We start from the raw sequence: 134,784 nt of genomic DNA on the forward strand, positions 1-134,784 counted from the left end.
ATGTCCAGTTGATGTGATACTTTGTAAACAATAGAGAAATAGAGAACTAAGAAAGCAAATTCCCTATGGTTGGTAATTCATACTAAAGTAAGGTATTCCCACACAGAATGGCTGCAAGTGGGAGAGAATTTGTATTCACAGAGAGTACGAACAGATGAAGAAAGAAGCCTGAAGCAGATGATTTTGTTAGAATGTACTCTGCCTTGTGTGTTAGTTCTGCATGGGGCCATCCTAGCTCTAGAGCTGCTTTAGTGGCTGGTGCCTTAGCCTCTTGAAGGCTGGGCTGGGGGTGGGGGGTGTCGTCTCTCTTCCAGCCACACCCCTTCCCAGAATCTCACCACCATCAATCACAGAAGCTAACATCCAAATGAGCATTATCTTGCGCCAGACACTCCGATAAATGCTGTGTACATCAGAAACCTCTCCATCCTCCCAACCACTGATAGGAAGAATGCTTCGTCATCTTTGTTTTACCAATTTGCCCACATTTCACATAGCTCCTTAGTAACAGAGCCAGGATTCACCGGGAGGCATGATCCCAGAGCCCCAGTTCATAATTCCTGCCTTCTCTGGGACCTCTTGTTTGTTAAGGGGTGTGTCTCTCTTGTGGCAGGGAATTCACCACCTTTAAGGATCTTCTGCAACACTTGAGGACCTTACCCCTGCTCTCCTTTAACGAATCTTCCTCCTCAGTTCTGGGACTTGTCAATCTGTCACTTACTGGAGAGTTAACTTGTAAATTACTTGGCCTTTCTGAGCCTCGGTTTTTCTGTCAATAAAATAGGGACAGGAAGGAGGTGGCTGGATCAGATTTCTCAGGGCTCTATGTAATGTTCCAGGATTCCAAATGTGTAGGGAATACCAATGATTTCAAGGCCACATTCAAACATATCAGTTGGCATGTCATAGAAGGTCTTCGCTCTGTAGCATTGCCCTGCCTGCCATTCTGCTCTCCAATCCAGGACGTCTTTAGCCATTTGCTGCTTGAGTGTCCACCTGTAGGAGTAGTGCCTTCCCTTCCCTCCTCTGAACCCCCCTCCCAAAACTCTCCTTGGACCCAGAGGCTGGTTGAACTTCAATTTCATCTTGAAACCTCTCCTGCCTTCTCCAGGCCATGTTGCTCTCTTCCCGTTCTGAAGGCCATTCACATGAATCCTAGCTGTGTACAGATCCCAGATACGCAGCCCTTTATGGGGGGAAAGAGCATCTTTCCATGTTTTTTTATCAACAGAACCACAGCCACTTGCCCACATCAGGACCATTGTGTCCACTATACAGATAAGAAATTAAAAAACCAGAAAGTGGCAGGATTTGCCCAACTTTATTCTGTAGCCCAGGCCAGAACTGGACTGGAAACCCAGCTCCTGATGGCCTCGCTTCAGAGCCCTCACTGGCTGTGCAGGCATTAACCCTTTCATGCTGGGGTGCTGCATGTCTCCAGTGGGTCTAACCCTATTGTCATTGGGTCCATAGTGTGATTGAGTGGTGAAGAGCATGGGTGCCTGTCCCTGTCCTTCATACGCTGGGCATGTTGTAAGCCTCGCCTTCTCATGTATGAAATGAGGATCATTGCAATTCTGCCTTTCCAGGGCTGGATTAAGCGAGATAACCCAGATATAGGCATCCCCTGCTTTACAAATGTTCACACTTTGCCACTTTGCTTTTATGAAAGACCTACAGGAGTACCTGTTTTCTGTAACTAAAAGAAATCCGAAATGGATTTTCACTTTTGTGGAGAAAAGGGGCAACATGAAAATAGTGCTCTGCGTTTCGCAGGCAAACATTACAGATGCAGCAGGGACCCCAAGCAGTGGGATGTCCCCCAACCCCAACAAGCATCTCAGCATCAAGCTGCCACCGCTTTGGATCGTATCTGTGAGCATCTGTGCTTTATCTCAACTTATTTTGGGCATTGTTAGCAGCCTAAGAGGGGTTATTTCTGGGGTCTGGGAACTCTCAAACATTTTTCTAGATAAATTAGTGGTAATTGCTTCTTCACCTTATACCATTTTGGCTCAGCAAAGATTTCATAGGCTCACTCTGTGTTCTGATGGTGGGGGGAACCTGTAGAGAATTTATTTGGCAAGCGTCTGGGAAATAATCAGCACTCCATAAATGTTAGCTACCATGTCCATCCCCCATCCCATCTCTGGGAGCTAACGCAAATTACTGGAAGTGAAAACTGGGAACTGATCACAGTGCCTTAGCCCGCTGTGGCTGCTTGGTGCTTCAAGAGAGGCCTCTGGGGCTTGCAAGGTTTCAGAACTATGCAGGTCTCCACGGACCTCCATGATGCCTCCTTGTACCCCCAAATCTTGCTCTACTGTGCTCGCTGGTAATCATAATAAAAAGTCACCATTTGAGGGTTTAGCCATTGCCAGGCCCTGTGCTAAGCTCTGTTTACATGGGGCAGTCAACACACACCAGGGATAGATTTTGGAGGCTGAGCCTGGTTCCCCTGTCTCACATCATCACGGTGCCGGGAGTGGTCTCACCTGAGACCGCGCTCCTTCATTCACCCAATGTTTATTGGTATTTCCTACCACCAGGTACTGCTTTAACCAGATAATAAAATAAATAGAAATTCTCGACGTCCTGAAACTTACATTCCCTGGCAGGGGGGTGGAGGGGACAGGCAAGCTGTAGAGAGGAAAACCTTGGAAATAGTCAACATTTAAATTTTTAATTAGGATCATCTTTGCTGCATGAGTTTCTATGTATCACCGAACCCCTAGAAACGGGACCACTTCTGTGGGGTTTATGGGTCAGGCGTTCAGGGCCGGCACAGCTGTCAGAACTCGGTCCCGCTGTGTGATCTTGGTTGGACGTTCGCTCCATCTCTCTGAGCCTCAGTTTCTTCATCCGTCATTGAAGGAAATCACAATGACTCCAGCCTCCCTGGGCGGTGGAGAGAATTCCATTGGCCCATGAAAGGAGAATGCGTCGTCTGAGGGGCAGCTGCCACTGGGACAGACGTTAGGGCGGAAGGGAGGCAGAGCCCCGCGTACCCAGAGGAGCGCGAGTGTGGGGCTTTTCTCGAAGGTTACATAAGGCCGTCCCGGTGGGGGCCGCGGCCCGGGAGCGCGCGTCCGTCGGAGGGGAGAGAGGGGCGTGGGGACGGCGGCGGCGGCGGGGACCCCCCGGGGCGTGAGTGCGGCGCCGCTGGCCGAGGTGGGCGCGGCACGGCGCGCGGGCGAGCGCAGGGCTCGGCGGAGTCGGGTTTCAGAGCGCGGGTGACTCAGGGGAGCAGCGAGGCTGCCCTCCGCCGCCGCTGCCCAGCGCCGCCTTTGTTCGCCGCAGGAAGGGCGAGCGGCGGCCAGCGCGCAGCCGGGCGCACGGTGCCTTCGGGGGCTCGGCAGGCCTGCGAGATGGCGCCAAGGTAAGACTCGCTTCCCCGCGCCCCGGTCCCTCGGCCCCTCGGCCCTCCCGCCCGCCTCACCTTCTCGCCCCCCGCCACCTCTTGCAGGAGGAACGCGCGCTGCTGGAGCCTGCTCTTGCTGCTTTCGATCTCCGCGCTTCTCCCCGCTGTCTCCCGGACCCGCTCCGCGACAGGTAAGCGACCCGGCCAGAGGTGGCACCGTCTGCCTCCGCGCCCTCCGGGAAAGTTGGTTTTGGCGGCGGGAGTGCCTGCGGTGCGCTCCTCATTCCTGGACATAAAAGGGAGTCCTCGTCGCGCGGTGCGCACTGGCGGCCCCGCAGCTTCCCCGGGCGGTGCAGAGGATGAGAGGGGCGAGCGGGAGTCCCTCACCCGCAGGGCGGGTGGCGCGCCGTCCGGCCACTGTGGAGCTAATCGCGGCCCCCCGGATCGTGGGCACAGAGGGACATTGGAAGCACAGTGACCGCGCCAGCGGCTCCGCCGGGACAGTTAGCTCCAGCTCACCCAGCGCCCGCGTGCAGGTCGTGCGTGCTGGCTGGTTCATTGTAAGGGCAGGTCTGGTGCCCTCTCTGGACACAGGTGCGGGAGCGTGACCGCCAGCAGGGACACCTGGCGCCTTTGCCGCGCAAGAAATAACGGGACCGAATTACCTCGATGTTTAACTTAGTCTTGAATTACCTAAGGGAGTCTCCCATCCGTCGCGGGCAGTGGTGCCATGGGTGATGAGAAGAGCTGGGGGTGGAGGAGAGCCAGAGATCTGGTCTCTTCGGTTCCCCGAGCCTCAGTTTCCCCACCAGAACCCAGAGGCGGGTGGATGACTGGTAGGGTCTGAGTTAAAACTGATTTGGGTGGGTGCCTGGGTGGCTCAGTGGGTTAAGCTTCTGCCTTTAGCTCAGGTCATGATCCCAGGGTCTTGGGATCGAGCCCCATATCGGGCTCTCTGCTCAGCAGGGAGCCTGCTCCCCCCACCCTCTCCTCCTTGCCCACTTGTGATGTGTGTGTGTGTCAGATAAATAAAATCTTTTTTTAAAAATGTAATACAACAAACTGAGGATTAAAATCAATCAATCAATCAATCAATAAATCAATTGATTTCTCGATTTTGGTTGAAGTGTGTGTTCAGGCTGTGTGGGCTTGAATTGTGGCTGAGTTAGGTGACCCAGCTCAGGACAATGAATTTCACATCTCTGTGCCTCCGTTTACAGTAAAGGGCAATAATTAGACCACCTGTCCTCCTAGGGATGCTGCAAAGATTAAAAGAGGTATTAGAAATAATATGCTTTCCACACTGTGACTCATACTAGGCACAAAGTAAGTGATAGAACTTTTGGGTTGATCCTTGAAACAGATGTGTGAGCAAACAATGCAGTCTGAGAGAGGTTTAGGAGTGGCCTGTCCCAAAGGCGGGATTTGAGCCCAGCTCCCTGGGTTCCCGTCCTTGCTCCCTCAGCTCTTTCTCCTTGCTGTGTTGTTGCGGAACTTTGTTGGCCCAGTGGGAGCCTCTCACCCCTTTTGAATTTAGAAAATCTGTACTTAGCCTCAATAGAAGAAGTGTGTGAGAAGGGGGAATCAACCTCCTTCCCTTTGCAGGAAACGGACTATGGAGGGTGTCCTGGGCTAACTCTTTGTGTGCCAGAGGAAGCCTCAGACAGCCTAGACCATTGTCTCCTTGGGAGCAAGACCTAAATTCAAAGACCACTTTTTCCTGCCCGAGCCTCCAGCCTGGCATTTCTTGCAGATCAAAGGGCAGCTGGAGCACAGCTTTGGCTTCTCAGCACCATGGCCCATGTCGAAACATTGCAATTTTCACGTGCTAGAGGGTACCGCTGGCTCGGCGGCAGAGGGCAGCTTCGTGTTTCGTGGTCTTTGTGAATTTTCCTATAACCCCCACTTCCAAAAAGGAAGAAGATTCTGGGAAAAGAGACTTCGGTGTTTTTATTTCTTCTCCTGTGTTTGGAGGCTGGACTCCTTGATGCCAAGTCCGTTGTTAGAAACATCACAGAGGAAGTCCTGTTCCCATCCATAACGTAAAAAGGAAGTGCCAGGAAACCCTCAGGAGCCAAAAAGGGCAAGGAAAGGGCCATTTGCAACTGATGGGTACTAGGCGTCCCTCGGAGCCTCTCCAGATTTCCCGGACACGGGAAATATCCTCCCGCAAACCAGATTTTGAGTGCATTTTAATCAGGCCAACACTTAAAACAAACCGCTTTATACTTTCAGGCAGAGGTGTGAGCAGGTCTGAGTTACTTTCATCCAGTCCTCAGAATCACTGTAGGAGGCAGGGACCAGGACTGTTATTATCTTTGTGCTTTAATAAGGAAACCAAGACCCAAAGTCTCAAGGGTTCCTAGCTCCTGAGGGTTTCCTGGCCTGCCCTATTTAAAGAGACCCTTGTCAATGGGACCCTGTCCCCCACACCGATCCTGGTGCCCCTAACACATCATAGCCGAGCCAATAAAGTTACAGTGCCATTGGGATACCTCTCTTTTAGCGATAGGGAAGTGGTTTGGGGGACAGGGGCAGTGGTTCCACAGGTAATTTGTTCCTGCTAATAAAACCCTGATAGATGCAACTTACTTAGTTTTCTTTAAACTGTTTTACCATGAGATTTAACACCCATGCAGGAAAGTGCACACAGAAAGTATAGCCCAATGATTTATCATAGATCAAACATCCATATAACCCAGGTCAAGAAATAGGATAGGGGGCGCCTGGGTGGCTCAGTGGGGTAAAGCCTCTGCCTTCAGCTCAGGTCATGATCCCAAGGTCCTGGGATCGAGCCCTGAGCCCCACATTGGTCTCTCTGCTCAGCAGGGAGCCTTCTTTCCCCCCACCCCTGCCTGCCTCTCTGCCTACTTATGATCTCTTTCCGTCAAATAAATAAATAAATTCTTTTTTTTTTTAAAGATTTTATTTATTTATTTGACGGAAAGAGATCATAAGTAGGCAGAGAGGCAGGCAGAGAGAGAGAGAGAGGAGGAAGCAGGCTCCCCACCGAGCAGAGAGCCTGATGCGGGACTCGATCCCAGGACCCTGAGATCATGACATGAGCCGAAGGCAGTGGTTTAACCCACTGAGCCACCCAGGTGCCCCTAAATAAATAAATTCTTAAAAAAAAAAAAAAAAGGAAAGAAACAGGATAGCCCCAGAAGTTCTCTTGCACCCCTTGGATGTGATTATTCCCTCCCTGCCCTCAGAGGTCACCATCACCTTGACTTTTATGGTGATTGCTTCCTTCCTTTTTAGAAATAACTGTAGTACCTAAGCATGTATCCTCAAAGTCTACAGTTCCATTTGACTTGAGTTTGAACTTTACACATGGTATCTTTCACTGAATATTAAGTTTTGAGATTCATTTACCCTGTGTATGTGGCTGTAGTGAATTCATCTTTGTCGCTGTATCATTTCCCACTGGATTAATATGCTGTACATTATCTGTCCATTTCTCCAGGCTTTGGGGCATTTCCATGTTGGCAGATAGAGCGATGTGTTTCTGAACATTCTTGTACATGTGTCTCGGTGCACAGGGGCACATATTCCTGTTGGTTCCGTGTCTAGGGGCCGAGTGCTGGGTAATGGGGTGTGCCGCTGAGGTCGAACAGACAATGCCAGCCCTGAGGTACATGGTCACCAGCCTGGTATAAGAGCTCCTACTTCTTCAAATCCCCAACAGCACTTGGTCTTGTCGCTGGGCTGAATTTTGGCCCTTCTAATGAGTACATTGTAGAATCTTACTGTAGTCTTTTTTTCTTCCTCAAGATTTTATGTATTTATTTGTCACAGAGAGAGAGAGACAGTGAGAGAGGGAACACAAGCAGGGGGAGTGGGAGAGGGAGAAACAGGCTTCCCACTGAGCAGGGAGGCCCATGCAGGGCTCAATCCTAGAACCCTGGGATCATGGCCGGAGCCAAAGGCAGGCACTTAATGACTGAGCCGCCCAGGGGCCCCTAGAATCTTACTGTAGTCTTAATTTATGTTTTCCTGATTATCAAGTTGATTGCCTTTCCATATATTTTTTTGGATCTCTGGTTATCTTCTCTGACCTTTTTTTACTGAGGTGAAATTCACATAACATGAAACTAGGCACTTTCGTGTGTATAGTTTGGTGGCAGTCCATACATTCATATTGTGGTACAGCTGTTTCCTGTCTAGTTGCAAAATGTTTTCATCACTCCAAAGAGTGAAAAGTCTAATTTCTATTAAGTGGTCCCTGGCCATTTTCCCCAGGCTCACCCCACGAGTGCTAAGCAACCACTGATTTGCTTTGTGTCTCTATGGATATGCCTGTTCTATTTCATATAAATGGCATCAAATAACTTGGGTCTTTTGTGTCTGGCTTCTTTCACGTAGCATGATATCATTGAGAGACATCCATGTGTAGTGTGTGTCGGGACTTCATTGCTTTTTATGGCTGCGTAATATTCCACCGAATGGATATACCGCTTTCGTTTATCCATTCTTCCATTGATGGGGACATTTGTGTTGTCTCCTCCTTTTAGCTGTCATGGATAATGCTGTTAGAAACATTTCTGTACAAGAATTTGAATACTTGTTTTAATTATTTTGGGTATATACCTAGTAGAACTGCTGGGTGATGTGGTCATTCCATGCTCAGGTTTTGTAAAGATTCCCAAATCTTTCCACAGTGGCCGCACCATTCCACAGTCCTCCCAGCAGCATACAAGGCTCTGATTTTTCCACATCCTTGTTGACACTTATTTTTTTCCATTTTTTAATTACGGTTATCTTAGTACAGGTGTGAAGTGGTCCCTTCTTGTTTTTTTTTTTTTTTTTAAGATTTTTTAAAATTTATTTGACAGATCACAAGCAAGCAGAGAGGCAGGCAGAGAGAGACAGGAGGAGGAGGCAGGCTCCCTGCTGAGCAGAGAGCCCGATGCGGGACTCGATCCCAGGACCCTGAGATCATGACCTGAGCCGAAGGCAGAGGCTTTAACCACTGAGCCACCCATGCGCCCCCTTCTTGTTGTTTTGATTTGCGTTTCTGTAATGACTAGTAACGTCGAGCATCTTCTCACAGGCTTGTTGGCCATCTGCAGATCTTCTTGGAGGCAAATCTGAATGCTAATCAGAGCCAGTTTGGGATTTTCCTCTAACCATCTCACTCTCACTCATGGCCATCTGATGTGCTTTCTTGAAGAAGAGAAGAGTGGGGAAAGGTCACACCTGAGATGTCCTGTCCCTGGCCTCCTGCCTCCCTGGGGTCATGGCCTGTAGTGAGCTACTGTTGCTTACACACCATTGGAAGTTGCGATGAAGATAAATGATGGTAGTGTTTTCATTACTGGGTAAACTTTTCGGGTTTATAGAAAGTGGGGAATGCTCCTGGGGGCCTTCTGTGCTGCCTGTGTGTTTTTATGACAGAGCTCAGGCTGAGAACTGGCCACGGAGCCACTCATAGCTTCCCATGTCGTCTTAGGGTTTTATAGTCTCTTTGATGAGCACACATGAAGCACAAGATGTGACTTCCTCTCTCCATCTAGAGACTGCCTTGCCCTCTGTTTCTCTCGAAGGCCTAATGCTACCTACCAGTTTACATGGCACCCTGGTAGAGGCATCTTGCGAGATAAGCTTTCTCATTATGGAACTCCCCACGACCTTCATCTGTCTCTCCCGCCACCACCGACTGTTCCCCCTGCCCCCACTAGTGTCAGTATGTTTGTCTCCCTTTTCCATGGGAGCCCTTTGATGGTGTGGGTCATGTCTCGTTTGTGCAGAGTTGGCCACTTGGACTTCAGCTGTTTTGTCATTATTATGAACAGGGTTGCTGGGACCATCTTCTGACGAATGGCCTTTATTTTCCTTCTGGATTTTTTTTTTTTTTTTTTTGGACTAGATTATCCTAAACAGAAGTGCCCATCAACCAACAGAAGTGGTTGGATAGTTCTTCTGTATTTAGATGGATCTGTCTTAGATACAAATTTAGTCATTCTCCTTCTTACTTTAATTGCTCTCACTGGGTTCTTACTGTACTTCAGAGGGGGTCATGCTCCTTGCTGCAGAGGGCCCTTTGTGGCCTCCCAGTCTCTCCAGTCACACAGAGCCCCTACTGAGTTGGGCTCACACCAAACCACTTCTAGCTGGTAGAATAAGATATGCAATGACTCATCTTTGTGTCTCTGCCCAGGCTGGTTGCTCTTTGAGACTACCTTTCTCCTCATGCCCCTGATAGCCCACCATTCATCCTTTACCCATTCTCTTTGGGAAGCCCTCCTCCACCAAGCAGGTTGGGTGTCGTTCCTCTGGGCTGGCACTATTAATCCATTCCTCAGTCACAGGGCTTCTCAGATGGATGGTGACCACTGATGAAATCATTGATGAAGTCTGCCTTCCCTACTACCCAGGAATCTCTAAGAGGCAGGGACTGGGCCTTTCCAACTCTGAATCCTAGAACATAGCCCAGGGCCTGGAATGAGGGTACATTATTGGGACTTTTAGTTTTTTTTCCTTTGGTAACTTTAATAACTAGTTATAAATTTATGCTAATGTCATTTTGCTCTTTATCTTTTTTCATTATATGTAATTGCATAACAATTTGTTGTCTAGCTTATCCCCATTCATCTTATCCTGATGGCCTCTGTTTTGTCAAAAGTTGTACATTTATCTTTTCTTTGCTTGCTAAATATTGAGTTTATTTTCAAGGTTTCTTTGAATGTCTACAGCTTGATCTGCTTAAAATGGACTGTAAATTAGGTTAATTACATAGACTATGTAGTGTGTAATCTGAAGTCAGTTTTTTTTTTTCAAAGTGGTACCGAGGATTCCCCAAAATACTAATTAAAATGTGAGTGATTTACCCATCATTGTGTTGCTTCTGGTTACCATGTAATTTTTTTCTTAAATGATAGAAATTTTTTTCCTCAAATCTCTACTGTTGATCCCTTCTTGTGCGTATGAGTGTGCGTGTTTTTAAAATCTCACTTGGCAGGGCACCTGGGTGGCTCAGTGGGTTAAAGCCTCTGCCTTCAGCTCAGGTCATGGTCTCAGGGTCCTGGGATCGAGCCCCTCATCGGGTTCTCTCTGCTCAGCAGAGAGCCTGCTTCCCCCTCTCTCTCTGCCTGCCTCTCTACTCGTGATCTCTCTCTGTCAGAGAGATAAATAAAATCTTTAAAAAAATAAAAAAAAATAAAAATAATAAAATCTCACTTGGTCTTGATAATTACTGCATTATAGTATGTTTTAAAATCTGGTAAGGGAAGTCACCCCTGTCTCATTCATTAGGCCATATACTTTTTTAGTGCAGACCGGTGTATCACAGAATTTTCTCATGATATGATTTAGTAGTGGAAGTGTTGAAGTGGTGGTGGGTGGGTGAGGGTTGTCAAAAGGGAGGAAATCTTACAATAAGATTCAGCCGAAGACACTAATGTGCAATAAGGAGAATGGATGAGCAAATAAGGTTTCAAAGCCAGAGCAGCAGATCATGGGGCCTGAGATACTACTCTTGGTACAGAGCCCAGGGGAGCAGAGATGCATCAGAGGTGTTGGGAGGAGCGGGTTTGCTGACTGACCACCTTCCTCTGCTCCACCCCAGTTCAAGAGAGAGAAAGTCTAGGGTTAGAGCAGAACCTGGAAGAAGATCCAGACCTATTATTGGGAAAGCTTTAATGAGGGAGATATGAGACTGGGGTTATCTAATGAGTGCATCCCACCTGTTATCCCCATCAGAACTCAACTCAGCCCAACCTAATCTAATACAACCCAACCCAACCCAACCCAACCCAGCCCAACCCAACACAACCCAACCCAACCCAAACCAAACCAATTTTATCCAATCCAATTCACTTTGCACTTGTTGCATGACATGGATGACTTGAAGGATTAGACAGGGAAGAAAACTCTTCTAGGGATGTTGGTATCTCCCTCAAATGAGTAGAACCCCTGACTTCAGATATTAGGAGAGCCTCTTCCTGGGTTTGAGGGAGCTTGGCTAGAGTCTGATTTGCAGAGGGCAGCCTTGCCCTCAACGTCTCCAAGAGTCACCCTTCCATCACTGAGGACTTGCATGAGGCCCAGCTTTAAATCCCCTCTATCGCCAGGAGGGCTTTTTCAATGAGTCTTTCTACAAAGTGAACATCTGTTGAAGTCTTTGAAAAACTGCCATGTTCTGTGTTCTGGCTACTATATAGATATATTTGTATTTATATACATATAATATTTATATGTATAACATTTTTTATATAATTATATTTATAGATATATATACAGAGAGATATATTTATAGATATATAGATTTCTGTCTTCTCCCCATATTTCCTAACTGCCTGATCTCACAGAGGCCCTCTGGGATGTGTGTTTGGTGACTAAGAAGATGCACTGATCCGAGCATTCATATCCTAGAGCGCCTCAGAGCTCAGTAGTAGAGACCAGCGGGCAGCAGCTGACTTAACTGCTAGGGAGCCTACCCTGTGTGTCCTAATGCAGGTGCAGGCAAGCCTCTGCCTTACCAGAGTAGGGATGTCCATTTCCACCAGCAGATGGGGTGGCAGGGGGAGGGAAACGGGTTTTGAAAGAGGAGCTTTATTTTTTCAATTACACTAAAAAATTGATAGTCAAAGTAATAGTCAGTGTAAAGACCTGGAGGATGGAGGAGTTTACAAAGGCCACATATTGTCTCATGACTCAGATAAATGCTGCCAACATTTAGTGGACAATTTTTCAAACTTATGTGCCTTAATGTGCATATATGTTATAAAGAGAATAGCTCATTCTGTACATTGTGTTTCATTGCTTGGCATTTTTTCCCCTTAATAGTCATCTAAACCCTTCCTCTGGAGCATTAAATATTGTCCCTTACATCCTTTGTAATTGAAATAGTATTTCATTGTATATACGTCCCATAATTACACTAGTCCTCTTTTATGCCTTTAGACGGTTTCTGGTTGTTCGCTACTATAAAAACTATCGTGATGACCCCATTCTTGTAGTTCTGTATTTGACCCTTTCCACAGTTATTCCCTAGCACGAATTCCTGAAGCAAATTGTTGGCTCTAGTGCATGCCCATTTTTAAAGCTTCTGTTGCATTCTTTGGAAAGGCAGTAGTGATTTCTCCTCCTCTCCACAGCAGCACACAAGAGGAGCTCAGCCGGCCTTTATCCACTGCTGCTACTTCTCTATTCCAAAGGGAGATGGGGCGCCTGGGTGGCTCAGTCCGTTAAGCCTCTGCCTTCAGCTTAGATCTCAATCTCAGGGTCTTAGGATCGAGCCCTGTGTGTTAGGCTACCTGCTCAGCAGGGAGTCTGCCTCTCCCTCTTCTCTGCCCTCTTCCTGTCTTCCCCTACCCCCATCCTGTGCTCTCTCTCTCACTCTCTCTGTCTCAGATAAGTAAATAAAATCTTAAACAAAACAAAACAAAGGAGAAAAGTGACAGCAGGGGGAGGGATGGTGCTGCATCACGGCCCCATATTTCCCTTAGTTGAATGGAGTCGTGAATCCTTCCTCCTTGCTCTCTTCCTGCTTTGTTCATTCATTTTGCACATGTCCTGTAAGGGCTGGACGAGAAGAGGGTCTTTCCGGAAATTAGAATTCCAGGAGTCAGGTCTTAAGGACCTTGGTGGTTCTCAACCTTGGCTGTACCTTAGAATCACATGGAGATTCAGAACGAACACGATGCCCAGCCTTCCCCACTTCCAGGATGCTGGACCCATCCAGGGTGAGGTCGAGTCACTGGCAGGTTTTAAAAGCTGTTGGTGTGATTCTGGGGTGCAGCCAGGATTGAGAACAACTGGTGCAGCCCGAAGGCCTCCTTTCCGACGTGGCGATCCCGAGTCCCAGAGAGGAAAGTACCAGCCGTGGTTGCAACACAGAGGAGGGGCACGGCTGGCACTGGATCCCAGAGGGAGCTTCAGGGGGCATAGTTCAGGCAGATGAGCTCTGGGAGCCTGGGTCTTAGGTTCAGATCTCAGCTCTGCCGCTTCGCACTGAGTGACCTCTCTCTGCCTTACCTTCCTTAGCTATACATTGGGCCAAGAATTCCTACTCAGAAGAGTAAGGAGGTAAGCATCGGGCCTATAATTGGTAACCCGTTCAGTACCTCCTTCCTTCCCTGTTCCCGCATTACTGCAGGTTCCCCGAGGGCAGGAAACCTATTTTATTTATCCATGTTTCCTCAGCATCTGACATGGCACCAAACAGACACAATGAGCACTTGAGTCCATTAATGAATGAATCATTCAAAGCCTGAGACTGTGGAGATCTGAGTGAAAACCCAGCATTATGAACCCTTGACCTTAGCAAAATCTGTGCATGTCCGCTGCCCTGCTGGGAGACCACCCGCAGCCATCCGCTGTGACAGAGGGTGCGGGGACCAGAATGGGAGGTATGGCAGGGACCCAGATATAACAGGTAGGTCAGGATAGAGTATGTGTCACCAGAAGAAAATGAAGGTAGGCTTTTCGGGTGCTGGGAAGTTATAACGATTCTAGAATAGAAGTCCAGAGAGCCTAAACCCTGGCGGACAAACTGAACTTCAATTCATGCCATTTCTACAGCATCACACCCAAAACTCCATTGGGCCCTCCAAGTGCTTCTCCCCTCTCAGCCCTGCATCTTAGCAATAGGCTTCTTCCATCTTTATTTTCGGCATGTAGGTCTGTCTCCTGCCACCCTTCTGTGTGTCCTCAAACTGTGGCCCACAGTAGTCTTCTAGCTTCTCGCTGCTCAGATGTGGTCCAAGGACCAGCAACAGCAACAGCAGCATCTCCGGTCCCAGCCACAGACCTAGTAAATCAGAATGTGCGTTGTAACAAGCTCCCTGGCGATGTGCGTGCACGTTAGAGCTTGAGCAACACTGTAACACCAACTGGGATCATGTCATCCCGGCTTCAAACCCTTTGTCATCTTCCCATGCTAACCACCCATGGAAGGTAGTCATGGCCCTCCAAAGGTGTCCACATCTTAATCTCCAGAGCCAGTGAATACGTTTGGTCACATGGTGTAGGAGAAGTAAGGTTGTAGATGGGATTCAGGTTGTTGATCAGCTGACCTTAAAAGAAGTTCCTGGAAAAAAGAGGGTCCTGGAAGATGCTCGTGGGCCCAGCATAATCACAAGGGTCCTTAAGAGTAGAAGCAGGGGCAGGAGAGGAGGTCAGTAAGATGCAACATGGGAAGAACTTGACCGGCCTTCTTTGCTGATGCTGATGACACAGGAAGGGATCATGAGCGAAGGAACACAGGTGGCCTCTAGAAGCTGGAAAAGGCAGAAATGGATTTTCCCTTCAAGCTTCTGGAAGAGAGCCCAGTCTGTTGATATCTTACTTTTTTTTTTTTTAAGATTTTATTTATTCATGTGTCAGAGAGAGAGAGTATGTACACAAGCAGGGGGAGTGGGAGATAGAGGGAGAGGGAGAAGCAGGCTCCCTGCTGAACAGAGAGCCCGGTGTGGGACTCGATCCCAGGATCCTGGGATCATGACCTGAGCTGAAGGCAGATGCTTAACCGACTGAGTCACCCAGTTGTCCTGAGATCTTACTTTTTATCCAGGTAAGACCTGGGTTGGACTTCTGACCTAAAGAACTGTAAGATTATAAATTTTTGTTTTTCTTTTTTGATGTAATTCACTAAATTTGTGGTGACTTGTTACAGTAGCTATAGACAACAATGACAACACTACCTAGCATGGTATGTGAGACCCCTGACATCCCACCAAAGTGCTGTTCTGGCCTTGTGTACCAGAATATACCTCCTCACAGCCTGAGCTCAAGCTGCACATTGAAATCTGGGGGAGGGCCACCTCGAGCATCTAAACTGGGGACATTTTCCATACCCCAGCACCTAGCACCATGCCCAGCCCCTGGTAGGTACTCAGGCAATGCTTCTGAAATGAACAACCCGGTAGAAACCTGGTGCATTCAGGTGACCATCAGCCATGGAGGGGCTCCCCTATCTTCAGGAGGCACAGAAGGCAATGATGGGGGGAGGTGCGGTAGACACCTGCCCAGAGGCTCAGCTTTGATGTTCCCCTGTTCTTCCTTTGTCTTGAATGGATCTCTGCTTCTTTGGGGGCCTCAGTTTCCCATCTGAGAAGTGAAGGGGTTGGGCCAGGTGAACCCTAAAAGCACTGTTAGCAGGAACATTCTAGCATGCCCGAGTTCAGTCTGCCCAGACACTGTGGCACTCGGGGGGCAGTGACTGAACTCAGCAGCTCTTAGCCCTGTCCATCCAGTTGCCAGGCAGATGCCTCACTGCACCCCCATCCACAAGGCAGGATACAAAACTGTCCTCGACAACCGTGCATTTGGCACAAAACAGAGACCACAGCTGCTCTCTCCCCCGTCTAGCTAAAATGCCAAATTACTCAGTCTCCCACGGAAAGAAGAAAAAAAGGAGGGGTGGGTAGAAACTCTTTCTCATTGCGGAGTTTTTCCATGTGACACATTTTCTAATTTTACTTCAGGTTTAACTGTCTAGAGTAGATGGCTCCATTTCAGGGTCTTCCCCCCACCCCCCGTTCTTTTAGAATGTAAACTTCCAGTTGAAGAAATGGAATGTTTTTGCTTGTTTCATATTTGCAAGTGCGGGCTGATACCAAATTACAGCTGAATGTCTTCGTTTTCTCCGCCGGGGAAATTCTCTGAAATGCCCAGCATTAGCCTAGCCGTCCGATTCCTCGATGCTGGGCCTGGCTGTGGGAGCTTGACCGAGTCACTGCCACTCTGGGACTCAGATGCTGGTGCTGGAGCGAGGCAAGACAAGGCAGCCCTTTGGAGACAGCTCCCCGTGGAGACTGTGTGGCTGGACTGGAAGGAGCGGTTGGTGGGCCCCGTTTCTAAGAGTCGTTCTGTTTGAGACTCCTTCGGAACGGTGTGCACCTGACTTTATGTCTGCTGCCGGCTCTGGCTCTGTATTGTGGCCCTAGTGCATGGAGGGGCTGAGAAATTGTTAGTACGTGGAAAGAGCACTGCTGCTTTGTTGGACAGAAATGGGTCTTACCCTTGCAATGTCTGTTGCATCCAATGTCCCGCTTCCATCCCTCTGCCCACCCACCACCCAACATCAGGGCTGTGTCGTGTCCTTCTAATGGACTGTAGTAGCAGTTCCCTTGATGGTGGGACCTCCATGTCTCTGTTCCCAAACATGCCCTGTGGCTCGTGGAAACACAGGTCCCATCACATCACGCCCCCTCTTAGAACACTTCTGTGCTTTCCATTACACCTTAAATTCCACTCTCTTTGGGCCCGAGCTCAAGGCTGCTTGTCCCCTCCCGTCCCTCCTTCATGCCCTGGCTCTAGCCATGCCAAACTGCTTGCTGGGCTCTGACACTGTTCCCTTCACCCAGCCTTCGCTCATGCATGCCTCCCTGCAGGATGGGATACTCTCCCTGCCCTACTGAAATCTTCGTTTGCCTTTCCTCCTCTATAGACTTACTATTCAAACTGGTCCCTGTACCAGCCCATGGGCATCAGCTGGGAGCTTGCTAGAAATGCAGAGCCCCAGGTCGGCATTACCTACGCCCCTTGGGGATGTGGGTGTTCGTGCATGGCCTTTGTAGCATGGTGGTTAAGGGTCTGGGCTGTGGGGGCACACAGAACTGGTTCAGTTCCAGGCTCTGCACGTAATGGCTAGTGATTTTGGATGGCTTACTAATCCTTTTCTATCTTAGTTTCCTCATTTGTAGAATGGGAGATAATAATCATGCCCATCTCAGAGTTCTTGTGATGAGGCCAGGGGCTCATGTCCCCATAGCTCTTAGCACAGTGATTGTACCTGCTTCAGTCTATCAGGGCTCAGAATTCCTCTGCAGGTCCATCTTGCCAAGGATGAGGAGGACCGGAACAAGGTCATTCAGCTTTGGAATCATTGACCTTCTAGTGGAGGGAACGTAAAAAGCCATACTCTGTTGTGGGAAAAGTGAAATACAGCTGAAGGAGGACTTCGCAGGGGCAGGTAGGTGGGTGGGATAGAATTAATCCCATAGTTTTTGACCTCAGTAGACTTTGCATCCTGCCTGTCATACCTCGTAGGTCTGTCTTTCTTTAGAGAAAGAAAGAGAGGGGGAGGGGCAGAGAGAGAGAGAGAGAGAATCCCAAGCAGGTTCCAAGCCCAGCACAGAGCCTAACTCGGGGCTCCATCCCACAACCTTGAGATCATGACCTGAGCCCAAAACAAGAGTTGAACACTAACTGATGGAGCCACACAGGTGCCTCAGGCTTTTCGTTCATTCATTTGTTCACTCATGGTTACCGAATAAATACTCATTAACTGCCTGCTTGGTACAAGGCAATGTGGTATGTCTGGGCAGCAAATGATGAACAAGAGAGACATGGTTCCCGCCCTTGAGGGAGTCTACAATCTATGGGGGACATAGACACTAAATAAATAATTGTAAAAAAAAAAAACCCTTAAATTATTGTACGTGGTGAGTAAATGTTAGGAAGAGGTACAGGGAGTTCTGAAAGCACAGCCCTGGCCATTTTGATCAGCACTAGGGGGGTCAGAAAAGTCTCCATGATGAGTGACATTGAAGGTGAGATGTGAGGGGTGAATCGATTTAGCCAGGAAAGGGGATGGGTCTGGGGGGTTGGAAGAGAGATGGAATGTTCCAGATCAAGGGAGTATAATAAAGAGAGGGTGGAAACAACAGCGCGTAGGTGTGGGAGGGGAGGCTGCGGGGAGTCTCAGGTAAAAACAGAACTTCCATCCAGGAGCTGCTTTCCCAAGCCTGGCCCTGGGTGAGCATCCTGGCTTCCTTCTGTCCCATGGGTCCCTTGCAAGTGCTCATAGCCCAGAATCCATGGGCTGTGGGCCTCCAGGTCCTGCCTCCTGCCCTGCTTGTGCCTCTACTTGCAAAGAGTGAATTGCTTCAGGGAGGAAGTACAGGGTCTCCACCTCTATGTTGCTCCAGAGAAGTGCATTGGAGAGGTAGCAGCAAAATTTTGGTACCATTAGGGGAGCAGGGCTCAGTGAGAGCCACCCAGAGCCTGTGACCCCTGCATCACCATGAGGTGATGAGGCCATGAATGTCACAGGGGGAAAGAATTCTAAGACTCGCCCTCTGCAGTGAGACTGTAGTTGGTCTTGGCTTTGAAAAGCTTCTTCCTGTCTATGAAACGAAGGGGTTAGACCAGCTCTCAGACCCATCCAGATCTGATACTCTTATTTTGACTTTTGTCTCTCTCTGGATCTCAGTATTCAGAAGGTGTGTCCATAAACACAATGCAGAAATCTCTTGCCAGGGAACAGAAGCAAGATCCTGGGGCTTATAACTCTGGCAGGAAGCTTTTAGATGTGTTTACACAGGAGAACAACTTCTTTAGAAATGGTGGGGTAGGGATGATGCTTTCCCTCCTCCCGTCCGGGCCGTCCCTTTGGAGACCTCACCTTGGCTGTGCTCCCGGCTCCTGGCTGGGTGACCATGGCACGCAGAGTCATGTTGTTTATTTCCCGCATCCATATTACTCAGAAGCTGGTAACTTGGCTGGGGGTGGGGAGTTTAGTGATGATAGGGGAACAATTAAGAACATTTTATACTAAAAGGAACAGCACACATATATTACGGAGCAAGATGCAGAAGTTGAGTGCTTTTAGAGTTAAAGCAGGAGGCTTTCGTTAAGTCTCTGAGCTCTGGGGGCTCTTTGTCTAGACCCAGATCCTCAGGGTCCCCTGTCCCTGATGGCAGGATGCATAAGTGGAGATGATGTTATATATAGATTTGAGGTCCCCAACTTGTAGGAGAGGTTCAGAATCATGGCAATAGATGCCAGAACCCTCTCTTGTATAAATATTTTCTCTAGCTGCAGATGCCTAATGCGCTTGTGTGTGGAAGGGATTCATTCTTTGTTGTTGTTGACAAGATGGAGATCATTGCTTTCTATAGCTCTTTTACTAGAACTGTCTATGCCCTAAGGGGAGGAACTTGTCTGTCACTGCTGGATCCCCAGCACCTCTAATAGGCAGACAGCAGGTGCTCTGCGAATGCTGGTTGAGTGAGTAGATGGGTGTGTGTGTTCATGGCTACGAGAAGCTTTCCCCTCTCGATCTGCATTTACCTTTCCAGGAATGAGTGGGGCCACATTAGCATGGCAGGGATGAGTGGAATGTGAGAAATGCTGCCCATGTGTGTGCAGGCGGGGGACTGGACAGTCCCACTCAAGTTCAGGGTTTCTAAGAACCGCCCTTTGGAGGCAGCCTCCTCCCCTTGTGGTCCGTGCCATGGTGGCTTCTGTGGGAGAAGGCACAGAACCACTGTTTGTGCACCTTGGAGAGCTGGGTTCCTAGGGCACCCCTCGCAAAGGGCCTGGAGGTTCCCCAAACACTTTGCCTCCATCAAAACCCCCTGGGAACCTTGGGGACCCCGAACATGTGGGGCTTTCAGGATCATCTGTTCTAGTTCTAAATTATAGGCAAAAAGATGGGAGCCACATAGCTGGCCTACAAGAAGCCTGGATCTGGGTCTTCTGATGTCCAGGTGGGGGCATTGCCCCACCCAGAACTCCCCCAGTGCCTCGTGACTGTAAATGCGTGGTTGGTCTGTCCCACCCCTGGAGATGTGGGAGGAGAGCCAAAGGTAGGCATTCACAGACGCTGAGGTCCCTTTTGTATATGGCAGCCTGTGGTTAGAACTGAGCTTTGGAAACATCAGATGGACTTCAAATCCCAGTTCTTTCTTTTCGGAGCGATGTGTCTCAGGCAGATCACTCAGAAGAAGGGATGGTTTCCTCTCCTGGATGTGGGACTGGGGTGGGTAGAGGTCCCACCTCTGGGGCTGTGTGAGGCATTCAGCAAGTGATGCTAGGGGAATGCTTGGAGAGAGCCAGAAGCAACAGGCCTTCAGTGGATGGGAGGTTTCCCTAAACCAGGGACCTCACGCTGCTGCACCAGTGGCATCACTGGCCTCATCCTTGCAGATTCTGACGAGGATGGCCTCCGGGCATCAGTGTTCGAAAGCCTACAGTGGTGGCACCGCCAGGGTTGCTCAGTCCTAGACCACACAGACCATGAAGACCGGCGCCTCTCCAAGACTAGCAGTGCCAGGCACGTGGTGGTTGGTGCTTGATACTATTTGTGAGTGAGTGAATGGGTGGATGGATGAATGAGTGAACGAATGGAGGAAGGGCGTGGTTGGCACCTGACGTTGCCCTCCGCCACCCCCCAGAGAGCTGGCTCTGGCCATGTGTATGCCCACATAAGGAAACAAATGCTCAGAAATGTCAGAGGACTGGCCCAAGGTCGCTGGTTGGTAAGTGGTGGAGCAAAGATTTGCACGCAGGTCTGTCCTGCGCCGAATCCCCCATCCTTTCCCCTGCACCCGCGGGATGACGCTGGCCCTCCTGGGATTCCCTCGACGTCACCCTCAGTTTCAGGGTTCCAGGTAGGGGAACCAGGGGCATCTCCAGGGTAGTCATCGTGGAAGTTCTGTCCCTCCTCACTCCGGTCACCAACCCCACTCTCCCTCCGGCGAACGTGTGGGGACTGTTGAGCTGTACTTTCATCTAGATTAAACAAGAGTCAGCCTGTTGCAAAATATGACTTTAGGGTCACCATCTGTTCCAGCTGTTTACTGAGACTCAAATCCCACTGCAGAGCCAAACAGGCTCCAGTGTCCAGTAGGGAGCCAGTCTCTGTGCCACTGAGCAGGCCAGTCTGTAGGAAGAAGCAGCGTGTTTGGTGACAACTGTCAGCAGGTAGCTTAGAGGTTTTTTCCCCGGCTGCCCATCAGCACCAAGTCATTGTATGTGTGGACTGCGGGCCCCCACCACAGGTACGAGGTGTTCATGCCCACACTGGGCCTCTACTGTGTGCCGAGCCCCGGCTGAGGCGCTTTCCCACACCGCACCTTCTCTAGGGTTTCGGGGGAGTGTGGCCTGGAGACTAGATGGCCATGGGAACATGCCATCTTGGGTGACTCACATCATCAATCTGGGCCCTGGTTTTCTCGTCCTGGGGACATGGGACTGGTGTTTCCCCAAGGTCCTCCCCAGCTCTGAAGGCCTCCACTGGGCTTGCTCTGCGTGGGTGAGATTTGACGGGCCCGCCGAAGCCGTGAGCTCACTCTGCCCGGTGGCTTCTCCGCCCTGGCTCAGTTCACACCAGCTCATCTGCTGGGACGCCCCTGGCTGCTCCCACGGCAGCTTGGTTTGCCCGAGGCAGAGCTACATGCCAAGTGCCCTGAGAGGCTGCAGGAAAGTATGTCTCCGGCTGTTGCCAGCCTACCGCCTTCGCTCCGCATTCCAGTTCCCCAGTTCCACCCTCTCCTTGGCAGGGGAGGGAAGGGGACCCGGCTGCCAGGGGCAGCCACTCGGGGTGAGGTGGGGATGCCTCCTAAAATGGTCAGCAGTGGCTTTCCTCAGAAGCCTGCTGAGGCTCCCCGTGGCCTGTTGGATACACTTCAGTCTCCTTGGCTCTCAAGCCTTTCTGCAATCTGGTTCCTGTCTCCTCTGTGCAAAAGTGGTGCGACTAGAAAGAGCTGAGGAGGGCCTCAGGTGACCCCCTGTGAGTCCCAGCCACCTGCTCACCAGCCTTGGGGCTTTCGTCTGCAAAATGAGATAACGGCAGTCCCCACCTGGCCAAATTGTCCTGGGATTAATGAGCTACTGCATACTCACTTTAATAACACTACTACGTCTGTATTTCCTTGGATTTGTAATTCTCTCCTTGCTGCTCTAATGCAGGAGGTTAACAAAGGGGCCTGGGTGCCGCTCCCCCAGAACCATGCATATACCCCTCATTTTCCTTACAGTGGGGTCGCCTGTGCTCTGCTCACTCTACCATGTTCACCTGTGCAAAGCCTTCCAGTTCAGGCCACCAGTTGGTGTCTTGTCCCCTCTACTAAGATGAGAGCTAGTTGGGGACCAGACACTGCATCCTCTCCATCTCCTGGAGTCTACCCCAGAGCCAAGTTTGGACCAGGTCAGCCATGGGACGTTGGTTGTAGGCAAGGCCAGAACCCTCGATGGGGACCGGGATAGAGTAAAGGAAAGATCCCTCCAGGATCTGTTCTCCCCTTGTGGCTGCATTGGAGCTGGGGTAATAATATAAGTGATGGCTGAATCGAGGCAGGTGATAGCAACTCTTTGAGAGATTTTACTGACCAGGTAGTGTCACCCGTACCAAAAAATTCAAGAAACACCCAAGGATAAGCCTCACTTAGAGAGAGACTTAGACAGCTCCAGAATTGTTAAGGCTTCCAAGCTCCTCCCACCACTTGATGCCCCTCCCACCCTTGTTTCTTGGATGAGGGTGGGGGATGCAGTCAGGAGCAGGAATATCTCCCTTCTCTCCCTAGAACCTGGAGGGGTGGCCTGTCCCATCCCATCCCACTTGTCCAGTGGTCCCAGCTCATGTCTGATACCCAGATAGGCTATGAACAACTTCCCCAAGGCCTCCAGCCGAACTTCAGGACTCTAACAGTATGTCAGGGAGAAGGGCAGTTGCTCACATCTTCCTCGTTTCAGGGAGGGAGGACTCCCCACTCCCTGGGGGTGGCTGGAATCTAGTCTGAAGTCTGAGAGGCCAGTGTGTTTAAGGGAGGCACTCCCAACTCAGTCAGTGGGTGAGAGCCAAGGGCTGGAATTTTGCAGAAGATTGGTCATTCAAAGCCGTCTTGCTTAAGGGTCAGCCAAAAGGATGGAAGACTGCAGCCCTCACAAAAGTTAACATCAAGCCTTTGTAATATTATAATAATAATATTTTATTATATCTCGACAGTGGGGATCCGATGAGAGCTGGGCTATTAGGTGCGTATTGAGCTAATGGTGTTGGTGGGATTACAGTGACAACAGTGGACATTCCTTAGAATTCTTTTGACTGATGACAATAAATAGCAACTATTAGGGCAGGTCTGCAGTCACTCTTGTCCAGAATCTACCGAGCTCGTTCATTCACTCACATGTGCGTTATTTGTCCGTCCATCCATCTGTCCATCCCCCCATGCTCAGTTTTCACTTACCCCAGGCAAGGTCCCACGCTAGAGGGGTGGGTGAAGTTGGAAGATACAGAAATGAAGCCAGAACATGATGTCTGGACCCTGAAAGGCTCATAAGCCAATGGGAGACACAGGCAAGTAGACAGATAATAACAGAGTAGTGAGAAATTGGAGCTTCCTGGGAAACTCACCCAGGGAGGATTTCTTGGCAAGATGGGGTGACTCATTTGTAGTCATCTAGAACAAGTGGGCCCTGAGGCCCAGCTTCCCAGTGTGGCTGAAGTGGACTTCCCTGGATGTCTTCAGGCCCCCTAAGCCGAGTGTAGGGCAAGGGCAAGCTGGGGGAGGCAAGGGAAGTAGCTATGGCCATCCCCTCTGGAAGGCATGGGCTCCTTCTGCTCAGGACAGGCTTTCCTTGGGGAATAGCTCCTTTGGAGGCCATCAGCTTACTCCTGGCTGCAGAACCCTCAGCCGACAAGCTCAGGCCATTGGGCTGGGGCTCCCAAGCCTCCCTATATCTGCTTATCTCCAGCCTGGGGCCCCTTGGCCGCCTCACTACAGGCCCTGAGTCCCTCCTGTTGTCAATAATTGGGATGTAGTCACTCAGGGGACTCAACATTCCCTTGTCCTATCTAGGAAGTCGCTAATTTGTAGCTCATCACTGCCGGCTGGACTCCTGTCCAATCCTATGCCTGGGTCCTAGCCCTGCGACACACTTCTCCATTGCTGGGTGTCTGCTCACATCTCCTTCTGCCTGGTTCTCCACCCCTGGCCTCTGTTCTGGCCTTGGGCCACAACCTCAGCCTCTACCAGCACAGTGTATGACAGGTATCACCAACCTGAGGATGATGGTCCTCGGGAGGACTAGTCTGAACACACATGCTGGCCTTTGCTGCAGAGTTTCTGATTCATTAGGTCTGGAGGAGAGCCTGAGGATTTGTAGCTCTGGGTTCCCAGGTGCTGCTACTGCTGCTGGCCCAGGAACCACACTTTGAGAACCATTAGGGCCATGTGTGAGCAGATGGGCTGTGGGGCTTGAACCCAGGCTCTCTGGGTTCAGATCTTGTCTCTGTCACTTACCATCTGTGCGAACCCATGCCTCTACACTTCAGTCTCCTCATCTATAATCCAGGCTACCGTGAGCACCAAATGACCCAGTCCAGGTCCCACCTGGCCAACAGTAAGCATTCAGCGAATGTGTTCATTTCCCTGGCCCAAATACTACAGTTGGGTTTCTTCAAACAACAGAAATTTATTCTTGTAAAGTTCTGGAGGCAAGAAGTCCAAAATCAAAGTGTTGGTAGGGCCACTTGCCCTCTGGAGGCCTTGGGGAGGGTCCTTCCTGGCCTCCTCCAGCTTCTGCTGGCTGCTGGCATTCCTTGTCTTGCTGCAGCCTCCCTCCAGGCTCTGCCTCCACGGTCACAGTGTCTCCCTCTGGTCTGTCCAACCCTCCCCCGTGTGTCTCTTTTAAGGACACTTGTCATTGGATTTAAGGCACACCTGGATAATCTAGAATGATCTCTTCATTTCAAGATCCTTAAATACATCTGCCAATAAATTTAAATATATCTGCAAAAGACCTTTCTTCTGAATAAGGTCCCATTCACAGGTTCTGGGGACTAGGACGTGGACGAGCGCGTACAGACGTGTCTTTGGAGAGCCATCATTCCACCCACTGCAGTGAACGTGGTCGTTATTATTATTTAGTTGTTGTTTCTTCCAACACCTGCAGTTAGGCCTGACCCCACCTTCTTGCCCTGGGGTGTGTGGGGTGGGTATCGAGTGGGGTGCTAAGCCAGTTTCCAGGTTCCAGCTCCTCTGTGCTGGCCCCATGGTACACAAGCCATTCCCAGCCCGGGGCAGGGATTCTGCTTCTGAATTGACGTTGGCCACGTCCATCAGATGGATTCAGAGCTGAGCACTCTCAGCTCCCAGTACCTGTTTGGAGCCCTCTGTCCTTATAAATTGTTCCCTGCACCAGAGTAGGCTGTGCTTGACAAAACATTTTCCCATTCAGAGCCACTGTGGCCCTCTCTGCAACCTAGGGAAGGAAGCAGAATAGTCCTATCTGCAGGTGAGAAGACTGAGACCCAGAGGAAGGAAAGCTTATGTCATTGATAATAATAGCACTCGCCCCCGCCAACGTGCTCTGCTAAATGTCTGCGTTTGCTAGGCCCTCAGCTCAGCATTCTATATCTGTTATCTACCTCAGGTCATTCTCAAAATTCTTTTCTGCAGTAGGTGACATTATTCCTATATTATGGATTCAGAGCCCAAGACTCAGAGAGGGGAAGTGTTTTGTCCAAAGTTGCACAGCTCTTAAAGGCAGAGCTGAGATTTGAAGCCAGAGCTATCTTTCTCCCCAACACCGCTCTGCTTGGAGCTCCTTCTCGCAGCTCTGAAAATATGTCTGGTCAGCCAAGATAAGAGATGAGCTACCCAGTGGCCAGCCGGACTGGAGTCTCCACCCTCCCGGATCTGCTCAGAAAATGAAGCCCAGGAGAGACTGTCTCTGGCTAGCAGCAAAGCCCTCTTCCTCGTAGCTGGTAGGGAGAGGCTGTGCTGATCCTAAGAACGATGAGGAGGGGCTGTCAGGGCGATGGGGATAAGAGGCAGATGGGCCCAAGATCCCTGAGGGCTAAACAGGGGGTGCTCCCTGGAGAGGGGCAGCCTTGGATTAAAGTGACATTTCTGGAAAGGAGGGGGTAGAGACTCAGCTCCTCACATCTGACAGATGAAGGATTAAAGTAACCAGTTCTGGGACCTGATAGCTGTGTGCCCTTGGGCAAGTGATTTAACTGCTCTGTGCCTCTGTTCCCACATCTGTGTATTGGGAACCATAAGAGTGGGGTTTTTGTGAAGAACTCAGGGGCTGTGTTGGGGTACCGGGGTGACTCGGTGAAGTGTCTGAGTCTTGATTTTGGCTCAGATCATGATTTCAGGATCCTGGGAGTGGGCCCTATGTCGGCCTCCATGCCCAGTGTGGGGTCTACTTGAGATTCTCTCTCTCCCTCCCTCTTTGCTCCCCCTGTGCACACTCACTCTCTCTCTCTCTCTCTCAAATAAAGAAATAAAATCTTAAAAACAACAACGACGATGACAACAACAACAAAAAACAAAAGGAACTCAGGGGCTGTGAGTATCACCTTATGCGACTTCCGCAGCCCAGGCCACGCTTGGGCCATCTGAATCAGAATCTGTGGGAGTGAGGCACGGGCCATAGTATTTTTGGAAATCTCCCCAGTGACTCTGCTCTATAGCCAGAGCTGAGAGCCACCGCCGTGCAGGTAAAGCCCTTGCACCCAGGACACAGTGAGGGCTCAGTACACGTGAGACATCGTTACACACAAATGCACTCATACGTTCCTGAAACTGGCCTTTGCGGGGCACCTACCTGTGCCAGGCTCTCTGCCAAGCATCACCTGGATGGGTCGGCTGTTCATATTCATCGATCAACCCGTTTCTAGCACTGCTTCTAGGAAAATGAGTCAGTTGGGTTCGATGCTTTGTGAAGACACGCCCAAACCTGACATTCTGAGAAGGTTTTGCTGACAAGGGGAAAAAGGCAGAAAATGTACCCACATGAGAGAAACCGAAACCCTCTGTGTAGGATGTAGGCAAAGATCTCCAAACCCTTCAAGAAGTAGCTGGAGAAGAAAGAGTGGGCTGCCGACTCTCCGTGGGCCCCTTGGCCAGCAGCTTCCCTTGCCGTGCTCCCTCGTGAACATCAGTGACGTCAAAGGCTTTTGATGGTGGGCTTTTTTGTTGGTGGGTGGGTTTTTAGCTACTGAACCCTGTCTTCCAATGAGGCTGTGACTGGAACTGAATCCATGAAGCAGGAATGGAGTCAGAGCTGCTTTGGGGCGAGCGTGCGTATGACAGTAGGCAAGTGTGTGTGAATGTGTGAGTGTGTGAGCGGACGAGTGTGCATGTGGCTCTGTGAGTGTGTACAGGGGACGAGTGTGGGCAAAGGTGTCAGAGTGGGTGTGTGTGTGAACGTGTGTGTAGGACTAGAGGCGTCTGTATGTGTGAGGGTGCTTGTGTGTGCACGTGCGCATCCGTGTGGTTGTGTGCGTGTGTGTTAGGGGCCCTACAGGCAAGCCTTCCCCCCCCTTCATCCCCTCCCCTGCACCCCTACCCCACCACTGGCAGCCTCCTCTGTGCACCCCCTCCCTGGAGCTCCACCCCAGCCCTTGGGAATGCCATTTGAAGCCCTCTGGTCCAGATGTCTACACTGACCCCGCCTGGCCTCCGGCTCTTGGTTTCTTGTCTCCATCTGGCGCCGAGCCTGGCAGTGTTCAGGATCTGCGTGTTGCCAGGTGCTTGCTCCTGGCAGGCTGCTGCGTGCTCCCATCTGTGCCCCTCAGGTGCCCCCAACAGGCCTGGTGCCCTCCATGCTTGTTTTCTATGAGTTTCCCTCACGGTGCCCTGAGCTGAGCCCTCCAGAGCTGCCTGCTGGGACCGATGACTCATTGCAGCTGATGTCATCCTTGGGACTCAAGGCCCTCCTCACACTCAATGAGTCTTTGTTCCCCAAATGGAAAAGGAAGGGCCATGCATGGAGAAGAGTTGACTAGAAAACTCTGCCCAGAGGCTCCTGCCGGCCCACACCTGCCAGCTCTCATGCACCACCTTGTGCACGTGGCCACAGCGCTGGCTGGGTACCCAGGTTTCTAGAACAAATCGGGGAATAGCCTCGCTGCAACAAGACAGCAGGACCCTCCGCTGCTCCCTGAGGCCTGCGTATGGCTCTTGCTCAGGAGCTGACTTCTGCCTGAGCCCAGGGATTAGAGTATGTGCGTGTGTGCATGTGTGTGTATGTGTGTGAGTGTCTGCAGGAGGAGGTAGTGAGCAGACCCGGGTCACAGAAGGAGGGAGACCAGGCTAAACTCTTCACTTCCTTACTTGTTGGGCCTACTTATCTAATGATATTAATTCTTCAATGGCTAAGAGTTGGAGGCTGGCTGGCGAGAATGTGGGAGGGCTGGGCCCAGAGTTGGCCCAGTCCAGTTAGCTAGGACCCACAGTTGGTCCTGAGTTTTCAGACGTGCCAGCCCTCCGCTAGGCATGGCCCTCATCGTGTCATCTATTCTCACCATGACCCTGTGAGCCAGCTCTGTTGCTGTCCCTCCATACAGCTCAGAGGAGGGAAGTGGCTTTCCCAAGGCCATACATGGGTTAGTGGCTGACTCAGGACTCAAGCCCAGGTCTGCCTGATAGACAAGCCTGGGGTTGGGGGAGGGGGGTAACTCTTACCTGGGCCCGCCCCATGGGGGAGGGCATCACACTTAGGCTAGACCCTGCAAGACACTGGGGTCCCCAGGGCGAGGCAGGAGGGGCAGACCTCTGTCTTTTTGAAAGCTCCCTGGGTGACCCTGATGTGTGGCTAGGACTGGAAACTTCACACCAGGCTGTACCACCCATTCTGATTTGAATCCTGACTTTGATTGTTTATTGATTGTCCTCATGGCCTTAGAGTGGTGATGAACTTCTCCAAGCCTTAGTTTTCTAACCTGTAAAATGGGGGTAATAACTTTATCTACCTCACAGAGAGTCTGTAGAAGATGAAATGATTCATGGGGAGCTCATTGAACCATGCCTGTCACGCAGCAAGCCCACGGTGAATCTTAGCTGCTGACGTTCTTCTTGCTTGTCTTCATTCATAGGTCATTCTTGCCAGGCTCTGCTGGCACTGGGGACTGAGAGGGGTCCCCACAGTCTATGCCCAGAAGCTTATGTGTCGTCATATCAGAGGGGGAAGGGGACGCACCAGCAGAAGGCAGACAGATGAGGGTGTTTGGGTGGAGGGGTGGGTGGGGACCATGGGGACACAGAGGTGTGCAGCCGGACCTGGAGGAGTCCCACGGGCAGCCTGGGAGGGCATGGCTTGTCATGGGCAGAGGCCCAGCGTCAAGTCTTCAGTGCTGGTTCCTGCACGGGGATCTTCCAGTAGGCTGGGGTTCAATTTCCTCCTCTTTGAAAGGAGAGAATGATCATGCCATGCCTCCCCTCTGCTGGGGGTGCTCAGGTGAGGGGATGCTCTGGAAGCCAGAGAGGGTGCTAGGTGGGGGACAACCTCACCTTCCTGCTGGGTGGGCGGGGCAGACAGGCCACAGTGCCCATACCTGGTCCGTCTCCACCCACGGCCAGGCACCTTCAAAGCCATCCCTCTCTTGGTTTACGCCAAAGGCCTGAGAGAGCGAGAGAGCGAGAGAGAGAAAGAGAGGGAGAAGGGCTCACACAGTAACTTCATTGAGCATGAAAATTCCTATGCTATATATGAAAACCGGAAAAGGGAAGGAGGCGTTCTAAGTTTACATGTAGAAAAATGCTCTTCTGTAATTCAGAAAAATGAGGTCTTTGATTGTTGCCAAGCCCAGGTCTACTTTCTAAGTTGATCCAGGATTTTTTTCCCTCCTGGCAGGAAAATGGTTCTTTTTCTAAGAAATGCATTGGGTGGCAGGTTTTTCTAAGAACCTTTTGCATCTTTTTGCTGGGTGCAGATGGATCCCATGCAGTATGCATTCTGTTGTGTTCCTTTTCCTTGGGAAGGGACTTAGGTAGAGCTGGGAGCCTCTGCGGGCTCCAGACTGGGTGGGGCGATGCTTCCTTATAGGCCGAATTGTGACATTTTCCTGGGCACAGTGCTCCATGCCTCTGGCCAGGCTGTGCTGCCCAAAGATGAGGAAGTCTGTTGGGGAGGGCTGGGTTTGTCCTGCTCCCTGTTGGAGTCATTCCTTCCAGGCCTGAATGCTGTGGGCTGGAGGAACGGACGGTGAAGAGTGGTTAGAGAAACTGGAAAAATAGATGGCAGACGAGAAGGACGCAGGTTTGGAGACTTGCAGACCTGGCAGGGGCCTCTGGAAACCATCATCCTGAGGCTTAGAGAAGAGAAGGGATTGCTCAAGATCATACATTGAGCTAGTGACAGTCTGCCTCCCAGGCTGGCCCTTTCCCCCACCCCCTGCTTCTGAGAGGCCATGATACAAAAAGTCAAGGCTGACTTGTGTGTGGTCCCAGAGTGCGGAGAAGGGCTCAGCCCGGCGGGGTGCAAGCTAAGGGAGACCGCCTCGGTCTATCAGGAGAAAGAGGCCTGAAGACTGAAAACTGTCCAGCAGTGGTCAGGGTTCTCAGGAGAGGGACCTAACTCCCCAACAGTGGACATAGGCACACAGAACCCTTGCACATGGCCTTTTGGTCATTATGTGGTAGAGGAAACTCCTTCTCCAGATGGTGAGCTGTGCTCTTCCCGCTTAGAGTCTGTGTCTTGCTGCCCTCCCTGTTTCCTGTCTCTGGGGGGAAGTGAGAGGAAGGGAAGCCATGGGCCAGGAGGTCTGATTTGATAACCCAGAGTCCTCAGGGGCCATGTCCCTGTAGGGGTATCCAAAGGGAAGGGAAAGAGCAGTCCTGAGAAGATGAAGAATGTCTCCCTCCTAGGCAGGATGGCCTGAGAAGGAGCAAGAGGGGGACACTTGGTTCTCTGAGGCTCCACAGTTTATGCTGCTGGAGCAAAAGAGGTATTGGGGAACTCCTCTCTCCCCAGAGCCTGAGTGCAGAGGCCCTGCTGGGGCTCCCAGGGTAGATACCCCCACTTTACCTGTACTCCCTCAGCCTACTGGCTCTAGCTCTAGGAACATAGGGTCTTCTGGACCCCTTGAACCCTGTCTCCAGTGGAATACACCAACCAGCTTGAAGGAATCCTGGGTCCCATTTAAGCTGATGAAAGGGTCCCATGGGTCTTCACAGCCACAGGTGGGAATGAGAGATGTGGGTGCCACCTTTTGCTTTCCCAGGCAGCCAGAACAAGAAAAGTGAAAAGAATAGGAGGTAGGCATCTAAGTTTTGAGCCTGACTTGGCTGCAGAAACCAGCATGACCTCAAGCCTGCCCTCTGGGGACCCTCCCAGACCTTTGACCCTCCAGACCTTTGGTTGTGTTGTTGGGATCCCTGTCCTCCCAGTTTCTCCAGGCACAGGATATGTCCCTCCCAATTGTAGCCTGGGGAAGCCTTCCTTGGGTTTCACGGAGGCGCAGTTCTGCCTGCGGCCACCAGGGGCCGCTGCCATGCACCATCCTGGGGTGTCCTCAGCCTCCCTCCCTGTCTGGCTTCTCTGCAGCCCTAGTTGACCTAGAGCCAGAGGAACGCTCCTTAGCTCCTTCCGGCCTTAAATGCTAACAAGCGCGAGCACTGGGCGCAGGTCCCAGATGATCATCTGTGAGATGGAGCTTTGCGAAGCCAAATACAGTTCCCTAGGGAGGCAAAGCTCCAAAGCCCAGACTAGCCCTAGGCACTGCCTCCTCACCCCACAGATGGAAGGGCTGAACCAGCCCATTACATAGAAGGAGAAACCAAGGTTTGACTGGGGAACAGAGATGCCAGATGTCCTGGAGTCTGTGGCTGCGGAGAGGAGAGGGAAAGGTTCCTATGTTACACTTCCTCTGGCCAGGTTGCTGTCGCCTCTGTGGAATGAAAACCTGAACCCTGCCCTGTTTGTTTCTTCATCACTAGGAATCTGCCCTGGTTTCCATGGAAACTGGCTTTGGACCCCTGGGAGGAAAGTTGCACCCTGCTCTGACTGTTCAGATTTTCCTCTGCCTGGTCCATCTCTAGAACCATCTGATGCCTCCTCCCTGTGCCCTCGGGAGGGGCCGCCCAGAGCTGTGCTCAGGAGCCTGAGCCAAAGACTTGTCCCCTTTCATCAGGCCACGGCACTAAGTGCCTGCTCTGTGCCCAGACCTGATTTGAGTGTTTAAAGGAGGGATTGAAGCTGTGGCTCTGTGTATAGGGTGGGAGGAGGGCTCCGGTGTCTTGGAGTGCCGCTGAGCAAGGGCAGGAAGTGGGAGGGTGGGGCTCTTCTTAGATGATTCGGCTCTGAGAAGATGGGAATAGAAGGAACAGCTTGAGCAGAGTACAAGAGATGGGGGTGAGGGGGCAGATGAAGAGATGAAGCAGAGGGTGTGTTCACTGGAATTTTGACTTGATCCTACCGGCACTAGGGAGTCATGGAATGCTTTAGAGCTTGTAAGTAGCATGAATGGATAACTGCTAACCAAGACACCTAGATCATGAGTTTCTTGAGTGCCTGCATTCTAGATTCAGCATCATATCCCTAGTGGCACACAGGCAGAATGTGGGGACTTTATAAATGTTATCAATTCTTGGATTGAAAAAGTGGGTTGAGAAATCTCCATTGGAGATGAAACTATTATTATGCATTAAGGAAGCAAGAGATGAAGACTGAAGTCAGAGTCAGCCCCAGGAGGTATTTGGAAGGCAATGAAGATACCTAGACTGTTTATATGGCTATGGCTCCAAGAGTCCATCTTGTCTAACTCCTTGATGTACATATGGAGAAACTGAGGTCAGGGATGGAGAAAGCTTGCCCAAGGGCACAGATGGAGTCAGTGGCAGAGCTGGGTTCAACTGAGGAGTCCTGCATTCCCTCTCTCACCCCCCCCCCCCCGATCCCTGGCCTCTCTCATGGCCCCATGGCTATGTCCATGCCTGGAGGGCTCCCTGGGCCTGTGGACCTAGCATTGTGGGAACGGGAGGGAGCTTGGATCTCCAGGTGATGGACGAGCATGCAGTGAGGTCCTTGTTAGATGTGGAGCCTGAGCCTGATCTCACGTACCTTCCCCGGGGCCTCAGATTCTGAGCCTGGCACTTCCTGTGTGCTAAGCATTTTAGATATATAATTTCACTCAAGTTACACAGCTTCCTCTGGGAATAGATGTTATTATCTGTGGAGAAGTGTGGCCCCTTCCCATGAAGGGCCCCAAGGTTCTTGAGGCCAGGGAGTTCCAGGATCAGCCCCTGTCAGACTGCCCCCTCCGATCTAGCCCACCCCCCACCCCAGGATGGTGGGATGTCTTCCCACCAGCTGTGATCCCCACCCTCCCACTTTCCCCCCAGCGCAGAGCCATCCCAGGACAAGCCTATGGACCAAGTTGCCGGGCCTGTTTGTCTTGGCTCCCTGGCTTCTCTCCCCTCCCTGGTGGCCGCCTGAGCAGGTGGCCCTCCTGCAGAAGCCAAGGGGAAATGAGCCAGCAGGCCCAGGCGCAGCCCTGAGCACGGGTCACTCCAGGCCAGGGGTCACTCTCCACCACGCCGTGCCTCGGGATACCGCGTTTGGAGGGAGGTTGGGGTTGCTGAGAGCAGAGCTGGGCTGACCTGGGCTTCCTGCAGATTGCAGCTTGGCTCCCTCTGTGGCCAACCCAGTGGAAACAAGGCTTGTGGCCAGGCTCCTGCGCACTTGTCTTCCCTTGAACAGCTGGGGCCTGGGCGGCAGGAGGGCAGGGGGCGGCTAGGGAGGGTCCTCTTTGCAGACTTTGCTTTTTGCTAAGTTTATACCTTTCAGTCAAGTAGAACACAAGTCACTACCATTTGCTGAGCACGGACACTTCCCACCCTTCATTTCATTGGCTCCCCACACATGAGATGAACCGAATGTCCCCACATCCCCACTAAGTCATCCACCCAAAGGCTGCCCACTCGGTAAATGGCGAAGTCTGGATCCCAACCCAGCTCTGCCCAATGCCAAGAATTCTCCTCCGCAGGTGGCTTCCTCTGCCCACTCTCCAGATGGCCAACCCATCACCAGTGCCTGGAGGGGCTGGGACAGCGGGGCAGAGTCACACCTCCCCTCTGTCCCTCTTTGCCTGCTGCTCAGCTGCTACTTCCTGGCTGTGGCTTTATATTCACAGAGCTTCATCCCTGGCCATTCATTTTCCTATCTATAAAACCAGGAGGTTGGAGAGATGTGTGATTTTCTTTCTTTTTTTTTTTTTTTTTAAAGCAGGATTCTTAGGGGACTACAGGATTCCCAGAATTGCCACGTGGAAGCCTGGGCTGCACTGGCCATGGCAGCGCTGGGCTGGTTTAAGCAGGATTCCTGGCCTCTCTGCCTCTAGCCCCAGGTCCTCTGAACCCCCACTTGTCCCTGAAACCGTGGGGACACCACTTGGAAACAAGCCACTGGCTGAATGAGAGCCTGGCCCATTTACTCCCATGGAAGGGCACGTTTTTTCCAAAGCTGGGGCGGCCCACCGGAAAGGGGCTTCCCTCTTCTTCTCAGGAGGGGGGGGAGATTGGAACAGGAGGCTGAGCTTTACACTGTATCCAGGAAGGAGAAAGCAGGGCTGTCAGCAGGGTGCTGTTGGTTCTGTTTTGCTTTATCTTTAAACCTGGAGGGGAGAAAAGAAATCCCAGTGGGATGTCTGTTTCTTTTCTTTTCACTCTTTCTCTCCCCTTTCTTTCCATACAGAGACAGGCCATATCTGAGTGAGGACAAGCAAGGAGAGAGGGTTTTATAATTTCTGAAAGGGGATGGAAGGAGTTAATGTCTTTAAAATATGTAAATGTCTCTTTCACACCATGTATATGGTATAAAATTTCTAAAAGTACAAAAGAGGGGCGCCTGGGTGGCTCAGTGGGTTAGGCCGCTGCCTTCGGCTCGGGTCATGATCCCAGGTCCTGGGTTCGAGCCCCGCATCGGGCTTTCTGCTCAGCAGGGAGCCTGCTTCCTCCTCTCTCTCTGCCTGCCTCTCTGCCTACTTGTGATTTCTCTCTGTCAAATAAATAAATAAAATCTTTAAAAAAAAAAAGTACAAAAGAGTGTCTAGAGAAAAGAAAGTCTCTTGTCCCCCCCACCCCCGCCACCACCACCGGCTCCCTTCCCTGGAGACAATCTCTAGTCCCGGTTTCTTACGTATCCTTCTAGAGATATCCTAATATATATTTTAAAATATGTCCTATACATTTACATCATTTATATATGAAATATGCATTAATATGTGTATTTCAAACTCATAGTGATTCTGTTCTGCACTCTTTTTTTTGGTCTGTTTTTACTTAATACAACTTGTTGATTGTTACATATCAGTACCTAAGGAATCAACTCTTTTTAAAATTATTATTTATTTAAAGCCTTCATGGTATATCAAACCTGATTATTTATTTAACCATTCCCAAAGATGGACAGTTAGAAACATTTTCAACAATGCTGCAGTGAATATTCTCGTACATGCTTTAGATTTCACATATGTGACTTTATCTGTTAGAGAATCCGTAGAAGTGTAATTCCTGGATCAAAGAGCCCGTGTACACATGTAATTTTGATTTATATTGTCAAAGAGCCTCCCACGGACAGTATACCAGTGCGTGTGGTCCCACCAGCAACCCATGACACGGCGTACTATTTGATGTTCTGATGTGTGCCAATCTGATAGGGAAATGGGTGTCTTTTCATTGCCTTAACTTGCGTGTCTCTCCTGAGGGAGGTGGAGTATCTTTTCATATATTTAAGAGACATTTTAATTTTTTTTTTTTCTTTTTACAGTGGAAAGAATTTCCCTGTTCTTCTTCCATTTTTCCATGGGGCTGTTGCTTTTCTGTTTTGTACATAAGGTGACTAGTTTGCTGTCTGTACTACATGTAGCAAATATTTTTGTCCAGTTTGGGATTTTATTTGACACCAGTTTGGGAATTTTCATTGCTATGCAGAACTTGAAGAATTTCGGTGCAGTTAAATTTAACCAGATTTATCCATCTTTTCATGTATGCCTTCTGGGGTTTCTCATACTTAAAACTAATTCCTGTTTTAGTGCAAGTTGCAAACTGGAGAGGAAAAGCATTGGTGGAGAATCAGCTCTGAGTTCCTAGCCAGCAGTCTCCTCCCTCTCTTAATCTCACTTTCACCCCTTTGTAAAATGAGGGGGTTGACTTGAGTCCTGCGTTCATTTATTTGTTCATTCGTTCATTCATTCGTCAGGACTAGGCTGGATCCTGGCAACCCAGAGATGAGTGGTGTAGTCCCTGTCCTCTTAGTTTAATGGAGAGAGAGACAAGCGGCCCAGCAGTGACATGCAATGAGCCGAGGGCAATGACGGCCGATCCCAGTGTGGGCTGAGAGGGCGTCTAATGCAGCCTCCAGAGGGGAGGAGGGTATGGGTATAGGAGACGAAACAAGTGATTTCAGGGGAAGCGAGGCCAGGGTTGGGTCGTAAAGATCTTCTGGCAAAGTAACTGGTTGGAACGAGATGGGGTGGGCGACAGAGGGAAGCACACTTGCTGTTCAGCGGGGAGGACCTGCCACAGCGTGGGGTTCTCCCAGGCCTGCGTCAGGGCTTGCTGGGGAGCAGGGAGCACAGCTGGGTCTGGACCACCAAGTCTTCTCAAGCCAGGAGGTGGCAGGCATCCCCCAACCCCCATGCTGACTGCAGACCCAGAACCCTGGGCTAGGCTGCCGGAGCCTACTCAGCAGAGCACCGACATGATCAGATTTGCTCTTTTGTTGAAGACGGGTAATTGTTTTTGCTAAAATGTTGTGAAATATTTTCCATGCGTGGTTTATAAACAATACTACAATGAATATTTTTACATATTGCTTAGTCTCAGAAATAAACATTATTGCTAGAGTTGAAAAGCCCCACAGACTGCTCCCTTGGGTCATCTCCCTACCTCCCGTTGAGTGCTGGTAAGAGTGTGCTGCTGGTGGGCACAGCGGCATCTGAAATGTTCTTACCACCAAAAAAGAAGTGATAGTTACCGTGATGTTGATGGAGGTGTTAGCTAAAGCTGGGGGTAATCATATTGCAATACAGCAGTATATCAGATCAACATGTTGTTTATCTTAAACTTCTACAATGGTATATATCACTTATGTCCCAATGCAAAAAAAAAAAAAAAAAACAACAAAAACCCAGCACAGGTGCTTCAGAGGCCATTGTAGCAGCATTCAGTGAATTTGCAGATGTCTAGCCCCACAGCATCCAATCATCCTCCCCACCCCCCAACCAGGTAAGCACCAGGAGATGTGGGTAAGAAGTCCGCAGTGGTCGTGTTTTGAATAGCCGTGAAAACCTCCCTTCCCATCAACAGGAAAGTGAGCCAGTCTGTACGGCTTATGGATGCTGTAGGGGACTGTTGGGAAAGTGTAAGATCCAGAGCCAAATGCATCAACAGAGATCAACCTTCAAAATACAATGTTGGGTGGGAGCTATAAAAGGGTCAGAGGAGTCCACGCGGCTTGGGTTAGAGACACTAGACACTGGGTTAGAGACATGCGCAGTGGTGGCACAGTCTGTCCCCCGCATGTCTGTGCTCAGGTAGCAAACAGACAATGGACATGCATGGGAATAGGCATGCCATGGGCTTCAGAGAGGCTGCCTTCGGGGGCATGGCCAGGGGAAGAGGACTGGAGAGTGTCTGAGGGCTTCTCCCGGGTCAGTACTGTCTCCAGCAGAGGGGTGGACCCAGACCTGTTCTTCTTCAGATTCTTTAGAAATTATTTAAATAATATAGTCTATTTAACCCAGTATTTCCCCAAATTATCATTTCCTTTTATAATCCATATACACTTGATTGATGAGATATCTTACATTCCTTTGTCCAAATGAAGTCTTCGAAATCCGGTTCACATGTTACTCTTGTAACCCAGGTCAGTTGGGACGACCCACTGGAGTCACCATCTCTCTCTCCCCCATCCTCCAAGGAAGTTTGAGTTCCTGGGTCACCCAGAATTCAGTTGCATCCTCGTGCTGCTCAAGGGTCATTGGCATGGCAGGCTGACGAGGTGCAGCTCCCCACCGAGCCCCTGGGAGGGAACCCCTGTCTGAAGAGACTGAGGCAGGGAACCAACCTGAGGTCAGACCAGTCATGGCTTGAAAACTTGTGCCATTTACTAGGGAGTGACTTCGTCTTCCCAAGCTCTGGTTCTTCATCTGTAGGATGGGAAAATGGCAGATGACCCCGGGCCTGCAGTGAGGACGAAGGAAAATCACATATGAAAAACCTGGTCAACTTTACTCTGTGTAGGGAGCTCAGGGAACACTGAGGCAGGGTGTCCAGGCCCCCATCTTGGCCTCCCTCTCCTTGTCAGCACAGTGTAGTTGATGATGCCTGTCCAGCAACTTCTTGGGCTTGTTGAGTAGATGTCATTGAAGGAAAGAGTAGTGAATGGTTATTGTGTCACCGCCGTATTTACCAGGGCTACACGGATGGCCTCCTTTAATCAATTTCGTGGGGCCCATATCACAGAAGGACACACAGCCGTGGAGTAGTGAAATGAGTCACCAGCTAATCAGTTGTCCACACAGACGGGCAAGTTGGTAGACTGAAATGCAGGCTCAGTTTGTCAGATGGGGCTTTACTCACAGTGTCCTTGAATGTCGTGGGTCTTCTCTGGACACAAACCCTGCGGTCACTCGGGCTCTTAGGGTCCTCTGGCCTTTGGCCATAGCCCAGGCAGTCACCAGATGTCTGCTTTGCTCCTTGGTCTCTGGGGAAGTACCCTGCTTGATTCCTAACCTCACTCACTCCAGGCCTCCTCCTTGGGCTGTGTCCTCAGGATCTGGCTTCACTTCTGAGGGCAAGGTGTCCTGTGTGTTCATTGTCCCGTCTGGGGGGAGTCCTGTTTTCAGGGGTCCTAGCCACCTGTCCCTGAGACCTGCCTTCCTCTCTCACTGCTGGGACCCTGGCATCTCCTTCAGAATGGGTGCCCATCACTGCAAGCCAGTTCAAAGCCTGCTCCCAGGGCATCAGTGTTGGACAGATTAAGGCTTCCGAGCCTGAGGGCCTTTCCAGACCACCACAATGGAGCCCTAGGATTTCAGCCCAATAAGAGCTCAGACTCTGGGATCAGACACTCTGGCTTTGAACCAGGGCAAATTTCTTAACTTTTCCCTGAAGTAGAATGCGGCTAAGGGTACAGAGTTGTTGTGAGGATTAGATGAGCTAAAGTATGTGAAGAGTTTGGAGCTGGGATCTGCACAGAAGAACTCAGGGAATGTCCATCATGACGATGATGTGAATTTCAACTGCCTTAGATCTAGAAACACTTCACCTTGTCCCAGTTTTTCCCCATACCCTGGGGCACTTCAATAGTAGACCTCATTCAAAACAAACAAAACAAACCTACCCAGTTTTACAGAAAGAAATGAGGAACAATCTGTAAATTGATGGGAGAACATTACACAGTCTGCGAATATTCCAGGACATACTTAAAAATGTTTCCCAAATTGCAGGTCAGGACTTCTTAGTGGGTGATGAAATCAATTTAGTGGATTGTTGCCAGCATGCTTTTAAAGATTCTATTCCTTTATTTGAGGGGAGTGGACAGAGGGAGAGGGAGAAAATCTCAAGCAGACTCCCCGCTGAGCATGGAGTCCAGCTTGGGACTCTATCTCATGATGTTGAGATCATGATCTGAGCCCAAACCAAGAGTCTGACACTTGACCGACTGAGCCAACCAAGGACCCCTCCAGCATGCTTTTAATAAAATAAAAGAGGCAAAGAATTCCCAAAAGGAAAATATCAGAGTGCCTGATGAGTATTGAAAGTAATAACATTTTAGGAAACATTGTTTCGGTGTTATAGGTGCATGTTTATCGTAACTTGCATGTTGGGTTGCAATGTAAATGCATTTCTTATGGTGGGTCATTGTTGAAAAAGCTTGAAAACCAGCAATTAAGGAACTACAGTGAGGTTTCTGAGGGATCCCAGTTCACTTGGGACTTTCTCTTTCTTCCCCATTTCCAAGTTTAGTAGAATATATGTGTGAGCCATGGCCTCTGTTTCCCCCCCTGCAGACTTGGCTTCCCAGGGCCACCTGGACCTCACGGAGCTCATCGGTGTCCCGCTGCCCTCATCTGTGTCCTTCGTCACTGGCTATGGTGGCTTCCCAGCTTACAGCTTTGGGCCTGGTGCCAACGTTGGCCGCCCGGCCCGGACCCTCATCCCACCCACCTTCTTCAGGGACTTTGCCATCAGTGTCACAGTCAAGCCCAGCAGCGAAAATGGTGGCGTGCTCTTTGCCATCACTGATGCCTTCCAGAAGATCATCTACCTGGGCCTGCGGCTCTCAGGCATGGAGGATGGCCGCCAGCGGGTCATCCTCTACTACACGGAGCCAGGCTCCCACGTGTCCCACGAGGCTGCTGCCTTCCCGGTGCCCGTGATGACCCACAGGTGGAGCCGCTTTTCCGTGATTGTCCAGGGCGAGGAAGTGGCCCTCCTCATGGACTGCGAGGAACACGGCCACATCCCCTTCCAGCGGTCTTCCCGGCCGTTGGCTTTTGAGCCCAGTGCGGGAATCTTCGTGGGCAACGCAGGAGCCACGGGGCTGGAGAGATTCACCGTGAGTCCAAGCCCTGCAGATCGGGGAGGCCCCGGACACTGGCAGGGAACCCAAGCAACCATTCTTACTGTTTTGTTCTTAAAGCCTCAGAGAGGCACGTGTGTGCCGTGGCAAGAGTGCTAGTCCTGGGACCCCAAACCTAGATTCCGGTCCTGTTTTCAGTTTAGCCTGGTGATGTTAGAGCGTGGATCCTCCAATTCTCTCTGGGTCTTCTTATCTGGGCACGATGATAAGCAAACCTACGCCATGGAGTGGTAGACTCAAGTGGGATGGTCTGAGTAAAAGCTTTTAGTGCATTTTAAGACACGATAAAAAGAGGAAGGTTTATTATTTATTCAGCAATTTTTTTTGTTGTTGTTACCTTTGGAGAGGAGTGTCATGTACATTTAAGTAATTTCTGTGAAGGTGGAGAAAGCTAGAATGCCAGCAGGAGAGGTAGCCTTTCTCTCTCCATTTGGACAGTGTGTTCTGAAAAAAATAAGCAGAAAATTAACTTTCCTGTCAAAACAGGCTTTTATGAATAAGGCATTCTAAGAAAATCTCTAAGTAGTTACGCATCTAGTCAGTACACCTGCTTACTGATTCCTTGGCTGAGTGATACAGGGTGGTACCAGGGGTCAGAGTTTGGGTTTACTTGTAGGACAGCAGGACAGCGGAACAGTAGGAGAGCGCGAGACCGTCAGGGAGTCTGAAGAAGTGAAAATCCAGTTACAGTTTTTCCACACTCACTTTGGGAGCATCATGGAGAACGGACTGTCACGGGTGGAGAGAGGAGGTGGGGGTGGAGGCCGGGAGGCTGGCTGGCCGCTCTTCTTCCCACGAGGCCTGCCCGCCAAGGAGCTTCGACACTTTCTGGAAGAGGGGAGACGGGCATCCCAGGGCCTGCCACAGACAGGCTGGGGACCTGGGACCAGGTAGGAGGCTGCTGGGAGTCTGTATCTTGAACACAGTAGCCTTCAGGAGCTTCTCCAGCTAGCGGAGCTCATCTTACACTGGCCCAACCAGGACCCCCGCCGCCAAAGGAGAGTGGGCCAAGAGGTGGCTTGTTCCGTGGTCATGGCCCCAGGCAGTGCATTCTCGCGCCTGTCTTCTCACTTGGTGGCCTGGGCTCCGTTGCAAGAACAGTCAAGCTTGCCACTCGTGGTTGTGCGGTGGACGAGCAGGTGGTGGCTTCTGACCCTGTGCTCTCCCCGCAGGGCTCCATACAGCAGCTCACCGTCCACCCTGACCCCAGGATCCCTGAGGAGCTGTGTGAGTCTGAAGAGTCCTCGGTGAGCCCCCATCCCCCACAACCCCCCACCCCCAGCCTCCGGTCGGCCAGGGAGGGCTGGACGCCCAGGCAATTCCTCTCCCCCAACGTCACCGAGTCTCTAAAATCCTTCAACTTGTCAAGCGCTGCCTCAAGTCCTATTTTGGGCTTTTTGGCTTTATTTTTTTTAAGAGCTTCAGCCATCTCTTTTGTTGGGGGGGGGCAGTGTTGGGGGAGGGTTGCCTTTCTTCTAAGGTGTTAGGTTCTCCGGTGGCTGTGGCAGTCTGTGGCCTGGTTTCCAGACTTCCTGCCAAGAAAGGGTGTCAGGATTCTAAAATCGAAGTTAAAACTCTAAGACATGAGTGTAAATTCCTATAAAAATGAGCCTAAATTTAGCTTTTATGCTTGGCAAATGAATCCGTTCCTAAGTTGGGGATGGAGTGGTAGGCAGGGAAAAAGATGGGTCCTCTCGTGCTCCCCTTCCCTTCTGCCTCCCTCCCTTCCCCCAGGATCTACTGAGTCCCTGCTAGGTGACAGTCCTGGGGGATGCTGGAAATACCGAGGTACGCTGGCAGCTGTCTCCGTCCTCAAGCTGCTCGTGCCACTTCTGCACCCAGAGGCAGTGACAGAACCATGGGTCCTCAAACCCAAGCTCTCTGGGTTGGGTGGGGGGCACGAAGGTGAAAGAAGAGGGACCAGAGTAGGCAAGGGAGGGGCTGATACCTGACCAATGACAAGCAAGTATCCGCCGGATGAGAAAGAAAAGGCGTTTCAGGCAGAAGCCTCAGCTTGAGGCAAAAATTCAGAAGCGAGCACAGCGTGCCATATTCCTGGAACCTCTGTTTCTCTTTGGGGGTTGTCAACCCCAAAGCAAAGCGAAAGTTGATTTCATTCATTTAGAAAAAAATGCTGCCCGTTTAGTGGGGAAACCCTTCAGAGGTGGAATTTGGCTCTGTAAGAATGTTGGCTCTCCCCAAGGCCGTGATCGTGACCTGACATTCCCGTGAAGCTGGGAGAAGGGAGCCCTTACGTATATGCATTCCCTTCTCTCTGCATTGCTGTTGGTACTGGAAAAGTAGAAGCTGCCCAAGAGTCCAAGAATAGGGTATTCGTTACAAAATGATGGCCCTCAGGCTCCTTGGCTGACATCAGGCAGCTCATTATGAAGACAAGGTAGCAATAGGAAGACATTCTCCAAATGTCATGGTTCTCCAGCGTAACATTCATGTGACAGCCTTGCAAATGAGAGTCCCTTTGGCAGAGGTTGAAGGGACCTGGACAAAATGATATTAGATAATATCATCTAATATCACAAAATGATATTAGAGAAACTGTATATTGACTAGGTTTTTGTCTGAAGACAAGGTAGCAATAGGAAGACATTCTCTAAATGTCATGGTTCTCCAGCGTAACATTCGTGTGACAGCCATGCAAATGAGAGTCCCTTTGGCAGAGGTTGAAGGGACCTGGATAAAATGATATTAGATAATATCATCTAATATCACAAAATGATATTAGAGAAACTGTATATTGACTAGGTTTTTGTCTGTGTGAACAATAAAATATGGAAGGAACAGTGAAAAGAATAGCGACTATATATGTGCTCGCTCTCAATTCCTCTCTCTGTCCATCTCTTTCTTTCTCTCTCTCTCTCTCTCTCTCACACACACACACACGTACACGTGCACAGTTTCTCCAAAGGAGTGACCGTCTGTGACTTGCCCTCTGCTGCTATCATTTGTCTCCACACAGGCATCAGGAGAGGCCAGCGGGCTTCAGGACACAGAGGGAGTCGCTGAGATCTTGGAAGCGGTCACCTACACTCAAGCCCCGGTGAGTACTCAAGCCGCACCGTACCTTCTCCACCAGCTCTTAGGGACCCAGAGTCAATGGAGCATGCCCGGGCCTGACATCTCTGTTCTCAGATCTGTGGCTTCAATTGTGGGCTTACCTGGGGAGGTCAGGAAAGTCCTGGCCCAGGGTATTTGGCCACAGCCCCAGTGCCCTGGAATGTCTGTATCTCCTGGCCACCATGTGCCGTGGCCACAAGAGTACTGTCCAAAGGCAAACATTGTGCTCTTGTGCTTCCCGGCTCTGTGAGCTTAGGTAGCATACTCAGCTTCTCTGGGCTTCTGCTGCTCTTCCATAAAATGCTGTTCAGAGTCCCGTCTCGAGGACGTGTTAGGAGGGTCAGAGGAAGCAGTGCAGGGTCAGGGCCTGGCGTCAGGCACGAGGGAAGTGGCCCTAAATGGTGGCTGGCATCACATTTGTTCCGGGCTCTGGGCTCTGAGAAAGAAGGCAGGGCCCCCTCTCCTGGGACATGCAGCCTTCCCAGGAGCTCCCTTCTGCTCCCATGGGAAAGGCACCGTCCTCGCAGTGACTGGGGCCTCCTCCCTCCTGGGAATGTACTCTGTGGCCCAGACGAGGAAGTGGTTTTGAAAGTACTGAGTCAGACGGTGGGGGCAGCAGGAGCCTATTTTAATGAAAACAGCCAGCAGGGTCTGAGTCATTGAACACAGAAGCCCAGAAATCGCCTCGACCGGGCTGACACATTCTACAGACTCATCTCTGATAAAAGAAAGCAAGGGAATAAGGCAGAGGCTATAGATTATAGACTTTTGGTGACAGAGGTTTGGGTGGGGCAGAATGGAACTGTAGTCCCGTAGTGCAGGGGGTGGCACGTAAAGTTCTCCTCTTTCTGTCCAGAGGTATATGGGAGACTGCCCTTTGTATAGGTGGGCAGACTGAGGCCCAGACAGGGGATGAGACTGCCCCTTGGGTGCCTGGGCAGAGCTGAGGGTAGAGCATGGGCCCCTGATGCCCCATCCAGTTCTCAGGCTGCAGCCCTGTGCTTCTGGCCCGGGTGGTGTTGTCAAGTTTCATCCCTAGGACTACAGCCAGCTCTAGGGCAGCAAGGGCAGAGGAAGCAAGGGTCCGAGGTGGCCTGCGTGGTGATGGTGATGGTGGCTGCTCTGGGCAAAGTTGTAACCCTGTGTGCCACAGCTCTGCCCCCCACCCCACCACTGGTGTGTCCAGGGCACCTGCAGCAGGGCACAGAGCGGTGGTCCCTTGGGTCTTCTAGCCTGATATTGTCCCCCAGTGCACCAGGTCACAGCAAGGCTTGAGTTCAGCTCAGGCAGGGATGCCAGTAACACATGGTGGCCTTGCGAGAGGGGCAGGAAAGGGGAGTGAGGTTTGAGAGCATAAGATGATCATGGCGGCAGGAATGGGTCAAGGAGGACTTTCTGGTGGAGGAGGCATTAACACTGGGCACTCTGGACAGGGGTGGGAGAAGGGAGGGGATGGAAGAGGACCAGCATTTCTCTGCCTGCTGTGGGCCTGGTGCTTGTGTATATGTGACTTGATTTAATTCTTCCAACCACCTTGCACGGGGGGTTGGTGGGGGGGAGGTGGTGACAGAAGCTCAGGGAGCAGAGTCAGGCAGCGGTGATGTCAGGACCTCAGGCCTCCAGGGCAGGGCAGGTGCACAAGCATGCTGCAGCTGAGAGGAGGTAAGAAACAGCCCTCCAGGATCTGAAGAGAAGTCAGCTGAGGGACTCAGTGGCCCCTGCCTGCCTCCCCCCATGCAACACTTTCCTTCCTAGACTTCCTAGCCTCAGTGTCCTCAGTGGTGCTGAGATAACTGGGGCGTATGAGAGTCCCTCTGGGTGTGGTTCAGCTCCGCCCCTTTCTGGTCCTTGACCATGAGTCTATCACTTCCCCCACCTCCACTGAGATGTAGCAGACCTCCCCTGCAGCTGCTGCCCCAGGAAACGGGCAGCGTCCGGCACATGGCAGCACACGGCAGCCCTCGGCGTGTGGTGGTGGGTGTCGCCCTTGACTGATAAGTATATTGTGCTAGAGTGCCCTGTCCTCTTGGGGCCCCCTCCTGCCCCCTGCTTCCAGGTTGGCTGGTGACTGGGGGTGCTGGGCATACCAAGCTGCTGTGGTTGCCCTTAGTCCTCAACAGAATTCTTTCTGGGCAGTGGGTCCCGGAGCTAACTGGTGTGTTCCTGGGATTGGAGTCCCGTTCCTCCTGGCAAGGGTCCTGCAGATTGTCTGTTCGCTCCCTTTGCTGTTTGCTGGGGGGTGCTTTTCCATTCATTCCTCAGAGAAGGCCCTGAGGCACAGAGGAGGGGAAACCTTTGTCCCCAGGGCTGCCCAGCCCAGAGGTGGAGAGCTAGGTCTCTAGCTCGGGACTAGTGCTCTGTCAGTGGCATCACCATCTCCTGGAAGGGCTCTGTGGCTCCACTCTGTGGCCACCCCTCCAGGACAGGGAGTTTCCCTCTTCTCACAGACCTTCCCCTCCCATCTCTGTCTGGCTTCTCTCTTGGAATGAATCTCACTTCCCTGTCCTCACCCCTTCCAGCCTGCCACCCTGCAAGACACAAGCCATGAGCAGCAAACTGAATCATGGGCTGTCTGAGCAGTGAGGACTTAAAAAGCCAGTCTTCCTCACCTCTTTCCCCATTTAGGGCAGGAGTCCCTGCTACCCCATGCTTCCCCCTAAGTCAGTTTCTCTTGACACCCCTTTCCATTTCTGGAAAGTTCTATCATGCTGAGTTAGAATTAATGCCCTTATGGTTCTGAGCCCTGGCTGTGCATCAGAATTGCATGTGTGTCTGGGCGGGTGGTGGGGCGGCAGTGGTAGGGGGACACTTGCTTCCTGGCTGCATACCTGGACATTCAGATTCAGGGGTTCTGGAGTGAGGTTCAAGGGACTGTACTTATGAAAGCTCTGCTGGTGATTCTGATCCACAGCCAGGACCTCTGCTCTAGCCACACCTAAATGCCCAGTTTTCCCAGGCTCTGTAATCTTTGTAACCCCTTTGTCCAGGCCTTGGTCCCGGCCATCCGTCTGCTTGGAGGGCCCTGCCCACACCCCTGACCCTACCTGGCCAATTCCTAACTTCCCCTTCAGGATCCAGTCCCCAGCCCCTTGTCGGAGCCTTCCTCCCGTCCTCAACTCTCCCCTCTGCCCTCACACGCCACATTCAGCCACACCATGTCTGAGTCTGGGTCTCCCCACAGTCCAACAATGAGAGGGTAGACACTCTGTCTTTTTTCTCCATTTCCGTATCCCTGGGGGTCGGTGGAGGACCTGGCGCACAATTGGGCCTCCGGAAATACACGTGGAATGAACAACTGTGTTTGCAAATGTGAGAGAGGCTCAGCCAACCTCTATGCTTTTAACACAAAGTCTTGAGACTCGACAGTCCCATTTTGTCATCAGCCACACAGGTTCCGCGTCCACACGAACCCCTGAAAACCAGCAGACACCTGTTGGACACAGGACCCCTGGCCCGAACCAGGGGCCAGATTCACGCTCTGCCTTGAGCATTTGCTACCTCACAAGTTTGACAAAAGAAGGTTTCAGCGGACAGGCTGGATAAGGCAGTCACCTTTAATACCGACACCCAAAGAAAAGCATTAGTGAGGGGTTGTTCTTTTTCAAAAATTTGAAATTCCAGTGACATGAATAATAGCTACCATATGTGGGTTCCTACTATGGGCCCGGCTCTGTCCTGAACACCTCCACAAGCTTTCTATCCTGTGAGCAGGCACCATTGTCCCATTTTACAAAGAGGAAGGTTACGCGACTTGCCCAACAAAACATAGCCAGTAAGCAGAGTGCAGAGATTGGACCTAAATTTGATCGTAAGAACTGAACCATTGGATCCCAGGTTATGGTGCCCGTAAGAATCCCCTTTGTTCTAATGGACCAGAGACTTACTCTTTGTATACTAGATTCTGGAAGGAAATAATCTTGTTATTAGTCAGGATAGTCAAGTCATGCTGCTGTAACAAATCAGCTCTAAAAATCTCAGTGGCTGGGTGGTTTCCTGTTCAGACCACAGGGCCAACGGTGGTCCCTTCCATTCACCACCCGTAGCTCCTTGAGCTCAGGAAGGGATGAGACTGTGAACATCCCCAAGCCCTGGGCTTAGGAGCTGCTCCCTGATCCTGGGTCGAGGGATGGTGTTATGACCTTTGTGCCCCACCCCCCATCAGGATTTTTGCTGAGATCTTGAAGCCGTGCTGTGTTTCCAACTGTTGGAGGGGTTTTGTCTATTCATTTTTCTCTACTTAGTAAAGTTCATTAAGACATTGACTGCTTTTGGAAAAGCTGCCCAGATCCTGAAGTTTCCTTGGAAGGAACTCACCCCCTCTTCTATTTCACAGGTGCGCAGTACACATCTGGCCTTGGATTTATATGGTTTTTACTGAGGACACCCGGGTTCCTCTGTTTACTCATTCATTCCCTCATCTAAGAGATCTCTATTGATCACGTCCTCTGCGCTGGCCTGGGATGTGGGGTCCCTGTGCTTGAATATCAGCCGAGATGAGCTGAGTCTTACTGTGAACAGAACAGAATTTCATGACCCCTAGTATGCACCTTGCTAAGGTCCTGGGAGGTTTAGCGATAGCCTATGTATGTAACAGGCAGGTCCAGGCATTTTTTCTGGGTTTGTTCAGTGGGTTGTGGATGTTTTATTTCCTCCAGTGAAAATCCCTACCATTTATCCTGCTTTCCTCCCAAGTGAATCCTTTTGGGTCTCGTTTTTCCTCTCTTCAGTCTAAAGAAGCAGAAGTGGAACCCATAAACACACCTCCAACTCCATCGCCTCCTTCTGATGATGCCGAACTTTCTGGTGAGCCTGTATCTGAGGTGACTCCGGAAACCACCAACTTGAGCATCACCGAGCACAGTGGCCTAGAGCAAGGCAAGTCCCCACTGCGCCTTCACCCACAGCAGTCTTTCATGAGGTGACGCCTGTGTGCTCAGCCTGCGCGACGTATGCCCCCTAGAGCCTCTCATGGAACCTTCCCCTCAGTCCTTCGAGGAAGGAACTAGAACCATCCTCATTTTATAGACAAGATGAGGAAATCAACTCAGAAAAGTTAGGTGACCTAGCTGGGGCTCTTTGGCTTGTAAAGGGCAGACCTACATTTGAACTTGGATACTTGAACTTTTTTTTCTTTTAAGAGTTTATTTATTTATTTGAGAGAGAGACTGTGTATGTGTCTGTGTGCTAGAGTAGGGGAGGGACAGAGGCAGAGGGGAGAAGCAGGGAGCCCTGTGTGGGGCTGGATCCCAGGACCCTGAGATCATGACCTGAGCCAAAGGCAGAGGCTGAACCCATTGAGCCACCCAGGAGCCCCTGATACTTGAGTTTTTAACCCCCAGACTCTGGAAGGTCTTGAGTTCCAACAGAAAAGCTTTCAGTAATGTGCTGTTAATTAAATACCTGCTTTGCATCAAGTGCTCACATACTTCATCTCCAATCCTGGCGGTCCATGTCCTGGTTGGGATTATTGGCCAGTATTTTATGGGTGGAAAAACGGATGCTTGAAAATGTAAGTGAGAAGCCCACAGTCACACAGCTACTGAGTGGTGGACGGACCTCAGGCCCAGGCCCGACTTCAGAATGCCCACCCTTCCCAGCTTTGGCCACAAACTCCTGACTCTCAGAGGATAGGATCAGGTCCTCTGAACTCCTGTGGGGCCCACAGTGGAAACTGGTGGCTGGAGAGGGGCAGGCAGGCACCCACAAGTCAGTAGCAGGCCCTGGGGGTGCTCTGGCCTCCTGTGTCCCCATCCAGGGCTCTCACCCCTGACCCTTGTCCCCCAACATGTGCGGAGGACACTGGTCAAAACCCAAGATCAGCTGTGACCCCCAGGCAGCAGCGTGACATGTGTCCAAGGCTGAGAGGGATCTGCACTTCCTGCCCTTTATCAGAGGCATTGGCTTTGGACTGAGATTACTGTCCGCGCCAAAGCACCAACATGCAGGGCAGAAGGAACAGATAGAAACCCGCTCTGCCCATGGGAAAGATTGGCTGGGCAAGCTGCCTTTCATGCATGTGTACGGCCTTGATATTGATGATGCAGGAGATGTAAGGACCCGGGGATGGACTCGTGTGAAACGCCACAAGGAAAGCACATTTCAGAACTCTGTGTGCTGCAACCCTAACTTTGAGTATATTATTTATATCTATTTATATATAGCCGTGTGCGTGTGTGTGTGTGTGTGTGTGAGAGAGAGGGAGAGAGAGAGAGAGAGAGTAATAGACAAGAAAATGATCTAAGTAGTTATCTGGGTGGTAGGATTTTGGCTGGCTTTTCTGTCTTTACCTCTGGTTTAACAAGCCTTCTGTAATCCTGTGTATCATTCTTCTTCTCACTTCTGCCATCAGTAAATGCACATTATTTTAACAACTAAATTGGGAAGTCTCTGGGAGAGAGAAGGTATACAGGACTGAAGAGGAAAAAATTTGTATCATCGTTTAATACCGTCATGGAGTCGGGGTGTTGCCGGGGAAGACTGGGAACAGCAGACAGCTTGGACAGAAGCCCTGCTTAGCTACCTATTTGCTCTCGGGCCTGGGGCACATTGCTTAATATTTCCAAAATTCAGATCTTTTTTTTTTTTTTTTAAGATTTTATTTATTTATTTGGAGAGAGAGTGCGGGGGCAGGGGAGAGGGAGAGGTAGGCTCCCCACTGAGCAGGGAGCCCAATGTGGGGCTGATCCCAGGACCCTGGGATCATGACCTGAGCTGAAGGCAGACGCTTAATGGACTGAGCCACCCAGGCGCCCCAAGCTTCAGAGTCTTTACCTGCCCTCTGGGAGTGTTCACGATCCCTGCCTCCCAGGTAGTTTAGAGGGTTGAGCGGCCAGGGATGTGCAAGTGGTTTATGGATTGTGAATGCCGTTGTCCTGGGTGGAATTAGGATCTCTGAGGAGGGGCATGGAGCCGGCAGAGGCTACAGGGCCAGGCTGGAGGCTCTCCTGGACTCGGGGGTGAGTGCCGAGGAGGTGGGAGCCAATGCAGACAGAGACACAGATCCAGACACTGGCTCTTCTGTTCCCTGGCATCAGCCGGACTCCATTACTGTCCGAGAAACAGCAGAGCTTGCTGAAGCGTTCCTGTTCTTCCTGTCGGATTGACAGCCCAGATGGTGAGGAGGAAGGGGCCTGAACCCTGAGCCCTGTCTCCGTCTGGGGAAAGCTACCTAGTAGTTTCATTCCAAGCTTTCCTGACACCATCTTGGCCCAGGGCACCCCTCCCCCCACGCTCCAATTAACACCCTCCAAGGAGTGGAGACTCAAGAGGTTTGGGGTCTGGCCTGCTGTTTGCACAGCACCCCCTGGTGGCCATATCCGGGAGGACAAGAGAGAGCGGTGATGCCTGCCAGGATTGGCGGGGTGGGGGATCCTTCAGCACCTTCCTCAGACCACACTGTTCTCACCCTGGGACATGTGTGCGTACAGCATGCATGGACCTGGCCTGACAGGAGGACAGGCTGACCTGGCTTCAGGGCCCCTTCTAGTCACTTACTTTCTGTGGGATCCTGTTCCTCCTCAGCAAAATGGGGTTAATCATAATAAGGTGCTAATGTGTACATCAGGGCAGCACACACATGCCCTGGAGTGATAGGGAGGAGCCTGGAAACATGCAATCCCTGTCCTGGCTCTGCTCCTCCAGATGTCAGGTGGTGGGAAGGTCCTTGTGGGTAGGACAGGTGGGCAAGTGGGAGGATTAAATGGGGTACTGCATGGGATATGCTTTAGCATGGGACCCAGCCCCTGACAGGTGTACATTCATATTAGTATAATTTCTTTTTCTTTGCTTTAGGACTCCACTTATTTTAAATTTTTTAAAATTTTTAAATAAAAATTTTAAAAGATTTTATTTATGCGACAGAGACACACAGAGAGAAGGAACACAATCAGGAGGAGTGGGAGAGGGAGAAGCAGGCCCCCTGCTGAGCAGGGAGCCCAATGCAGGGCTCGATCCCAGGACCCTGGGATCATAACCTGAGCCGAAGGCAGACACTTAACCAACTGAGCCACCCAGGAGCCCCTCCACTTGTTTTTTAAATTGCAAAGAAGTATGTGCTACTGGTAACAGTTCAAGCAATGCAGAGTTGTATGAACCCTCCAAAATAGTAGTTGCGTTACCTGTCCTCTGGAGGAAACCAGTGTTTAGCCTTTTGGGTTAGCCAACATTGTGTGGATTATGTGCACACACATATGTTTCTATACATTACGTGTGTTATTTAATAATCGTACTAATTATATAATAATTATATATATATATGTATGATGATGATAAAACTTGGATACTCAAAGGACGCCTGGGTGGCTCAGTCAGTTAAGCATCTGCCTTCAGCTCAGGTCATGATTCCGGGGTCCTGGGATGGAGCCCCCCATCGGGCTCCCTATGCAGCGGGGAGCCTGCTTTTCCCTCTCTCAGCCCCCTGCTCATGCTCTCCCTCGCTATCTCTCTCTCTCATAAATAATAAAAAATAAAATCTTAAAAAAAAAAACCACGTACACTCACGTAGTTTTTTTTCCCTTTACACACGGAACCACACTGACAGTGAACATTTATGAATGGCTAATGAAATTGCTAACTCTATTGAGGGACAGTCCTCAGTGCTTTTTTTTGTGTTCATTTATTGAATCCTTGTAGCACATAACCTTCCAAACACCCTTGTAAAATAGGAATTATCCTTCCCAATTTATGGATGAGGAAGCTGAGGCCCCCGCTGAATGACTCGCCACAGGTCACATTCCTAGTAAGCGGCAAAGCCGGGTTCCCATCTGCAAGTGGTGCTGGAGCTGATGGAAGCATGATGTGATACTGCCCTTCAACATCGGTTTTTCTGCAACTTGGGTTTTTTCCCCTCTTAATCCTATATTATGGACATCTTTTCAAGTTCATAGGTAAAGCGATGCTTCATTCTTTTCCAAGGTTACAAAATACAGTCATCAATTACAGAATGCCTGTTTCCGTAGGGTCTGGTGAGGTCCTGAATGACACGCTGGAGGGAGTTCATACTATGGACGGTGCCCCCGTTACGGACAGTGCCCCCATTACGGACGGTGCCCCCGTTACAGACGGTGCCCCCGGTACAGACGTTGGTTCGGGGGGTGGAGTCTTCATTCACGTCTCTGAAGAGGTGAGTGAGTGGTAAATTTCATTTGCCAAGTCAGTAGTCAATTTGTTTGCTCATTGCAGACTTGATGGGAACTTGTACGGGGCATGGTAAAGAATCAAGGGGGGTTTTGCTGAACATCCTTGTACGGAGGAGAGTAGACCACACACCAGGTCAGGGGGAGGAGATGCAGCACAAGCTGGTTCTCACACCTTCCCCGGGGGATGCGTGCCGGGTCTTTCCTACGGTAACCACCTCCCTCCTGCTCATCTGTGAAGGAACACAGCCTTTTCCTTTGGAGCCCCTTTTAGACAGAACCAGATTGATTGCACACGTGCGTGTCCACTCTGTTGTTGGGTAATTGGCTTTTATACTCGCAAAGCCAATTTTTTAAAATGTTAGACACAGTAAAGTACAAAATTAAAGCAAATGTCTTCTTTTCACAACAACTTCTGCTAAAATCCCACAGATTCAGCTCATTCTTTCTGTTACCGTGGGATGGAACTCAGACACTTCTCATGCTCTCCCAGTTGCCACCTGATAATAACCTATTTTCACAGCTTTTTCCAAAGTCTAGTCTGGCATAATATCAAAATTCAGCCCCTTTGTCTCTCAGTTTCCAAGGAACACATATCCAGCTCACAAATGGTTTGTAGTGGGGAGAAGGGAAGAGAAGGTCCCCGCACACCGCTGATTGTCTCCAAAGGAATTCTTTACCTTTTCCTCTATAGCCTGAAGGCAGGTGGCAGCTAACCTTGATAGAACTGATTTCCTTTCTTGTGTCTTAGTACATCCCACACAATGGTCTGGTCCCTCCTTCTGGCATGTGAAGTGTACTTAATTGTACAATGAATTAACTGTTCTTAATTATACTTTAGTGTAAGGCCTTTGGGACTTCAGCTCAATTTGAAGCAGAGTCTCATTTTAAAATCTGTGACACCACCTTCTCTTTTTTTGTGAGGCGGTGGGGATTAATGCAAGGATTAATGTTGTAGGGAAAAGGTTCTGTGGTCAAATACATTTGGGAAATACTGCACTTTATATCCTCCTTATGATCGTGCCCTTATAAATACTGCAGCAAGGAAATCTACCTTTGATCAGCTTCATGGCTTTAGTATCCAAAAGAGCTACTTTTTGTGAAACAAAACAAAATAAAATGACCCCCGCACCCTCCAAATTTAAAAGAAAAAAAAAACCTTTGGAAACTGAGATATAACATAGTCTGATGCCACTCGCAGCCAAACTGCTGTATCCCTTTCATGCATCAGCTGTGTAGCATTTCCCAAGGAAACTGAGTCACAGGGAGAGATGAATCATGGGGGGTCAGTCTGGAGAAGCCTGAGGAGGTCAGTGTTGTTGCCTGCATCTCTCTGAATCTCTGTCAGGGGCTAAGGGTTTCAACTTGTTTTTATGGCTCCTGGATGGGTACCTGGGGGAGGTCACAGGGACACAGATGTGTCTAGACAGAAGTGTTTGGAGCTGGAGCAGGGTGACCCAGGAGACAGGGATATCCCAGTCACGGAGCATGTGCAAACAGATGCTTGGAATCAAACAGGAGATCCGTTTGCCTTGCAGTCTCTCCTGTCCCCGGCATTCTGGGATTCTGGGACTGTCGTGGTGTGGGGGTGACATCACAGATAAGAAAGCGCTGTGAGAGAAGGAAGCTACAGAAATACAAGCTGACGGAGAGGGGTGTGAGCAGTCTGATCCGTCCAGCCACAGGCACGCTGGTCAGAGCCACGGGCTCAGTGACGTGGTCCCTCACGATGCCTTTGTTTCAGAGTGTGCATGCTGAGGAAGGTTTGGCAGCCACAGCAGCGGTCGGGAAGGCCAAACTGCCCCCCAACCCCACTGGGGAAGCAGAGGCCAGCAGTGTGCCCACCGGGGAGCCAGCCCTGTCCTTGTCCACTGAAGACACAGGGGAAGGAGTCACTCTGGTGAGTAGCTCAGAGCTTATGCCATTTCTCGGGGAGGGTGGCCATCTCGGGTGGGAGCGGTCACTGGTCTTCCTTCTCAATCTGCAGAATGCAGAGTGGGGGCCTTGTGGGATCCAGTCTGAGTGGACACCGATTTGGAGGCTGAGGGCTCTGCTGCATCAGTCAGCAGCTGTTTGTGGACAGATGTGTTATTCTGGGCACAGGCAAATAGGATAGACCAGTTCCTGTGGACAGAGATCTAAGAGGTACAATAGGAGAAGCACCGAAAGGGGCCCAGAACCCAGACTTGAGGGTCCTGGAAGCCTTCTTGGAGAAAGGATGCCAAAGGCAAGACCACGGAGATGCCTGGAAGGAGCCCAGCAGGTGGCAGGCCAGCAGGAGCAGAGGCCTGGAGGCATCAACAGGAACATGCAAGGGGCATGTGTGAGCAAGAGGGGCAGGCAATGTGGCCAGAGAGGCCCCTGAGACCTGGGGAGCCACAAGTTGGAGCTGGAGCATGTTCAGAAGTGGCGAGTCGGGCGCCTGGGTGGTCAGTGGGTTAAGCCTCTGCCTTCGGCTCAGGTCATGATCTCAGGGTCCTGGGATCGAGCCCCGCATCAGGCTCTCTGCTCTGCGGGGAGCCTGCTTCCCCCTCTCTCTCTGCCTCTCTGCCTACTTGTGATCTCGGTCTGTCAAATAAATAAATAAAATCTTAAAAAAAAAAAAAAAGAAGTGGTGGGTCACTGACGGGCTAGTGGCCTCGTCAGAGTAGGGCTTAGAAAGTGGAGAAAGGGTGGGAGAAGCAAGCCTGGAGGCCGGGCCTGGGACCAGAGGGCTGTCATGGTCCGGGCAACAGGTGGTATTGGGTTGCTCTGGGTTTGGTCAGTGATGTCCTCTCCCGCCACGAGTCTCAGTGAATAAGGGCTTGTAAGGCACCCGGTGGATCTGCCCCCGTGACGGCTGGTGCCTGTGGGGAGGGCAGGGTTAGGCACGCGGGAGGTGTCGAAGGAGAGTGAGACGAGCAAGCTGTCAGTGAGGGCAGCCAAGTCCTCTAACAAGAAAGAAGCCTGGGCGTTGTGAGTCCCTGGGTTTTGTCCCAGCACCACGACTGGGGCATTGGTGACAGCCCTCCTTCTGGGAGGAGCAGAAGGGAGAAGGCAAGGATGGCGGTGCGCGGCACCAAGGGTGATGGCGAGGGACAGAGTGAACCACGTAGGTGGACTGCTGACCCAGGGCTCATGCCTCGAGTGGTGTGCAAGGCGTGGGTTTCTGTGTGGGTGCCATGTTCAGGGCGTTAGCATGAGGTGAGGTCTGGGAGCTGCAGGTGCCTTGAGGGCCAGGAAGTGCCAGCAGGCAGGCACTCACGGGGCCGGGCGGTTTGCTGCCTCCAGCTCCCTCATGATGTCTTCCTGCTCAGGGAGCAGACGCTGAAGAAGGCTCAGCAGCCACTGCAGCTGTGGAGGCCGGCAGCACCGCCGGGGAAGTGGAGGCCAGCAGGGTACCTGCAGGCGGAGTGACCCCATCCATGCCCATCCAGGACGCCGGGGAAGGGATTACATGGGTAAGAGGTGCAGAGTGCCCCAGCGCTGAGTTCGCAGCTGGGCGGGTCCTGACCTTCTCTGAGGACCCATCTTCATTCTGCTCAGCACACCTGAAGGAGCCTGAATGGGGCACTTCTCTGAAGGGGAGCTGGCCAAGGCCGGGGTATGCGTGTGCTAGAGCCCAGCTGGCTTGGGGACTGCATGTGCTGACAGCCCCAGCAGGCCGGTGGGGAGCCCAGTTGGGGGGATGTGGAGAGCCGGCGAGTGGGGGCAGTCTCAGGGACCCACCACTTCCACCAGTGGTGGGGTAGGAGCCAGGGTGGGGGAGCCTGGATGTGGGCGGGACAGGTAATGGCACAGCCATGGCCGATTTCTGGACACAAGCACAGGCTGGCAGAGGGCAGAGGGGATCAGGGTCAAGGGCAGGGCCAAGCCTCCTCAACCTTTTTCTTAGGCAGCATGGAGATAGTGTTCCTAGCTCGTGAAGGTGGGATGCAAATATCTCAGGACATGTGGCACGTCTGTTCCTAAAATGTCATTACAGTGGTAGTCCTGCACGTTCTTCAGATTCAGACTCAAACCTGGACTCCCTATGTTCACTGTTGTGTCCCCACCTCAAATGATTGGGACCATTGCCTCCTAGTTGGCCAATCCAGAATTTTACTCCCCACATCCTGTCAAGCATCAGGTCTTGTTGGTTTTCTATCTAAATCCACTGTGTACCTGCCTCCTTCTCCCCTTCCCTGGTGCCAGCCTGTGGACTAAGACAGCATGTCCCCAGTCCAGACAATAGCTGAGGCCCCGGGCTCATGTCCTCCGTCCTCTCCCCAACTCCTCCTGTGGGAGCAGCCCTCTGCTTGGAGCTTCGCATCACTGTCATTGCAGACCCTGCTCCCCCGCCCCTGACCACAAGGCTTTTCAGGATCTAGCCTGGCCAGCCTTGGTGACCACATCTTGGTTCACTGTCTCCCCAGCTGTCAGTGTTCCCACCTGATTGACCTTCCTTCAGTTTCCTGAACATGCCCAGACCTTCTCCTCTCTGCCTTGAACCTCTTCTTCCCTCTGCCCTGCCCTTAATCCTGGCTTAGCCTTCAAAGTTCAGCTCAAATACCACTTTGTCAAGAAAATACCATCCCAGGAGCACCCCCTGGGTGGCTCGTCGGACCTTTAACCAGCCAAAGCATTGGGCAGTGGGGTGCCATGGGGGTGTCTGGGGGACGAGTGCCCTGACCTGAGAGGTGCACTCCAGCCTGGGGTTCCGGGTCTCTGTGGGTCAAGGTGGGTCTTGCTTGAGCAAAGCTATGGCCACGTGAGTTATCTATCTGGTGGCCCGGTGGCTTCCTGTCCTGCAGCCATACACCTGCTGAAGCAGGGCGGGTAAAAGAAGGGGCTGATTCATGCCGGTTTTGTTTCAGGGTGCAACCAGGGAGGCAATGTTCACAACACCGGCAGCTGCAGCGGAAGTGACCCCCAGCACTTCTGAGGAAGAGGAGACTCGCGGGGTCCCCACCGGTGGCCTGGCCCCTCCCACACCCACAGCGGCCCCTGAGCAAGCAGTTGCTTCTGTAAGTGTCTCCTGGCATTTTCTGTCTGGCTCGAGGCAGGGAGAGGGGTCAGCATCCTGGGACAGGAGCAGTCACTGGCCTTCCCAGCTTTGGGAGAGCCCAGATCAGGATGGGCACCCCTGGAGGGAGGCAGGGTGCCTGGAAGGAGCGTGAGAGAGCAGGTCAGGGAATCAGGTTCCCCACCCTGCTACTTCCTAGCTTTGTCCAAGAATTTTCTCAGAGTGCTGCCAAGTCAGAAGGGGTCGCTAGGGATGGGGGTGGGGTGGGCAGAGGATGCGTGGGAAGAGGAGATGCACGTGTGGGAGGGGAATTTTGAGTCTAGGCTTCTGTGAATGTTGTGTGTACTGACGGTTGAAGGTAAGCAAGTGTTGTGAGGTTGGACAGGCACTGTAGGAATGACAGTCATCCAGACTCACGGGCAGCCTGCCGCGCGCTGCATCACAGGCCAGGTGAGGTGATGCCTCTTGTTGGTTTTGCTTTTCAGGGTTCTGGTGAAGAGGAGGACCTAGCAGCAGCCGCAACAGGGGAGCCCCTGCCCGGGACTGTGGCAGAAGAGCTGGATGGCAGCCCCCCAGAGGGGCCCCCACTGTCCATACCCACGGTGGCTTCAGAGAGAGGGGTCACTCTGGTGAGTGGCGTAGAGGTGCAAAGATTTGGCGTGAACCGTCTTATTGAGGGGAAAAAGAAAGGCCGGCATCCTGGGAGGGACCTGCCCCTGGCTTGCTTAGAGGAGGGTTTCATTTTGGTTCATGAAGTTCCACATTTGGACATTTGAGGGGCCTGCGACATGGGAACACACAAGGAAGCCACAGAGTGTGGAGGAAAAGGCAAGAGGTAGAAAGGCAGGGCACCTGGGTTCATGTCCCCAGTTGTCCCCAAGTTCAGATGAGAACTTTGTAACAGGCAGAGCTGGCTGAAGACACCAAGACCCTGATGTCAGGTGAGTCCCATCCCAGACTCAGGGAAGCTTCTCAGACTCAGCAGGGACTCAGAGGTGTGTGGGGGTGACCTCCACGTCCCTTCTCCCACGAGTTTCTGTAATTCTGGGCCGTACCTGCATGACCTCAAGCAAACCCGTTCTTTTCCTAGGCCTCATTCCCTCCTTTTCGCGGGAGGACGGCTGTGAGGCCGAGTCAGAGGATGCAGGTCTGGGAATGTTTGGAAAGCTCTGTACGCATGCCCAGCGTTGCCCTCACTTAAGGGCTGTAACTTCGTGCTTTGGAACTATAGCCCCAGAGCTGGTTCCCAGCACGGGCAGCTGTGAATCTAAAGGAAGCTGCTCTTCAGGTGTGAATATTTTCAAGGGACAGTCTAGTGACCAGAGTCACACCTGGTCACCTGCACTTCCAAAGCCTTGACCCGGTGTGTGACCTGTGGGACCTGTCACAGCCCTCCAGGACTAACCCCCTGCATTGTCTAGTTAAACCAGCCCCGTTGCTGGCAATGCCGCTGGGCTCACTACTCATGAGAACCTCTTGGCGAAATTGACCCAGAGGCTCCTGTTCTGGGAATCAGTCCTAAAGGAGATAGTCTGCTGTGTAAAAAGGCTTGGTTGTAGACACGTTTGCTAATCTCCATATTACCCATAATAGAAAAAAATCAGACACAGTTTAACGAGAAAACCATAGGGGGGTTGATCGAATAAAGTATATTCAAATAACGAAACATTATGCAGCTATTAAAATTACACTTATTAGGAGTATTTAATGGTGGGAGAAATACAACATAACATTGAACGATGAAAACGGATTATAAGCTCGAGTACATTCTGTGGTCTTCACTATTTAAAAATAAACTCACGCACGAACTCTGGAAGGAAATACCCTCCCTGAGTGTTAGCAGTTGAGTCCTCAAAGTGGCAGGACTGAGGAGACCTGGCAGGTTCCTAATACATTCTGGTGTTTTCACCAGAGATGTTTATGACTTTTACAGTGGGAATTTGTGAAAGGTCTAAGGAGAGTCCAGGCAGGGGGACAATGGGGAAAGGGGGAGCCACACCGATTGTAGTTTGCTCTGGCATGTGACTGATGAAGACAGGTCACCCCTAAGACAGGTCACTGTGCCAGGAATCGGCAGGGAAGGGAAATGGAAGCCTCTGTTCATGAGCAAATGTTTTAAAGGCACAGTAGGGGCAGCGAAGAGCGCACCCACGCCGTCTTTAGGATCCTTGTGAGTCTCAAAGTCACCCAAGGCAGTGGGGGATAGGGACATCCAAGGTTGGCTCTGCCACAGCTCTGTGATGCATTTCTCACCTCTCTCTGTTTATGTAACACGGGGTCTTAACACCTATTTCTTGGGGGTGGTGGTGAGAATCACATGAATCAGTACATGGAAGAGCTTACCTAATGCATGGCTACACCCAACCAATTACGTATGCAGGCCCAGAGAGGGCTGGCAGTTTGCCTAGGGTCACATAGCTCCCAGGAGATGAGTAGGGGTGAAAGCCTTACTGTCTGGACTTTGTCTCTTTGTATTTTGCACTGTCCCCAGACACCCATCTTCAGACATGAGCCGGAAGCCTGTCATCAGGGTCCAGGTGGTCCAAATGAGGTCACTCCATGTCTACAGTCTTCCCACTAGTCAGGGAAGACTTCCCACTAGTCAGGGGAATACTTACCAAGACCCTAGTGTCTTCTGGGTTTGAGGGGCACAGAAGAGGCTAGGTGGCCAAACCTCTGTGCAGGGGCTTAATGCAAGCTCCCAGGCCACACTTAGCTCACGAAAGGGCTCCCACATCGGAGCTGAGCTGCTCCATCATGTCTTTGGGACATGGACCAGGTTTCAATGATATCTTCTTTTCTTGGCTCAGAGAGGACATGTGGGAGGGAAAGGGCAGGTTGGGCCCCAAGCAGAAAAGGCTGGTGCTGTGACCATTCTGGAGAATACATTGGCTCTGGTTAGGTGACTGGAGTGTGTTATTTGGGGTAAATAGAGTCAGTTCTGATCAAGGAAATAGCAGAAGCAGTAGGAGGACTCAGTCCCAAAGAGTCCCAAAGAGACTGAATTGGGAGTCCGGGAGAACTAAAAATAAAAGGTGTTGGGCTCAGGTCTGGCCACCTGTCCTCATTGATCGGTGGCCTTAACCTCTGTAGGCCTCAGTTTCCCCATCTGTAATCAGAGGATCCTTCCAATTCTGGTGTTCTCTGGCTTGGCTCCCGTCTCTGCCCCTGATTGTCTTCCTGGGAAAGCCCAGGAGCATGGGGGCTTCAGACACTTGGGTTTGCTTCTTGGGAGTTGTGGGATTTCCAGAGAGGTCTTTGCCACTTCTGTGCTTCAGTTTCTCCATCTGTAAAATGGGGGTGGCGGAGACTACCCCTCGAGGATGTTGTCAGAATGAAATCAGGTGGTGTTGGTGGGAGTGCCTTGTCTGGTGTCTGTCCCCACAGACAGATAACAGACTGTTCCTGAAGCAGCAGTGAGGTTGAACTGTCACTGAGGGGCTGTGCCCATGGTAACCAGGGCCAGGGCCCTCGGGAGCCCCCCAGCCTGCTGAGGTCCCACCCTCGGAGCCTGCTCTAGCCAGAGGCAGCAACCTGGCTGCCTCTGGGGATCTTTTTGGTCTGCCTGCTGGTCCTGGTCCTCTTGCCTCCCTCCCACCCTCTCCCGGATGGAGGGCGTTCCGGCCCTGGTAGGGTCAGAGGGGCTGCCGGTGGGGATGGAGGGGCGGGAGGGCTTGGGGTCTGGGGAGGGTGGTGTCCTCCTTTTAGGCTGGCCTTCTCGGTGGACTTCGGATGCTAGCAGAGTTCCCAGGAGCAGGTCACACCACACAGGCTCTGTGCGAATGTACTGTTCGTGTTTCCATTTCTTCTGGTGGCTCAGACCATTGTGTCACCTTTTTTGTCAGAGCAGCCATTTCTCTGCACCCTTTGTGACAGCTGAATGCCCCCTGGGATCCTGCATTTTCTCATTTTCTGCTTCCTTTTCCTTTCCAAGTGGGTATTCCTGTCACTCTGAAAGCATTTCCTGAGTACCCACCAAGGGCCATGTGTCAGGCACTAGGGCCTGGAGGAGATTCGGGTGCCACACCTGCCCTCCAGAAGCCCCTGGTCCCTGGGAGAAGGCCTACAACACTGTGGACAAGGTGCAGGGCTGGTGGGGGGAGCAGGGTGGCCAGGACCCACTTCAGAGGGAGGCACATGGGCCTGGCTACCTTGTTCTGGCAGCACCTGGACCGGGGCTTGGGGCGGGGGGACCCTAGGTTATGGGATGGGGAGGGTCCCTACTGCCTCCTTCCTTCCATCATTCCCATGCACACTATGCGTGTGATGCAGAGATGAAGGGTTCCTGAGCCCAGGGTGGTTGAGTGTCCCTTGGGCTGGCTTATGAAGAACAAAGCCTTCTCCCTCCCTGCGTAAGCCTCCTCTTAAAGATGAGCGGTTTCTACAGGGAGCAGAGGGGACAGTGTGTGCGTCGGGGGGCGGCCAGCACTCCATTGACCATCTTGTTCTCTTTAGGCTGAAGCTGGGGAGGGGCTTCCTGGCCATCCCGAACCTGCCAGGCCGACCAGACCCACGGTGAGACCCTCACCCAGGCTCAGCGCACACACAGCATGCAGGGGCTGGGAAGCCAAGAAAGGCCCAGCCCAAGGTTCAGGGTGTCTTCCGGTGACACGTGGGGCCTTCACCTCTGTCAGAACCCTCAGTGAGCTCAGGAGCGGAGTCTCTTTACATCCCGTTTATATCCGGTGCTCTGAGCAGCTGTACGTCTCTCAACCACATCCTGAACGACTTTTAGCAGTGCTCCAGATCTGTTCCTCCCTCAGGATGCCCCGTTTCTGGGAGTGGTGCCCCACCTTCCTAGGATACCAAGACAGAAATCAGGAAGCCTCCTCCAGGGGCCCTCTGCCTCCCACCCCCCATCCAGTCAGTCTCCAAGCCCTGAGTCTAGCTGGTCCCTCAGACGGTGTCAGCAAGCCCCCGCAGTCCCCACCTTCCTTCTCCCATACCACGGCTCCCTTCTCAACCCAGCCCGGACCTCCAGCCCTGCTTCTCCTCGGGGCCTTGGAGTGTGTGCTCCGTGCACGTTCTGTGATTGAGTTCAGCCTCACCTGGTTCTTGGGCTCAGGAATTAAGTCCCAGAAAGGGGTTTTTAGAAATTCCCTTTTGTTCTTTGGAGGAATTTGATGGCATTCAACAAGTAAGCACTGAGTACCTTCCTGGTAGCAGACCTTGTGCCAAGATACTGGACATCCAGCGGTATCTCGGGATGGGCCAACCCTGAAGGGGTCCTAGTCTGGAGGGGCTGACAGACAAACACACAACTGAGCTTCAAGTCGGGTGGTCCTACCACCAAATCGAGACCTCAGCAGAGGTTGGTGAGGAACACAGAGTAGGGAGAAATGAATTCCGCCTCCACTTGGAAATGGGGTGGGAGGGCTTCCTGGAAGTGGTGACAGTAGAACTAGGCCTCGAAGGATGAGTAGGGGTTTGGAAGGCAGGAAGTGAGGCTGAGAAGATGCCAACGAGCACAGTATGTTCAAGGACGGGCTGCCCGTTGGCTGTGCAACAGGACTTGGTGGGGGAGGAGGGGAGGGGTAGAAGGGAACGGGAGAAAAGGCCAGAAGGAAGATTGGCAGCTGCAGTTACAGGGCTACAGAGTAAGGAAAGACTGTCCTTAGGGAGTGGCAGGTGAAACCCAGTGGTGGGAATTTCTTCTCTCTCCAGGTAGGAGCTGAGGCCGAGGGCTCTGGCCTGGGCTGGGGCTTGGACGTCAGCTCCGGCTCTGGAGATCTGGTGCGCAGTGAGGAGCTGCTGAGGGTAAGTGTGAAGACGGAACCACCTGGTGTCTGGGGTTGCCTTCCCAGTCATCGGGAGGATTATATTTCCCCCCAACATGTGTCTATGTTTGGCATTTTCCACTTTGATCAGTTTTGTTTCAAGTGAATATGAGCCTTAGTTTCTCTTCAGGACCCCTACTTCGCCCCTGCCCCCTTTCCCTGGCATCCAGGGCTGTCCCGCAGCATATGCCTATGACCTTCACCTCTTGCTTGGTTTTACCCCCATTCCCTGAACCCACTATAGAGAACCACTGGCCTCTTCTCTAGGTAGTATTTCACACTTCGGCTTCCAGACTCTTGTTGAAATCCTCCCTACCCTGAGGCAGCCCCTCCTACCTCTTCAGCCACTCCTTCCTCTTTGGTCTTACCCCCTCAGCCTCCTGCCCAAGGCAGGGCCCCCACTGGTTCCTGGTTCCTGGTTCCTGGTTCCTGGTTCCTGGTTCCTGGTTCCCGGGCAGCACCTCCCTGCTCCAGCTGCAGCTGGTGGCTTTGTCCTGAGGCCCCCAACCTCACTCAGACCCCCCTGTGCTGATTCCCTACCACTCAGTTGCCCCCCCTCCCCACCCACACCTCAGGATAGAGCAGGAAAGTTCTGGACTCACTGTGTAAATGGAGTGGGAGCCACATGGCTCTTCCAAGCTGGTGGGATCAGCCAACCCAGCAAGAGGCTAAAGAGTTTTGTTTTGTTTTGTTTTAAGATTTTATTTATTTGACAGAGATCACAAGTAGGCAGAGAGGCAGGCAGAAAGAGGGGGAAGCAGGCTCCCTGCTGAGCAGAGAGCCCAATGCCGGGCTCGATCCCGGGGCTCGATCCCGGGGCTCGATCCCAGGACCCTGAGATCAGGACCTGAGCCGAAGGCAGAGGCTTAACCCCTGAGCCACCCAGGCACCCCGAGGCTAAAGAGTTTTTAATAAGGGTTAGCAACAGGAAGTTTTTGACTGCTCTGTCAGGTAATCAGAAAACTAAATTAGAACACCTCTGAAAAGTCTAACTGATTGGACTTTTATTGTACACATATAACTGGGGAGAAGACATGATATGAGGGGCTCAGAAAGACCCTGGTTCAAATCCCAGCTCTTCTAATAATTAGCTGTGAGTGTGTGAGCCCAGACCAAGTCACATTATCTCACTGAGCCTCAGTTTCCCCCATCAGCTTAGTGCAAACACCGCTCTCTACTTGTAGTGTTAGTGTGAGGAATGGAAAGAATGGATGGAACATAAATGCTTAGTATATGTTTATCTCCTCCCCTGCTGTTTCTTAACAGACTTTCTGTTTTTTTAGGGTCCCCCAGGCCCCCCAGGCCCACCTGGCTCACCTGGGATTCCAGGAAAACCAGGAACTGATGTTTTCATGGGACCCCCTGGATCACCTGGAAAGGATGGAGCTGCTGGTGAACCTGGACCCCCGGTGAGCCGCTGGGGTCTTCTCCCCCTCTCAGTGGCCATGAGGCTTCCTCTAGCCAGGGAGGCATGTAGAGCCCCCAGACCCCAACATGAAGGCTCATAATAGAGAGTGAGCAGCTTGTTAATGTTTGTAAGCAAAAAAGGCCTCAGCTGAGTCATTGCTAAGACTCATAAGAGGCAGAAGCCAAGAAATACACCATCCTACCCCCTCCTTTGCTGCTTTAGCTTAGTCATTATAGGAGAGGCAAACGCAGGTGGAATCTTGGAATCCTAGGACATCAGAGTGCTGGGCCTGGAGCACAAGGCCACTAGAGGCCATCTGGTCTGACCCTGCCCCCAGCTCCCCTCCAGAGAGGAAGATGCCATCCAGAGAGTGAAGGACACTTGTCCTCGGGGCATGGTCAGCAGTGACCATGCTGGGGCCAGAGGCCTGCATTCTGCCCTAGACTGACACAAGGCTCCTGGACCCACTGACCTCACCAGCTCAGTCCTCCCAGCTATGGCCTCCTTCTCTAGGAAGGGTTCATTCTTGATTCTTATCAGAGATGTTGTGGACTGATTGTCATTGTTGTTCCCAGGGCCCTGAGGGACAGCCTGGAGCTGATGGAGCCTCCGGCCTTCCTGGAATGAAGGGAGAGAAGGTAAGGACAGGGTGGGAGGGGCCCAACGCACGGGGTCCACCAGACCACACTGCCTCTCACTTACCTCTAGGCCTGTCCTTGCCTCTTAGGTGAATAACCCTTTCTAATCCCCTCCGAATCCTCTCTCTGCTGGATGTCTCCATCCCAGGGCTCTTGATGCCCAAACCTGAGCTTAGCATCTCCAGCTTCAGTAAATGATGCTGCCTTCTACCCAGTCCCAAGGACACAAACACAGAATCTTCTCTAAGCCCTCCTTCATCTCCCTTTCCTGCCCTACCCCACCCATTTCGGGGACTGGCCCATCTGTCATCCACCTGCCTTGCCTCTCTCCACCCTGATCTGAGGTTCATCTCTCCTCGTCTGCACGGCAGCTTCAGCTTCTCACCAGTGTCCCATTCTTCCCACCCGTAATCCAGCTTCCACCCACCTGCCCCACCTGTCCATCCTCCTGCAGCAGGCTCCCTCTGGTGTCTGCTGAGAAGGTATCAAGCCTTGCTGCCTGAAGGACCAAACGCTGACAGTGTCCAGACCTGCCTTCCCTGCTCCGTCCCCTGCCGCTCCCGCACATGGATTCTGGGTCAGCCAGCAGCCCTACTGTGGTGCTCTGGGCCTGCCCTTCCTGGATGGCCCCCTGCCCTTTGCACATGCTTTCTCTCCATCTCAGGTGATTTTCCCTTTCCTCGTTCTCCAAGGGCCGGTTCAGATACATCCTCTGAGAAGCCCTTTCAAACTCCCGAAGAGCAGAAAGCAGGTGTCCCTCCTGCACTTCCCATTAGCACAGCATTGATTCTGCCGGGACCCCTCCGAGCCGGTGTTAGCTTATCTGTAACAAACAGCTCTAGCGCTGTCTATGTGTCCTTAGAATCTGGCTCAGGCCTCTGTGAGCGTCTGACCAGCGAACTGGCCATTCCCTTCAGTCTCTTCATTCTCTGTGAGCCTGTATTGTCCTCAGTCTGCAAACCCCACATGATGCCGCGGGGGGTGGAGGTCCTGCCCTTCCATCGGTCCCCAGCCTCTTTGAGAATATAAGCCATATCCTGCAAAGGAGAGCAATCAAAATGAGGTATATATGCAAATAATGAATGATGGAACACTAAAAATAAGAAAAAAAAAAAGTAAACCTCCTTGCAGTGATGCAGTCGTGAGCTTCCCTGGGGATCAGAGGAGGGAGGATCCCTCCCAACTGGGATAGGGAGCAAGGCCTTCTGTGGACCCCACTGTATGAAGCTGTGGAAAATGCTAACTCCCCAGACACTGCCATCTTTGCTGAAATGAGTTTCCAGTTTCCATCAGCTCTCAGGTGTGTTTATTTTTACTTGAAACAGTAACTTGATTTCCATGGAAAGCTCATTTCTCAGAAAAAGAAGAAAGACACTAGTTGTCAAGCTTTATAGGACTCATTTTTACATGTACCAACTATTTCATAAGAAATTAGATTTTGCAGGAAACATCACAGACCTACACTGTTCCTCCCTGTCCTTCTTTCCAGCTTTCCCCTACCCACCCGCACACACCCCTCCCATGCTCATCTCGTATTTAAAAATACCCATAGCCACACCCACACGCAGACACGGGGGCGGGCATCGTCTGCAACTGCCTGAGGTGGCAGGCTCACCCAGGATCACTGTTGGACATAAATTACCGTTTTCTCCCCCAAATTTGCATGAGTCCGAATTTGTCGCACCACGTGCAGAAGACACTTTCTGGTCAAGTGAAAGCAGACTCTAGAAGGACTTGGAAATTTAGATCTAGAAAGCTCGGAAGAAACTTCGCAGATGACATTTACCTAAAAAAAAATCTCCTAAAGGACAAAAGTAACCCGAGGAGCGTGGTAGGGATGTGAAATAACAGAAGGTGCCAGAGAACATGAGCGGCCTCCAGGTCGTCACACAATGTAGGATCCAGTGACACATCACTTGATCCTTGACTCCCCTCCACGGTATCTGTTCCTCAGCTTGCATACCTCCCGTGACAAGGGCCTCATTTCCTGCCAGGCGGTACATGGCTGCGTGTAAGGGGATCATTCCTCACGCCGCCCAGAAAACAGCCTCTCTTCTCTCTCACCGTGTGTGGAGACCAGTCTGGGCAGATGTCCAAAGGGCAGTTTTCCCCCAAAGAATAAAGAATTTTCCCCCAAGGAATTATTTGGCTGGCAAGAGAATATTATCCTATATATTCATTATTTTCAAATTGGGATTGTCATCAAAATGCGGATGGTCATTAAGAATTTAGATAGATTACTTTATGTCGAGTTCGATGACAGGCGTTTTCAGTTTATTTTCCCCGAATTAAGAGGAGCAGCTCCTCTGAGATCTGCCCTAGAAGATCTGCCCTAGCCCATGAAGGAACAGGACAAGAGTTGCCTGCTTTCCCAGCTACAGAATGCTTCTGGAAAGGACGCTTCTGCAACATGCTAGAGATGGATCTCTGGAACATTCCTTCCTGCTTTGTGCCCAGCACACTGTGCCATCCAGATCTTCAGCACACATATAGCATTTGCAATCCCCACTCTTGTCCTCCTTTTACAATCTGAGTCATTCACTGTGTTCTTCGATGTCAAAAGGTGCTGGGACAGCCAGGCCAGAAGGAGTTTGTGTTTTGAAGTTTTCTTCAGTGCCCAGAGCTGCGAAGGGGCGTTGAGCTCCCACTAATGGGCTTCGAGTGATCCCACTGCCCATATGTCATCACTGGGCCTCGTATAGGAGATTCTGTTTTGCCCATGAGATGAGGGGAAATGCAAGTAAATCATTATCAGCTGCCCTTTCTCTACTGAACCCCACCTGGGATTTGAGCAGTTCTCTAAATCTTACACACGGCAGAGCAGGGTGCTCTTGAGAACCTACACGGTGCACCACGCTTAATAAAGGTCCAGTAATGGGTTTGGCGCTGGTAACAGCTTAGGTCACTTGAACATTTCAGTATTGGCCCGATTTCCTGTTTCATATCTTCTTTAACCATCAGACGTGTTTGGTACAAAATCAGGATCATAGGCCCCCATCAAACCGAATCAACCGTGGTCAGTTCTAATTGTAACAAGTTGAAGTTATCAGTGTAACAAACACCAAGAGCTCAGCTGAGAGACATGTATGAGGCAGTAAGTTGTAACATCTCAGATACCACAACAGGAAAAAAAAAATCAATGTATTTATTAGGTTCTTTGATGTTCTTGTACACTGAAGTCAAATAAAGTCCTTAGCAAATTCAGTTACCATAATGAGTGGAAATTTCTAGTGAATTCTGCAGTGTGGTTTTGTAGCACTCCTGCACCTCAGTCTTTGGCAGTATTTCCGTTGTGGAGCTGGCCTCTCCATACCTCACTGCCACAGCCAACCCCGCAGCTGGACTGGTTGGAATTCCAGGATCCTCCAGTCCCCACTGAGCAGTGAAGTACAGCTCTACCCTGTCATTTGGAGAGCAGAGAGTCTTTGCTGACTCTTGTCATTGGGGTTCCCAGTTTCCACTGTATGTGTTCACGTAAATTCCAAGATGAGCTCTTCCATGCCCCAAGCCAATCCGCTCAGATTCCAAAATGGTGGCCACCGAATCTCTGAGCCAGCGGAATGAGTCCAAATACTACCTTTTTGCATGTACAAGCTGGATAAAATCATCTGTTTCTGAGACCAGTTAATCAAGGTCCAAAATACCTTCCAGAACTTCCTTTGAAACTGCTACAAGATGTACTCTCAATTTGAAGGGCTGGGAAGGTAATGTGAAAAAGACCGTTTTTCACTTTCCAAACATAATTTTCTTTAACATGCTCAGCTGGGAACACAATAAGGTTTTCGGAGGATAGAGTCCAGTTGTCGAGAGAGGAGGCTCGTTTAACTTCTCACAATATCCCTGATTGACTGCGATGTGACTTGTGACTGGAAAGGTGCAGAAGGTCGGCACTTCCTTCAAGGACAGATGGCGACAGGCCGCAGAGGATGGCATGGCTGGTCACACCCGAGAAAAGCTGGCACAGAAACCACAGCCTCTAGATTAGGAGGAGGAACTGGAATACAATTCTTTTCTGTTTCTGCCCAGGGTGAAAAGTCCCATGTAGTTTCTCAGCGGTCAGGTTGGTAGGCAGAGAAGCCTCTGAGCCTGGCCACCACCGCTTCCTTCTCCCGGAACCCCTTCCCATCCTGCCACCCACTAATGTCCCCACTGGAAGGCAGGGGGACTCTACAGCCAGATCCTGTAATTCTCTGCTCCGGTGCCTCTCTTGTGATTCAGTCCCTATAGAGCACTTCCTTTCAATGGTTACGTATTTTTATTTCTAAGATCCTCGAAGTGATCTGTGCTTATGCCATGATAGTTTGCCCACGTCTCATGGCTGGAAAGCCCTCCCTTTTCTCCCTGAGAATACAGATTGTATACACTTAGAGTCCCGATTGGCTTCTGTTCCTCCTGCTCCTTCCCCGGGCGTGCATTCTGTCGGCACTGCTGCCTCCCTTACACAGTGTTGTGTTGCCTTCCCCCCCGGATGTGTGGTGTTTCTTGCTTGTCTGTTTGCTTTCAAAATTGGAACCTCTCTTCGGTCTGTTTTCTGCCTCTGTTGGAGAGCTGGGCAGCATCTACTTCAGAGACTTGCAGGTTTGGGGGAGAGGATGGGGACAGTGGGGTGTACCATCAGGCAGGGCCCCTCTGCAGCTGGTCTTATGAATTTTGGGGTACCCCTGGACCTCCCTGGGTTCCCTTAGCCACTCGAGGCTCGGCCCTATGTCCTGACTCTAGTAAACAACGTTCATTGTTCATGTAGGCGTGAGACCAGGAGGTGAGGGGGAATGGGCACCACTTGCCAGCCTTCCTGCTCCAGAATTTGAACCTATCTGCCCATCAGAGGCACACCCAGCTCCTGGCTTCCGCTGCCACTGCTCTGCAGGATCCTTTTTCCCCTGTGCTTTCTCTCCACCATTGAAGTCTCTGGCTGCAGCTTCCTGTGTTTTTGCCTTAGCGTTCCTCACTATTTTCAGTTTCGGTGTCATTTGCCATCTGACTTTTGAGCATATTATTTTGGAACTCTCTGTTCTGTCCTTTCTATGGATTTGATATGAAGGGCCATCCAGCCCAGGGAGAGAAGGATTGGGGAGAATGGCGGAGCCACAGAAGGCAGGTACATCACAATCAAGTGTCAAGACTTTTTCCTGGCTCCTTCCTTTGTGAATCCTGAGAGGTTCTCCCACTGGGGGGCCCTGTCCACAGTCCCCTGATGTAGGGCCATGTCTCTTGTGGTTGACCACTCCTGGCCACCAGCCCCCCCTTGGTCCTCCCCTCTACTCAGAGCTCATCGCGGGTTCTCATCTATGGAATCCACATCTAACCCCCCTCTCTCAACCTGTACTGTGGTTCCCATTGGGAATGGACATGCAACCCACTTTAGAGTGATACCCTCCCCACCAGTCCCATTCCGGGGCCACCCCAGCCAGTTTTGGGTCTTTAGATATATCCAGAAGAAAGTCCATCATCATTCCACAAATCTCCAAAAGTCTAGGACATACATATCAAGTTCTTAAACCCCTTTCTTGGATTTAGGTAGGAGACATATCCCTCTACTTGCATTGTGGGAAGGTGGGAAAAGGGACCAGCCAGTATACAGATAATTCTCCAAGGGAATTCTTCCTCTCCAGTCTCTCCTTGTTTCATCTTTAACCTCTCCTTTTCACTCTTGAGGTAGGTAATGAGCTAACAGTTGAAAAACGGACTTCTCCAGCTTTCAGTGTAACTTGCCTAGCAAACTGACAACTGTAATATGCTCTCGGCTCGGAGACATCAGCCCCTTTTAATATCCTGTTACTTAAGAGTCATTAATTCTTGGGCGCCTGGGTAAAGCTCAGTGGGTTAAAGCCTCTGCCTTCGGCTCAGGTCATGGTCTCAGGGTTCTGGGATTGAGCCCCACATCAGGCTCTCTGCTTGGCAGGGAGCCTGCTTCCTCCTCTCTCTCTGCCTGCCTCTCTGCCTACTTGTGATCTCTGTCTGTCAAATAAATAAATAAAATCTTTTTTAAAAAGTCATTAATTCTGCATTTTTTCCTCTGATTATACCAAATGAGATGTATATTAATTGGCCCTTTTTCTTGTTTTTTGTTTTGTGTGTGTGTGTCTTGTTTGTTTTGTTTTGTTCTTTCCCCAGGGCGCAAGGGGGCCTAACGGCTCAGTCGGTGAAAAGGTAAAAGAAAAAGAAAATACTTTCTTCTCATTCATGGCCTTTCTTTGGGTTTGCTCAATTGGGCTGGAGTGCTGAGGGTCTGCGTGTCTGGGAGCAGAGAGAGACGGATCTCAGGAAGTGCTTGGGGAAAGCAGAATGGATACCATGTCTGCTTTCCTCCCACGCCCTCCACCCAAAGGGCAGATGCACAGAGTGCATCAGCGTGTCTCCACATGAAATGCCAGTTAGCAAGACGGAGGTTTTTGTACCTCGAAGCAGTGCCTGTCAGAGAACCCATCAGCCTCATTAAGTACAAAGAATGATTTTCGGACTCAGGCGTGTCTGTTGCTCCTTTCACTGGTGAACCCAGGGCTGCACAATAAACCTGTCGTCTTCCTTACAGGGTGACCCTGGCAACAGAGGCTTACCGGGACCTCCAGGGAAAAATGGACAAGTTGGTTCTCCCGGGGTCATGGGACCCCCAGGGCCTCCTGGACCACCAGGGCCCCCAGGTCCTGGATGTACAGCGGGACTTGGACATGAGGTACTTTGCCCCCTTTTTGTGGCTAAAGTACAACGTGCAGTAGGGACTGTGGAGCAAACCAGCTAACAGATGTTAGTCCAATGACAGAGACAGTGGTGACCCTCCACTGAGCCCAGCCCCAGGGCCCAGCTCCCTACCTGGCACCAGTAGGTGCTCAGGAACTGGGTAAGAAATTCTCATTCTCTTTCTTTCCCAGGATCCTGAAGGGTCTGGAAGCATCAGGCTGTTACACGAATCTGGACTCTCCGGACCAGTGGCTCCCAGTGTAGGTTGAGTTCGGAAGCCTTCATCTGGGGGGCTGCCATCCGGGCTCTGCTGTTTTCAGTAATTCACCCTCTCTGTGCCTTTGGCTGCCAGCCGTGCAATGGGGTCACCAAGTGCTCTTTATAGCTCATTTCTTTGAGGAGCGGCACAGACGTTTTATATAAAACATCATAGGGGAAAACTTGAAAGTCTTCTCTTTGTCCCTTACCATCAAGCATCTCGGCTTCCTTGCCTCCTACCTGCTGCCCCCTTCAGTACTCACACTTTCCTCATCTCAGAACCCTGCGCTCCTGACAGGGGCTCCTTCCGGCTACACCTAGCCCCAGGGAGGTATTATCCATCCTCTGCAATGATTCCTGCTCTCAAGAGGACCACCCCTCCCCATCTTTGTCCCATCTGACAAAGATAATGAGATCTTTATCTCATTATCTTTGTTGGATGGGACCCAGAGCTGAGGATACCAGTCCAGGAGAGAAGCCTCACAGGGGCAGGCATCATAGCCCCCTCCACGATTAAATAAGACCCTTCCCTCTCCTCCAGATGCAGAAGGCTCTGAGATTCAGGGTCAAGAGGACACTCGCTCCGTGCTGGCAGAGAACTTCTATGGGTGTTTCTTCTTTCTGACTCCGGAAGGGGAATTTGCCCATCATCATTATCTGGGGAAAAAATTGATGTGGGTGCTTAGGGAGAGACAGCAAGACAGGAGGATAGATGGGGAGGAAGCAAAGTGAAGAGAAGAAAACCAGAGAATGTCTTTGTTTCACCAGGGTCCCAAAGGAGAAAAAGGAGACCAAGGACCCAAGGTGAGGTCACAGATCTGAGATGGGGGTGGGGGTTCCCAGCCAGGTTCTGGGAGTGTTATCCGTGTACAATGACTTTTTTTCCACTATCACTGCTGTATCCAGGGTGACAGAGGCATGGATGGAGCCAGCATTGTGGGACCCCCTGGACCCAGGGGGCCACCAGGTCGCATCGAAGTCTTGTCCAGTGTGAGTGTCATCCAGGTTGGAGAATGACTATGTATTTTGTGCCTTTGCTGAAGGGGAGATAAGGTTGTCCACAGCTTTTGGGGCCTTCAGCGCTGGTGGTTATACAGAGGGTACATAGCTGGCTTCTGGCATTGGAGTTCCCGGCCGCCAGCATACCCCGTGTGTCTGTTCTTACCCCAGTACCACTGTTCTCTCACATGGGGCTTCCAGAACACTCCTCTGGTTGGCAGCATTTGCAGTCAAGAGAACGGCTGTAACAGAGCTGTAACAGAGAGGCAGAGGAACATAAGTGAGGGAACAAGTGCGGAAGATATTTTGGGTTATGAGAAATTCAGGAAGACTTTCTGGAGGAAGTGTCTTTGAGCAGAGACTTGAGAGCTGGGAAGGATCTTACTAGGTAAGTGTGAAGGACAGGACCTCCAGAATTCAGGTGGCAGGCCCACCGTTCAGAGTAGAAAATGTGAGTGTGTCCAAGGCCCAGGGAGCTGATGGCTGTGGATGGGGTGGGGTGGAGAGAGATGGAAATTTGTAGAGAAGGCTGGGATGTGGTTGGGACCAGAGCAAGGTCCCCTTCATGTTAGGGCCTCACACTGGTGAGGAACTGTGGCCCTTTGGAGACACATGACATCATACCAGTAGATGACAGAAAAACAAAAATCCCAAATAACTGGAAAAAAGGATGACTAGAGTTTAAAAAGGGGGAGAGAGGGGTATTAAAAATATCCAGCATGGGTAAGGGTGTGGTGAAATAGTTAATCTCATATGCTCTAGCAACCGTGTGAATTGTATGGCCCTTTAAGACAGCTTTTAGTAATACCTTAAAACTAAAAATGCCCCATACGGCCAGTTCCACATGGAAAGATGGCCATGCTGCATAGTTAGAGAAAACAAGTTGAAAAACCATACAGATAGCCTGATGCCATTTATGTAAAACAGGCCCGTGGACACACACACACACACACACACACACACACACGCAAACACCGCCAACACTGCAAGCTTACTGTGGAGATATATATATCTATATATCTATATCTTAAAATATATATATAGATATATAGATATATATATCTTAAAATATAGACACATGTTTAAAATTTTAAAAGAGAGCAGGCATGTACGTATTGTGCAAGTTTAAGGTTAACTGAAAGAAGAAAGTGCTAGGGCAGCTCAGTGCTGTTGTATAAGACATGGGGGAGGGGATGGGTGTGTTGGCAGTCAGTTTCGGATGTTACGGTGTCTACCTGTGTTCTGTCATCCTGGGGTGACCTCCGTTAAAGCCTGCCACCAGTGGGGTGTGTGCTACCCTCTGTCTCATTGTCTGCTTTCTTTCTTTTCAGTCCTTGACCAACCTCACCCACGGATTCATGAATCTCTCAGACATCCCTGAGCTGGCTGGGCCTCCGGTGCGTATCCACAGCTGCCGCCAGAGTGAGGGTCCTACCCAGAGGCCCCTGAGGAAATGAAGTTGGATTGGTTTGGAACCCTTTTAGCTCCTGAAGCGTGGAGCTAGAGTGTATCAGGATAGAAGGGAAAAGGAACTTTGCATTTCTGAGAAGTTGCCATCACATTAATTTGATTGTCCTGGGAGTTTTGTCCAATGCAGTGGAAGCTTCCAGTCTCATGTACCAGAAGTATGTGTCATGGAAATCAGAGAATCGGAAGTATGTGTCATGGAAATCAGAGAATCAGAAGTATGTGTCATGGAAATCAGAGAATCAGAAGTAACAAACCCAGTGACGTCCATGTGATGGCTTTGGCCTGCTTTTCTTAACATGATTTCATTTTGCAGAATGGGAAGAGCCTAGAGAGAACTAACCCTGTGCTCATGGGAAAAGCAGTACACAAGGAGAGAATGTGACTTACTTCGGTTCTTCTAGCCCCTGTTAGAGACCAGGAACACTCAGGGAAGCTAGTCCACAGAGTTGGTCTAAGGCACAGCAGGACCTAAGAGGAAGGAAACTCCTTCCTGCAGGCTGTGCCATACATTCCCATCACCCCTCCCAGCATCTGCTGGTGACAGCTGGGGAGAGAGGTCAGCTGAGCCCCTTAGCCTGTTCTCTGATAGGCTCACTAGCCTCTGGGGCAGCTCATGAGAGGCTGGGGCATGGACCTGCTTTGCCCTCTGTGGAAGCCCACATGGAGACTGAGGCTCATACCTCCATAGTTGGCTTTGGGGGTCACCCCCCAGTCGTCCCCACTGAGGTTGGCCTGGAACCCCCACCATCCATGTCCAGGGGCCCTCGGTGCTCTCCCCAAGGCTTCTGCAAATATCTGGGAGGTTCTTCTAGAGCCAGTCTCCTACCAGGTCACCTCTGTTGGTGGGGCCTTCTGCTGTCTCTTCTGCACTACATCCCCTGGGGCTCCCTTCCCTTGATTTCTGGACAATCATTCAAAACACCCTGGTGATCAACCCCTAAAGCAAACCTGCTATCAAGCCAAAGTCGTCTCACAGAGGCTCTTGGTATTTCCCAAACTATTAGAGGTTTAGGGTATTAGGTGGGTTATTACTAAAGCAATGTACAGGCTCAAATGAAATATTTGGTCTCTCTGTTCTGAAAGTCCCTGGGCCTTGTCTGCCCCTGCCCCTTCTCCCTCTGCCCACCTCTAGAATCTACCTTCCCTGCCAATCCCTGTTCCCCCCTGCCCCCGCCTTAGCAAATCCAGGTCCTCAGGGGTCCTTTCCAGTCCTAATGAAGGGCCAAGATTGTCCTCTTCAGAGGACCTTCCCTCCCTGACGGGACTCAAGTCCCAGCCAGCACCCTCAAGCTTCCCCACCCCCCTGTATGCACAGGGCATTGAGAAATGTGTTGCTTTCCAGTTGTCTCTCTCTTTATGTATTCTGCCAAACTCACAGACTTTAATAGGTATGTGGATGCCCGGGCCAGGAGATAGAGCCCTGACCAATGTGTAGTGAACTAGACTCTGTTTATTCTTCTCTGAGGGAGAGGAACGCCACCCAAACGCCCCCACTTCCACCCGCAAATACCTCAGTGCACTCTCCAGGCCCACTCCTCAGAAGTGAGGGGCTTATTCTCAAGAACACGTGTTGAGGTTGATGCTGAGTGATTTCCCAGAGCACGAGTCAGCCGCTTCAAATGCAGGGTCCTCCCTGGCGGTGGAGAGGGAGTGGGGCCTCTGGGCTCCTGGACAGTTTCTGGCTCTGTTACTAACTAGCCACGTGACTCTGCACGGTTCCTTCCCGCCCCGGGCCTCGGCATCCTCGTCTAGGAACGGATCATGGGGTCCTCCACACAGGAACATGCTTGGGCCTTTGGGAGGTGCTGGGAGGGGTGGGCCCTGAGGCCCCACATTCCTGCTGGCCTCCTGCTGGAAATGCTACTCCTCACCCATCCGTTTGGTTTTTGTTATGTCACAGGGTCCGGAGGGTATACCTGGGCTGCCAGGATTTCCAGTAAGTACCACAGTGGCCCTCCTCCCTCTGTGCTCTGGGGCTGTGTTCATTCTGTTCCTTCCCCCTGGAATGCCACTCTCATTCTGCATGACCAAGCTCTTGTGCTATCTTGTTCATGTAACCTGTCCTCGTTGGCCCCCACATGGAGGGATCCTTTCCTCCTCTGAGTCCCATAGGCTTTATTTTCAGCTCTGCCATGATTCTTTTCTGCCCTGAATAACCGTTATTTGCGTCCTTGTCTTTTTTTCTCAATTTTACTGTGAACAGGTTGTGGAGGTTGGGTCTTATCTCTCTCTTCCACAGTACCAGCGGAAACCAGACCCCGTGGTTGGCTTTCTATGAATGCAAGTGGATGAGTCAAACATTTCAGTTGGTAGATAGATAGATACGGTCGATACAGTTCCAGCAGATCAGTTTCCTAAAGTGAGAAGGTAGTAGTGATGGGGGATGGGGGGAAGTGGAATCATAGACCGGAAGTCCAACAGTTCATAGGAAACCCCATTGGGGTTTCCATCGTGGAAGGTGAATATGCATTTCTGTGTAGAAACTGATCAGTTCTTTTTTTTTTTTTTTAAGATTTTTTTTTTTTTTTTTGGTCAGAGAGAGAGGGAGAGAGAGCGAGCACAGGCAGACAGAATGGCAGGCAGAGGCAGAGGGAGAAGCAGGCTCCTGCTGAGCAAGGAGCCCGATGCGGGACTCGATCCCAGGACGCTGGGATCATGACCTGAGCCGAAGGCAGCTGCTTAACCAACTGAGCCACCCAGGCGTCCCTGATCAGTTTTGTCTAGAACTTGGAACCTGTGCTGAACCTTAAGGCTCCAGAGTGAAATCTACATGATTTCTCCAAGACACTACAGCTCTAGAACTTCCCAATGCCAGCAGGCCTATACACTGTCTCTGGGAAAATGAAGGGAATTTATCAAAACTGTGACATAAATTGATTCTTGATGGTGGGATGATAAACAATTTCTTTTTCTGTTTCTTTTTTTACTTTTCTGAACTTTTTACGTTTTGTAAAAGGAGCATATCCGACAATGACACTGAAAATACGTATGAAGTAACCCTTAGACACAGGAGAGAGTGGCAGCCGAGGAGGACACCTCTTTGTTAGGAAAAGAGGCCACACCTCTGAGCCCCGGCGTGGTGGCTTCAAACTGGTGGCATGTTCCAGAATACTTTTTCCTCTAGATGAGTAGTTCTGTGTTCCTGAGGGAGTCTACAGGGCTACTTTAGGGAGTAAAGAGGAGGCCACAAAGGCAGTTTCTGGGGGACCTCCAATAAAGAACCTCCATTTGACATATTTTATATATTGGGTTTTCATTTAAGTCTTGTTTGAAGAAGGACGGCAGAAAGCTTCATTGTTAAAAAATAATAATCACAAATATTTGAAAGCCACTGCTCTCGCGCATAATTCACCCTTTAACCCAGTGGAGAGGACAGGGACTAGTGGAAAGCTTCATGGCAGTAAAGCGTGTGAGCCTTTTTGGGGCAGACATCTAGTTTTGAGTCATCGTCACAGGTATTGAGCGTCTGTTGGGGTTGAGAAGAGGTCAGCTCTGGCTGGGTGTGCAGAATTTGGCTCCTCAAGGGGGCAGACGGGCTCTTCTGCAGAGGGACAGGCATGGGCGGAGACGCAGAGGAAAAGGGGAAAGGCTCACCCTGGTGGGGTGACAGGGAGAAGGGGGTGAGGTCTAAGGCTGGCTGGGCTGGGTTTGGGTGTCAGGCTGGGCTGCCTGGATCTCGCCCCATAAGTGGTAGGGAGCCAGAGAAGAAGTAGCAGTCACGGAAGGTGAATGGTGGGTGGAGGCCAGCTACGGGATGGCCTGGAAGGACCCACAGGGCCACCAGAGGCAGCAGGACGAGGCTGTTCCAGTGGCGGCTGTCAGAGGAAGCCTTCGGTCAGTATTGTCTTCTTTCTGCCAGGCCCTGCCAGATCATGGCTTCATGGCTCATGGTGATTTCTTCCCACCCGCAGAATGACCCTTCATATTCTACTTTTTGAAAAAAAATAATTCCACTTGGTTAAAGCATTTTAATCTTAACAAACCATAAAATAGCCTCTGATGATTCCTTCCAGGGCCCTCGAGGACCAAAAGGGGACACCGGTGTGCCTGGATTTCCAGGACTGAAAGGAGAACAGGTAAGAGGGAGCTGGGTGTTTAGTGGTATCATGCTCCAGAATTGGCCAAGTATTTCCAACTGGCTGAAAGTCACTGTTAACTTTTGTAAACTTTCTGAGATATCATTCACGTACCACAGAAGCTACCCCTTAAAGGATTGTCATCACTATCCAATTCTTGGATGTTTTCTTTCTTTCTTTTTAAGATATTATTTATTTATTTGACTGAGAGATAGAGAGCACAAGTAGATAGAGCAGCACACAGAGGGAGAGGGAGAAGCAGGCTCTCCGCTGAACAGGGAGCCTGGTTTGGGGCTCAAACCCAGGACCCTGGGATCATGACCTAAGCAGATGCTTAACAGACTGAGCCACCCAGGTGCACCCAGTTCTTGGACATTTTCATGCCAGGAAGAAACTCTGTATTTATTAGCCATCATTCCCCAGCTCTTAACTTTTCTAATCTCCATGCTCCTCCAAGGTATAGGTGGGCTATTGGGAGGAGAAATGGATTCTCATCTCAGTTTGGGAAGAGAACTCAACATGCCCTTGAGTGTTGTTGTCATAGGTGCTGTGCTTTGTCTAACTCCCTGTTGGGCACCCCCCCATTAGAGTGTGTACTCCCCAAGGGCAGGCCACATGCCAGTTTTTTCTCTATAGTTCCTGTGCTTAGCATGGGTCCTGGTACAAATGGCAGTCAAGACATTTATTGAATAAAAAATATATAATTAATGAGTACAATGAATGCTGACATTTAGAAATTATAAGCTGGGCATTCTGCATTTGGATGGCAGTCTTGGTCCAAAAGCTTTAGAATAAAAAGCATGCAAAGCATGTCCTTGGAGCTCCCAGGACAATGAGTGGAACTTTATACTCTTCCACCTTTGCCTCTTAGAATTAACGCCCCAGTTGGTTTTTATAGATAAGGTGGAGAATGACATCCCTACACAGATTGCAATGACTGGGGACTGGGTCATTAATTCATCTATCCATTTGTGTACTCATCCGCCGCATATCTGTTCCCTGGGGTGTGCCAGCCAGTTTCCCATAGTAGGCACTAGGGACACAGAAGTAAGATAGGAGGAACGGACATGCAATTAGCCGACAGAAAGTATGGCCACTGCTGCATGGAAGGTCTGTGCAAAGCCAGTAGGAGCAGCCCTGAAGCCTGCCTTGAGAGTCACGGAGGGTGGTTATGTCTCCAAAAGGAGGGAGCATTAAGCTTCTCTCTTTCTTTCTCCCCCCAACACCCTGCCCTGGCCCCCTAACAGAGGCTCTGGTGTCTGTTGAATCACAGTCTTGGGGGGAGGGGGAGCAGTGTGCTGGACGGAGGGGGTCTAAGTTTGGCACCACATGGGGCGATGTCTTGGGATGCTTTTCACTGCCTTGGGCCTTTGGCAAGCAGCTGCTCTGGCTTGGGAGGAAGCCTGGTCAAGCAAGAGTGGCTCTTGCCTTACACCGTTTCTAGAGGGATCTACACGCTATGGCCACCCCTAATCTCCTGCCATCTTGAAAACTGGGAGGGCGCCCAGCCAGCTGCCAGGCTTCACAGCAAACAGGCTTTCTCTCGCTCAGCCTCTAACGTTCTTGTGCTTGTCCTTCTCGCTGCTGCCGTGCTCAGGACTGCCTTCCCTCACCGGCGGAGGGGTAAGAGCCGAACATGAGGTGGGCGCTTAGGGGGACAGAGGGAAGGGGCTGCTCTGCTTGCTTTGGCACCACTGTCCTGGCTGCTTGTGGCCCCGTGGGAGGGAGACTTTAGTGGGGTCAAGCCCAGCCCCTCCAGGGGCCAGCGCTGAAGCTTGGAGCCAAAGCCTCAGGGTGGTATGGAGGGTTCTTCCACCGGCCTTCTCTGTGCACCAGTATCTTCTATCCACCAGCCTCCTGGGATAAGTAGACAGCTCTGCTGAGGACAGGATTTGGGGGTGGGATTTGCCACTGGTCTCCCCATCCCCTGAGCTCCTGGCAGCTGAGATAACTTTGCCCGACCAGGTTTGCCCGGGAGCCTGGCGTTGGGGACAAAGTTCCACATGGAGACACAAGGCCTCTGTGTTGAGAGAGGCTCCTGGTGTTCTCACCTGTCTCTTTTCCAATTACAGATGTTTTAACAAGAATAGGGATTGTTAGGAAAGAAAGCCGCAAAATAATTAGGAGTCAGAGGTTCTCAGAGGGGTGCCGTGTAGCAAGAGGTGGGGAGGACCTCGTCAGGCTGGTCCCAGGAGGGTAGGGGATGACAATGCAGATCTGTCAACACTGGGGAGCCCTGTGGGGGGGCTTGCAGGACCCCCCCCTTGTCCTATGGTGTTTGGAGGCAGTAACCCTGAGGAGGCTGCTGTGGTTCTTCAGACACAGGTTATGTCAGAGCGGTAGGGCTGGAGGGGCGGGGCCGGGCAACAGGAAAGGCGGGGCCCAGGCAGTGAAGAAGAGCCCCATGTCATCAAAGGTTCTCTGAATTGCAGGGCGAGAAGGGAGAGCCAGGTGCCATCCTGACAGGGGACATTCCTCTGGAACGGCTGCAGGGGAAAAAGGTAATTGTGTCACCCAATCCTGAAGGCAGCCGTCTGTGTCAGCATCCCAGGTTTGCTCCCGCCATGGACTGTGGCCCTCTGAATGACAAGTTCATGTCTCCCTGTTTTAGGGTGAACCTGGAGAGCACGGAGCCCCGGGACCAATGGTAAGCTGGTACGCCCCTCGGCTGGGTCTGGTCTGGGGGCTGAAGGGTTTATCATACATGGGCCCTGTTAGACTGAGTTGTCCCCGTTGTGAACATAGAAGGGATGTGGCCCGATGAGTGTGGATTAAGGTAGGCTAATTGTAAGGGAGTAGAAGTCTCCCCGGTTTAACACAGCAGAGGTGTGTTTCTCACTCCCGCCAAGTCCATGGTGGTGGTTCCTCGGCGGGCCTCTCCCCTTCCCTCCAAGCCGTGACTAGGGGACCCAGGATGCTTCCATCCTGTGACTCCACCATCTGATGGCTTCGAGACCACACTGGCATCTTCCAGCTGGCAGGCTGGGACTAAGGAGAGGAAAGAGGCGATGGAAAGTGATGAACATCACCTCTAGCACATTCTACTGGCCAGAAAGAGCTCAGATGCTTAGGGTGGGATGGGGGGAGGGCGCACTCAGAAGTGTGGTCGAGCTGCGTGTCCAGGAAGGTGGGGAGGCCGGGATGGTCCTGCACAGGTACCCCATGCTCACCAGCATTGCCCCGGGAGCCCCTCCAAGAAATCCCAGAGAGCCTCTCTGCTTTTTGGATTCTAGTTGTGGATCCATGGCTCCTTTGTCATGAGGTCTGGAGCAAGTCCACTTCTTTCTGGGCTTCTGTTTTCCCATCGGTAAGGGAAAGGTAGTGAATTAGTACTAGGTGATATGATAGGGCCTTACTTGCTCTGGGAATCAGTAACCCAGTTGGGCTGCTGAATGGTTTTGGAAACTGCCAGTTCTCTCCAGAATAAACTATAAGCCTCTCTTGTCATAGTCTCCACCCCCTCCACTAAAGAACAAGAAAATTGAGGTGTAGGACCCCCCACTGTGGCTCAGACACACTGACACTTCACGCCATCTCATTTCATCCTCAGCACTTGGAAAGGTGACTATCAGAATCCCCATTTTATTTTATTTATTTTTTTTAAAGATTTTATTTATTTATTTGACAGAGAGAGATCACAAGTAGACAGAGAGGCAAGCAGAGAGAGAGAGAGGAAAGCAGGCTTCCTGCTGAGCAGAGAGCCCGATGCGGGACTTGATCCCAGGACCCTGAGATCATGACCTGAGCCGAAGGCAGCGGCTTAACCCACTGAGCCACCCAGGTGCCCAGAGAATCCCCATTTTAGAGACCAGGACACTGAGGTCAAAGAGAGTAAGGAGCCTGCCATCTGTCACACAGTTTGTAAATGGTACACTGGGGATCTCAACCAAGCCTGTCAGACTCTGTGTTCAGGGTTTTCCCACTGCCTCCAGGAAGCATTTGTGAAGAAGCATTTTGGCCTGGAGATTTGCCCCCAGGGTTTCTTCAGTTGAAGCTGGACCTCAGGCCTGGGGAGAAAGGACTCAAAGACACATGTCTTTGGTGAATGAATGGGCCATAACCTCCAAGGTGCATCCTTCAAAGGCCCTTCTGAGCCCTTTGGTCCTTTAAGTCAGGCAGAATGGATTGCCCTGCAGAGGAGAAACTGTGGGTTAAGGCAGACTGTGGGAGTATTGTGTTCACCACTGGTTAATCACTTACTATCATCTGGTCCCATGGGAAATAGTGGTAGTTAGCAATGGTGGCCAGCAGGCTGCTGGGGATGGCTGCTTTGATGGTTCCTACTGAAGTCTGGTGTGAGCACAGCTTGCCAAGTACAGACTGGAAGGAAGCACCTCCTAATTTGCATAAAGGTGCCCTATAGGGCAGCCGTGGCCCTCATGACCTGTACAGCTTACACTTCCTGTACAATTTCCCTAGAGCCATGTTGCTTGTGGCTCATGGATCAGCCTATCAGCATCCCCTGGGAGCTTGTTAGAGATGCGAAGCCTTGGGGCTCACCCCAGACCTCCTGGGTCTGCATTTTGACAAGATCCGAGGTGATACCAGGCACACTGACATTTGAGAAGCTCTGCACTAGAACATACCACCAAGTGGCCTGCGCCCTGTGATTCCTTCTGTTCTTGCTTTTCTTTCGTGAGGAGTAATGTGGGCTGGGTCCGTTATGTTCAGAGTGTGTTTCTGCTCAGCTTTATTTGCCAGTTTCCAGGGCGTGAATGTATATGTTAATGGCAGCAGAAAGAAGGGGCTTAGCTTAAAGTAGGCATTCCCTTGGGAGACAGGGCAGATCCACCTACAGAAGTAAGAAGGGGCAGACTGGAGGTAGAGCCTGTTCTGGGAAGAGGTCGTGTGCATCGTGTGTCTCCCGGATGCCAGAAGGCATGAGGGTTCCTGCATGAAATTGGAAAAGGGCTGTGTCTTTAGAAGCATGAAGACATAGAAAGCCAGTGCTGGAATGAATAAGGGTCCACAGGTCAAGGACTCCTCTGGAGAATCGAGGCGCTAGCCCAAGACTCTGGTCCTGAGAGGTAGGAGCAAGGCAGAAGCCCAATCCTGGGGCAGGTTCTCAGGCTGGGCTGACATGAGGAATGAGGCAGGATTGCATTACTCCAGTTGGAGACATGTCCTGGGACCTAAGACCTAGAGCAAAGATCCAGCTTCTAAGCTACCCTTGCACCCCGATACCTGGGGGCCAAGGCCCTGAGCTCCTGATCTCTTGTTCCTTCCTAAGCTCTAACTGAGAGGGTGGGGTTGGGAGTCTGGGGCAGGGCAAAGCCTACAGGAGCTCCAGGGGAGGTAAGGGGTGGAACAGGTGGTCCCAGAATAGAGCAGAGGGGCTAGGAGAAAGGGGACAGGCAGGTGGCTACTTCATGATTGGCCCTTGTCATCCTTCCTCGCCTCCGTGATTCATCCTCACCCCTGCTCATGAAGGCAGGCCAGTGGCCCCATCGCCTTGGCTCTTGACTTTCTGTTCTTTCTAATCTGGTAATTGTTTTGCCTCTAGGGGCCCAAAGGACCGCCTGGACACAAAGGAGAGTTTGGCCTTCCCGGACGACCTGTAGGTGTCGGTGTTCCTCCGACTGGACATGAGGGGCAGACTCATGGGCTGGGCTAGCTGCTGGGGAGTGGGTTAACTAAGGCATGACCTGTGGGGTTTCAGGGTCGCCCGGGACTGAATGGCCTCAAGGGCGCCAAAGGAGACCGAGGGATCATGATGCCGGTGAGTGACATGACCACTGTCCCAACCCTTCCCCTCCCCGCCGTGGGATAGAGCCCTGAGTCTAGTACCCAAAGGACCAAGAGTGTGCCAGGTCCAGCAAGTGGGGCTTGCAGACAGAATCTTTAGGAGTGTTTTCTCCTTCCTCCATTGCCTTTCAAAGATCCTTCAACCCCTCCCCGTCCTCCAGCTCACTCTCGGGAGGATCCCTGTCCCTGAGAACACCTTAGTGGAACAGAAGCTTCCTTGTTCAAACCCAAGACAGAGATGGGAGAAAGCAATCCAGATGTGGTCAGGAAATCTGGTCTCCAACCCCAGTCTTCTGACCCTGGAGTAAAGCAATCCAGATGTGGTCAGGAAATCTGGTCTCCAATCCCAGTCTTCTGACCCTGGGGTAGTAATCTTTCTTCCCTCCATACCCAGTCCTGGGATTTCACACATCTCTAGGGGCTCAGGACGTGTTCGTGAGCTGGTATCAAAGCTAGGTCAGCTTCTTAGGCGGAAGCTCCCAAGAGGGCAGACACTGGGGACAGCAGCAGGCTCCAGGGTCTACAATAAGGAAGTCAATGTTTATTGAGCACCTACTGTGTCCCACACTCTCTGCTAAGTCTCCTTTTGTTGGCGCCACACTGTCTCTCCTTTGAATGTGTGGAAATCAGGAATGCAGTTTTACTAAAGCTTGTGGGGACCGGCTCATGCTCGTCAAGCCGCTGCAGCTGCTGGGGAAAGCAGGCACTCACTCATGCCTTCACTTAGGATAATGAGTGCGGCTTCCGAGCAGGCCAGACTCCTCATGCCTGTGGTCAGAACCTCACCCCTACTGCTGAGCAGTCCTGTTTCCGATCCACGCTCAAGAAATCTTTGTGTGGTGTTAAGACCAGGCTGACCTGACTTTGAAAATAGCTCTGCTATTGAGGAAGAGTTTTACATACATTCTCCCCGCTACCGAGTCTGGTGAAGGACCCTCCCCACCCCTCCCGCCCCCCCCTCCATACCAGGGATGTGCTGGTGGAGAGGTGGTGGGTTCTGTGTTGGCTGAGCCCCGCTCTGGGAGTTAGAATCTGAGTTCCGACTGTGTGGCCTTGAGCAGGTCAATTCCCCTCTCTGGGCCTCCATCTCCATTTGTAAACCAGGGAGACTGTCTGTTCTGCTGCCTCCCCCATGGGCTGCTATAAAGATGCCCTGAGGGTCCCGGAGGCAGTCGTGATCTTTAGAAGTGTCAGGCCTACCCATGGGAGAAGTTAACTTTAAGTGGACTCTTCTTTTTGAGTAGTGTCCCCAAATCCTGGAGGAAATATCCCACATCACCTCTGCACACAATAACCAGAACTCAGAAAAGGCCTTTCTTCTCCCTTCAGGGCCCACCTGGCTTACCTGGTCCTCCAGGCCCCCCAGGACCCCCTGGAGCTGTGGTTAACATCAAAGGAGTAAGTTGAGTGGGGCTGGGGAGGGAGACCTTCAGCGGGAACGGACCCTGGACTGGCCTAAGCTGAAGTCGGGGGTCCTGATGGCCTCACTTCTGTTGTTCTCATTTTGCACAGGCCGTCTTCCCCATACCAGTCCGGCCACACTGCAAAACGCCGGTAAGTAGTGTGGAGTCATTGCCTTACAGGACAGCCTGGGGCATAGAAAGCAACCTAGAGAAGGTGACCGGTCTTTGTCTTGAGCCCTTGCAGTCCAACAACGTCCTCTTCAATATCTCCCATCACCCCGAAGTAACTAGCTAGAAGCTTCTAGAAAACAGACCGTGGCCATGAAACATACTGGGTCTTCTAAAGGTGCACGTGCTGTCAGAGTGTTTCTTGTATTGCGATCAGGAAAGCAGTGTCTTGTTATTGTAACCACATCAGCTTCCTGCATGGAACCGCCCAGTAAGAAGGAAGACAAACCCTTTAAAAGTATCGATGGGAAAATATAGCAATTCCAATCAGTGTTCTTTGCATTAGGAGCTGTGGGCTAAGACCTACAACTGAGTGTGTGCCGTCCCTTCCCAACTGGGTTGCTGCATAGCACACAACCCCAGAGAGGCGAGCGCTCCCGCCCACTTTGTAACGAGTGAGCAAACTGTGACTCAGACAAGCTCCCTGACTTGTCCAGGTCCATGGTCCTAATAAGCTGGGGTCGTCCCTCAGGTCCCCTGGCCATCAGGCACCAGGTATAGACACTGCGACTCACAAGATTCAGGCATGTGCCTGGTCACCCAGCTAGGCAGTGGCACTGTCGCTGAGGACTTCCCTGTTTCGGGAGGGTCCTGTTTCCATAGGGAGGGCCAGGGAGAGAGGGCCTGTCCCCACGCACAGTGTGATCACTTTCTCATTCATTCAACAAGTATTTCTTGAGGACTTGCCCAGAGCTGAGTACTCTACTGGGCCCTGGAGACACAGGGGTGAAATAGACAGGTGTGGCCTTCCTTCTCGGGAGCTTGCAAATGTCAGTTTACAAAGATTTCTTGCAGTGGGTTCATAATTGATGCTTATTGGGTGTGGTGGTGAGGCTTGGGTCAGAAGCTTTAAAATGACGCAGTCTGACTGGCTGCATGTTTGTCTGGACATCTGTCTGTGTCAAAACTTTGAGGCACACAAGTCTGCAGCCCAGGGCCTGGGAACTCTGGCCTAGAAGGCCGATGACAGAACCCACTAAGATGACCAAGGGGCCTGCCGGCTCCCAGATCTCCATGAGGACCACAGCAAGCCAGGTCATGTTATGGTGATGGCTTGAAGGGACACCTCCAAGAGACGGCTGCATCCCGCCTCCTTATCATACAGAAGGAGAGCCTGTTTGCTCTAGGGACCCCGTGGTTTGTGCCTGAAACCCCCTTCCGCTAACACGGTTGCAGGTGTCAATGGAACAACCATGGGGCAGCACTCGGCAAACCTGGAGATCATTGTAATTATGCTACTGCCGTCACCATGGCCTTTGTAGTAGCCATGGCCCCTGGGGTCATGAGGTCTCTGAAAAGAAACCAGTGATGAGCTCAGAGCATTTTTGATGAGTTTTTGATTTCACATTGTCTGGCCGGACACCATGGACCTTTCTGGACCAGTTCTTAAAACGGACACTTGGAAGAGAACTGCTCTCTGTCCACATCCATCATACCATAAGCCCCTTCTGCTTTCAGCCCCTTTCTGACACCACAGTGTCAGCCCACGTTGGGAGTGGAGGACCCTATCGGTGTAGCCACACGGTATCAGCTTCGCACTGCAGCCTTCTTCCCTAGCTCCAAAGTGTTGATTGTAGGGGTTCCCATCTACGCCCCCTGTTCTTCTCTTGGTAACTGCTGAGCAGCTTGTGACCCTCCATCCAAAAGCAGGAGGATCCCGGTACCAGAGTGGTCACTTTGATTCTATGTATCAACTGGCAAAGGGTGAAGCTGGGTATTAAAAGCAGGGCCGCAGGTAGCTCTGTTTTATAGATGAGAAAATGCAGGAGTCTGGGAATGAACTGCGAAGGAGTGATTATCTAGGATAACTTGGGTGCCGGCCCCTGACTCGAAATGGGGAGTCTAGAATAGCCCTTGAACCAAATGCTAACCCCCCTTATTAATTACCGCTCCCATCATCAGCTCCTGTTCGTTACATCCTTCCTTGATCCTATGCTGCAGCAGAGCTCATGGCTGGCCCAGCCTTGTGACCGTGAACATCACTCACTCGGATGCTTAACCTCTTGCATGAATCGGTCCTAAATCATAAGAAAGGAGGCTAAGGACACTCATAGTTGGCCACGATTTGTTATCTTGAAGCTTTGTGCCTTCCCTTTGCAGAGTTGTCCGGCCAGTGAGTGTCCCCCAGGCCTATGATGCCCACTGCCCCCCCGCCCCAGTTGAAGGCCTGGTTTGGCCTATGCAGTGAGAGCTGCTGGGGAGCTCAGAGTTTTGGGGGGGCTCCAGAGTGCAAGAAGGGTCTGACTCCATGGCAGGGTGCCTTATGACCTTGACTCTCTTCCTCTCCAGGTTGACACCACACATCCTGGGAATTCAGAACTCATCACCTTTCATGGTACCGTGTCCCTTCTTCACCTTATGGTCTGTGGGACTTTTCCAGACTCTTGTAGCTCTGCAGAAGGTGGTCTCCACTCCCAGCGCTGGACCTATGACTCATGGCTGGGAAGATCTAGCTGCGTGTGGTGGGAGCAGGGGTCGCGGGGACAGTGCTGTGGGGCTGGGCACCTCTTTTGGTTTTGTCACACATCTGCATGCTCTGTACATCTTGGTAGGACTTCTAGCTAGCGGGAAGTACTCTGTGCATTTGTTTGTTAGTTTGTTCGTAAAGCATCCACAGAGACCATAGCTCATGACAGCACCCCATGCTGTGGGATGGGGTGCAGCAGGTGAATCCTACACCGTTCCTGCCACCCAGGCCCTTAGACTCCATGAGATGGAACTATTTTAAGAACCATGATAATGCAGTGTGCGAGGAACAAATACAGGGAAGGGCCATGGGAGCGCAGAAGCCCTTTGCTTCTGCGTGTTCTCAGACCAGCAGCAGCAGCACTTCCGGAAAGCACATTAGAAATGCAGCATCTCTAGCTCCACCGCGGACCTGCTCGTCCGAGGCTCCCTTTAAGCTCCTCCTGGAGGTCTATGCGCAGGAGAGCATGAGATGCGCTGGCTCTGGGTGTCTCATTAGTAGATACCCACAGAGGGCATAGGTCAGGAGACAGGAGCCTGCAGGGGAGCAGTCGCTCTGCTTCCCTGTCCCCACACCACATCACTGTTTGTCCCCCTTTTGATTGGGATCTCTGAACACTTGCTGTTTAAACGGGTAAAGGTCATTTTTTCCCCCAAGACTGACCTCTCTTGTCTGTGGCCTGCCAGGCAGTGGTCCCACTGATGATATCTGGCCCCGTGGTTTTTCTGTTGCTTTTGCAAAGCCAGACGGCTTTGACCCTCCATGCTCAGGTCCAGTTCAAGGCTCTGCCCCTGCCCCTGGTGCAAGGTGGACACTGGGGAGGCAGGGTGGGCCTGGATTTGCCGTCTTGGATCCTTGGGGGTTCCCTGTCCTCACAGGGCCACTGTGGGAGGCAGGGGAGGAGGGAACAGACATTTCTGGACAGGACCGCCCCTGGTGAGCCTGTGTCCTGCTACTTACCGTGGCTGTCACTTCTGCTCCCTGCGGTGAGCACCCTCATCCGTGGTGGGGAGCTCAGTAGCCCCTTCCTGGGGCTTCACCACTGTGTATGATCTCACCATGGGTGGGTTGAGGCGTTCCCACCCTCACCCTGAGACTGCATCTCCCTGCTGACCCCCGGCTTGGGGGGGAAGCATCATGCCTCTGATACTCATACTCCTTCCCCCATTCTGAGAAGCCTGAGCCCCCAGCCCCATCTCTAGGCTCAAGGATACTGCTTGGTTGATTTGTCATACCTCTTGGGAACTAGGAATGCAGAGATCTGGTGTCTCCCCCACCCGTCAAAGTGGGCACAGGGGATTGCTTCCCTTCCCCAATGCTGAAGTTCCAGAAGGCTCCCTCCCTGCCTCTCCTCCATAGAAAGAGTTGGAGAGACAGGTTGCTTCTCATAAGTCCTAAGAGATGGTGGTGGGGGGTGCAGCTGGGATCCTTCCAGCTTTGTACATGGAGTACTTAGCTCCCTTGGTGTCCTCTGAGGGCACCCCTGAGAGATTCCTCTCCTCCCCTGCACCACCGTATTGCACAGGCAGAGAGGAGATGGCCCTGGAAGCTTGACTGGGTGTTGAGCCTGTGAGGCTGTGTGCATGCAGCTGTCCAGGAGAGGGTTACCGGCAGCCTCCGCTGGGCCCCCCACCATGCACTACAGCCCCTAAGTTTAGCACTCACTCCATCCTGCCTTGCGTTATCCTTCATATGTCCGTCTCCCCAGGCAGACAGAGTTTTGCAAGGTGAGGGATTGTGTCTCATGTATCTACTTCTGCCCTCCCCATCATTTAGCAAAGGATTTCATACCTTCAATAGGCCTTTGTTTATTTCGTGGACTTTGCTAAAGGGGCTCAGCGTGAAAACTTGTCTCAGAAACATTTTATATAGAATGAAGGTGGTTTTCCATTGTTTTTTTAAAAAACAAAACAGAACATATATGTGTTTGATGACAGGTGTTAAAGGAGAAAAAGGATCCTGGGGTCTTCCCGGCTCAAAAGGAGAAAAAGGCGACCAGGGGGCCCAGGGACCACCAGGTATTCCAACTATTGTTCTGGATCTTGCCTTGGATCTTTGTTCATGAGAAATCCAACTGACTGAGCCAGAAAGTAAGACACATTTTACTACCACACTGACCGCAAGCTCCATGGAGTTCTAGAGAGACCCAGTCATGGGCCACACACATACACTCGATGGAACATTGGCAGGAGAGACCAGTTCCAATCATTCATGCTTCCTGCGCAAAACACGGCCCACAGAGGGCCAGGGACATGCCCAGGATCCCACAGTGTCCGGGTTGTGGGGCCCAGCCTAGGGGCCCAAGTCCAGTGCCTACTCTGTGAGCTAAACCAATGTGAGGTAACCTCCACTAGGGAATAATGATGGTTGCCAACTTGGAGACTTTTATTTATTTATTTTAAAGATTATTTATTTTGGGGGGGCATGCTAGCAGGGGAAGGAATAAAGAGAGAGAAGGAAAGCACGGAGCCCAATGCGAAGCTCGATCTCACAGCCCTGAGATCATAACCTGAGCTGAAATCAAGAACCAGACGCCCAACTGACTGAGCCATCCAGGTGCCCCTAGGAGACTTTTAGTTTTGAATCTCTGAGGTTATAGTTGTGAATTTTACACAGTATTTCCTTTTCAGGCCCTCCAGTAGATCCGGCTTACCTGAGACACTTTCTAAACAGCTTGAAGGTGAGTTTTTCTCTACCAGACATTTGGCCCGTGTTTCCAAGTGCTTGGGCTTAGGTCATAGACCGCTTCTTCTTACTCTTACTGAATGTTCTCGGCTTACAGGGGGAGAATGGAGACCAGGGGATCAAAGGAGAAAAAGGAGACTCTCACAGTGACTTCTCTGTGTCGGGGCCTCCAGGCCTGCCAGGAAGTCCTGGCTTGGTTGTGAGTAGTGACTTCTCCTCGCCATCTGCCTCAGTGAGCCCAGCCTTCCCTGAAGCCCCCCAGCAGGACCAGGCAGTTGGAGAGTCAAGGGTCTGTCACAGCACCAGAAGCTGGAGACAGGACTTGGGGATTGGCCTCCCTCCCTTGTATTTCTTTACTGATGGGGAGGTTGCTGAGGCCCGTGGAGGAATGGGAGCAGGCTGTGGCCGTATGCATTCCGGCAACTTCCAGGTCATTCACCACACTGACTTTTTCACATCAACGGTGGGAAATTCACTCAACCCAAGGAGTTACTAATCGTGGACATATCAGATAATGAAGGCGGAAGGGAAGGGGAGGGAGATATTTTAGGAGGGGCTCTTTGATTCTTCTGAAATGTCATCAAAGAAGGAAACCCTAGATAGGTTCGGTCTTCTTAGGATGCCAAGTTTCTCCAGCTCACAGGAGAGAAATTCAGGTTATGCCTCCAGTGAGATAATGACCAGATCATGACCCTCAGGAGCCCTAAGCTACTCTGGTCCCAGAGCTCACCACAAGGGTGGACCCCGCAGAGCCAGGAGACCGTGGGTCCACTTCCTCCTTTGCTGAGAATTGGCTTTGACACTGAACACGCCCCATCCTCTCTCTGTTCCTGAGTTTCCCAATCTGTGAAATGCAAAGTTGGGGCCCTTCTGACTCCAGGGCTCTGTGGAGTTGGACACAGTGCATGGACATGGACATGGACATGGAGCATGATGACTGGGCTGCTGTTCTCTAGGTCTTCTTCTGCCAGAGCTGTGCCTGGCATAGAGGTTAATTACTGACTTTTTACCAACATACAGAGACAGCTGGGGCCTCTAGAGAGCGATGCTGCGTTTTCTTTTCTGTTACTGTGCTCTTGCCTTGACAGGGCCAGAAAGGGGAGACTGTCATCGGGCCCCAGGGACCCCCGGGGGCTCCTGGCCTACCTGGGCCTCCTGGCTTTGGAAGACCTGGATCCCCTGGGCCACCAGGACCCCCAGGGCCACCAGGACCCCCAGCAATCCTTGGAGCAGGTTAGTACCGTGCGTAGTGGTCTTTCATGCTTCCCTGCTGTTGTGCTCAGGGTCAGCTGCCCCAGCTGAGTGGCATGTCTGGGCCACACTGAGTGACAGAGAGCTATTTCCTGGACAGGCTTTTCTTTCTTTTTTTAAACTGGTGTATAATTTACACGCCATAACATTTACCCATTCAAAGTGTACAGTTCACTGGTCTTTAATATATTCACAAGGTCGTGTTGCCATCTCCTCTCATTCCAGAACATTTTTATCATCCCCAAAAGACACCCTGCACCAATGAGCAGTCATTCGTGCCCTCCTCCCCCCACGGACCTGGGCTCACGAAAGTGTACTTGCTATTGCTCTGGCTTGGCCTGCTCTGGGACTGTCCTATCCGAGGACTCACACCCCACATGGCCTTCTGTGTCTGGCTGCCTCCCCTCCATGCGATGCCCTCCGTGCTCAACCGTGCTGTAGCGTGCCCTAGCTCCTCCTTCCTCGCTCGGGCTGAGTGCCAGTCCGCTGTGTGCACCCGCTACCTCCTGCTGCTGCGCTCATCGGCTGCGGGACACCCGCATTGTTTCTGCTTCTCGGCTATTGGGAATAATGCTGCTGGGAACATTTGCATACACGTTCTTGGGTGGACATATGTTTTCAAGTCTCCCCGGGGGTGTGCTGCTCAGCCTGGCCTTGCCGGGTACCAGAGACACGTGTTGACTCTGTTTCGCCTTTTGAGGACCTGCTGACCTGCTTTCCAAAGTGGCCACCCTGTTTCCGCAGCCCCTCAAGCAGCGCAGGCCGGCCCCGGTGTCTGCTCACTGCCACCCACCCATGTTAGTCTTCTACCCGTTTTATTCCAGACAGCGCCCAGCGCCATGAACAGAAAACTTGTGGTGGTTTTTGTTCACCTTTCCCTACAGCCTAGAGACGTGGAACACCTTTTCATGTGTGGTGGGAACTTCTTGGCTGCTTTGTCAATGCTCGGCCCGCAGGGGACTCGAGGACAAGTGTCGATTCGAACCCTCTATAAAACTCTCCCTACCCAGAGGTCCCTCACTCCCTCAAACAACAAACAGGTGAAGAAGAAGAAAATCTCCCTTTACTGAACGTTCACCAAGCGCCAGCACTCCATTCGTCACTCTCCTACATCACTTCATGGAGTTCTCACAGAGCCCTTCAAGGAAAGTACTAGCATCTCCATTTCACAGATGAGGAAAGTGAGACCCACAAGTGTTTCCAAGGTCGCACGGCTAATTAGGGGCACCGACGGGATGCACACGTAGATCAGCGTAGCTCCAAAAGCCTGTGTTCTGCCTCCCGGGCCCGTGGTGGAAAAGCATCTGTCAGAGCATGAGTGTGTCACTTCTGTTGTTTGTACCAGCACGAGCCATGTGTGATGGAAGGACCCCCTGGAAGAGAAGTGTCAGGGACATCAGGGAGAACACAGGAGGTGGCTTTGGGATTGGGCTTTTGGGGGTTTTTGGCAGCAAGTGATAGAAATGTAACTCAAACTAGTTTAAGCAGAAGGGAAGTTTATTGGATGCGAAGAAGGAGGTGAATCTTTCTTTGTGGGAGGGACCGGCCTACAGCTTGACCTCAGGCACAGCCTAGAACCGGGGACTCGACCCCTGAAGGGTTCTCTGGCCATCTCCTGTCTCGGCTTCTGTCTGTGTGCTAGCTTCACGTTTTCTTCACCACAGACCACATCCCCTGGATGGTGGGAAATATGGTTACTGACAGCTCAGACTTTCCAGCGCTCAGCTAGAAATCTTGGCCTTCTTTCTCGGTTTTAGTCTGAAAGGTCCTGGGGTGGAGAAGGCCTAGGGAAGAATTCTGACCAACCTGGCCTGGCCCCGATGCGCAGCTTTGGGCCAGTCACCTGTGGCCAGAAGGCGGGATCACATGAGAACAGGACGGTGCCTTCTGAATCCAAATGGTGGGGGGTCGGGGAAGGAAGAGGAAGTGAGGATCCTCGTCCAACAAAGAAAGAAGTTGCTGGGCAGATGAAACCAGAGGAGCCAACATAACCTTGGGGGATGAGCAGCAGTGGCAGGAGGAGGAAGGACGCTACGGGACACAGGGAATCTATTGTTCATAGCAGCTCGACGGGAGACGCTGCCCAGGGCTCCTCGCTCCAGTGACGAAGGACTGTGTCTCACCTAGGGCACACCATCCCCGGGTACAAAATGTCCTATCAATTAGCCCACTTAATCTTCGCAGTGACCCTGGGAGGGAAAGGAAATGGATCTTATTATAAAACTCATTTCATGGATGAAGACACTGAGGCTCAGAGAGGCTAGGAGACTGGTTCAAGGTCACAAATCATAGTAAGGGCTTGGCTGGGATCCAAACCCGGGGTCCTCCAACCCTCTCTTCGCCAGACATTCAGCATCTATGTAATGATTTTCAAGTCCTATGTCAGAACTGCGGACTTCCTTGCCCCTGAACAATCTCATAGGATAATTTTACCGGGAACTTGCCAAAACATCCTGAACTGCCAAGAGCCAAGAGCTTTGCAGATTTGGGGTGGGGGTGGGGAGCGGGATTTGGAGAGGTAGAAGGAGAGCATAAGCATTTTTCTAGGGAAGAGGGCTCTGACTCTTCAAACACTGCAAACATCTGGCGGGATGCTGTGTCGTTTGTGTAAAGCACATCCCTAGTTTCGATCTTTTCTCCGTTCTCACCACAGCCCAGGAAGAGGAAAGATTGGTTTACATTTCACAGGTGAGGAAGCAGGGGTTCAGGGAGCTTGTTGTCTCCAGAGACATTTTTGGAAACTCCACTCAGACTGTCCTATAAGAACAACAGAAACAACGGGGATGCAGTCACTTGTGAAACTGAGAAAGTCCTAGTGTGGCTTCATGCGGGGCTACGGTCAAGAATCCCGGCTCTCTCCCAAACCTGTCAGCATGGCAGAGTCCCAGGCTGGGCCCACAGCCCCCCAGCTGCACTTGCAAGGCTCAGGGCTCCACAGTGCTCTGAATGAGGCTGTGAGGGCTCCCCTCGGTGACCCCCTCCCCCGACACCTGAGGTGTTTTGCGGAGAGGGTGCCTTTTTGTAACTTCTCTTTTCTGCTTTGTCTTAGCTGTGGCCCTTCCAGGCCCACCCGGCCCTCCAGGACAGCCAGGGCTTCCCGGATCCAGAAACCTGGTCAGTATTATTACCACTGTGCATTTCTCCTTCTGCTCTGGCTGGGTTTCCTTAGAATTTCAGCTATGGGGTGTAGGGGCTGGCACACCTTTTAGGTAAGAATTAGGTCTCCATGGCCATAGAATTGGTACAATTCCACGTAAAGAGGTTCTTTATGGTGTCTTTAGGTGACTTACCAAGTAAAAAGAGAAGAGAATACAAAATCATTTATGACTCTGGTTCCACCCTTCTAATCCTTAATTGACTAAACGGTCACAAGAACCAATCCGATTACATCCAACACCAGAAGCATCAGAGTATCAGCAGGCTCACGGCAGGGCCCCTGCTGGTCAGACCTCCCCTGGGTCCTTCGCCTTCTCGCTCCTTCCCCCGGACATCTCTCGTACATTCGTTCCCCTGCACACCGTGGGCCCAGAGTGTAGCGAGCGCTCAGAGATGATTACCATGCCCAGAAAGAGGAACAAACATCTCACAAGGATGTCCGGAGTCCTGGGAATGCTCTGAGATCTTGGCTGGATTTTAGCTGGAAAATGTAGCTGTCAAAGGAAAAAAACCATCCAGCAGCTGACAGAATGTTGACATTGGGTGACTTTGGGGCATGTCTAAGCCATTTTGATGCCAAAAGTCATGATTTTCAAGACTAGGTGAAAACTAACTTTTTACGCTCTTTCTCAGTCAAGATGAAAAATACAGGCTCTCTTGGCCGATATTTCTCAGAGGTATGATGCCTCTCAGCAGGTTTTGGTAACTTTTGTGGCTGCTCCTGGAGTGGCCAAGATGGACAGCTGATCTTTTTCTGGACAATTTCTAGATGGAGAAATTACAGACCCCCATTGCCTCTCATGTATTTAATATTACAACTTTTTTGTTTAATTTTTTATTTTTATAAAAATAAAATTTTACTTTATTTAATTTTTACAATTTTACAATTTATTGTAATTGAAATCTAATTGTACAATCTTTTTTGCCCAACTGGGCAAAAAAGCTTCCAAACCTAAGTGGAATGGCCCACCGGCTTGCATTTCTTATTCCAAATGAAAGCAAACTTGAAACTCTTTAAGGACTAGCAGGAGTTGGGGCACCTGGGTGGCTCAGTGGGTTAAAGCCTCTGCCTTCAGCTCAGGTCATGATCCCAGGGTCCTGGGATTGAGCCCCGCATGGGGCTCTCTGCTCGGCAGGGAGCCTGCTTCCCCCTCTCTTTCTACCTGCCTCTCTGCCTACTTGTGATCTCTGTCAAATAAATAAATAAAATCTTAAAAAAAGAAAAAAAAGACTAGCAGGAGTTAAACACATTTAACAATGTCATGGCCACCAAGCCATCACACAGATCCAAGTGGCAAAATGTACCCATGGTTTTTGCCGATGCCAAGACCCAAGAAAGACAACCTCTATATAGTTTTTAACTGTCCTTGTGCCCCTAGAATATCATCTTCCTATTTTCCTTTATTCATTACAGTTCCAGTTTGTGCTCTGAGCTAATTGGTGTTTTTGTTTCCTCATAAAGAATGTCCTTTGGCTATTAATGAAGTTACATATGTCTCAAAGGCACAAAGAGCCTTTCACTGGCTGTGAGGGGAATCCTGCCACCACTCTAGCGATAACGGCACTGTTGGGAATGGAAAACTTTCTGACAGGTGACAGCATTTAGCACCATGGATGACATGCTGCAGAAAGCACATCTGGTCATTGAAGGGACCTTCATCTACCTGAGGGACAGCACGGAGTTCTTCATTCGGGTCCGAGATGGTTGGAAGAAATTACAGGTTAATTCTTAAGCTTCCTTTTAACAAGCTGCCTGCAGATACCCTCTAAAAATAATAACCTACCCCCTGGAAATGCCATTTTTCTGTTTTGAAACTAGGCTGACATTCTCCAGTTGATGTTTCATTTTCAGTGTATTGTTTTCTTTCAGCTGGGAGAATTGATCCCCATTCCTGCCGACAGCCCGCCGCCCCCTGCGCTCTCCAGCAATGTGAGTAGTTGCCCTGCCTTACTTCTCACTCCTTCGCTCATCAGCATCTATGAAGTCCCCCTCAGTGTCCAGAACCAAGCTTTCCAACCTCTGCCCAGCCAGCTGGTGGAAGCCCAGAAATTCCCAAATGCCAACAGAATGCTCTCACAGGAGAGCAGAGCAGGAACCGGACCCAGAGGGTGGAGACCTGCTATTTCCATGTTGTAGCTGAATCCTCTTGTAGCTTCCAACCCCTCTTGGTCTCAGTTTATTCCCCTGTGAAATCATGGTTGGCATAAGTGGTCTAGAAGAGCCCTTTGCTTTTTGCACTCTGTGACTTCTTTGCCTGATAAGACCATCGGCAACTTCCATTGTCCATTTTTTTGGCCCTGCAGCAACCCCTTGAGGCACGTCTTGCCATCCCCACCCTGCTTTGCGGGGAAACAGAGGCTCTAGTTGAAGTGAATAAGTTGGTTCTAAGACACGGTCTTCTGCTTCCTCAGTTCTGTGTTCTCTGTAAAAGATTGGAGAATATCCCCTCCCTTCCTGAGGATCCTGTCTTCCTGGTTGGGGAGGGGGGGCCTGGGGAGGGGGAGGCATGAAACTCCTTAGAGTGTCCTGGAGACAATGACAGACAATGCAAAGCATCACAGTCGCCCCTTGGTGTGCTCTGAGGATCAGACTGGATGCTTATTCAGGACCATTTGTTTCCTCTTTTATGTGACAGCCACATCCGCCTCCGCTGATGCCGCTCTCAAGTGTCAGTTATGAGAGACCTGTTGTAAGTACGGTTCATGCTTTTTCCCCCCTGCAAGTGCTGGGTGTGTGTCCAACAACATGTACTCCCCTGCCCCGTGCCTGGAGCCCTCTCCCTCCCCCTCAAGATGCATAGAGACTAGCAGGGGGGGCAACCCAAAAACCAGGGAGTTACGATAGTTGGTAAGTCATTGAGGTGAGGCACACACTGGGTGCTGGGGGAACGAGGAACCGCAAAAAATTCTGCCTTCTTTACTAGAGGGAGCCCCTAAACTAAGACCTAAAGGAGAGTTGAGAGCAGGAGAGAGGCAGGCAGGAGAGAGTGGGCATATTCGAGGCAGAGGGGATTTGGAACAGAGGGAGGAAAGGGGAGGTACTGGGCATTCGTAGAACAGCAGGTACCTCATCTGGCTGAAGAGGCAGGTTTTAAGGCAAAGAAGGGAGAAATTTAGTTTGTAGAGGACAAGGGCCTGTAAGCAAAGCTAAGGGCTTTGACCTATTCCAGCGGGCAATGAAGAGCTACTGAAGGGTTGCAAACAAGAAAACAGTCTCTAAGATTGGCATTTCAGAGATTACCTTGGTTACGGTATACACATGGTTCGGAAGGGACAGGCCCAGGAGCCCAAAGACAGTCAGGTGGCTATTGTATTCCTTGAACCAGGATCACAGCGGTGAACATGTAGAAAAATAAGATTGGAGAGAAAAATAAAAAGGCAGGAGTGACAGATTTGGTCCCCGGTACAGATATGGGACAGCGGGGATGAGGGCGATCGGGAACAATGCCCAGGTTTCTGCTTGGATCGTCAAGGGTGCTGCTTTTCTTCCGGAGGGTCATTGTGTTGCCAGAATGACAGCACTGACCCTTTTCCTTCATGAGCTTAAGTGAAGGTGTTTAGATCACTGCAGGAACCTCCTGAAACTCAACGGCAGGAAGTACAACTTCCTGGGACTCCTGTGGGACTCCTGTCCCTGCTGTTCGTCCGTGCTGGTACAGGGCAGCTTCTGTAAGGCTCTCTCTTCCTGCCGCCCTTCCACCCCCATCCCAACACGCAGACATAGGTCACATCCACAAGCTCGCATGCCACTTTGAGTTGTCATGGCACTGACCTTGTTCCCAGCTCCAGGGGGTCTTGCAGCTGGAGAGCCCAGTACCACCTGACTCGGTCCAGGGTCTGTGTGGAGAGGTCATCTGCAGGGGTCATCTTGGGCTCATTGCCCACTCCCAGCTGAATCGAGAGTAGCCAAGAGAATGAGATTGAATGGCCTAAGGCCATGCCTTTTTAGCGAGGGTCCTGGGGCATTTTCAAAGAACAGGGCCTGGATTCGCAGCAGAAACGTGTTTCTTGGGGGTGTTGCCACTCACCAGTCAGGACCCCCTCGGGGGCACAGTGAGTCTGAGGTACCCATGGATATGTGAGTGGAGGTCGCCCAGAGGGAGTCGGATTGGGGGCCTGGTCTGGAGGTACTCCGGACCTGGGAGTCTTCTACTGAGCTGTGACCTAGGTGAGGAGAGTGGTAGGATTCCCAAAAGAGAGTGTGTGCACTGAGCAGGGTTGGAGAGCGTAGAGCAAAAGCAGAAAGGACCCGATGGAAGAATCATGAGAACTATAGAAGCCATAGCCCGAGAGGAGGAAAGAATGACAAGCAAGGTAGAAGCCAGCAGTGTCAGAAGCTGCAAGAGGTCCATCCGAAGAACAAAACCGTGTCCTCCAAATTTAGAAGCCAGAGATGAGCATATCTGGGTCGTGGAGGGATGCCAACGAGATTCCGAGTGCTTGAGAGGACAGGGGAGGTGAGATGAGGAAAGAGAGACGTGTGCGGAGGTCACCCTTCCAAAAGTTCGGCCACGAAGGGGAGAAGTTAGGGCAGCAGCTGAAGGATGTTTTAAAGTAGTATTTTATCAATTGTAAAGTCATGTGTATTTTGTAGAAAACTGGGCAATAAATGAAAAAAATGGAGAAGGAAACAGTAAATCCCCAATAACTTTACCAAAACTACAACCACTTCCCAGATCACCCTTTTAACATTTGACTATTGGACTTGTATTGTCTTCATAAAAACGATAGCATGTTCATTATTAAAAATGTCCTGGCTCTTAGAGAAATACAAACATGAGGGCACAAAAGCCCCCAGTCTTGCCATTTGGAAATAGCCATCATTCCAGACAGTTCTTTATGTATCTTTGTTAAAAAAAAAAAAAAAAGGGGGGGGGGTGGAGATGGGTGGGATTAGAAGGATGCATGCACCTGTGCCCCTTCTCCAGGTGTCCCATGGTGTGGGGACGCCATCCTCTGGTGACTGCACTTGGGTGTAGCCACGAGAAGCATGCTGGTTGGAAGGTTGTGGAACCCTAGGGCCTCGTCCCTCGGGTGCTGGTCCTCAGGTCGATGGGAGGGAGGAAGACAGAGCCTGTGTGTGAGGCTGGAAGTCCGGTGGCCTGAAAGTGGTCTTGGTGAGTGAGCAGCAGGCTGCAGCTGCCTCCTCATCCTCAGGCTGGTGCTGGGAGGGCTGCGGGGGAAGCCTTGTCTCAGGTAGGGGGCAAAGGGTGTGCTTGACCTGGACCTCTATCCAGCTTGACGATGCAGGCAGAACCAGGGATGAAAAAACAGGAAGAAACTGGGAGGTGTGGCATGCGTGGTCTCTTCTCTTCAAAATGGGGAAGGAAAGGGGTGGCGAAACAGAGAAGAATGTCCCAAGAAGCGCAGGGGGGACTGCGTGGGACGGTCCAAATGTTGTGGTTCATGGCGGCCAGACCCTTGCTGAGTGGGAGAATGCCAACATGGCGACCCTTGGTGTCGGGCCATGTAGAAGCTTGGTGCTGGGGACGTTCAGCCTGGAGAGGCAGCTCAGGAATGGGGAGAGAAGCGCTGGCCACCTCCTGCCTCACCCCACAGGGCTCATTTCGTGTCTTTTGGTTTAAGACCTTTTGAAATATTTTTCTTTTCTGGGGACTTGGGCCAGCCCTCTCCAAGGTGACATCGAAGAGGGAGAGGGCCACTCTTGGACATATGCCACAGAATGTATTCCAAAGGGCACAGCACAAAGGCCGGGAGAGAGGCATGGGTTTGGGGAGAAGAAGTGTGGGAGAAAACAGACTATGGAACGACTTTTATTTTGGCCGCTGCCCAAGGTGGCAGGAATGTGAGGCTCGAGTTACTGTGTGACCCCTAGTTTCTAAAAGGGTCTATCCAGCAGTCTTAGCAAGATATGTCATGACTTTCTCCTTTCAGTGCCTTTCCCTCTGGACCCTCATGATCAGCCCCAACCTACTCGGGGAGTAGAGGAAAGGGCAAGGCCAGCCAGCGTGGTGGAGTTCTGGGATCCAGTACCAAAGCTGGCTTAAATCACTCTTGGAAGCTGAACTAGGGCAGACCCAGGAGTCTCCAGCAGATGGCCTGCACCCTGGGTTCAGATCTCTGAAGTGCTTGCTTTTGTTTTGTTTTCTGCTATACGGAGGACGTGGTCACCATCTAGAGTGGGTCAGAGAGCTGAAGCCCGCTGCTTGGGCTCCGAGCTCCCTGCCCCAGAGACGGTCAGGCTGGGGCTGGAAAGCCTCCCTCAGGCAGAGGCTGAGGAACACCACCTGTAGCGCCTTCCATCCTGGGGAGTCCAGGGTCTTACCAGCAACCTGAGATGGGTATGCAGGTTAGAGTTGGCTTCTAACTTTTAACTCTCACTTACTTTTCACAGCTGCACTTGGTTGCTCTGAACACGCCATTTTCTGGAGACTTCCGAGCTGATTTTCAGTGCTTCCAGCAGGCCAGGGCTGCGGGGCTGTTGTCCACCTACCGGGCCTTCCTGTCCTCCCATCTGCAAGACCTCTCCACGGTTGTGAGGAAAGCAGAGAGATACAGCCTTCCAATAGTGAACCTCAAGGTAAGCATAAGTATTCTTCCCAGTGGCTGCTGGAGGCACTGGTCTCACAGAGACTGACATCGTCAGAGGCATGCTGGTTCCAGACCCTGCCTGTCCCTGACTGGCTGTGTGCTTGGGTGGATCAGTTGAACCTCTCTGTGCCTCAGCTTCCTGACGTTTGCCATGGTCCTTCCTGCTTAGATGGTATGACTCTTGGAGCAGACAAGTACAGAGTGCTTTATACCCATCATCTTAATAAATACTTCCAATAAAAAGGAGTTATTCTTTCCTCAAATAGTCATATGTGGAAACTGAGGCACAAAGGGAGAGAGGAATTTGCTGAAAATCACTAGAAACCAGAAGTCAGGTCCTTGACGCCCAGTTTGGGATTCCCAGTTCCAGAGAGGAACTGGTGAGCACTGGTCCCAGAGCAGAGCCCAGTTGTCCTGCCCCCTACTTTGGTCCTCTTGGCACATCCAAACTGCCCGAACCTGGCAGGTATTTCTCTGCCCCCTTTTGCTGGCAAGGCACGTCCTTGTAGGACCCCTGTTCCACGATGAAAATGGCTGGTTCCTTTAATTCCATGGAGGGACAGCTCTGTTCCCGCTTACATGCAGCCTGGACCGTGACCTCTCACTGTATTTCAGTTACTCTGAGACCTCCAAGGCGCTGTGACCCGTCGTGCTCCAATTTGGTACCTCCAGACCCCACACCTGGTCCTTTCTTTCTCTTTCCCTGAGGTTCTGTTCTGCCACATTCACCCACTCAGATGATAAGTATTCTTGGAATACAGATAACTGAAGGGCACTAGGCTCCTTCAGGAAAAGGAGTGAGAGGGTCATCTCCATACAGTGCAGATTGGCACAAGCCCTGGCACAACTCTGAAGTTCAGTATATATGTAGAAAATGTTTTAAAAATAAAAATTAGTGAGGCACCTGGGTGGCTCAGTGGGTTGGGCCTCTGCCTTTGGCTCGGATCGTGGTCTCAGGGTCCTGGGATCGAGCCCTGCATCGGGCTCTCTGCTTGGCGGGGAGCCTGCTTCCCCCCTCTCTCTCTGCCTGCCTCTCTGCCTACTTGTGATCTCTCTCTCTCTCTGTGTCAAATAAAATAAAATAAAATCTTCGAAAAAAAAATTAGTTAAGACCTAAAATACACTTTTGATGGGGAGGGACCTTTATATGCCTATAATAAGAGAAATTACCTCAAGAAATAAACAATAAAAGCAAAAGGGTTCAAGGATGGATTGTAAAATCAAACCACAAACATTTCCTGAGTTCCCAGTCAGTCCAGGCTCTGGGCCTGGGGCTGGTGGCTTTGGCATGGGGTGGCCTCTCGGCTGTAAAGAATGAATAAATAGGGCATCTGGGTGGCACACTTGTTAAGCATCTGTCTTTGGCTCAGGTCATGATCCTAGGGTCCTGGGATCAAGCCCTGCATCGGGCTCCCCGCTCCGTGGGAAGTGTGCTTCTCCCTCTCCCACTCTCCCTGCTGTGTTCCCTCACTTGCTCTCTCTCTCTCTCTCTCTCTGTCAAATGAATAAATAAAATCTTTTTAAAAAATCAATGAATAAATAGCTAGTCCGGGGCACCTGGGTGGCTCAGTGGGTTAAAGCCTCTGCCTTCGGCTCAGGTCATGATCCCAGCGTCCTGGGATCTAGCCCCGCATCGGGCTCTCTGCTCTGCGGAGAGCCTGCTTCCTCCTCTCTCTGCCTGCCTCCCTGCCTGCTTGTGATCTCTCTCTCTCTCTGTCAAATATATAAATAAAATCTTAAAAAAAAAAATAGCTAGTCCACTAGCAGGCCCATAGCACAGTAACTCCAATGAAGTATTTCTATCTCTACAGGGCCAAGTACTTTTCAACAATTGGGACACGATTTTTTCTGGCCACGGAGGTCAGTTCAATACACATATTCCGATATACTCCTTTGATGGCCGAGATGTGATGACGGATCCTTCCTGGTAAGTCGGGGGTAAGCCCTCAAAGTATACGGAGTGACAGTTTTAGGAGACATTCTAACAATGAGATGCTTTTACCGGCCGCCCCTCTGGGCTGTTACTAATACAGAGCCTCAGCCATGTGGCTGAAGGCCATAGAGAGAGCCCTGGTCTTGCAGCTGGGAAACCTGAGACCAGTCCCTTAATAAGGGATCTTTCAAGTTTCCTCCACATTATGAGCCTCAGTGGCCTCACTGTGAAATGGACAAGATGATCATATCTATACCACAGGATTGCTGTGAGCATAAAATGATAAGTGTGAGAACATCCAGCATGCTGTAGACACTCAGCAAATGGTAAGGAGTGCTGTTCTTCATGATCCTTTAACCCTGTGCTGTGAGCTGTGCTCTAATTCTTTGGAAATGGTGTGTGCTATTAAGATTAAGACAACTTGGTTAGGGTGCCAGGGTGGCTCAGTCGATTGAGTATCTGACTCTTGATTTTGGGTCAGGTCTTGATCTCAGGGTCATGAGTTCAAGCCCCTCATTGGGCTCCACACAAGGCATGGAGCCTACTTTAAAAAAAAAGAGAGAGAGAGATTAGAACAAGCTTGGCAAAGCTTTCCTCAGTGTCTACCCTATGCCAGGCCCGATACCCACCCAGAAGTCATAGTAATAAACCTTTACAAGGCTCACAGTCTACAGGGGAGGACAATCACCACCTAGCTACAGTTCTAGATGGAACACTGTAATTATAAAATGGAGTAACAGGTATTATGATGATGGGAGCACAGAGGAAAGATTTATCCTTATATGGGGCTGACAGTCAAGGAGGCTGCCTGTAAGAGGAGGCATTTAGTGGACTTTGAAAGACCAGAAGGAATCCCTGGTCTGAAAATGAAAGAGAAGCTACTCCAGACTATGAGACCTTGTGAGCAAAGGTTCAGAGTCACAAAAGCAGAGAGTATGGTCTAGGACAGGTCCGAGCTGGGTGGGGATAGAATACAGAGTGTTCAGCTAGTTGGAAGGAATGACGTTCCCAGTGGTGGGGAGAGACTATGATGTGGGGTCAGACTATGAAGAACTCAAGAGTTGGACTTGATTTGTGACTTAGGCCAATTTGTTCTTCGATGAGGTATGCCACAAAGAAGCAACATCTCGAAAGTAATGTGGCACAATTCCTTTGCAGGCCCCAGAAGGTCATCTGGCACGGCTCCAGCCCCCACGGAGTGCGTCTTGTGGATAACTACTGTGAAGCGTGGCGAACCGCTGACATGGCCGTCACGGGACTGGCCTCCCCACTGAGCACGGGGAAGATTCTGGACCAGAAAACATACAGCTGTGCTAATAGGCTCATCGTTCTGTGTATCGAAAACAGTTTCATGACAGATGCCAGGAAGTAATGACCTTCCAATGATTCATAAGGGTTTTCCAGTTTTTCTTATGTGAAGAGTTGACACTGAAATCTAAAAGGTTTAAATGTTGTAAATATTAGTTTATTTTTTATTACACTTTCATCACAACAGCAACCAAAGAAAACATACCTCAATACACTCAAAACTGAAGACATAAAGGACTCAGATCAAACATAAAATCTGATCCATCTATTGGTGCTAGATTTTGCAGGAGGTCCCGTGTGGTGTGGACACGTCCCACCACGGTTAAGAGCGAGTTGAAAACAAAGGCCCCCTGCATTCTTCAGAAAGGAATTTCTTCCTTTAACCATTGTTGCTGAGTGTAAGATGTCCTTCATGTTTTCTCACAAAGTCAGTGTTTAGACATGTTACCGTTTCTAAGTTATGTGCCGACCGAAGGCCTTATTCTTCACGCATCTGTAATACGTACCCATCCTTTGCTGTTCGTACAGAGACAGAACTGCTCAAAGGATCCCATTTGTATTTTCTGATATTACCAGACTTTAATGTTTATTTCCTAAACTATTATTGCCATCATGCTTTAGGAGTTTTATATTTTTACACAATCATATTTTAGTATGGCATCTGTTTATATAACTCTGACTTGCTGGAAAAGTTTAAGCTCCAAATGATCTGAAACTAGAAAAGAAATTGCGCCTAATGACTATCTTTCCCTTGGAGGCCCTCCTCCCCACCCCCCAACCCCCTGATTGTATGACTTCTTTGGGGCAACACTCAAGAATTCCAACTACCATTGAACCGACAGGTTCATGAAGATGAATTTTGTGAGATGCATATATCTTTGTGCTGTATACTTCGATTTTTTTTTTTCCATGTAAGTGAACATAAAAACATCTTTTCCAGGCACTTTCTTCTGTTTGACTCTTTGCCCCCAGTTCCTTTATTCTCCACCGCTGATGTGGAAGTGGCCCTGGGGCGAGTTTGGTCACCCTGCCGCTGCCACACAGCCCTCAGGAGATGATCAGAGAGCAGGAGGATTTCCCGTCATGCTCCTCTGGGCCTGCCTGTTGTCTCCCCCTTGGTGGGAGCAGCGTGGGGTGGGCAGAAGAACCCCAGCCCGGGAAACACGGTGAACTGTGACTGCAGCAACGCGTGGCCTTGGGCTAGCCTGCTAGGTTCTTTCAAGGAGGTTGGCATAAAAGAGCCCTAATATCAGCTGCCAGTTATTAAACATCAACCTTATTATAAGGCCCATTTGCCTTTCTTAATAACCCTGCAAGGTGGGTATTTTTAGCTCCACTTTACAAATGGGGAGAAAAAAAAAGTTGAGGCTCAGGAAGTCCCTTGTTCCTTGTTCCAGGTGGCCTAGCTGGTGAATGGTGGGGCTGCTTTCAGACTTGGTCTGTGTCAGCTCTTTGCAAGGAACCTCTGCAGGAGGCTGCCTGCCTGCGTTCTCCAGCTCTGAGTCTGTGATGCTCTGGCTCTTGGCTTGACCCTGCTAGAGAAACAGAATCACCAAATCCACCCAAATAGTCCTTGAGGTGGGAAGGAAATTGAGGACAAAAAAAAGCACACAGCCCAGAACCTCCACTTAGGGGCTTCCTAAATGGAAGAGTGATGAGAATGTCTAATGAGTCACAGAATAAAAGGCAGTTATAGGTTGGAAAGTCCCAGAAGTGGGTTGTTGAGGACTGTCCCACCTACCGAGTGACGGGGGCCTGGGAACTGCCTGGCATGGACGGGAACAGAGAGAGGAGCGGGGCAGGAGGCACCTGAGGTCACGACGTGAAGATGCCATCCCATTTTAGTCAGAGCCCACCACGGCCGTGGGTCACAAAGTGGGCAGGGCAAGATGGGAGTTCAGGGAGAGCCAAAGGAGGAGAGCCTCCTTCCGCTAACCCCAGGAAGGGAGGTGAGTTTCCTGCCCTGGCTTCTCAGTCCTCCTTGGGTGCTGGACTCAGTATAACCAGCGGGTCCTCCTGGAAGAGGCCCTGAAGCAACCCAAGCCCTTTCAGTCTCTGAGAATGAAGGTCAAAATCCTGGGCATCCAAGACCCTTCCCTGAATAGCAGCTTTCACGTCACTTGCCAAAGGCCACCAGCCTGGTGTCCTCGTGGGTCACTTCAGTGAGTCACACAGGCTCCTCTGCCAGGCTGTTGCTCGTGTCCCACTCCATGTCAGGACAGCTGTCACTACCATTTGCTGATAGCCAGTGTAGACTGCTTCTTCCGCAACATCCCCCAGTCCCCTAAACCTGTCTACCTCTTGTCATTCCTCCTCCTCTGAGCACCCGGGTTCTTGTCACGCAGTTGAAACACAGAGGCTGAAAGGTCTCTAAGCCTTCACTCTACTCCTGGATGACCTCAGGCCAAGAAGTGGACTGATGCTCTAAGGTACACTAAGGGAAGGAAGTATGCCATGGACAGCTTGTCTTTACAGTACTGGAGGCCTTTGGGTACTGGAGCTGAGTCTGTGTTGTAGACTCTCAAGGTTTGAAGCCCACAGCGTCCAAGGTCCCCCGTCTAGAAGCAGAACCAGAATGACAGAAGCAGCTGTCAACCTATGTGAGGGGCTGGGCCCCATGAAGAGGCAGACTTTGGAGGGCCCAGAGGAGCCGAGAGACTAACAAGGTATGGGGGTGGTGGAGACAAAGCATGAAGGAGAAGGTCCAGGGTGATACTTTCTGCCAACATGAGCACCACGTTCTGGTGTGGAAGAGAAACTGAGGAAATAGGAGGCTGGATCACAAGAGCCACTCTCACATGTCCTGCACCTCTGGACTTTGTATGGCGGATACTACATTGTCTGAACCTGTGGAGAGTGCCAGAAGGAGACCGCATGGACTTTAGGGAACTGTCAGCAATCCAGCACAGATGAACGCTAGTCAGTAAGGGAGACACAAGCCAAATTCATAAGCCAAAAACACAAAAACAGCAAACACACATAAAGGAATGTATTGGTTCTGGAAACCAGGAGGAAGGACGGGGAGTACAATAGACTCAAGTGATGTGATCACTTATTCTGTTCTGTGTGTGCGTCTGTATGTATGTGTGTGTATGGGTGTGAGAGAGAGACAGAGAGAGAGAGAGGCTGTCTGTCTGGTGTCTTGCTTCTGCTTTTCTCTGTATTTGGTCTTCCTTCCCTCCAGGGAGGAACAAGAGTTCTTCGTGTGGTAGGAGTAGTTCACAGACATCCCCAGCCTTACATTGCCCCCCATCCCACCCCAGAGGCTGGCCTCAGAGGATAGAGACTTCTCCCTCCTGGGATTCTGTTAATTTCCAGAAAGGACTTGATCCGTCCCACGTGTGTTGTGTGTCTGAAATGGATCAGCAGCTCCACCCAGGATGAACCGTGCAGAAGGAGCAGTTCCTCCACCCAAAATGTGAGGGTTACGATGACCAGAAAAAGGGGACTCGGGAAGTTGAGAAAACAACAAACTAGCAAATCAAAATTCCAGCACACACAGGGAAGGGCCGAGCGTGGGGGATGTGGTGGGGGTTGAGGTGGGTGAGAGCACACTGGCCTTGAATTCGAGGATGAGGCATTTGAACTTGATCCTGCAATTGGGAGGCATGATGGGAAGATTTTAAAAAGATGATATGGGATCAGGCAGGTCTTTGTTCAAGAAAAATCTAGTAGGTCTTTTGTTTATTCATTCAAACATTCAGAAATACTTTGAATGATGAGTTTGCACCCAGGACTAGGTTTGGATTTGGAAGTGCAAAGACAGATGATGCTCCCCACTTTTTAAACCCACCAAACGCCTTCTCATGCCACCGACTATTGCATACCTCCTGTATATCTCCTTCTCCCTCAAGTCCACAGAGACCTCCCCAGTGGAGGCATGGACATGGGTATAACCTCTGCCTAACCTAGCAGCTGGAGAAGTACTTTTCTGTTTATGCCTTGAGCTCCTGGGTCACTGAGACCCCACTGAGCTCTTCACAGCTCTTCAGTCCCCACTGGATGACTTTCCCCTTTGCCTCCCCCTTTATACTTCACCTTGCAGGGCAGTTGAGTATAGGCAGGCCTTGGTTTGGGTTTGAATTTGAGCTCTACCCCCGAAGAGCCTTGGAATCATAGGCAAGTTATGAAGAATCGTCCCCTCCACTCAACCTTTCCCTGAAGCTGCTTCTTCACCCATAAAACAGAGATAGCAATGGAAAACCACTCTCTGTTAAGTTGCTGGAAGCTCTAGAAAGGGTTTTCTCACACTGAGTAAGCATCCGTAAGTGCTCGCTGTCTTTGGCCTGATGTTTCTTGGGAAGGAGGAGCTGGGGGTCTGGCCTCGCTGGGTGATGTCTTCTGATCTGCCTGGTTTCTCGGCCTGACATCAGGCCCAGAGCTCGGGCTCCACCTGTAAACCCTAGTACAACTATACCTGGGGTGAAGATCCACTGCCCAAGCCCCTAAGTGGGTGAGAGGGCCAAGCTTCTGGCTACCCTCACCCTCTGCTCCTCCTCGTAATCCAACAACTAGTGTTATCATCTGGCTATGCAGGGGCTCCCAGATTCCGCTCCGCCCTGGGGCTGGATTCCACCTGATTGACAGGAGCACGTGCTACAGTGACTATGAAAAAGCCTGATGACTCCCCGGCCTGCGCCTGCCCGGCACCCTGAGTTCCAGAAAGTACCCAGAGTGCCCTGTTATCTGATATGTCTGTAGAGGAGATTGTCTGCCTCCCTCCTCCCCCCAGACTTGCTCTTTTTCCCCTGGGCCTTCTCTCAGTGAATGGCACTGCGACCCAGCCAGCAGCCAAGGAGTCATTTATCTCTCATTCATTCAACAAATATGGATGGAATGCTTCCTTAGAAGTAGCAGTAATAACAGCAGCAACAGCAACAATTTAAGAAAAAAAAACATAAAGGTAAATGCTAGGAAGGTCGACAAAGTCTAGATATTTCCACGATGGCTACTTCTAGTCTTCTGAATGTCACAATATTTAACCAGTATCTCAGGGCAGCTCTGCTCTGCTGTAGGTGTTGGTCTTTGAGACACAGTGAGGTCTTGACTCCTCTCTTACCTTCTGTGGGACTGCTGCTCACACCTCCAGGCTGATCTCCTGGCCTCCGGCTTCCCCCTCCAGTTCCTCCTCCATACCAGGAGACAGAGCTTTCTTTCTTTTTTTTTTTTTTTTTTAAGATTTTATTTATTTATTTGACAGAGAGAGATCACAAGTAGACAGAGAGGCAGGCAGAGACAGAGAGAGAGAGGGAAGCAGGCTCCCTGCTGAGCAGAGAGCCTGATGTGGGGCTCGATCCCAGGACCCTGAGATCATGACCTGAGCCGAAGGCAGCGGCTTAACCCACTGAGCCACCCAGGCGCCCCGAGACAGAGCTTTCTAAAGAGCCTGCCACACTCTGTCATTTGCGTTTCCTCTTGGATGAGCGTTCATTTGCAAGCAGTTTATGTGGGAGGTGGTCCCGGGACACACCCGACAGGGAAGTAGGGAAGTGAGACAGAGAAGGCAAGGAAGGCTCTAAAGGGGGTATCCGGTCACCATTGTGGATAACCAGGTCATGTCTCCTCTCAGGAACTCTGGGACTCTGTATGCAATGAATAGACACCACAGTATTTCCCACCTAAGGGACAAGGGAGCTGTGGTTGTGATACACCAGCCATCACTGGAAGGCAGGGGTGCATTAAATTCCAGTACTTCTGAGCGGCTGTGCCCAGGCAGAGTGGGCTCAGGCTGCCAGAGCAAGCCCTTAGGGCAGACTCTACAAGGACAGGTTGGAGGTCTCTGGGCTGGGCACCGCAAAACCTGCAAAATCAGGCTCCATCTAATGGGAAGCCACACGGGTTTTATTTTAAGAATAGCGCCAACCAGGCAGAAACCTCGAGAACTTTTTGGGAGACAGAAACCTGGCATGAGCGGGTATGTGACAAACAGGACAAAGGCAGCATCTGCCTGGGACTCTGTCTGGCCCCTGATTTCCGTAGGACCATGCCAGCAGGGGCTGGAGGCAAATGTGCTCTGGGGGCAGCTAGGAAAGCTCCCAGGTGACCTGTGCGACTGCTTGCAGCACTCGGAAGACCCATCCCTCCTTTTCAATACAGACTTTCTTATTTACAAATACCAGAGAATGACAAGCATCTGTTAGTCATCCAAGGAGATTAAGTGACCTCAACATGGAACCAGAAGATCGATCAGAGCCAAAGAAGAAGAATTATTACAGAAAGCAGGAGGTAATTTTTAAAACAATTCAAGTGTTTATTTCAGTGAAAAGACAGAGCGCAGAAGAAGCACGGAGTAGAATACTGGGACACCGAGAAACAATCCTTGGAAATAAAATAATTGTATGCGCCCCCAAATCAAATAGAACTACAGCATATACACTACTGAAAACTGACTTAGTGAGTTGTCAGATAAATTCATAAGAATTAATGCGATCCCCTCAGAACCCAGACAAAAAGATAAACTCATCAGATGAAACATAGAGAGGAAGATAGATATAATATTCCGTATTTATGTAATAGCAGTGTTAGAATCAGAAAGAATGGATAGACTTTTTTTTTTTTTTTTTTTTTTTTAGGATTTTTACTTGTTTATTTGACAGAGGGAGATACAGGAAGAGAGGAGAACAAGTAGGAGGATTGGGAAAGGGAGAAGCAGGCTTTCCACTGAGCAGGCAGCCTGTTGATCGCAGGACCCTGAGATCAGGACTTGAGCCAAAGGCGCTTAATGACTGAGCCACCCAGGCACCCATTTTTTTTTTTTTAAACTCTCTACACCCAACTGTGAGCTCCTCTGGGGGACCCAAGCCCAACCACCTTTCTTAGTGTCTACTTCACCCCACCACAAATTCTTCCTTTCTTGCCAGACAGCAGTAGGAGTATAAGTACCTCCCTTCTGCCCCATTCCCAGCTGGAAACAACGCCAGCCGTCCTACCTTTCACAAAAGTCTAAGGGCAGATTAGAAAATGATAATCAGCTTGGGAACAGCAGGTCTCTCAGGGACCCCCTCTCTATGGCTGACTTCTTGACGCCTCCCCAGTATTTGGCTTAGGGGGAGGGTTGTCGCTCATTACAAACATTGCTCTCCCCACAAAGCAGAGGATTCTGCCTCTAGCCCACTTTTCTTTTCTCAGTCCTAGTCATCTCAGGAAGATTAGAAAGGAGGCCTGGAGGACAGCTGATAGGCACATTCTGACACCTTTCAGTAAACCCCACCAGGGGAAACTGGTGCTCTGGGGGTGGAGGGGAAGGGGCAGCTCTCTTGAGATGGTGGATGCTTAGAACCTTTTTGTCTTCACTTCTGGGCTTTAGCTGGAATTCCTGGACAATAAAACCCCCCACTGAGTATCCTGTTACCTTTGAACATTGGAAAGGGGACAGGCTTGCAAAGATCTGGGGGAAGGGTATCATCCCAAGAAGGAAGAACAGTAAAGGTAAAGGCCTTGAGATTCAAACTCTGTTGGTATGTATTAGAGGCAGAAAGAAGCTGGTAGAGCCGAAGCAGGAGGCAGTGAGGGGGAAGACAGCACCAGCCGAGGGAGGATGGGTGGAAGCCACAGATCACCTAGGCTCCTGCCCACTAAGGTAAGGCGTTGGGATTTTATGTGTGGTTGCTCTGAGAAGAGACTGCAGGGTTTTAAGCAGGAAACACAAACTAGCTTTATTTAATTTTTGGCAGAAGCAAATTATACAACTGAATGCATCATTATGATATTTTCCACTGTCAAAGAACACAAAACCAGCATTGACTCTTCACATACACCAAGTGAGTCTCACAAACACATACTCACCTCCTGCTGGTAGCATTCATTTTATTACTGACATAGATACAACTATCTAGATGTTTGCTCTCAGCAGATCTGTTAGGTTTGACAGTGTATGAACTGATTTTTTGTTTTGCAAAGACCACTGTGACTTCTGTGTGCTGAATGGACTTGGTGGTGGTGGGGGCAATGTTGGAGGCAAGTGGCATACTCAGAAAACTGTCGCAGTGATTTAGCCAAGATGCCATGTTGTCCTGGGCCCCAGCTAAGACGAGGACACAGTGAGAAGTGGGCAGATTTGGGCTGGGTTTAGGAGGAGCCTCCTGAAAGGGCTCCATAGTCGGAGAAGGATTCCTGGGATTTGGCCCTGGCCAGTTGGCTGGATGGTGTCCCCACTTCCTGGTATGGGAATGACTCCCCCAAGTCATAAATCATGGTTGGTTGGTTGTTTTCTTCGTTGTTGTATCCCCAGGATCTAAGAGATCCAGCAGTTAGTAGGTGCTCAATAAATGTGTGTTGAGTAACTGAAAAAGCAACAACTGGGCCAGGTTATAATTGAGAAGCCGAAGAGACCTACTCATTCTCTTGCCATCTATGACTAAATGATGCACGAACCCTCTCCCTGTATGTTTGGAAAATTCTATTTTTAAAAAATGGAATGGGGAAGCAGTTCCGGTTGTCATCAGCCAACTACCTACACCCTATCCTTCCGGACAGAGGCGGGAAAAACTCACTTCTCTGACACAGGAGCAAATTCCCCTACCCTCCTCTTGGTCCTGCCTCTTGCGGGACTTGGAAGAATTCCACTGAGCAAACCAGACCTCCTAGCGGAGGGCTGTCTTCTCTTGGCCACAGGCCTGGAGGAGTGTCCATTTCCTGGGGGCTCAGCTTCCTGGCCTGAGCTGGCTTGAAAAGCCAAGAGACGAGGAAGGTCCTTTCAGGCCCTGGGCTGTGCCACATTCAATACTGCTCCAAGACAAGATGCTTTGTCTTTATTCCCGTACTCTCCTTCCCAGCATCAGACTGCTGCTTTTGCAATTCTTCAAGGAAAAAGATCACCCGACTCTCTGTACCCTTGGCATCTCACTGTGAGGAGAAAGGCCTTCTCTTGCATCTGTCTGCCGATCCCTTCCACTTTTAAACAGCCCAACTTTGACGAAAGCTTCCTTTTCGGTAGTGCATAGACGGCCCATTCTAGCATCCTGACATCTTTTGATGGAGAATTCTTGGAAAGGCTGCTGACAGCACAAGGCCTGTAAGGCCTACTTCTCCCCCACTGGCAAAGAGGAATCCCCGAGGCTCTGCACCACCTCAACCGAGCCAGTCCCCCCTTTTAGGGTCTCTTATTATCTACAAATCTCCTCGTGCACGGATCAGTTGCTCTATTATTCACCCTTCTTTGGTTGTGGGACAGAAATCCAGCTAACCCTCGCTTACCTAGAGAAGGAGAGTTCCTGGTGCTTGTACCGAGGGCGGGGGCGGGGGCGGGGAGCCCTGGGACTGGGATCACTGCGTCCAAGCAAACAAATTATACTGTCAAGTTTTTCCACCCTGGACTCTCCACGCTTTTCTCTGCACCTCTCATCTTGACTTTTCTGTGTGCTCGGGCCCCATTTTCTCTTACGTGGGATGGCTTCATCCTGGCGAGGATAGGGCACAGGAAGCATGGCCACCCGAAGCTCCTGACCCGTTCTTTAGCTCAGCGAGGCCGAGGCCGTGAGAACGCTGCTCTCTCCTCTGGGCACTTAACCCGATTTGAGTCCCACCGGCCGCTCCTGCCAGCGTCCCCCAGTCTCCGCTCCCAGTCTCCAGGCTGCGGGACGAGGTTCTGTGATTGGTCAGGCTTCGGTTGCGTCATCACCCGGGAGCGGGGTGGGGGGGGGGGGAAGGGGGGAGGTGTCCGGAACCTGCGTCCGGCAGCCCCACCAGAATCCAGCAGATTTTTGAGGGAGGGGAGGTGAGACTGCACTTTCTGCAAAGAAAGTCGGGAAAAGGAGCCAGGCAGGCAGACACAGCAGGAGATCGGACTGAATGCAGTCCGGGGACCGAAGAGGGAGTACGCGCTCAGGCTGGTGTGGTTTTCTTTGCTAACTTACACCAGAAATATGCAGGTTGCGGGCAGGAATGGTAGTGAGGAAGTGAGCTCTGCGGCTTCCTCCGTGGAGACCCGTACGAGCGAGGGGTTAGCGGTGAGAGGAGGTCCTGCCCTCGCACAGCAGCCCGCGGGAGGCCGGGGGAAGGGGGGTGGGATCCGCTTCAGGGGATGACTCAGTGCGGTGTATACCGTGCCTTCCTCGGTTCTGCTCTGTCCAATTCTCCAAAGCCAAATAAATAGGAAGTGTGGCAGACTGGATTCTTTTTAGCAGCAGTACACTTGGGTTTGTTTTCGTGGGCATGAGTCCACTGGAAAGCAATTATTTTCTCTTGCCTTCTTGCTGCATCAGAGAAATGGAGCAATTTTAAAGAGATTTCAAAGAAACAATTTTGTAGCTTACAAAATGGAATCACAGAGGGACTGCCAAGTTGGCTGTGCTGTTATGTCAGGCCTGGTTCTTTTAAAAAAAAAATAAAATAAAACTGTGTATATTTAAAGTGTACAACATTTTGACATACATATACATAGTGAAAGGATTACTACAGTTAAGCTAATTAACATATCCATCGCTCCATTTGTTACCATTTGTGTGTATTTATGTGAGAGTGTGTGGTGAGAGCACCTGAGATCTACTCAGCAAATTACCAGTATGCAATACAATATTATTATTTTTTAAGATTTTATTTGTTTATTTGACAGAGAGAGATCACAAGTAGACAGAGAGGCAGGCAGAGAGAGAGAGAGAGAGAGGGAAGCAGGCTCCCCGCTGAGCAGAGAGCTCGACGCGGGACTCGATCCCAGGACCCTGAGATCATGACCTGAGCGGAAGGCAGCGGCTTAACCCACTGAGCCACCCAGGCGCCCCTACAATATTATTTTTTTTTTTTTAAGATTTTATTCATGGGGCACCTGGGTGGCTCACTGGGTTAAGCCTCTGCCTTCCGCTCAGGTCATGATCTCAGGGTCCTGGGACCGAGCCCCACATCTGGCTCTCTGCTCAGCAGGAAGCCTGCTTCCCGCCCCCCCATCTCTGCCTGCCTCTCTGCCTACTTGTGATCTCTGTCAAATAAAAATAAAATCTTTAAAAAAAAAGATTTTATTCATTTATTTATTTGTCAGAGAGAGGGAGAGCACAAGCAGGGGGAGTGGCAGGCAGAGGGAGAAGCAGGCTTCCCACTGAGCAATGAGCCGGATGTGAGACTCGATCCCAGGAGCCTGGGATCACGACCCATGCAGAAGGCAGATGCTTAACCGACTGAGCCACCCAGGTGTCCCTACAATACAATATCATTAACTATAGTTACCACCCTGTACATTAGATCTCTAGAACTTATTCATACCACATAAGTGCAACTTTGTACCCCCTGCCCAACATCTCCCCATTTCCTTGCCCTCCCCACCTTCGGTAATCACCTTTCTACGCTCTGCTTCTAGACTTTTTTTAGATTCTACACACGAGTGAGATCGTGTAGGATTTTTCTTTCTGTGTCTGGCTTATTCCACATAACATAACATCCTCTGGGTTCATTCATGTTGTCAGAAATGGCATCATCTCCTTTTTTAAGGCTGAATAATATTCCAGAGTGTGTGTGTGTGTGTGTGTGTGTGTGTGTGTGTGTGTGTAGGTTGTTTCCATATTCTGGCTATTATGAATAATGGAGCCATGAACATGGGAACATGGGAGCACAAATAGATCTTCAAGGTATTGATTTCATTCCCTTTGGATACGTACCCAGCAGAGGGGTTGCTGGATCATATGGTAGTTCTAGTCTTAATTTTCCAAGGAAACTCCATACTATTTTACATAATGACTATACTAATTTACATTCCAACCAATAGCATATAGGAGTTCCCTCTTCCCCACATCCTCTCCAATATTAGTAATCTCTTGTCATTTTGGTAACAGGCATCCTAACAGGTGTGAGGTAATATCTCACTGTGGTTTTGATATACATTTCCCCCATGATGAGTGATATCAAGCATCTTTTTCATGTACCTTTGGCCATGGTGGTTGTCTTCTTTGGGAAAAATGTCCATTCCAGTCCTTAGCCCATTTTTAAAATCAGTGTTCTCTTTTGTGTGTTTGTTGTTGTTGAGCTGTATGAATTCATTATATATTTGGGATAGCAGCCCCTTATCAGATGTATGGTTTGCAAATATCTTCTCTTCTGTAGGGCGCCCCTTCCTTGTGTTGATGGTTTCCTTTGCTGCAGAAGCTTTTTGGTTTAATGTAGGTCCACTTGTTTGCTTTTGCTTTTGTTGCCTGAGCTTCTGGCTTCCTATCCCGAAAAATCATTGCTAAGACCAGTTCTTGTCTTTGGACAAGAACAAGTGTCAAGACTTGTTCTTGATCATATAGTTTATGAAAGTCACATGCTAGAGTCAGGAAATATCTTACAGATCACAGCCAACCCTGTCACACAGCAGAAGAGGAAACTGGGGGCCAGAGAGGGGAAGAGAGTGATTTAAAGGTCCCTTGTGAGTTTGAGGCAAAGTGAAGTCTCACACCAGGTCTTCTGCACTGTTGCACCTGAATCTTGCTGCTGAGTCACTCAAGACCGCTTCATAAAGTAAATAATGGAGTGTCTCCTACAGCATTGCTTCTAAATGTCCTTGAAGACAGTTGATGGGAAATTTCAACCTGCTGCTGCAAGGGAAATTGCTAAATGAATTCGATTCTTTTTTTTTTTTAAAGATTTTGTTTATTTATTTGACAGACAGAGATCACAAGTAGGCAGAGAGGCAGGCAGAGAGAGAGGAGGAAGCAGGCTCCCCGCTGAGCAGAGAGCCCGATGCGGGACTCGATCCCCAAACCCTGGGATCATGACCTGAGCCGAAGGCAGCGGCTTAACCCACTGAGCCACCCGGGCGCCCCAATGAATTCGATTCTTGCATGCCAAAAATATCTCTGCAAAGATGTGCCTCTGTACTTGTTTAAACACGGGACACTTGAATTCAGCCATCAAGGACATGCCCTGGCCTCCCAGGGGCCTTCTGGATCTCTGAATTCCTGTGGTCTAAAGGCGGTCTCCCTGAATCGGCTCCTTGACAGTGTTTTTGTCATCCCTGGTACCTTCCGGGTTCCCTCATCCTGACTGTTGTGCCATGCTGCTCAGACTGGCCCCCTTGACCTGACCCCCACTTTCACAATGAGGCTGTGTGGGTCCCTTGCTCCTCCAGACCCACCTGGCTCTGTGCCCTGCACCCTGATCCATCTGGAACGTAGCACTGGGTTTTCTTGTGCTTTGGCTCCCAGGTAGGTTAGGCCAACTGGCTAGAGAGGGAAGGGAGGGAGGAGTGTGAATTCAGGGGATTTCTCTGCCAAGTTTCCTGTCTTTGGGCTCTCCAAGGTCTGGCTGCACCCCTCCATAGAAAAGAACACCATTGTCAAGTGGCATCCTGGGCAGGCCTCTCTCTCCACGTGCCCAGAGCTCCTCCTCCCTGCACCCATTATTCAAGCTGGGCTAGTGACAGCAGGTGCTGTTACCGGTGCCTCAAGGAGCACCGTGGGCTTCTGAGTTCACCATCGCACTTTCCCCATAGCCTACCATCCCTTTGAAAACAGTCCTTTTATTAAATGCTCCTTAAATTACCCCGTTTACACGTGTCACCTGTTTGTCTGGGGCTTGGACTGAAAAACTACCTAAAGCCAACCTGGGACTTCGGTCTCCCCTCATCTCTGGGACATACTCTATCCCAAGAGAGACAGTGTTTGAAGTCTAAGTTCAGGAGTCTTTTTGCCTGGAGTAGACTTGAACCTAGACTCCTAAGTCTTGATCATGAATTCTCACTTTATTCCTGAGAACAAACCTCCAAACCTAGGAGGTTTGTTCTCCTCACATGGAGATGGCAAAGACCCAGAAATCAGGACCTTGAGCAAGGAGCCCATTGAGCTGTACTGTTGTCTGGCCAGTGCTCTGTGTCTCCTATGGCAGAGGGGCAAGGACAGGCCCAGGAATCCAGAAAGAGAGCTTACCCTGCAAGCACCAGAGTGCTCCTGCACTTTCTCAGGCTTCGAGGAGCTAGGAGAAGGGATTTGTGTCCATGCTTCAGCCTGAGCATGAAGGACGAGCAGCACCTGCCAGGCCTTGGTGTGACAATGACAGTGGGGGGTCTTCTAGCTGGACTGAAAGAGCCCCTGGGGAAGGGGAGGCACAGTACTCTCCTCTCTGCACTAACCCCCTGTAGCCCACAAGTTCAAAGTCCTGGTCCCCCTAGACTAGTCCCCCCTGGCGTCCCTGAAGCTCCAAGTCCCCGTTCTGGCAATCACGAGCTATTCAGTAGTAGCCCGTGCCGCCTTTATTTCTGTCCCTCATTGTGCTAGACACAAAATATGTGCGATCAAGAATAATTTACAGTCACTTACAACCTGCTTCCTTCAGACTGCCACTTGAGCACAAAACTGTGTGGGATAGCAGATTCACAGAAGAAATAAGCAGTTGCAAAGATGCCCAGAGTGATAATATTATCTCACATGTTTTACAGTTTGTCAGACATTTTCTCATGCAGTACATACCAATTGAGTCTCACAATAAACCTATTGTATATGTGTGTATCCATCTATCTATCTAGCTAGCTTTCTATGTATCTACCCATCTATGTATGTATCAAACGCATCAGAAGAACCCCAGGCTTCAAGAAATAAAATGACTTACCCAAGGTCTTATAAACAGCCCGAATGAATTCCTTCTTTATACTTCTTGTGATGTTGTTGTGTAATATATTAGTTGTGATTATGTCTGTCTTCTGCTTGAGTCTGTGAGCTCACCAAGCATAGGGCCTGTGGCTTATTATATTTTTTGTAATATAGGCCAATAGGTGTGTGTTTGTGTATGTCCATGTGTGTACACTGTACTTTAACATTTAATGAATAATAAAACAACCAGCCATGTATCTACCACTTAGATTAGGAAATAAATGTCTTACCATCCCTGCTGAAGGCCCTTCTTTGTCCTTTCCCTATCTCTCTCTCTCTCTCTCTGTCTCTCAATCTACTAAACTACTATTTTGAATTATTTTATCATATTAATGAATCCTTAAGAATATCTTCTTTACTTGTGTATGTCATTTAATGTTATGTAAATGGGTACGTGGCCCATTTATCCTCGCTGTACCCACACAGCCTCCGCATTGTACACAGACACCTCTCATGTACCATAGGGGCTTGGCCTAGCCTGGCCCTTAGCGTGATCAGAAAGCACCTGTCTACTTGCTATAATCCAGTCACCAAGGGGTCGAAGAAGGCTGGTCAGAGGTTGGAGTTGGGTTCCGGGTGACAAAAATCGTGGAACAAAACATCTTGGTGCCCCCAGCTGTATTGCATACCCATCCTGCCTCCAGAGAAGCCCGCTGTGGCCACAGATCTGGTCTGTTCCAGGGGACCATCCTGCAGACTGCTTACTGCTTGAAGCAGGAGTCCCACTTTGGAGCTCAAAACTCTCTGCTCTCAAGGCCAGTTTTCTGAGTCACAAGTGGCAAGCACCAGCCCTCTACGCTTCATGACCTTGTACTCTCCATTAATTCAGCTTCCACTTCCTTACACACTTCCCTGTTACATTTCTGGAAAATTTATGACCCATTTTAACAACCATTTAAACAGTGCAAGCGGTCCGTGCAAATCGTAAGGGCAGCATTTTCCAAACTGTGGGCTGTGACCCCCTAAGGAGTTGTGAAACCCATCTAGTGCATGTGGACCAGGGTTTTTAAAAACTAAGGAGATAGAATTGAGTGGTACTTGGTCAAGAAGCCAGAACTACACAGTATCAGCAGGCATTTCCAGCAGCAAGCAAAGGGTAGATACTGGTTTGTGCAAGTTCTGATACAGCGCTGTGGGGTCTGGTGGGGGTGGGTACTGGGTCACAGCGTTAAGTGTATTTCTTACTATGGATCATGTACAAAAAGCGTTTGCTAGCTGTTGCTCAGGAGGAAGTTTGCAGAAGACACTGGTTGCTTCCTCATGTGTCACTGAGCCTCTCTTTCTCTTTCTCGGTGGGATAGCCTTGTGGTCTGGGTGAGCTCTAAGAGTATGCATTGACTGATATAAACCAAGTACTGTAATTGCAATCAGTTCCACCATGATTGGTTCATGGGTGGGCTGTAGTCCTAGGCCTAGACCAAGATATGTCTTAGTCTATGGCCACAGTGAGGGGACATATGATCCAATTAATCCAGGGATTCTGTCTCTTAGGAAATCCAACCAAATCCTGTGATGGGCCTATAAAAACGACATATAAATACTTTGGAGATGCCCAATCTGGTCTGAAACACAAAAAGGCTATTCATTGTCCACCCCTCCCACATGCGGGCCAGAACTTGCCAGGGAGGGAGGAGAGACCAAAAAAAGCAAACAAGACACGGGATGAGTTCCAAGCTACACCACTGATAACCTACTTATAAAAGTCCTAAAGTCCTGGTTTTGCTATCCTAAAGAGAGCATGGTAGTTGACCATGGGTCCCTCTTAAGCTCCAGGCTCCCCCTGGGAGGTGTTTACCTGTTGGAAGAACCTGGGCACTCAGCAGCTGAATTCCTGGGGAAACAGGGATTTGGGAAGTCATCTGCATGTCCGTGCCAGAAGAAGGCTGGGGAGCAAGTGAGGTTGTCCAGGAAGAGGTATGAATTGAGTCAAGATGAGTAGACCCGGGACAGACCCTAGGGAGCAGTAATGCTGGACAGACAGAAGAAAGTGTTAAGAGGGAAGACTGCCACCACCGCTGCACCTGTCCCGCTGTACCGCGGGAGACACAAACAGCAGCAGTTGTCCCGCCTGCCTGCTCTGGCAGCCTGCCAAGACCTGGTGTCCATTTGCCCACCAGATGCCCAGGACTTTTGTGATAGAGATCTGGGTAGTGGAAGAAGTGGAGAGAGAAGTTCTAACTGGGTAGATGTCAGCATGGGCAGAGGGCCTGTCCAGAGGGAGGAAGAGGATGGGGTGGCATCGGCGACATTTGGTCGCTTAACTGTAATCTTTCTGGCACCATGACAAATTTCATTTTCAATAAAAATGCAAATGACTTTTTGTGTGTGTGCTTTGGAAAGTCAGACTGTTGTTTCTTCGCTCAAACACAATGCAGGATCTGGGAGGTGGTCTGGAGATATTGAAGTTCGTTAATTGTATTCAGTTAATTAATATAATTAACAATAAGGTAATTGTATGCAGCCATCTCCCTCACTTAAATGTGAGCTCCTAGAAGGAAAACAAGGGCTGACCTGGAAGGAGGTGACCTATCTGTGTTTGAGAGAGGAAAGAGGAACAGTTGCATGAAAAGACCTCTTGCTTTAGTCCTGCCCTTCCAGGGCCCCTACCCTTCCCCGTACAACCCGGCTCCTGAGGGCTGGGAGACAGAAAGCCGTCCATCCAAAAAGCCTGACCCCTTTCTCCTCATGCTGGCTTTTTGTTGGGATTGGAAAGAAGGAGCCCATCTCAAATAACATGAAGTCATCTGTAAATGGAACTCTCGAGTAGGGTGAGGAGCAGAACCTTCCAGAAACTGAAATACAGAGATTCTGTAAGCTTGGTGGTGTACAGCATTTTCTTCTTTCATTTCCTTAAGCCTCATGGTCGAATTCTTTGGAAAGTACCTATTGTCTCCACTGTCTTACCAGAAATGAGGTAAGAGTTTGAGTTACATTCTGGGGCCTGAAGGAGGAGTCGAAACCTGTACTCTGGGAGCCAGAGTTGGTAATGCTGGCATGGTCTGGGCCTACCTGAGTGGAGCTCATCCAACGCTCAGGCTCTTTGAAGTCTCTCCTAAAAATGTGTCCTGCCCATTGCTCTTGACTCGGGGGAGATGCTTCTCAGAGCCTGGCTTCCACACCTGTGTGCTGGGTCTGCCCCGCTCAGCCTAGACATGGGAACGAGGCAGAAGCCTAGGTGTCTTCCCAGTGGAGGCCGGGTCCCAAAGAGAGAGGCTGGGACTGCTTACCATCCAGGCCTCTGAGCGCAAGACTGGTACAGAGCCATGGTGTGTGGTCTTGGGACTGCTTCCCCGGGGTCAGAGAGAAGATGGCTCACACCTGATAGCCCTCAGCCTGAAATCACAAGGGCCAGGAAGCTGGCATTACTTTACGGTTTTATGACAAGGTAAGGAGGGCGGTAAAGGCCAGAGAATGTGTCTCTGGGGAGACCCGGAAAGCAGTGGGGAGAGCTTAATGCACGGCTGTGTCTTTGCAGATCAAGCAGTCAAAATTAAGCAAAGATTAACTACCAGGATTAAACCTACACACACAAAAATTCACATATGCCCAAGAGTCTGCTTCTGTTTTCCAGTATCCATGGGGGCGTTTACAAAATTAATCAAAAATTAACAAATAAATAAAGCCCCCAAAGCGAAGAAAGTATCCAGAGGACAAATTCTTTCTCCATAGTGTGTTTAAAAGGAGACATCCATAACAAAAGTCTAAATGAAAACAAAACAATACAAAACACAAAACAAAACATTTTCTTAAAGCAACCCAAGCATTTGGGGAGACCAGCTTGACAGAGGCGAGTGGGATAGACAGCCTGTGAGCATATTTTTAATGTTTGAAAAGCAGCAGAGACAATGGCAGAAGCTGAATCTCTTTTGCACTATATTGGCAACATAGCTTTTGTTTGTTGGTATCCCCTCTGATACCTATAACAGTTACAACCTTGTTACGCTACAGCAGAAAATTCAATGGTGATTTTTTTTTTTAAAAGATTTTATTTATTTATTTGACAGACAGAGATCACAAGTAGGCAGAGAGAGAGGAGGAAGCAGTCTCTCTGCCGAGCAGAGAGCCCGATGCGGGGCTCGATTCCAGGATCCTGGGATCATGACCTGAGCTGAAGGCAGAGGCTTTAACCCACTGAGCCACCCAGGCACCCCTCGATGGTGATTTTTAAGATGTCTGCGTAATAGGAGGTTAGGCAATAGGCGTTGCATTCCTGACAATTGGTGGACTGACCCTCCCATGGGATAAACCTAAAAATGCCCAGGAAATATGGCTTCCTAAATGCCTTTATCAGCTGGCAGGAAAGTAAGAAGATTCTTGGGCCAAAATACTAAGAGAAAGAAGCGACTCACATCATGGTAACGGGAGCACTGTAGCCGGCTGATGCTCTGAGGGCACTTACTGAACCGGATGAACTTGACTTTCTGATGTCTGGTCTCCCAGAGTACAGGGAATCACAGAGCATAAAGATCAGGGGCCATTCAAGGACTCCGGACACCTCCTCCATAAACACAAGACCCCAGAGTTCTATAATCCCAGTGAAAAGGTGAACCAGAAATAGCTATTAACTACCAGCGAGTTGCAGGAACATGGATGCTGAGCACAAAAAAAAAAAAAAAAAAAAAAAAAAAAAAAAAAAAAGGGAAAATAATGTCATCACTGAGAATCTGGAAGCACAGCTGTCCTTCATGCAATCTGAAGCCCCACATCATATTACTTGTGAGTTCTAAACAATAAACACATCAACCTCCCCCCCAAATTCAAGCCAATAATTTCTTAAAGTAACCTGAGACTGCTAGCAGTACAGATCGCAAGAACAAATGTAAATATTCCTCAGAGGACCCGAACTTTACCTCAAACCTTAAAGAATTTTTGCAACTAAAATCCCAAAGAAGATGCACCACTTTCAATAAAAAGGAACAATAAGAATACAGACGCGCTGTAAATGAGAAACAACAGACACAGAAATAGACCCACAAGAGTTCAAATGCTGGAATTATCTATACAAATACAAATATGATATAAGTATGATTGCAATTTTTTTTAGCATACCAATGCTTTAAATGCTTAAAAAAAAAAAAAAAAAAAAGACCAAACTGAAAAACACACATTGGAAAACAAGGAACAATAAAGGAAGACCAAACAGATTTGGAAAAGTTCCAAATACAACTTCTACAAATGAAAAAATATTAAAATTAAAACTTAATGAAAACAAATACATGGAGGTTAACTGGCATGCTATTGAACAGTGAGTGGATCAACCAAGAAATCAAAGAAGACATTAAAAAAAAATACATGGAGACAGATGAAAACAAAAAACAATGGTCCCAAATCTTTGGGATGCAGCAAAAGCTATTTTAAGAAGGAAGTTTATAGCAATCCAGGCCTACCTCAAGAAGCAAGAAAAATCTCAAATAAAAAACCTAACCTTCACCTAAAGGATCTAGAAAAAGCAGAACAAACAAAACTCAAAACCAGTAGAAGGAAGGAATTAATAAAGATTAGAACAGAAAAAAATGAAATAGAAGAAAATAGAAGAAATATACAGAAATCTATTGCATTTCTTTTTTTTTATAGATTTTATTTATTTATTTGACAGACAGAGATCACAAGTAAGCAGAGAGAGAGAGAGAGAGAGAGAGAGGAGGAAAATAGAAGAAAAACAATAAAACAGATCAATGAAACCAGGAGCTGGCCCTTTGAAAAGATCAACAAAGTTGGTCAACCTTTAATCAGATTCACTGAGAGAGAGAGAGAGAGAGGACTCAAATAAATAAAATAAAAAAATGAAAGAGAAAAAATAATAATTACAGTATACAATTGTATAATCAATTATAAAATGCAATTATAAGAGAATATTAGGAAAAATTGTATACCAAAAAATTAGACAACCTGGAAAAAATGAATAAATTCCTAGAAACATATAACCTTTCAAAACTAAATCAGGAATAAGTAGAACATTTGAACAGACCAACCGTTAGCAATGAAATTTATCAGTAAGCAAAAAACTCCCAATATACAGAAGCCCAGGACTAGAGAGTTTCACAAGTGAATTCTACCAAACATTTAAAGAAAAGCTAATTCCTATTCTTCTCAAACTATTCCAAAAAATAGAAGAAGAAAGAAAGCTTCGAAATTCATTCTATGAGACAAGCATTACCTTGATACAAAAGCCAGATAAAGACACACACACATACAAAATTACTGCAGGCCAATATCTCTGATGAGCATAGATACAAAAATCATGAATAAAATATTAGCAGACTAAATCCAGCAATATATTAAAAAACGATTCACCACAATTAAGTGGGATCTACTTCCAGCATGCAAAGGTGGTTCAATATTCACAAATCAATCAACCTGATACACCACATTAAAAAGAGAAAGGATAAAAATCAAATGATTGTTTTAATAGATGCATAAAAAGGACTTGACAAAGTACAACATCCATTCATGGTACTATACTTGATCTTAGCCAAAAGGCTGAGAAGTGATGACATCCATTCATGATAAAACCCCTCAGCAAAGTAGATTTAGAGGAAACATACTTCAACATAATAAAGGCCATATATGAAGAACATACAGTAACATAATACTCAGTGGTGAAAAATTGAGAGATTTCCCATTAAGGTCAGGAACAGGACAAGATGTCTACTCTCATCACTTTTATTCAACATAGTATTGGAAATCCTAGCCACAACAATCAGAAAAGAAAAATAAATAAAAGTTATTCAATTTGGCAAGGAAGAAGTAAAACTTTCGCTACTGCACATGACATGATATTATACATAGAAAACCCTAAAGGCTCCACCAAAAAAAAGCTATTAGAACTGATAAATAAATTCAGTGAGGTGGTAGGATACAAAATCAATATACAGAAATCTATTGCATTTCTTTTTTTTTAAAAGATTTTATTTATTTATTTGACAGACAGAGATCACAAGTAGGCAGAGAGAGAGGAGGAAGCAGGCTCCCTGCGGAGCAGAGAGCCCGACGCGGGGCTCGATCCCAGGACCCTGGGATCATGACCTGAGCTGAAGGCAGAGGCTTTAACCCACTGAGCCACCCAGGTGCCCCAATCTATTGCATTTCTATACACTAATAATGAAGTAGCAAAAAGAGAAATTAAGAAAACAATCCCATTTATAATTGCACCAAAAATAATAAGATAGCCAGGAATAAACTTAACTAAGGAGGTGAAATACCTGTACTCTGAAAACTATAAAATATCAGTGAAAGAGACTGAAGACAACACAAAAAAATGGAAAGACATTCCATGCTCATGTACTGGAAGAACAAATACTGTTAAAATGTCCCCACTATCCATAGCAATCTACACATTTAATGCACTCCCTATCAAAATACCTATAGCATTTTACACAGAACTAGAACAAATAATTCCAAATTTTGTATGGAACTACAAAAGACCCTGAATAGCCAAAGCAATCTTCAAAAAAGAACAAAACTGTTTCAAAAATAAAATAATAAAAAGAACAAAACAGGAGGTATCATAATCCCAAGTATCAAAATATATTACAAAACTATAATAATCAAAACAGTATGGCACTGGAGCAGAAAGAGGCACATAAATCAATAGAACAGAAAAGAGAGCTTAGAAATAAACCCATGATTATATGGACAATTTATCTTCCACAAAGAAGTCAAGAATATCCAATGGGGAAAAGACAGTCTGTTCATGAAATGTGTTGGGAAAACTGGACAGTCACATGCAAAAGAATGAAACTTGACCACTTTCTCACATCATATACAAAAATAAACTCAAAATGGATGAAGGACCTATCCTGAAACCATAAAAATCCAGAAGAGAGCACAGGCAGTAATTTCTCTAACATAGGCTGTAGCAACATTTTTCCAGATATATGTCCTGAGATAGGAGAAACAAAAGCAAAAATAAACTACGGGACTACATCAAAATAAAGAGCTTCTGCACAGCAAAGGAAACAATCAACTAAACTGGAAAACAACTTACAGAACAAGAGAAGATATTTGCAAATCACATATCGGATAAAGAGTTAGTATCCGAAATATTTGAGAATATATTCAACTCAACACCCCAATAAATAATCCAACTAAAAATGAGCAGACGACATGAACAGATATTTCTCCAAACAAAACAACCAGCTGGTCAACAGACATGTGAGAAAATGCTCAACATCACTTCTCATCAGGGAAGTGCAAATCAAAACCATAATGAGATGTCACCTCACACCTGTCAGAATGGCTAAAAGCAACAATACAAGAAAACAACAGGTGTTGTCGAGGATGTGGAGAAAAGGGAACCCTCATGCACTGTTGGTGGGAATGCAAATTGGTGCAGTCACTTTGAAAAATAGTATAAATGTTCCTCAAAAATCTAAAAATAGAACTCCCCTATGACCTAGTAACTGTACACCTGGGTATTTAGCCCCAAAATATAAAAACCCTACTTCAAAGAGATACATGTGCCCCCATATTAATTGCAGCATTATTTACAATAGCCAAATTATGCAAGCAGCCCATATGTCCATTTATAAATGAATGGATAAAGAAGACGAGAAAGTGTGCGTGTGTGTGTGTGTGTGTGTGTGTAATGGACTATTACTCAAGTCATAAAAAAGAATGAAATCTTGCCATTTGTAACAACATGGATGGAGCTTAAAGAGTATAATGCTGGGGCACCTGGGTGGCTCAGTGGGTTAAAGCCTCTGCCTTCGGCTCAGGTCATGATCTCAGGGTCTTGGGATCGAGCCCCACATCAGGCTCTCTGCTTGGTGGGGAGCCTGCTTCCCCCTCTCTCTCTGCCTGCCTCTCTGCCTACTTGTGATCTCTGTCTGTCAAATAAATAAATAAAATCTTTAAAAAAATAAATAAAGACTATAATGCTAAGTGAAATAAGTCAGTCAGAGAAAGACAAGTACCATATGGTTTTACTCCCATGTGGAATTTAATAAACAAAACAAATGAGCAAAGAAAAAAAAGTGAGAGAGAGAAACCAAGAAACAGGCTCTTAACCATAGAGAACAAACTAGTCGCCAGAGGGTGAGGGGTGGGGGGATGGGTGAAATAGGTGAAAGGAGATTAAGAGGACACTTATCACGATGAACACTGAGTAATGTAAAGAATTGTTGCATCACTGTATTGCACAACTGAAACTAATATAACACTGTATATTAACTAACTAGAATTGAAATTTAACAATTTTAGGAAACTTAATGGAAACAATAATTTAAAAATGAAATTTAAAATGAATTTTATTTACTGTAACATAAAAATTTAGCTAGAAATAAATTTAACAAATGTTGTGACTTCTACCAATAAAAACTATAAAACATTATTGAGAGAAATTAAAGACCTGAATAGATGGAGAAAGATGCTATGCATTTAGATCGGAATAATCAATATCATAAAGATGTCAGTTCTCCCCAAATTGATTTATAGATTCAAGGCAATTCCCAATAAAAATTCTAGCAGGCTTTTTTTTTTTTTTTGGTAGATATTGACAAACTGTCATTATAATTTACTTATTAAAATAGGAAAAACAATGTTGAAGAAGAACAAAATTGGGAGGCAAACTCTACATGATCTTAAATGTTACCATAATGTACCATAATCAACACAGTGATACTGGCATTAAGATGAACAATGAGACCATGGTAAAAGAAAAGAGAGTCCTGAAGTAAGCCTGCAAACATGCCCTCAAATAATTTTTGGAAAAGTATCAACGTAGTTTCAAAGGGAAAGAAAAGTTTTCTCAGCAAATCATAGTGGAGCAACTGAATGTCAGTACAGAAAAAATTAAGCCTTGACTCCAAGAGTTAATTCAAGGTGGCTTAAAGATTTAAATGTAAAAGCTAAAACTTTAAGGCAACTGGAAGAACACATAGAGGACTATCTCTGGGGTTGAGAGTAAACAATTTTTTCAAGACAAAACACGACAAGAACTAATTGTAAAGAAAAACAATTAAAACCACTACTCTTTAAAAAATAACATTAATAAAATAACAGAACCAAAACGTTCACCATACACACATTTGGCAACGGACTCATATCCAGATAATACAGGTAACTCCTATAAATCATTAATATGAGACTGGAGCAAAAGGCTTGGACAGGCATGTTCCAGAAGATGATATGCAAATAAATACCAAACACAGATACTCAGCACTTCCTCTGATTTGAGGAGATAGAGATCGGTGCTCGGGGAGCCTGCAGCTGCTAGAATGTGGCAGGCAGAGTTCTGGAAAGGAAGGAGTTCTCCAGAGAGCTTGAGAAATCCACATCGGGGTCCTCTGGACTCTTTGGCTGAATACTAATCTTTTGCATGCAGAGAGTGAACCCCCACAAGGCTGGCAAGAACAACTTTGGGGACAAGAAAAAATGCTAAGAAGCTATAAAACAGATTCTTAGAGTTCAGACCAGCTCAGGAATCATTTGCGTTCTCTCCAGCCAGAGTAGAGAGATCTTGGGGACCATACAGAGTATTTAACAGAGATCCCAGAAAGACCATATCTTATAAGTGATGCAGAATTAGTCTTAGAATGATGGTTATTTTGGACTTGTCCCAAAGGAGTTTTAAAATAAGCCTCAAAAGGGTGAAACTAATCTTCAGGTAACTTCACTCACTGTCAGAAAAAGTTCAAGACTCTTCAGGAAAATAAAGCATTCCATACCCAAAAATTTACAATGTCTGGCATCCAATAAAAAGTCACTAGACATAAGAGGCAGCAGGAAAATGTGAGTCTAAAATATCAGTAAACAGAAACAGACCCAGAAATGACAGAGTAGATGGAATTATCCCATGAGTACATTAAAACAGCTATTATAAATATGGTTCATATGTTTAGGGATATAAAGAAAAATGTAGACATTACGAGAGGAGGAATGAAGATTTTTAAAAGAACCAAACGAAACTTCCAGAGATGAAAAATTCAATAAAATAAAAGCAGCCAGATAGGGAGCAACAGGACTCTCTTTCGCTGCTAGTGGGAATGCAAAATGGTACAGCCGCTTTGGAAGCTAGTTTGGCAGTTTCCTACAAAGCTAAACATACTCTTATCATACGATCCAGCAATCATGCTCCTTGGTATTTACCCAAATGAGTTGAAAACTTATGTCCACACAAAAACCTGCACAGGGATGTTTATAGCATTTCATCCATAATTGCCCAAACTTGGAAACAACCAAGATATCCTTCAGGGGGTGAATGGATAAAGAAACTCTAGTGAATCTATATAACGGAATATTATTCAGCGCTAAAAAGAAATGAACCATCAAGCCATGGAAAGATAGGGAGGAAACTTAAATGCATATTACTAAGTGAAAGAAGCCAATCTTAAAAGGCTACAGTATGATTTTGACTATGTGACATTCTGGAAAAGGCAAAATCATGGTGACAGCAAAAACATCGGTGGGTGCCAAGGGTTAGGGGGAGGGAGGAGGCTGGGCACAGAGGATTTTTAGGGCAGTGAAACTACTGTGTGATACTGGAGTGGTGGATACACATCATTAAACATTTGTTAAAACCCATAGAATATACAACACAAAGAGTGAAGTCTAAAGTAAGTTACGGATTTTGGGTAATAATGTGTCAGTGCAGGATTCATTGATTCTAATAAATGGACCACGCTGATGGGGGTTATTTACAGTGGGGTAGGCTGTGCCTGGGTAGAGACTGGGAATATATGGGAACCCTATGTAATTTATGGTCAATTTTGCTGTGAAACTAAAAAATGAATATTTTATTTGTTATTTATAACATTTATAAACATTTTTATTTATAAAAAATAAAGTCTATTAAAAAAAGTAAACAGAAAAGACCAATTACCTACAAAGAAGAAATGGACTAATACTTGATTTCTCATGAACTACAATGGAAGCCAGAGACAGTGAAATGATCGCTTCAGTTGTTGAGAAAAAAACAATTGCCAATCTACAGTTCCGTAGCCGGTGGAAAAAAACACACTGTCCAAAAATAAGGGTTAAATGTAGTCATCTCTATCAAACAAAAACTAAAATTGTTTGCTACCAGTCAGCTTTCGCTAAGGGGAAATTGAAAGGATGTACTTCAGGCGGAATTAAAGTGATTTGAGATGGAAAGTCTAGGGATAAAAAAAAAAAATGAAGATCAGAAAAAGTGGTAAAAAGTGTTTGCAAGAAATGGCCACACTTACATCTCTCTTGATATCTACACCCATTTGCAATGTGATTTTGCAGTTCCTTTTATCAAGGGGTGGAATCTATTTCTTTTGAATTTGGGTTTGGCCTAATTCATTCCCAAAGCAATGGGAGGTGGCAGAAATGATGTGCCCGTTGTAAACTGCTTTTCATTATCTTGGATCCCTGAACTGTCATGTTAACAAACCCAGGCTAGCCTGTTAGAGAGTGAAAAACCACATAAAGGAGCTGAGCTAGACCATTATAGATCTGTTTGGTTCCCAGATGACCTGCCACCTGATAGCAGACTCATATGTGAGCTCAGCTGAGATCAATTTAAATTGGCCTAGCCCAAGAAAAACAGCCCAGCCTATCCACAGTCTCGTGAGAAATAATATATAGTTATTATTCTAGGCCACTAAGTTTTGAGGTGATTTGTTATTCAGTTAGGAGCCTAGGGGTTAGCAATAGATAATAATGGTATAAATCAATACTAGCTTGTAGGCTAAAAAATAAGACAGAAATAAAAATATATAATAGATAGCATTGACCAGAATTAAAGTGTTTTAAGGTTAAAAAAAGGAGACGTTTATTTTTCTCGTATAATATGAACATCAGTGGTAAGCATTTAGAGCTGGTACGGTTGCTCAAGGAATTTATCAAGGACCCAGACTCTCTCCACTCCTAGTTATCTACTCTATTCATTCCTAGTTTCTCTAGGAATGATGGTGTAGATGGTGTTAAGGACACTGTCCTTATGCTCACAAAATGGCTGCTGTACTTCCAGGCGTTGCAGCTTTGTTCCAGATGGAAAGAAGGTGAGAATGTGATGAGTCTTTATAAGGAAAACAGTATGTTCCAGACAAGCTCTTCCTGGCAGACTTCTTATATTTCACTGGCTAGAACTCTGTCGCGTGGTCGCTAGAACTCTGTCGCGTGGTCATATCTAGGTGCAGATGCCTGGGAAATTAAGATTTTTAGCTAGGTGAATGGCTTTCCCAAAGGAAATGAGGATTCTGTTCATAAAGTGAATGAATGTAGGAATGAATATAGTTTAGGCAACTAACTGTCTCTGCTCTCCATTTAGGAGAAAACATTTTACCTGAGGGAATAATCCAAAAGGAAAAGCAAACAATGTGCTTGGCATAAGGACTGAGAGGTAGCATTGTGCATAGGACAAGGCACTGGAGGGAGAGTCTCTTAGTCCTGGCTCTGAAGCTGACTTGCTGGGGGCTGGTCCTCAGTTTCTTCCCCATCAAATCAAGACAGAGTAAAAAAGCCTTTTCCAGAGCCATAGAGACTGTGAAGGGAATTCATATTAATGATAGATTTTTTCATGTGCATAGCTCATTTAGACCTTACAACAAATATATGAGTCAGTGTCATTATCCCATTTCACACTGGGGGATGTGAAATCTCAGAGAAATCAAGTGGCATGCACAGATCCTACATCTAGTAAATGGTAGAGCCGGAATTCAGCTAGGCCTCCAAAGCCAGAGGCTTCTTTCCACTGCCTTCCCTTTCTCAAAAGGTAAAATAAGTACATGCATTTTTATTTACTGAATTTCAAGATAACACTTTCTAAACCAGCATCTTTCCAAGTGTGGCCTGGTGACACCCGCCTCAGAATCACCCGGGGCCTCTGTTCCATATGCAAGGTCCTGGACCTCCTTCAGATGAACTGATGCAGACTCTCTCAGGCTCACACCCGGGAATCTGCATTTTTAAAAAGTTTCCAGTTAATTTGGTGACGTTTTAAAGTTTGAGAACTATGATTTTAAACTTATAATTTATTGTTCCATTCCAATGTAGTTTATTTGTGGATCCATGGCTCATGGAAATTTCTTCCTAATATCAGGAAAATAAATTTTAAAAATAGTCTGTTTCTCCTTCCTGTTCTTCAGTGTTCTAACGAAGACACTTGATTCCATGGAAAATGTTAAGGAACTGGAGGTGTGTCATAGAAGATAACCCAACACTGATTAACAGAGGCTCTGTAAGGCAAAGGCACAGGTTAACCGAACATGAATGCTGATTAGAATCAAACAGAGCCTGAAGGGGCTGGGCAAAGGAAATGGCGTTAACTAAATATTTACTATGTTCTTTTAAAAAAATGTATTTACTATGTTCTAGATGCTGTTCCAGACACATTACGTCATCTAAGGGGCCCAAGACATGTGATTCAATCCCTTTTATTTATAAATGGGGTAAGTACAATATTTCATTTTATTTTTTAATTTTTTTAAAAAATAAAATATTTATTTATTTGACACAGAGAGAGCGAGCACGTGCACAAGCAGAGGGAGCAGCAGAGGGAGAGAGAATCAGGCTTCCCGCTGAGTAGGGAGCCAGATGGGGGGCTCGATCTCGGGACCCTGGGATCATGACCGGAGCGGAAGGCAGAGGCCCAACTGACTGAGCCATCCAGGGGCCCCTACAATATTTC

General features: G+C 49.6%; 1 protein-coding gene and 1 long non-coding RNA gene across 2 annotated transcripts; one reads left to right on the forward strand and one right to left on the reverse strand.

Annotated features, from left to right (window-relative positions):
• Positions 1 to 2,664: 2,664 nt before the first annotated feature.
• On the reverse strand, positions 2,665 to 3,803 carry LOC125083693 (uncharacterized). Its single transcript, XR_007122344.1, has 2 exons — positions 3,440 to 3,803; positions 2,665 to 2,898 (listed from the first exon to the last, which is right to left on the reverse strand). It is a non-coding gene; the product is annotated as an uncharacterized LOC125083693 (long non-coding RNA).
• On the forward strand, positions 2,969 to 106,582 carry COL15A1 (collagen type XV alpha 1 chain). Its single transcript, XM_047700545.1, has 41 exons — positions 2,969 to 3,379; positions 3,467 to 3,552; positions 39,843 to 40,390; positions 41,587 to 41,661; positions 43,392 to 43,472; positions 48,217 to 48,364; positions 52,447 to 52,610; positions 54,368 to 54,523; positions 55,920 to 56,063; positions 57,459 to 57,608; positions 58,093 to 58,236; positions 62,063 to 62,122; positions 63,272 to 63,364; positions 64,668 to 64,793; positions 65,368 to 65,430; positions 71,545 to 71,580; positions 71,963 to 72,103; positions 72,300 to 72,368; positions 73,135 to 73,170; positions 73,273 to 73,356; positions 74,697 to 74,762; positions 76,736 to 76,771; positions 78,849 to 78,911; positions 81,344 to 81,412; positions 81,523 to 81,558; positions 84,415 to 84,468; positions 84,571 to 84,630; positions 85,986 to 86,054; positions 86,169 to 86,210; positions 88,577 to 88,622; positions 90,692 to 90,772; positions 91,385 to 91,434; positions 91,537 to 91,638; positions 92,528 to 92,672; positions 95,740 to 95,804; positions 97,439 to 97,567; positions 97,717 to 97,776; positions 98,483 to 98,536; positions 102,202 to 102,387; positions 104,210 to 104,325; positions 105,490 to 106,582. The coding sequence occupies exons 1-41, from the start codon at positions 3,369 to 3,371 to the stop codon at positions 105,701 to 105,703; spliced, it is 4,158 nt and encodes a 1,385-aa protein (XP_047556501.1). The 5' UTR covers positions 2,969 to 3,368; the 3' UTR covers positions 105,704 to 106,582.
• The last annotated feature ends 28,202 nt before the right edge of the window (positions 106,583 to 134,784 follow it).

This window comes from Lutra lutra, chromosome 13 (assembly GCF_902655055.1).
Source record: "Lutra lutra chromosome 13, mLutLut1.2, whole genome shotgun sequence".
Taxonomy (NCBI): Eukaryota; Metazoa; Chordata; class Mammalia; order Carnivora; family Mustelidae; genus Lutra; species Lutra lutra.

What these genes read in the sequence shown, in the direction of transcription:
- COL15A1 (XM_047700545.1), top strand. An exon ending in CCAGGCCGACCAGACCCACG is followed by an intron (nt 62,123 to 63,271) that starts GTGAGACCCTCA and finishes TTCTCTCTCCAG; the next exon opens with GTAGGAGCTGAGGCCGAGGG. An exon ending in CTGGTGAACCTGGACCCCCG is followed by an intron (nt 64,794 to 65,367) that starts GTGAGCCGCTGG and finishes TGTTGTTCCCAG; the next exon opens with GGCCCTGAGGGACAGCCTGG.